Raw genomic sequence first — 104,115 nt, 5'->3', positions numbered from 1 at the left:
GGTTGGATCCCTATTGTTTTTGTAAAGATTTTTATTATTCCCCCGTAAAAGTGGGAATACAGCCCAAACCGTAAATGGTGCACACACGCCAATTGCATGCCTAGATCCAGATCCGTGAGGACTACGCAGACGACAAAATCCAGACATGCCTGTCACTAGGTGGCGCTATAACAAGAAAATCACGTTTGGGGCTATAACTCCCACACCGAACCTCCCAGAGTCCAAAAACTTGTACACACAGATGCACTGGAGTCTGCTGCATCTTTTGGCCTAGGCCACGCCCATTTGCGTCCATGAATATTTTTCGCTAAATCGCGAAAACCGCAAAACTGCACACGCCATCTTCAGACGCACACGCAAAGAAACCCTCGGACAGTTTTTTGATCCGACTTTCGACGACGAAACGGTAGCGTTTTGAATATTGGTTTATTAGCTAAATTTGACGTGGAAAATCAAAAATCCAAAAAAATCAAAAATTAGACATCGGATCGAGTCCACATTTTACACACATGTCGGGGCTAGCCTTAATGTCGTTCGATAAAAAATTCGGAAAATTTCGCCATTAGGGGGCGCAATAAACGAGGAAATTGTATATCTTCTACAAAATTTCGCCGCGAAAACGCTGCACTGACTTCTCGCTACTCCTACCACAGTCAAATCCTTTGTATCCACAGGTTCAGGGTAGCGTTTTGAACACATGCTTCGCGTTGTGCCGGCGAAATGCACATTTCTTGTCGCGTTGTGCCGGCGAAATGCACACTTCTTGGACCCCTGCATAACTGCTTGCAGTTCTAGTTTACCATTATTGTTTTATAGGGACAAACATGAACACATTTCTCCTGCAGGGGATTGAAAAAGTTCTATCTATGTAACAGAAGGGAACACTTACTCATACTCCATCAAATATTCATATTCATACTGTGCACACTTTACCACAGCATTGGCCTATTGGAATGCCACAGATATATTTTGAAGCATTGGACTGAATGCCGCCTAAATATAATATATGTTTTGCACGTTTGCAACGTTTAAAAGTTCAGGGAAAGTATATGCCTCTACTGGTGTTGCTTAGGCCAATATACTTTTGAGGCAGTGTTGTTTCTGAATATTAGTGTTAAGGGCCAATAATGCCTACTATCATACATTAGCCATGTCTGTGAACAAATTTGTATGCAGTTACATATTAATATATCCCCCCCCCCCGTAAAAATCTCACTCTGAACTCAGTTCAAAAATGGAGAGCCCTGCATTGCGCATCTGTTGATTTTATCCATTTACAGTAAACAGATAAATTTAATATTGTTTTCATATTATTATTTACTGACAGTGATTACAGAATGCGAGTGTGTGTTATATTGAAAGCGAGGCTGGGTGTGCCTATGAATACAGTGAGTTTTTTAAGGTGCTGTACAAGCAAATCATATTGACTACTCTGTACAGTGACAAAGAGTGTACAGTAACCTATTTCATTCAATATTGAATAGGCTACTGTAGCCTACACTATGTACAGATGGTTTTGCTCTTTGCTCATGGCAGTTGTGGCAGTCATTTTAATATGTCAGCAGGCAAGCTTCACTCATTCAAGGATGTACAATGCTTTGTCCTATAGCCTACTTGGAACGTGTTTTGAAATGGATCTATAGTAGCCTATAGAAATTTGCCAGCTGGAATACAAAGCAAACTCTCCTTCAAATGCACGTTCATGGAAGTCTTGTGTCATCCCCAAATAATGCTGCAATGTAATAATATACATCTTTAAATGCACAATAATGAATCATTACCTTTATTATGACTTATCCATGATTTTTATTGGCTCCCAGAATGCAGGTCTGTTAGTGACTCCCATTATCTCTAAAAACAGACTGGGAAGTAGAGCATTCAGTTACTGGGCTCCATTACTGTGGAACCAGCTCTCCCCATGGGTCAGAGAGGCAGACCCCCCCCCCTCACCTTTCGCACCTTGTAGTTTGGCCTTGGCGTCTCGCAGTCTCTCTGTGTTTCCATATATTCTCCACAGCTCCACCCCCAGTCTGAACCAACTGCAATTTTTCCCCTTGGTTTTCCTGGGAGTTTTTACTCAGTCGATGTGAGGGTTTAAGGGAAGAGGATGTTGTTATGATGCTCATGCTATGTAAAGCCCTTTGAGACAAACTGTTTGTAAAAACGGGCTATAAAAATAAAATTGCCTTGCCTAACCCGCTTGGACTGTAATTCATTCATGCTACTAGTTTGATCATTGACTGACTACATGAATAGAGATTCTTATATAGGTCTTATAGTCAAACGCTATAGGGTATATACAAATTTGTATGTGTTTAGGCCAGTTATGAGATCTAGTTAAGATCATTAAAAGTAATTTCCAAACACATTAAAGAAAAGAAAAAAACAAAAGCAAAGAGATTTTGCATTAGTAGCACACTTTTACTTAAACAGAGTGGGATAGGAATCAGGTTAACAAAACATCTAAGAACATCTAAGCTGTCTAACACATTACCAACGCAACATTGAAACATCATAAAACATCACAAAAAAAACAGCTGGAATGCAAAGAGTTTGCTTTGTATTCCAGCTGGCCTGTTATGAGCAAATTTCTATCCGCTACTATAGATCCATTCCAAAACATGTTCCAAGTAGGCTATAGGACAACGCATAATGCATCCTGGAATGAGTGAAGCTTGCCTGCTGACACGTTAAAATGACTGTCACAACTGCCATGAGCAAAACCATTTGTACATAGTGTAGGCTACAGTAGCCTATTCGATATTGAATGAAGTAGGTTACTTTACACTCCCCGTCACTGTACAGAGTAGACAATATGATTTGCTTGTACAGCACCTTAAAAAACTCACTGTAGCCTATATTCATAGGCACACCCAGCCTCGCTTTCAATATAACACTCACTCGCATTCTGTAAACACCATCCGTAAATAATAATATGAAAACAATATAAAATATCTTTCAACAAGAAAAAATTATTTGTTTACTTTAAATGGATAAAGGTCAACAAATGCGCAATTTTCAGCTGTCAGAAATGTGTTGTGATCACTTGTAGGCCTATTCCTCATAGCTCTCAGGCTGTGAGGAAATCAGCAGCCAGCGATCGCAGGTCTGCTCTGCATGTATTAACGCCCCGTGCCCACTACCTCCGTCAGTTGACCGTTGCCCATTGACTTTGAATGGGGACGGACGCGCAATGCATTGTGGATCCGTCCGTTCAGTTGGAGCGTTCGCCACCGTCACGCCCCGTGCCCACTACCTCCGTCAGTTGACCGTTGCCCATTGACTTTGAATGGGGACGGACGCGCAATGCATTGTGGATCCGTCCGTTCAGTTGGAGCGTTCGCCACCGTCAGAAAGTTGAAAAATGTTCAACTTTTTCGGCAGCGACGGTTCCGTCATCCAATCAGATCGCGTATGCAAATTTAAGCACTGTGACGCGACTCGGGCTCTGACGATACTGGAAAGCGGGAAAGCGGGTCATCTTGCCTCGCAACAAGCAGGAAGAAGCGGGAAGAACCCGGCGAAGCGATTTGATTGGCTGACGGATGCCTCTGCAAAGACTACTCCCCCATCCGTCAGCCACGCCTTCCCACGTCCGTTGACTGACGGTGCAGTGGGCACGAGGCGTCAGAAAGTTGAAAAATGTTCAACTTTTTCGGCAGCGACGGTTCCGTCATCCAATCAGATCGCGTATGCAAATTTAAGCACTGTGACGCGACTCGGGCTCTGACGATACTGGAAAGCGGGAAAGCGGGTAATCTTGCATCGCAACAAGCAGGAAGAAGCGGGAAGAACCCGGCGAAGCGATTTGATTGGCTGACGGATGCCTCTGCAAAGACTACTCCCCCATCCGTCAGCCACGCCTTCCCACGTCCGTTGACTGACGGTGCAGTGGGCACGAGGCGGTATTAACTGTGGTTAAACATCAACTGCACTGAAGTCATCATAACTTCATAAATTCTCATTTTCAAATGATTATGAATACTATTATTGTTATTTGAAGCCGTGTCAGTCTTGACTGTGGGTGGTGTGGTCCTCTGTGTCTGCTAGTGTCTATAATACAGTAATATTTTTGTCGACATTATCAAATGGAAGAACTTTTATTATGAAGAGCACAGGGCAATGAAGCACGCTAGCCAATAAGAGGACCCGCCCACCGGCGGAAACCAGATATTGAGTGGTAAATGAGTTTCGCTCGAACCAAAAAACGAATAAACGAACTGAAATTTAGATTTTCGTTTTCTTGTCAAAACGAAAAAACGAAAAAACTGCTTGTTTTCTGGTTTCTGCTTGCGTCAATTATTCCCAGAAAACAGAGTAATAAAACGTACCTTGCTCCTTCACGGCCCAACGTATCCCAAGATTCATTGAGTGTTGTATTTTTTCAGAAATGGCATCAGCGAGAGCGGAAGCGGCATTTGCAGCAAATTACATATTTAATGACAAAACTATGTAACATTTTTTTTTATATTAAAATAAAGTTGGGACTATTTTACATTTGTAACTTTATTGTCAGATATCAATTTCATTAACACGAACCATATAACGTTAAACTAATTAATGTTATAATTGATATAATTATTATATAACCGAATCAGAATTAGAATCAGAAAACTTTATTGATCCCGGGGGGAAATTGTTTTGTTCCAGGTGCTCCGTACAAATATAAATTACAAGCATAGAAGATAAGATTATAAAAAATAGAAAATTATAAATAAAACACAATAAAATCAAAGTAAGAAGTGGACATCTAAGTGAAAGTGGACATGGGTTATAAAAAACGGCTCCATATTTCTCCTCCGCCGTCCGGTTTGAACCGCAGCTGTCAGGGTTGCTAGGTGACAGGAGCGGCGCGTCATCACGCAAGGTAAAGGGTTTTAACGGCTTGTTACGCAAACTTGAAATGCTCCGTAGGGCAGACCGTCTCATTTAAAAACGTTTGTTCGGCCTTCGGTCCGGCTTCCACGGTCTACGAAGGCCACACCTTCATAGACCGCGTCCTTCAAAGGATGCGTCCCCTGATTGAGACACAGCTGTATTGCTGCCTTGAAGCTAGGCTAATTTTCACATGCAGCTTCAGTGTCGGCGCAAAGGGGGGGCATTTGGGGGCCGTGCCCCCCCTAGCGGTCATTAATGCCCCTCCTACCACAGGTCATTATTTTATTTATTTTCCCGATAATGACCGGCGTTCTATACATTATCCCTTATATTACACGGGTCATCTTAATGCTGTGGAAATCGCAAGGTCCAGTTTTAGAACGCGGCAATTTAACTATTTCTCTTCAGCCAATCACAGCACAGAACAACTTGTACGTCACGGCCTTACTCTCCCGGTACCGTACTGTCCACTCCAGCATAAAAATATCCGATTGAAATATCCGATATCCGGAGAATGACAAAACACAGTAACTCTAGCCTACTCTCAAGCAAAATAAAAATAAAACTAATTGCAAACCTAACTAATTGCAAACCTAACTAATCTAACCTAACCTACGCAAATAATGCTGTTGCGGCTCTCAGCTATGCCAGAGCGTTCACAGTTGCTAGGGAAACCACCTAGCGTCGCAGCCCGTTGCAGCGCGTTGCAGCCAGTGTGAACGGCCCAGTTTTAGAACGTCGCAGCCCGTCTCGTCGCAAGGAGTTGCGAGTTGCAAGCCGTTGCAAGGTGAATCTTTGGTCTGAACTGGGCTTAAAGCTTATATGTTGTCAGGGGTGTTTTTGATTATTGTGGAGGCTGTTCTCTAGGTTTATAAACAGTGCCAGGCCTACTTAATGTTTTTTTGGAGGTTCATAAACTGTTGATGTGAATAAACTATTTATGACATAGCAGAGGTGGTTAAACTCCATTTATTTGCGTTTAGCATCCACGACAGCCCTCCCCCTTTTTTTGCGTTAAAATATTTCACAAAAGGCAGTGCCCCCCTGCCGCGACCCATGCCCCTCCAGTAGATCTGCTCTGGAGCCGACTCTGTGCAGCTTCGTTTTGTGCCTTGAAGCTAGGCTAATTTGCACATGCAGGCAGTGGCCATGGTAGTGTGTTAGCTAAAGGCATACGTGCAGTATGTTAGAACATGGTTAAACTGATTGACATGTTTGGAGAAATAAGTTAAAGAGTTGATAAATGCATTCAATGAGGTTCATGTTTAAAAACAGCTAAAAGGCTAAAGTTAATTCATATGCAGTTTGCAGCTATTGCAGAGTTCATTCTGTGTGTACTTTTAAGATTATTATTTAAGTTTAATGCAATGGACAGTTTTCTGAGGGACAACTGTTTCCACTGGACTGATTCAACTGCTTCCACCACCATCGCTGTCACTGGATGCCATCATCTCTCATCGGACATCTGTTGCATGGACATTGTGCTCAAAATCCAGGCGGTGGTAGGAACGAAATTGAGGATCATTTTATTTTGATACTTTTTTAGTCTGAGTCCTCAGGTTTGCCTTCAAGTTTTTCTTATGGTTCTTGGGCACAAGACTAGTCCCATGCGGGATACATTTTTGGTTTATTTGAATTACTTCAAATAAATAAATACATAACTGTTATTCTGTCCCTTCATGATCACGTGTTTGGTGTGTGGGTTGGAGGTCTCATTAATCTAACGGTGTATTAAGATACAATCAATCTCCTTAACCAATCAAAATTGAACCTAGAATCTTAAGTAACCTGATAAAGACTTTAAGCATAGATACCCCACCTCTTGGGGTCATCAGAAGGTTACACAAACAGCCACCCAATGTTACTCTTCGAAATAGGATTTCCAATGTTGCGCCAAAGAGCTGCTATAAGCAAACGCCAGAACTTTAAAAACAGCCCAAAACATGGCCAAACATGTGACGCAGTAGATGTTTCCATGCGTGATTTGGGGTTTGGACAGAGCTTCTGGAACGCTTCTCAAGAATTCCCATGGTCAACCTCAGGCCCTCGCTCCCCCTCCTCCTGTAGTACGGTACGGATGGAGCAACTGGGAACCTTCCTCGCACACCGCTCATTCCTCCTCAGAGGGAGGTCTACAGGGAGCGAGGGCTATCGTTCTCTCTCCGAGGGTTAACAAACAACGTGGTTTGATGGAATCTCTTCATCTCTACACAAATACCTACAAATACATTTGAACAAATTCCTCAAATGTGGAGTGAAAGGAGTAGAAAAAGAAAGAAAGTCTTCTGTTGCCCTTCTGTAAATGCGGTGTGATAGTTAGTGCTGCTTGTTAAACCACACCACGGACTCAAAGGGACTGAGTGTGTTTCCTACAGCTACCACTGTAACTGCCCTATGGTGTATCACACATCTCCCTCTCTCGCTGCCAAATGAGGCCGCACGCCATCGGCCAGCGACGCTCCTCTGACTCACCCATCCCAGCGAACAATGGCTGCCATTGAAATCCCAGTGGGGGACTTAAATTGACAGCTGGAATCCATTATTGCTTCGCCCAGTAGCCATGACTACTCCACAAAAACTAAGCAGCATATATACTCATGAATGAAAGAGCGAAGGACGTATCGGAGCAGGGTGGAAGGAGGAACCATGACTCATGCCTGGTGGTTCTGAGCGCTCTTCGTGGTGGAACCGAAACTTCAACAGACCCTTTAGAGCGGTGCGTGTTTGGGCCTTGACTCACTGTACAGTCGCCTTTTCCACTGCCGCTGCTCCACCAGTGGTATTTACCTTGAGGACTTAAAATTTCCAAGATTTAGATAAATAAGGCAGCTCCCCAGACATCTGGAAATCATTTGTGCTCATCAGGCTTACGTTTGTGTTTCCCGGCATGCTAATGCCATTTGCTGTACTCTGAGGGTGTTTGAAAGGGCTTACACCATACATCAAGCCCCCGCCGCGTCCAATTCAACACTGAAATACTGTTGACAAGCCTGACCGATAGTGTATACAGGACACACAAGCTCCCCGCTCTTTCTAAACCTCAACCCTTTTCAAACCCCCGTCCCAATTTATGACGAGGTATAACAGAAACAACACAGAGTTGTTTTAACTCACAGCGTGACTTGGCCTTATCCCTTATAATCACTGCACAGGATCACTGCAGGAAGAAAACCCACAACTCACTGTGTTTCAGGCTCAGAGGACAGTGTATCGGGTCTGCGCGCCCAGGCTGAGGAACTGCTGCATGAAGTCGGAGTTGTAACGAATGCCTACATTTTTTATCTCACGGAAGAGAGATAAAAAAATGTTAAAGGGAAACTTCACCCATTTCCATTAAGCTTTATATCGTTAGAAACCCACTCATATTTTTGAATGGTCGTGCATCATTCCTTTATTTTCTGGAGAGACTGGAGAGATCCGTATCGATCTCCAACACTTCCTGTTTAAGATGACGCAATATGACGATTTTTGCGTAGAAGTAAATAGGAAGTGTAGGGGAGGATTCTCGTAAGACTACAAGCAATAGTCCCACCGGTCCCACCAAAAAATCACTTTCTGCCTTTTCTCGTTCAAGACGGCACCAAATTTGAATTTTATTTTATTATTCGACTACATATAGGACCCAATTTCAATACATATTCATGCCTCCACCGGTGAAATGCTCCTTTAAGAAAAACCTATATTATATTTTGCAAAGGTTTGTGAAAGACTTGGGCCCCAGGTACCAGGGCCATTTTAAACTAACAGGAAACAGGTTTTCGGCAATTCCCCAAACATCCCCCAACATGTCATTTTACCTTTCTAAACTGTATGCTGTTAATTTTTTCTAAAATGTTATTGACTTTTAGTGCAACGACTCAAAATGTGATGTATTTCACCATGTCAAGCAGTACAGTCTAGTTCTATAATAAGGCGTGTAGACGCAGGCACCTGGGAGAGTCCATCACGCATGACTGTGATCTTGACCCCAGATAGCAGAGCATGGCGGTGGTTCCTCAAGGAAATGACTCGCGTTCTATAAGCTGTATCCGAGTGGCTATGGGCTGAAGGATCACAGTGAGTTGAGGCTATGGTAAAAAAGACACTAGTAAACATCGCTGAAGCTGTTCTTCATGATAACTTCCATTTCAGTAGTTCTTACATTTCAATCGTTTTTTTCTCTAATGTTGGACATTAATAAAAAACGAATATTAACAATTTATTTATTGTATGTGTAAATTAAAAGATGTTGAATGCACAATAAATGCAAAACTAGGCTCTCTTCTGTAGATTCCAGCAAAGTTCAGAAAGAAAAAGGACAAGGTTTTACAACTGTTTATACAACCCGGTATCACGCAATTGCGTGCTCCTGCGCACGAACGTTAATCTATTGAAGCGTGTTCCCGAGCACGATAGTCCGACTTTTTGCGTGTTACACAAAACGAAATGTAAACCAATGCATTCTGAATGGGAGTGTTCTAAGACAATTAACGTGCTCCACAAAACGGTACGAGAGAGAGAGAAAGAGAGAGCGGGAGGGACAGAGAGAGAGAGAGAGAGAGAGAGCAGAGAGAGGCTTCAGAAAGGGTGTGCGCAGATAGTACAGTGCACCCTAGTTATGTTTATGCCAAAACCTATATATATAATTAGGCTGTGTAAATTGCAATAAGTTAAGAACACAACTTCGCACGTTGAGCACACAGCCGTGTGACTCGTTTATTTTGTAAAAAAGAAAACCGGAAAACAAAGCGTGCTGAAGGTAAACAAATCCAGCATGGTCTGTGACGTCATGAGACGCACGTAATCCTTAGGGACCGCGATCCCTGAACCACCAAGAACGTAAATGACATGCAGTAAACAACAACACAATTGAAAGAACAACACATAACGAAATACTGTAGGTGAATTATGTTACGGTCACTACAAGGCTATAATTATATTATTTAGCGTGTAATGAGACAATCTATAGCCAAATTGTCGAAGATGCCCGAGAATCTTCGGGGATATCAGCATGGGAAATCGGCGAATCAGACCCATGAAGGGGGGGGGGGGGGGGGGGAGGACACGTTCTATTTCATGTAGGCTACGCCGTCTAGGCTTCGCCTTACGCCTCGTGCCCACTGCACCGTCAGTCAACGGACGTGGGAAGGCGTGGCTGACGGATGGGGGAGTAGTCTTTGCAGAGGCAACCGTCAGCCAATCAAATCGCTTCGCCGGGTTCTTCCCGCTTCTTCCTGCTTGTTGCGAGGCAAGATGACCCGCTTTCCCGCTTTCCAGTATCGTCAGAGCCCGAGTCGCGTCACAGTGCTTGAAATTTGCATACGCGATCTGATTGGATGACGGATCCGTCGCGGCCGAAAAAGTTGAACATTTTTCAACTTTTTGACGGTGGCGAACGCTCCAAGTCAACGGACGGATCCACAATGCATTGCGCGACCGTCCCCATTCAAAGTCAATGGGCAACGGACAACTGACGGAGGTAGTGGGCACGGGGCGTTATGGGCTTGTCCCGTGCGCGCGTCTGCGCGCGCTGAAAATTCAAACTATGCACCTATCAGCGTGGGCACCGCCCACATTTCCCACGGTATCGTGTCTATATAACGCGGTGTATACCGTCGCTCATCCTCCCTTTTCTTTCAGCACTTGTGCTTATCAGCGAGAAATTGAGAACTACAATTAAGAAGATGAGAACTTCAACACGGATCTCCCAAGCCGGTGGCAGCGGCTCGGGCGAGGCCGCGGACAAACGGCCATTTTCAGGGCCACCTGAGAGCGCTCCTAGAGCTAGGTCCTTTTCAGGACTCCTATGCGCCTCCTGTCCCGCCTCCCTGGCACCGGGTGACGGGCACTTGGCGTGCTTTTGGTGCCTCGGCGCCGACCACGCCGCGGCTGCTATGGCGGCCCCCGTCTCCTGTGTCGCCTGCCGGGAGCTGCCTGAAGAGGGGATCCTCTCCAGGCATCTCTTCTTTTCCCCTGCGGTGGAAATGGCTGACGCCATCGACCTGTTCGGACCTGACGTCGATGATGGCATCATCGACGCCTCCCTGGACGACGTCTTCGGCGACTCGGCGTCCGGTTTTTCCCGCTCTCGGGTTACAACCGCCACCGTCATACAACACGAGGGTCCGCGCCGGATGACCGATCTCTTCCGGGAGATCATGGGTGAGGCGGCGGCCATCAAAGGGATTCCCATGCCGGTCCCGCCTCTCGCCCCCGTATCTGACGATATGCAGGGCGAGTGCTTTCGCACCCCATCTTTTTCCCGGCGGGTTACCCAGTGCCCCTTGTTCCCGCCTTTGCAGCACTTGTTTATTGCTGCCGGTGAGGACCCTTCGACCCTGAAGGCTCCGGTAAGATCCTACACGGATTTCACCAACGTGGAGGGGTGGGCCGATACTCAGGCGAGCCTCCCTCGCCTGGAGCCTCCCCTGGCAGCGCTTCTCTGTCCGGGCGCCGGGCTCCTTAACGAAAAGCCGCTGCCCCCCGACCGCCTCCAGAAGCAGATTGTCGGCCTAACGGACAGGGTGTTCGTTTGTGCCTCTCAATCCGCGGCGGCGGTCAACAACATCGCCCTGCTCTCCTCTGCCATGGTCTCCTTGTCGGCTGACAGGGAGGCCTACGGCCCGGAGGAAGCCGCGAGATGGCTGGCGGTTTCCCGCTTTTCCAGCGCCATCCTCCAGCTATGCCAGCCGATAGCCGTTTCGGCCGGCCAGCATATGGCGTGGGCTACCATGATTCAAAGGGTCATATGGCTCTCCCACACTGCGGTGCCGGAACGAGAGCGGGCCAGCCTCGTCCAGGGTCCACTAGCGCCGGATGGCCTATTTGGTCCCAGGTTCTCCGAGGTGCTCGCGCACCAGCAGTCAGTCCGTGAGAATCGTTCCCGGTTCGGGACGATTCTCACGGGCTCCTCCCGCCAGCAGGCTGAGAGGAAGCGCGGTCTAGGCCGGTCCCAGCGTTCCATGGGACCGCCTCCGACTCCAGCCCCGGTGCAGCAGCCGCAGCCGCCGCGCACGGGGAGAGCAGCAGCGCCACGGACCGGGAAGTTCCGGACGCTTGCTCCTACTTTTTCTTTCCCTATTAAAGAAAAGAGTAAAGACCGTTCGGCCGAACGGCAGTACATGGTACCTAAAGAGCGATATTCCCCAGGCCACCTGCGTCCTACGCTTGTGGTGCGCTCCTCCATGTTGCCTATTTCCCCCTCTCAGCCCGGTGGCTGTAGGGTGACGGTCGGACGGCGTGTTCACATGGCCTCTGGTTCACCTGCTTCTAAGAAGCGGCGTCCCTTGGAGCCTCATGGACGGATCAGAGACTCGTTGCACGAGCCCGTGGATACGGCCGCTTGTACCGGTCTCCTGGTTCCCCACATTATAGGTGAGGAGATGGGTCCGCGCGCTGTGGCTACAGCCTGCGGACAGCGCATGCGCACAGGTGCTGCGGCCGGACGGCTCGCTCCCTGTTCAGCAGGCACGAGCGCGACGTCTAGACAGCTCGTTGTTTTTACAGCTGCTAGTTCTGGTACGTCTCCTACGCTCGCTGAGCCTCCTCCCTTTCGTGGGAAGCCCCCCTTGGTTCACACGCAGTGTGGAGGCGGTAGGGGCAGAGGAATACGGGTTATTCCTGGACGGTCTTCCTCAGCTGTCGGCTCGCCCTCTCTCCAACCGCTATGCGTGTTGGCAAGAGCGGTGCGTTCTGCCATCGTGGTTGGACACCACGTTGAGATGGGGCCATCCCATACATCCCATACATACCCCCACCCTTTATGGGGTTGGTGGAGACCACGCTACGGGACCCGGCTGCGAGCACGGCTCTGGCAGCAGAGGTGGCACGTCTCTTGGTAAAGGGGGCCATCACTGTCGTTCCCCCCCACGAGTCTCACCTAGGTTTTTATTCCCGCTACTTCCTGGTTTCCAAGAAGTCAGGGGAAATGAGACCTATTCTGGATCTTCGCGTGTTCAACAGATTCGTTGCCACGAGGAAGTTCAGAATGCTCACGGTCGGAGCATTGTTCCGGTGTGTGAGAGAGGGCGATTGGTTCACATCCCTGGATCTCAAGGATGCTTACTTCCACGTCCCTGTTCGGCAGGCGCACAGGAAGTTTCTCCGCTTTGCCTTTATGGGGATGGCGTACGAGTACCAGTGTCTGCCGTTCGGCTATTCCCTGGCTCCGCGCACCTTCTCGAAGTGTGTGGAGACGGCGTTGGAACCGCTCAGACGTCAGGGAAAGAGGATTCTCTTCTACCTAGACGATCTGCTTATTCTGAGCAACTCAGAAGAGACCGCGAGAAGGGACACCATGTTGGTGATAAACCATCTCTCCTTCCTGGGTTTTGCCATCAACTGGGAGAAGAGCTCCCCGCTCCCCAGCCGGAAGACAGTCTACTTGGGGCTTTGCCTAGACTCAGCCACCATGATTGCGATGCTTTCGCCTCCTCGGCGAGACGCCATCCTGTCGGCGCTCTCCCGTTTTCACGTTCGCAGAAACGTGACCGCACTGTCCACCATGCGCCTGTTGGGGCTGATGGCAGCTGCCCACCCCGTGGTCCCCCTGGGTCTGCTTTTTATGCGCAGACTCCAGCGGTGGTTTGCTCGCCAACGGTTGGACCCCAGGCGACACAAGCTCAGGGTGCTCCTCGTCCCCCGTTCGGTGTCGCCAGACCTGGAATATTGGAAAGGACCCTCCGCCCTTCTCAAGGGTGTTCCCCTGGGCAGGGTGGCGTCCTACGTAGTGGTCTTCACGGACGCCTCGTTGACGGGTTGGGGAGGAACGTGCCTCTCTCACTCGGTCGGAGACGAGTGGCGCACGCCCCCTACAGCACACATAAATGTGTTCCTCACAGCTCGACGCTGTGAGGAAAGTGCTGTTGCATTTCTTTCACCTGGTGCGCGGCCGCCACGTTCTGATCAGGACAGACAGCGTGTCGGCGGCGGCGTACATCAACAGACAGGGGGGAGTCCGCTCCCCTGCTCTCCACCGAAAGGCGGTCGAGCTCTGGCTTTGGGCTCATCAGTATCTCCGCAGTCTGAGAGCCATGCATATCGCGGGCGCCCAGAACTTTGGGGCGGACCTCATGTCTCGAGGCGGTCCCCGCCGAGACGAGTGGTGGTTACATCCCGACATTGTCAGACTGATCTGGCAGAGGTTCGGGACAGCGCAGGTGGACCTCTTCGCGTCCCGGGAGAACACGCACTGCAGGTGGTGGTTCTCCCTCAGCCCTCGGGATCTTCCCCCGTTGGGGGTAGATGCGTTGGCACACACACCTTGGCCGCGGGCTCTCTTGTATGCGTTTTCCCCCGCTCCAGCTGATCCTTCCTCTTCTGGAACGGGTCAGACAGGAGAGACTGTCCCTGATATTAGTGGCCCCGGAGAACCGTTCAGCTCTGTGGTTTCCAGAGCTGGCCGTGCTCTCGCGGTCGGCGCCTTGGCCAGTACCATTCAGGCCGGATGCGCTTTCACAGGCCCACGGGACGGTGCACCACCCGCCCGATGTCTCGGGACGGCTGTTGGTTTGGCTCCTGAGAGGTTGATCCTGCAGGGCAAAGGTTTGCCTGAGACGGTTATCAACACTATTCAGAGTGCTCGTGCGCCTTCTACTTCTTCCCTCTATGCGGCGAAGTGGTGCGCCTTCTCTAATTGGTGTGAGACGAACCACGCTGTCCCATCTCAATGCGAGGTGGGAAGCGTGCTTTCGTTTCTGCAAAACTTATTGGAAAAAGGTTTGGCCTTCTCCACTATCAAGGTCAATGCGGCAGCCGTTTCGGCTGGCCATGCAGGCTGTGATGGTGGACCGATCTTCAGCCATCCACTGGTCAAGAGATTCTTGCGTGGGGCTAGACGGGTTAGGCCTGTTTGACGCGTGCTTACACCACGCTGGGATCTCCCCACCGTGTTGCGCGGATTGTCCAGGGATCCTTTCGAGCCTCTCTCTCAGGCCCCTTTGGATGCCCTGTCATTTAAGACGGCGCTCTTGTTGGCCTTGGTTTCTGCCAAGCGGGCCGGTGAGCTAACCGCTCTGTCTGTCAGCCCGAGTTGCTTGTTGCTAAACGAGGACAGCTCCTTCGCGTTGCTCAGACCTAATCCTGCGTTCCTCCCGAAGAACATTAATAGTTCTTTTCGGTCGAGGGATATTGTGCTTAAGGCTTTTCACCCCCCGCCTCATTCTAGTGAGGCGGAGGCGGAGTTGCATCTCCTGTGCCCGGTTCGGGCGTTGGCTATGTCCGTGAATCGCTCGGCAGCGTTCCGCTCCACACAACAGTTGTTTGTGTGTTATAGCGACGCTAGCAGGGGCCGCGCTCTCTCTAAGCAGCGGTTTTCTCGCTGGGTATGTGAGGGTGTTTGCCTAGCCTACTCTCGGCAGGGCTTGGCGCCACCGTTGGGCGTTAAAGCTCACTCCACACGGAGCGTGGCCGCTTCAACGGCTCTACTCAAGGGCGTTTCGGTGGAAGACATCTGCGCGGCTGCGTCTTGGTCTTCCCCCGGCCCCTTTGTCCGTTTTTACATGTTAGACATGTCCAGGGGCTCACTCGGCAACTCTGTGCTAGAGTCCGGGACCCCTTTTACGGCTTAAGAATATAGACATGTTCTTTAAAGCGTCGTGGTTGGATTTCCTCTCGCCGGCTGGCGAGTTGGACTTGATTACCAGTCTTACTCTCCCACCTTTTTTCAAATGAAAAACAGGCTAGGGGGTTTTCTATTGGCTCGCCAATTGTCTGGTGGTTTTGTTTACCAGTATGGCACTCCCGCCGTTTTCTTCAAATAAGAAACGGCCGAGAGAGTCCCATTATTGGAGAGCCGAATTCCGTAGCTCCGCCCCCGGTGGTAGCGGACCTAATGGAAACCTAGTTGCTCTGGTTTTTCTTTTCCTTTCATGGGTTCCATGAAGCACGGAATAGAGCCGGAGTCTTTACAGACTCACTTTTTTCTCCCTTGATCATTGCCTTGCTTGATCTAGGAGGAATTAGTTTTTTATAAAGCTGTTGTGTTTTACACTTCCTTGGCTTTTTGAGTCTTAATGTGTTCTGGTGACTTAGGTCTTTTTGACTGGGGTCCAGCAGGAGTACATTGATCGGGCTCCGCTCGCAGCTTCACCTTAGCCCATAAGGCGAAGCCTAGACGGCGTAGCCTACATGAAATAGAACGATAGTTATGTTATTATAACTCTAGTTCTATGATTGTAGGCGTAGCCGTCTAGTTTCCCACCTGCTGTACCCTCCAATTGCTGAAAGAAAAGCTTGGAGGATGAGCGACGGTATACACCGCGTTATATAGACACGATACCGTGGGAAATGTGGGCGGTGCCCACGCTGATAGGTGCATAGTTTAAATTTTCAGCGCGCGCAGACGCGCGCACGGGACAAGCCCATAAGGCGAAGCCTAGACGGCTACGCCTACAATCATAGAACTAGAGTTATAATAACATAACTATCGTTTGTTGAGGGGGGGGGGGAGACACGTTTGTAGGGGGGTGGCACGCTCGACAACGAGAGTTGGTTTTTATTGAACGCTCGACAACGAGAGTTGTTTTTTATTGAACGAGACTTCAACACGGAACAGCTGCACGAAACGATGGTCACGTCACTCTCGGTGACGGTGTCGACAATAATGAACACACGAACAATGTTAATAGAACAACACACAACCACATAACATCCCGAACCCATTAACCCCACTTAATCCTAACAACAAAACAAGTTAACAAAAGCCCCATTTGTCAACTGAGAACCCCAATTCCCAGAATCCCCCGCGGCTCCGGAACACGGCGTAGCTTATATTAATCTTTATTATCTGAATGGGAAATGCAATATTTTAGGACAGATACACCATTAAACGCGTTTCTAATGACATTTCTAGCGAGAAATGTACATTTTCCTTACATAATCTTCAGTCAGTGAATGTGTATGATCTTTATTAATCTTTATTATCTGAATGGGAAATGCAATATTTTAGGACAGATACACCATTAAACGCGTTTCTAATGACTTTTCTAGCGAGAAATGTACATTTTCCTTACATAATCTTCAGTCAGTGAATGTGTATGATCTTTATTAATCTTTATTATCTGAATGGGAAATGCAATATTTAAGGACCGATTCACCGTTAAACGTGTTTCTAATAACATTTCTAGCGAGAAATATACTTTTTACTTGCATAAACTTCAGTCAGTGATTGTGTCTGATCTTTAGTTTTATAGTTATTAGGATTTGATCGGCTCGCTCGCATGTTTCAACGACGTCAGGTTGCTTTCGCTAAACTAGCAGCTCAAGTGCTTCCTGCGTTTGTGTTATTAAACTGTTACTTTATGTAACTTTTAATGATATCATCTTGTTAGAAACACGTATATCTGAGAGCCAACCCAGTCGCCAAAAGCATACGTTGACAGTGTACTTTTCGTGAACACTGGATTACGTCGCATTTCAACATAAAATAGCGTGTTATACACACACACACACACGCACGCACACGCACAGACACACACACACACAAGCACACACAAGCACACACACGCACGCACAGACACACAGACACAGACACAGACACACACACAGACACACACACACACACACACACACACACACGCACACGCACACGCACACACGCACACGGTGCATTTTGCTGCTAAAACAACAACAAAAAAATATTCCCTCAAATATTATTACTTTCAAAACGTTGGCCAAAATGGCCAATAATATCATTTTTTATTTGGGATGCTTTTAGGACATTTTGGGTGGATTTTGAACGGTATGTGGGGGGCACGTTTTTTTGCAGGACCTGGCAACCCTGCGCTGTTGCCCGAGATCTGGATCCACCCCGGCGTGGTGCCGTCTCCTTTTGACCTTTTGACCCCAGACTTCTGGGGGAATAGCTGAATCAATTCATTAGTCAATCAGAAGCATGTAAATATCGTCCCGGTGGCGTAAGAGGACGAACAAGGTGTCCTTCAACATCTACGCTTCCAGGAGATTGCAACGGTGCCACACATGAGCATATTCGAACATGTTTAATGGTAGTAATTAGCTGTCGAAATTGGAGGCCTTAATCAATACTGAGCAGCTATTGATTTGCTTCCCGATAAAGATTTGTCACAAATGACATGTTATTTAGCATCTACACGTTGAGCTGAGTCCAATGACACCAAGAACGACACTCTAGCTAATGGTAACATGTATTTTACATGGTACACCTAGGTCTAGGACATGATCTCGGTGTAGCAAGAGGCCGAGCTTGATCTCATTGGACTCAGCTTAACGTGTAGATGCTAATTAACATGCAATTTGTCAAAAATCTCCATCGGGAAGCAAATCTATAGCTGGTCATTATTGATAAAGGCCTCCAAAATCGACAGCTAATTACTACCCCGAAACATATTCAAATATGATCATGTGTGGCACTGTTGCAATCGTCTCGAAACGTAGATGTCAAAGGACACCTTGTTTGCTCTGTTGCACCACCGGGAAGATATTTTCATACTTCTAATGGATTGACGAAAGGTGATATCAAGAGATTTATAGAATATTCCCATTCACATTATGATTCTTCGTCGTAACATCCGACCAAACATCCTTTACATTCACAGAGCGAAGATTATGAAAGTCCAGGCTCAGCAAGTGCTCCATCTCGTTGCACCTGCACCCAGCGGCTCGCTTGCAAGATTTTGGCCTGAAGTTCTTCCCAGACCTACACCCTAGCCATCCAACATGCATATCTGAGAATCAGGCCTCTCTTTAATAATGACAAAAATTTATGAGAGAAACACACATTAACTTTTTGTTATCTCATAAGCGGCGTGGTGCCGGCTCCTTTTGACCTTTTGACCCCCGACTTCAAAAACGTGGCCACAGGCCAGCTGTGTCTACACACCTTTAGCCACAAATGTACACCTCCATCCCACAAAAAATGGGGACTAGAAACTAACCTCTGTCTTATGTACATTTACTGTACTGTTGGAGGTCACGCCCCTTTGCCGACCTTTTCGAGATTGCTAGGGATGCTAAAATGTTTACACACATTTCCCGGGGCCCCGTGTACGACATATCCGAGATTTGGAGTTCTAGCCCTTAGAGAAAAAAAGTTTTCCCAAATGGAGTGTCATTTGGACAAAGCCCCTCAGAAGTGTAGCCTGCAAGGCCTAATGGTTCAGAATGTGGTGGAAAAACAGTTTTTGAGATAGGAAGGTCCGACCGCCCTGAAATTTTCGGTCCAAGTTTCGGTGCGGAGGTCCCAGTTAGGCCCTAGAATAAGGTATTAAAATTTCAGGGCGGTCGGACCAGTGTTCACGAAAAGTACACTGTCAACGTATGCTTTTGGCGACTGGGTTGGCTCTCAGATATACGTGTTTCTAACAAGATGATATCATTAAAAGTTACATAAAGTAACAGTTTAATAACACAAACGCAGGAAGCACGTGAGCTGCTAGTTTAGCGAAAGCAACCTGACGTCGTTGAAACATGCGAGCGAGCCGATCAAATCCTAATAACTATAAAACTAAAGATCAGACACAATCACTGACTGAAGATTATGCAAGTAAAAAGTATATTTCTCGCTAGAAATGTTATTAGAAACAAGTTTAACGGTGAATCGGTCCTAAAATATTGCATTTCCCATTCAGATAATAAAGATTAATAAAGATCATACACATTCACTGACTGAAGATTATGTAAGGAAAATGTACATTTCTCGCTAGAAAAGTCATTAGAAACGCGTTTAATGGTGTATCTGTCCTAAAATATTGCATTTCCCATTCAGATAATAAAGATCAATATAAGCTACGCCGTGTTCCGGAGCCGCGGGGGATTCTGGGAATTGGGGTTCTCAGTTGACGAATGGGGCTTTTGTTAACTTGTTTTGTTGTTAGTGTAGTGATATGAGGCAATACGGCTATTTGGACACAGACTTCTATTACACCACGCCCACTCCGGCCCGTTCGCCAATCATTGCTTGTCGAGGGGATAAAAGTAGGCCGTGCCCTTCCTCCTGAACTCTCGCTTCCTGCCTCTTCGGCCCGTCCATTTCCGGGTCGTTGCCCTCGCCGCTCACCTCAGAGCACAGGTAGGCTCACCTCCGCATGCTGTGTTGCGTACATTCATCAGCGGTTTACTAAAACTCAAACCCTTACTATAATAGATCTGCCGAGATCCTCATCACAATCGGGGCAATGTATTGGGGTCGTTTACCGCCGCTGACCAGAGCATAGGTGAGTCATGTTGAGCGTGTTGTTGTTGTTTGCCTGTTGGTCTGGTGCTAGGCTCACTTTGCGCTCCTCTCCCTTCAACAGTCTGCTTGTCGCATGGTGCGTGGTGGCTGTCTCCCCCGCTACGCCGATACTCTTCACCCCTCTCCCTCTTTAGAAGGGACGCATAATGATCAGACTGAGAACCGGGATTAAGAACGCAAAACCGAGAATACCTTCCTTGGTTATTTACTGATTGTCGCTTAATTGTCATTGCTGCTGCTTCGTTGCCACTTCCGCCGACTTGGTTCGGGGCTCTGTCTACTGCCCCTGGTCGGCTTGCCTCCAGCTGCTAGCCCTGTGGCCCGCTGCTGCTGTGCGTGGTGCGGTGTGTGCCTGACCTGTGTGGCTGCCGCTCGGGTGTGCCGCTGCGAGCTCCGCCTGGACTCACCCCTGGTTTGGAGTGTGTGTGTGCGTGTGTGTGTGCGTTTTGAGTTAATCTCTTAAGTTTTGTGTCGTTGTTCATTTAATTTTCATTTGGAAGGGAAACTTCTCAATCTGAGCCCTTGTTTATTTTTGTTTAAAACATATGTTATGTTTACTTGTTGAGTTGATATCTCTGGTCCGAGGCTTTTTAATTTTCTTGTTTTCTTTCATTTTGAGTGATTTTTGGTTATTGCAAATTAATACTCTTTAGTTTATTGATTTGATTTGTTATGTGATATTGTCTGTCAGTTGTGAGCCCTCCTAACTGTGCCCCTTTCTCGTAGAGCTGAAGGCCGACGGTGGTGGCGGTGGTCCTCCTGGGTGGTGGTGGTGATCCTTCGTGTGCGTGTGCTTTGTTTTAGATTTTATTCATTTGGACTTCACGTTTTTGCTGTGTGTGTGAGGTGCCCTTGTTTCTTTCGTTGGATTTAATTTCCCCCTGACGACCACTCTCCCAGCCGGTAAGCCTCAGCTTGCACCTACGTCCTTCCCCAGTTGGGCTTACTTCTCTTTTTCATCTTTTATGCCAAACTGTGTTTATAATAATAAAATGCTTTGTTATATTTGAACTCTGTCTCCCGCCCTCCCTGATTGAACGAACCTGATAGTCTTATCGTCAGAGGTGACAATTATACTCGTAGTGTATAGGTCCTTGGGCCCTAACCCAAGGTGGCGTTGTCGGTAACAGAGAAAATACTCTGACATAAAATAGTAAAGCCTCCTCGTGTCGCCACATTAGGATTAAGTGGGGTTAATGGGTTCGGGATGTTATGTGGTTGTGTGTTGTTCTATTAACATTGCTCGTGTGTCCATTATTGTCGACACCGTCACCGAGAGTGACGTGACCATCGTTTCGTGCAGCTGTTCCGTGTTGAAGTCTCGTTCAATAAAAACCAACTCTCGTTGTCGAGCGTTCAATAAAAACCAACTCTCGTTGTCGAGCGTGCCCCCCCCCTACAAACGTGTCTCCCCCCCTCAACAAACGTGTCCCCCCCCCCTTCAACTAACGTGTCCCCCCCCCCCTTCATGGGTCTGATTCGCCGATTTCCCATGCTGATATCCCCGAAGATTCTCGGGCATCTTCGACAATTTGGCTATAGATTGTCTCATTACACGCTAAATAATATAATTATAGCCTTGTAGTAGGGCTGGGCGATTTTTTCGGTTTAATCGATTAATTTGCATTTTTTCTTTCCTACGGTTTGTGAAATGGCTGAACCGAAAAATCGCGATTTAAAAACAGTTCTAGACTCTTCCGATTTGTTTTATTTTGTTTAGACTCTGTAGTAGCCTCCTCTCTCACTTTCCAGAACGCGCGCAAAACTCAGCCTACTGCAATCACATTCACCTCGCCCCCGACAGACTTGGGGGAGAGCCGGGTCGATTGAAACACTTTTCAGTTAAACGTCTTTTGCAAAGATGACGTTATGTATACAAATAATTTGTGATCAACAACTCACATGTGTGTTCTCTTAGTTACAAGCAGTGGTGTAGTCTACGTGATACGCAGGTATACGCCGTATACCCACTAGGAACGCACCAGGATTTGCGTATACCCACTTAAAAATGTGCACGGATACGTATCAATCGTCTTGTGACAGATCTTTCACTTCTGTGTTTATTTTTCGGAAATATCGGTTGGTATAATAACTGCAATAAAATACTTTAAGCAGGGGAAGTTATCTCCTACATTCACCATTCATAAAATTCCCGCTGTGCGCTCGCGCTCTGCCGTCTCTGTTACGAAGCGCGAAGCTGCCCCTGCATCTCTGCACGTTAGTTGGCGGGCCGAGCCCCTCCTTCTCGCGTGTGTGTGCGTGCGTGCGTGCGTGCGTGTGTGTGTGTGTGTGTGTGTGTGTGTGTGTGTCCAGTCCTCCCATATTAATGTGTAAACCACATAATAAGTAGTCAACAGAAGACAATGTTTTAATCCCACTTTATATCTCCTCGTTACTTTTAGATGAGAACCCCTGGCCAGCCTTTCAGACTGGGTGTCAGGCTAGGGAATTTAAAAACAGGCATCCTTGGTTAGAGTGGAGGGAAAAAAAGTTATAGGTAAATGTCAGCCAACATACAGTTGGTATACACAATTGAAATTCATAATGTTAATCACTATGCAAATGCAAAAAATCGAGATTTTATTTTTAGGCCAAATCGCCCAGCCCTACCTTGTAGTGACCGTAACATAATTCACCTACAGTATTTCGTTATGTGTTGTTCTTTCAATTGTGTTGTTGTTTACTGCATGTCATTTACGTTCTTGGTGGTTCAGGGATCGCGGTCCCTAAGGATTACGTGCGTCTCATGACGTCACAGACCATGCTGGATTTGTTTACCTTCAGCACGCTTTGTTTTCCGGTTTTATTTTTTACAAAATAAACGAGTCACACGGCTGTGTGCTCAACGTGCGAAGTTGTGTTCTTAACTCATTGCAATTTCCACAGCCTAATTATATATATAGGTTTTGGCATAAACATAACTCGGGTGCACTGTACTATCTGCGCACACCCTTTCTGAAGCCTCTCTCTCGCTCTCTCTCTCTCTCGCTCTCTCTCTCTCTCTCTGTCCCTCCCGCTCTCTCTTTCTCTCTCTCTCGTACCGTTTTGTGGAGCACGTTAATTGTCTTAGAACACTCCCATTCAGAATGCATTGGTTTACATTTCGTTTTGTGTAACACGCAGAAAGTCGGACTATCGTGCTCGGGAACACGCTTCAATAGATTAACGTTCGTGCGCAGGAGCACGCAATTGCGTGATACCGGGTTGGTTTATATGCAGGCCTGATAGAGTTCAGGCGTGGTGCCTGAATTCAGGCTTGAGCTCGGCCATGTATGTTGTCAAGTGAAAATAGGTGTGCGGTGCCTTTTTAAAATGTGTGGTCAACACGTCAACCTACCTGACCTTTTGATTGACTTGTCTGCCACCAACTAGGCGTAGTCTATATAAGGAAGTCTTTTGCCTTTGTATGTTTGCACTGAGGATGGTCTGAATGGGACTGTAAACGTTTTGCACGTACTTTGGGTAGCACTTTACACTTTATGCAATAAAACGTATTGTTGCATCGGCTACATGGTGTGCGAGTTCCACTCCTTTTTATTGTTGTCAAGAAAGGCAATTCTCTATGGTGTCTTCGAATGTATTTGATAATTTCAGGCACAGATAATTTCACTTCCTATCAGCCATGTATATGTGATGAGGTACAAACAAGACTCAAGCTTTAAGAATCAGCCCGGTCAAATCAAGCCCTTCACACACACTCATTACCTTCCTATTGGCAGGCTATCCGTACTCATCTCTCTTTAAGTCTCTCTCCTTCTGACTTCATCTCTCATTCTCTTCCTCTCTCTTGAAGTCCCTCCATCTGTCTCTCCCTCATTTTTGCAGGTATATCTGTGTGTGTGTGTGTGTGTGTGTGTGTGTGTGTCTCACTCTCACTCTCACTCTCTCTCACACGCACACATTTGAGGATGAGTTCACTCATTTACATGTAAAACTATTTTAACCCATTTTGATGTGCTGTGCAATGTTGCTAGCTTTGCAGAAGTCCCCTTATGTTCAACATCCCCTTTGGCCGTCTCCATAATACGCCTTTGTTGCTCGGCCGAAGCTGCTCTTCGGAAAAAATGTGTTGCTGTGAGGCGGTGGTGCCCAGCTGGCCGTGTGAAAGGAAAGTCTCTGTGATGCGTTCTCTGCACTGGATGTTGAGAAACTGTATGGCCAATGTGAGAGCCAAGCCCGACTCCCCAAACCCTTTGTACAGACCACTGTGGACAATCGCAAACAACAGCCCGAAGGATTGGAGTGAATTTGAATCTGAGTTTCTGTTCTGAGACTTTTACACATATACATGTCTATATGTGTATGCTTACAGTTTTTTTCAATTGCTTGAAAACTATAGACACATGCTTGGACCAAAGTAACACAACTACACCAACATAAGACACTTACTGTAGTTCAAAAATGACACCTTGGTATAGCATTGGGAAAACACATCTATTCAAAATACTAAACACATTGGGTAATTGAAAATACTTAAATACATACCTCAAAACACTTGCTTGCAAAACTGACCAACTATCGGCCAGCTACAAAAAGGCCAAAGGGCAATTGCGTACTTCCCGGGGCAGCAAGGCGGAAATATATCATTGTGTGCCGCCATAAGCCTTCGAGGGTAACTGCACCATCATGCAAAAATAGGTCCCTACACAATACCCAACATATCATCACATTTCTAGATGCACTTCATGATGCAGCTGAACAGAGGGGTATTTCACAAAGCCGGTTTTATCACATAACCGGGTAAATTAACCCAGGGTTTGCGGTAACCCTAGGTTTTTCGTTCCAAAATGAACACGGTATGTTAGTTACTATAGACACATATGCTCTGAATCAAACCTGTGGGGTATTCCACAAAGCCGATTTTATCACATAGCTGGGTAAGTTAACCCAGGGTTTGCGGTAACCCTAGGTTTTCCGTTCCAAAATGAACACGGTATGTTAGTTACTATAGAAACATATGCTCTGAATCAAACCTGGTCGGAGCAGGTTTTGCGCAGGTTAAGTTTGAAACATAACCCGGTTTTGGGTATTTACAGTTTTTTTCAATTGCTTGAACACTATAGACACATGCTTAGACCAAAGTAACACAACTTGAAGTTTTTGTTTCTATACCTTAAACACATGTAACCATTCCTTAAACAAAAGTGCTGCTTTGCACTTTAGTTGCAATTGTGCAACACACTTGCTCCTTTCTGCAACACACTTGCTCCTGCACACTACACACTATTTCATACACAAGACACTTAATTCAAAAATGACGTCTCATTGTACCATTGGGAAAACACATCTATTCAGAATCCTATACACATTGGTTAATTGAAAATACTTACATACAAACCTGAAAACACTGTCTTCCAAAACTGAACACCTATCAGCCAGCTACAAAAAGGGCAATTGTGCACGCCCCGGGGCAGCATGGGGGAAATATATCATTGTGTGCTGCCATAAGCCTTCGAGGGTAACTGCACCATCATACAAAAATAGGTCCCTACAATCCCCAACTTATCATCACATTTCTAGATGCACTTCATGCTGCAGCTGAACAGGACGGATCTGAGCAGCCGAGGTTTGTTGTTGCTTGGGATGTTTGTTTCCATCAGGCTGTTTTGGTCCGGAACTGGTACACCAACCATAAACTATTTGAAGTCGTATACTCGCCATTTCTACACCCTATAGAAGTTCTTTTTTCGGCTTGAGGATGTAGTGCATATGACTGCCAACCACATGCCTCATCTGCAGGAAATGGAACAGGCCTGCGGAGACATTGAGGTAGGGTCAATCCATGGATGGATTTGGCACACAAGGCGAGGATCCATAAGCCCACCCATGCAAAATTACCTTGTTTTTATGTGTTTATGTACAGTACAGTTGTGTATTTTTTTTTTTTTTTATCTATATATTTTAGCTTAAACTGAATTTACTGAACTGTAAATTACTGTACTCCAATGTACAGTATTGAGTATTAGGTTTTTTGGTTGTTTGGTTGAAAACGTGCCTTCTGTGGAACTGAATAAAGGCAGTGAATATGGAAGACTGCAGTGTTTTATATAAAGTAGACTACTGTGGTGCTGCTGATCTGAAAGTGTATTCATATGATACAAGTGTGTATCATTTTGTCATCAGAGTGACATTTTGACAAAGGATTGTTAGGTTTCGATAGAAGAATTAAAATTTGATATAGATGTGAATGGTATATTTCCCAGTGTTGTGTCTTATTTGCTTGTGTGTTGAGTTTAGTCACAATGAGCCAAGTTTTGAAAAATATGTTCAAGCAATTGAAAAAAACTGCATCCATGCTTTGCAAGCATGGATGCAGCAAGAGCAAGAGGCATAGGTAGAGGAGGAAGAGGAGGACAGAGACATAGAGGAGGACGTGGTGGAAGAGGCCGTGCACAGAACATTATTTCCGATGACATTAGAGCAACTTTGGTTGACCATGTCATAAACCATGGTCTGACTATGAGGGAAACTGGGCAGAGAGTCCACCCCAGTCTAAGCCGTTTCAGTTTCATCCATAATAAGGACATTCCGACTGCAAAACAGGTATGTCTTCAACTCTCTACTTTCTACTCTACTCAGACTGTATCTAGAGTATTTGCAGTACTGTACCATATCACATGTACTGTATTGCAAGGTGGCTAATGCTCCTTTTTGAACAAAAGTGGTAGTTTTTGTGACATACTGTGATTACCTAAATTGAGATGTTTCAGTACTTTCTATGGTATATACAGTAAAGTACAGTATATACAGTACTGTAAAAAAGAAGCAAACCAATACAGTAACATTTTGTGGTTGCTTTTTTCTAAAGAATGACTAGAAGACCTTCTGGGGCCGGACGCCAACGCCTGTTCACCCAACAGCAGGAACTTGCCATTGTGGACCTGGTCAGAGCAAACAATCCGTCTCAACCAGCTACAGCAACAAATACTTGCTGATAGAGAAGTATTCAATAACAGAGCGAGTAAGCAGTTCCACTATCAGACGCATCTTGGTAAAGCACCAAATTACCATGAAGCAATTGTACAGGGTCCCATTTGAGAGGAACAGTGTCAGGGTAAAAAGACTTTGACGTGAACATGTACAGGTAAGTGTTACAGTCCTTTACATTTACAATACAGTATTGGTGTCATCCAGTTACAGCTGAATATGTGCCATTGTATCAGTACCACATAGATACATTCAGAGAGGTACCAGGTACCTGTTTGATGGGGTGGGGGTCCTCTATGTGTAGTACTGTAGTTGAGTGTTTTGAGTAATGCCATCCAAAATATGTATTACATGTATTTTGTTTTGTTACAGAGCATCTTGGAGATGGATGGAGCTGCACAGCCTCATGAATTTATTTACATTGATGAGGCTGGATTCAACCTCAGCAAAACAAGACGGCGGGGTTGTAACATAATTGGCCAATGTTACAACCTGGCTAAACGGTTGTGACATTGAAGGGGAGGCAACAAATAGTCTGGTATGACCATAACAAATTTATTAAAGAATACCATGAACAACCAAACATAAAGGAAGGAAACGAAGGATCAGGCTGCAGGCCAGGGAGGAGAGGGAGTCACTTGATCAGAGCTGCTTTATAGGCTCCTGAGCCAAGCCTGCTCAGGTGAGCTGCATCTCGTTAGGTGATGTGGCTCCACCGACCAGCTCCCTGCAAGACAGAACACACCAGAAGCAACACCACAACACAAAGGCAACCCTGTGGCTGTCACACTTCCCCCCATAAGACAGGAGTACCCCGTACATTAATAAAGGGCATAACTCATGTGCACTGTAACAGGATACACCACTTTCTCTTTGCGTTCATGAATCCAAGTTTTAATTTGTGCAGATAACTTAAACACCACTTTAAAGAACATGACTCCAACCTCTCAAGTGTCCTCAACCCCACCCCCAGCCACCTTTGCCTGTGGAGCAATTTAGGAGGGGGAGAAACAGACCGCACAGGATAGAAGAGATGATGCTATTAGTTACAAGAAGTTACAAAGGCGCACGGGACAAAAAGCATCCGCGATGACGTTGTGGGTGCCCTTAATATGACGGATGCCTAAGTTGTACGGCTGCAAAAACAGAGCCCATCGCATTAGCCTCTGATTAGGGTTCTGCAAAGAATTCCAGAAGGTGAGAGGGTTATGGTCAGTGAATACGACAATTGGCATTCCAGAATCAAGGTACACAATGAAATGTTGCAGAGCCCCAACCAACTTATCGCCGTACCAACCAACTCATCGCCATCCCAGCCAACTCATCGCCATACCAACCAACTCATCGCCATACCAACCAATTCATCGCCATACAATCCAACTCTTCAACCATCCCAACCAACTCTTCAACCATCCCAACCAACTCTTCAACCATACCAACCAACTCTTCAACCATACCAACCAACGGCCCGTTTCACCATTTCGTTCAGGGTTTCCATGATCCATACATCACATCTTTTTAGGTTTGTCCTGGACGCGCACAACCCTGTGTTAACCAACCCCGAGTTGATTGAACTAATGCATAACCGCTGTTGTGGAACCGAAAACTCTGGGTTAGTCGGCACAGGGTCAATCAACCTAGAGTTCAGCGTTAACTCAGTGTTTGCTAAACCTCAGTTCGGGGAATACCCCACTGGTCGGAGCAGGTTTTGCGCAGGTTAAGTTTGGAACATAACCCGGTTTTGGGTATTTAAACCCGCGTTCATTGCAGATTTATTCACAATGGCATGCCCTTTTGTTGAGAGGCCAGTTGATATCGGAGTGCAAATTATTCGTGCAATCCACCGCGAGCGATTAATAAGACCACGGCTCGACATCTTGGCACATCGGATGACTTTTTGCTGGAGAGATATATATTCTCACGCAAATCTTTAATATATTTAAATAGCCTTCTCCAGCCTTACATAGCCAACACTAATCGAGGACCTAGCCTCAGTTCACTCCAGATTATTTGCGTAGCCCTCCGTTTTTTGCAAATGGTAGTTTTATCTACAATGTTGGAGATGCTGAGTACATCTCAGTCCTTTCAGATGACCCATCCACGTCCGGACCAAGATTTTCATCGGCCTCCTATCATACAAAGAGCAATATTGGCTGAGTACTATGCCGAGAGGCGCTTACAACAGAAAGTATAAAATAGTATATTTACATCCACTGGAGAATGTTTGATCGTAGCCGGGGGCTCCATTACAAGCAATAATCCATCTTGATCTGTGAAGTTGATGAATTGTCACTTTTACGTTTTATACCAAAAAAAAACATTTGGAACAAGAAAAACAGAAAAACCTACATTCAACCAGTGGGGTACCCTCACATGGCCCCTGACTCTCTGAGGAGGTACCTCCAGGTACCCCCTCCATGCCAGGGCGCCCTGAATTTATGTATATTACCTCCACCGGGGTCAAGACAATTTGCAGTAGGGCCGAGATCGTTTATTGGCCTGTGGCATGTGCCACCGCGACCACTGACATACCATGGCATATGCCGTTCTGGAACGGTAACTGCCGTTCTGAAACGGTAACTGCCGTTCTGAAACGGTAACTACCGTTCTGAAACGGTAACTGCCGTCGCGACCACTGACATACCATGGCATATGCCGTTCTGGAACGGTAACTGCCGTTCTGAAACGGTAACTACCGTTCTGAAACGGTAACTACCGTTCTGAAACGGTAATGCCATGGCATATGCCTTTCTGGAACGGTAACTACCGTTCTGAAACGGTAACTGCCGTTCAGGTGGAACGGTAACTGCAGTTCCCAACAATGGTATGTGACACCAGCATAACTCCTCCGTATAATTTCAAGACAGGTATTGCCATAAATGTAAAGGTATATATATTTGGTATTTATTGACACAATATCACAACATAACGCCGTAAATAAAGGGATTTACACGTTTCTCTCGTCCGTGCTGTTGTTAGGATATTTCCGATCTGTTTTGTTGTTGCTTTTGTAATGACAGATGCTTTTGAAAACAGCCGGACTTGCTCCGGTGACGGTAGTAATATAGCCTAGCCTTCTAGGTGGCCATAGAGCTAGTCTATTGCTTTGTTCCAATATCCATACTATCCGCAGTCATTATACTTTATTTTAGTATGACTTCTTTTTTTCATATAGTTTGAGTACGTAGTGCGTTGCAATTAAGATCAGGGCGAAAGGAAGTGTAGTGAAAGGACCCGGATGGTATACTCAAACGGTCAAACCGATGAGTGTGGATTGATGTACACCTTTCGTGCTCCACGGCAGCGATCTAATAGCTACGTAGCTGAAGAGGCGGAGCCAGGCTGAGCCAACGTCGGCGCATTTTCTTTAATAGGTCCATGCATTTTCCACGTATCCTGCATTAATGGAGTCATTTTGTTGTTTTAATAGCTTTATAACTACTATGTGTAAAGAGTTCACCGTTCAAAGCGAGATGTTTATTGCGGTTGCGATCGTAGTTTCCGGTTAGTGCACCAGAGCCAGGTCCCTATAGGGGTGGCACTGTAGGCTATGGCTAGACAGTCATCCATTTTTCCACTCGTGTTTTATCAAGATGTTCTAGTAGCGTAGACTATAATAAAGCCTATACTGTATGACTGCTTCAGCTCATAACTATTCAATAGGCCAAACATTAAGTTTTGCATTTGTTGTTATTGGTGTTTAACCAAATAATTTAAGCAGGCCTATAGGTTCCTATCATTTAACCCTGATCCAGTGTCATAAACCTTTCTATATCGACATGATCCAGTGGTATCATGGCATACAGGCCACCGTTTTTCCGCTGGCATGCCACTCATGTAAAATGGTATTACCAGTTTCTACTGGCACCTACCGTTTTTTCCGCTGGCATGCCACTCATGGAAAATGGTAATTACCAGTTTCTACTGGCACCTACCGTTTTTCCGCTGGCATGCCACTCATGGAAAATGGTAATTACCAGTTTCTACTGGCACCTACCGTTTTTCCGCTGGCATGCCACTCATGGAAAATGGTAATTACCAGTTTCTACTGGCACCTACCGTTTTTCCGATGGCATGCCACTCATGGAAAATGGTAATTACCAGTTCTATTTCATGTAGGCTACGCCGTCTAGGCTTCGCCCTATGGGCTTGTCCCGTGCGCGCGTCTGCGCGCGCTGAAAATTCAAACTATGCACCTATCAGCGTGGGCACCGCCCACATTTCCCACGGTATCGTGTCTATATAACGCGGTGTATACCGTCGCTCATCCTCCCTTTTCTTTCAGCACTTGTGCTTATCAGCAAGAAATTGAGAACTACAATTAAGAAGATGAGAACTTCAACACGGATCTCCCAAGCCGGTGGCAGCGGCTCGGGTGAGGCCGCGGACAAACGGCCCTTTTCAGGGCCACCTGAGAGCGCTCCTAGAGCTAGGTCCTTTTCAGGACTCCTATGCGCCTCCTGTCCCGCCTCCCTGGCACCGGGTGACGGGCACTTGGCGTGCTTTTGGTGCCTCGGCGCCGACCACGCCGCGGCTGCTATGGCAGCGTCTCCTGTGTCGCTTGCCGGGAGCTGCCTGAAGAGGGGATCCTCTCCAGGCATCTCTTCTTTTCCCCTGCGGTGGAAATGGCTGACGCCATCGACCTGTTCGGACCTGACGTCGACGATGGCATCATCGAAGCCTCCCTGGACGACGTCTTCGGCGACTCGGCGTCCGGTTTTTCCCGCTCTCGGGTTACAACCGCCACCGTCATACAACACGAGGGTCCGCGCCGGATGACCGATCTCTTCCGGGAGATCATGGGTGAGGCGGCGGCCATCAAAGGGATTCCCATGCCGGTCCCGCCTCTCGCCCCCGTATCTGACGATATGCAGGGCGAGTGCTTTCGCACCCCATCTTTTTCCCGGCGGGTTACCCAGTGCCCCTTGTTCCCGCCTTTGCAGCACTTGTTTATTGCTGCCGGTGAGGACCCTTCGACCCTGAAGGCTCCGGTAAGATCCTACACGGATTTCACCAACGTGGAGGGGTGGGCCGATACTCAGGCGAGCCTCCCTCGCCTGGAGCCTCCCCTGGCAGCGCTTCTCTGTCCGGGCGCCGGGCTCCTTAACGAAAAGCCGCTGCCCCCCGACCGCCTCCAGAAGCAGATTGTCGGCCTAACGGACAGGGTGTTCGTTTGTGCCTCTCAATCCGCGGCGGCGGTCAACAACATCGCCCTGCTCTCCTCTGCCATGGTCTCCTTGTCGGCTGACAGGGAGGCCTACGGCCCGGAGGAAGCCGCGAGATGGCTGGCGGTTTCCCGCTTTTCCAGCGCCATCCTCCAGCTATGCCAGCCGATAGCCGTTTCGGCCGGCCAGCATATGGCGTGGGCTACCATGATTCAAAGGGTCATATGGCTCTCCCACACTGCGGTGCCGGAACGAGAGCGGGCCAGCCTCGTCCAGGGTCCACTAGCGCCGGATGGCCTATTTGGTCCCAGGTTCTCCGAGGTGCTCGCGCACCAGCAGTCAGTCCGTGAGAATCGTTCCCGGTTCGGGACGATTCTCACGGGCTCCTCCCGCCAGCAGGCTGAGAGGAAGCGCGGTCTAGGCCGGTCCCAGCGTTCCATGGGACCGCCTCCGACTCCAGCCCCGGTGCAGCAGCCGCAGCCGCCGCGCACGGGGAGAGCAGCAGCGCCACGGACCGGGAAGTTCCGGACGCTTGCTCCTACTTTTTCTTTCCCTATTAAAGAAAAGAGTAAAGACCGTTCGGCCGAACGGCAGTACATGGTACCTAAAGAGCGATATTCCCCAGGCCACCTGCGTCCTACGCTTGTGGTGCGCTCCTCCATGTTGCCTATTTCCCCCTCTCAGCCCGGTGGCTGTAGGGTGACGGTCGGACGGCGTGTTCACATGGCCTCTGGTTCACCTGCTTCTAAGAAGCGGCGTCCCTTGGAGCCTCATGGACGGATCAGAGACTCGTTGCACGAGCCCGTGGATACGGCCGCTTGTACCGGTCTCCTGGTTCCCCACATTATAGGTGAGGAGATGGGTCCGCGCGCTGTGGCTACAGCCTGCGGACAGCGCATGCGCACAGGTGCTGCGGCCGGACGGCTCGCTCCCTGTTCAGCAGGCACGAGCGCGACGTCTAGACAGCTCGTTGTTTTTACAGCTGCTAGTTCTGGTACGTCTCCTACGCTCGCTGAGCCTCCTCCCTTTCGTGGGAAGCCCCCCTTGGTTCACACGCAGTGTGGAGGCGGTAGGGGCAGAGGAATACGGGTTATTCCTGGACGGTCTTCCTCAGCTGTCGGCTCGCCCTCTCTCCAACCGCTATGCGTGTTGGCAAGAGCGGTGCGTTCTGCCATCGTGGTTGGACACCACGTTGAGATGGGGCCATCCCATACATCCCATACATACCCCCACCCTTTATGGGGTTGGTGGAGACCACGCTACGGGACCCGGCTGCGAGCACGGCTCTGGCAGCAGAGGTGGCACGTCTCTTGGTAAAGGGGGCCATCACTGTCGTTCCCCCCCACGAGTCTCACCTAGGTTTTTATTCCCGCTACTTCCTGGTTTCCAAGAAGTCAGGGGAAATGAGACCTATTCTGGATCTTCGCGTGTTCAACAGATTCGTTGCCACGAGGAAGTTCAGAATGCTCACGGTCGGAGCATTGTTCCGGTGTGTGAGAGAGGGCGATTGGTTCACATCCCTGGATCTCAAGGATGCTTACTTCCACGTCCCTGTTCGGCAGGCGCACAGGAAGTTTCTCCGCTTTGCCTTTATGGGGATGGCGTACGAGTACCAGTGTCTGCCGTTCGGCTATTCCCTGGCTCCGCGCACCTTCTCGAAGTGTGTGGAGACGGCGTTGGAACCGCTCAGACGTCAGGGAAAGAGGATTCTCTTCTACCTAGACGATCTGCTTATTCTGAGCAACTCAGAAGAGACCGCGAGAAGGGACACCATGTTGGTGATAAACCATCTCTCCTTCCTGGGTTTTGCCATCAACTGGGAGAAGAGCTCCCCGCTCCCCAGCCGGCAGACAGTCTACTTGGGGCTTTGCCTAGACTCAGCCACCATGATTGCGATGCTTTCGCCTCCTCGGCGAGACGCCATCCTGTCGGCGCTCTCCCGTTTTCACGTTCGCAGAAACGTGACCGCACTGTCCACCATGCGCCTGTTGGGGCTGATGGCAGCTGCCCACCCCGTGGTCCCCCTGGGTCTGCTTTTTATGCGCAGACTCCAGCGGTGGTTTGCTCGCCAACGGTTGGACCCCAGGCGACACAAGCTCAGGGTGCTCCTCGTCCCCCATTCGGTGTCGCCAGACCTGGAATATTGGAAAGGACCCTCCGCCCTTCTCAAGGGTGTTCCCCTGGGCAGGGTGGCGTCCTACGTAGTGGTCTTCACGGACGCCTCGTTGACGGGTTGGGGAGGAACGTGCCTCTCTCACTCGGTCGGAGACGAGTGGCGCACGCCCCCTACAGCACACATAAATGTGTTGGAGCTCGACGCTGTGAGGAAAGTGCTGTTGCATTTCTTTCACCTGGTGCGCGGCCGCCACGTTCTGATCAGGACAGACAGCGTGTCGGCGGCGGCGTACATCAACAGACAGGGGGGAGTCCGCTCCCCTGCTCTCCACCGAAAGGCGGTCGAGCTCTGGCTTTGGGCTCATCAGTATCTCCGCAGTCTGAGAGCCCTGCATATCGCGGGCGCCCAGAACTTTGGGGCGGACCTCATGTCTCGAGGCGGTCCCCGCCGAGACGAGTGGCGGTTACATCCCGACATTGTCAGACTGATCTGGCAGAGGTTCGGGACAGCGCAGGTGGACCTCTTCGCGTCCCGGGAGAACACGCACTGCAGGTGGTGGTTCTCCCTCAGCCCTCGGGATCTTCCCCCGTTGGGGGTAGATGCGTTGGCACACACACCTTGGCCGCGGGCTCTCTTGTATGCGTTTCCCCCGCTCCAGCTGATCCTTCCTCTTCTGGAACGGGTCAGACAGGAGAGACTGTCCCTGATATTAGTGGCCCCGGAGAACCGTTCAGCTCTGTGGTTTCCAGAGCTGGCCGCGCTCTCGCGGTCGGCGCCTTGGCCAGTACCATTCAGGCCGGATGCGCTTTCACAGGCCCACGGGACGGTGCACCACCCGCCCGATGTCTCGGGACGGCTGTTGGTTTGGCTCCTGAGAGGTTGATCCTGCAGGGCAAAGGTTTGCCTGAGACGGTTATCAACACTATTCAGAGTGCTCGTGCGCCTTCTACTTCTTCCCTCTATGCGGCGAAGTGGTGCGCCTTCTCTAATTGGTGTGAGACGAACCACGCTGTCCCATCTCAATGCGAGGTGGGAAGCGTGCTTTCGTTTCTGCAAAACTTATTGGAAAAAGGTTTGGCCTTCTCCACTATCAAGGTCTATGCGGCAGCCGTTTCGGCTGGCCATGCAGGCTGTGATGGTGGACCGATCTTCAGCCATCCACTGGTCAAGAGATTCTTGCGTGGGGCTAGACGGGTTAGGCCTGTTTGACGCGTGCTTACACCACGCTGGGATCTCCCCACCGTGTTGCGCGGATTGTCCAGGGATCCTTTCGAGCCTCTCTCTCAGGCCCCTTTGGATGCCCTGTCATTTAAGACGGCGCTCTTGTTGGCCTTGGTTTCTGCCAAGCGGGCCGGTGAGCTAACCGCTCTGTCTGTCAGCCCGAGTTGCTTGTTGCTAAACGAGGACAGCTCCTTCGTGTTGCTCAGACCTAATCCTGCGTTCCTCCCGAAGAACATTAATAGTTCTTTTCGGTCGAGGGATATTGTGCTTAAGGCTTTTCACCCCCCGCCTCATTCTAGTGAGGCGGAGGCGGAGTTGCATCTCCTGTGCCCGGTTCGGGCGTTGGCTATGTACGTGAATCGCTCGGCAGCGTTCCGCTCCAACAGTTGTTTGTGTGTTATAGCGACGCTAGCAGGGGCCGCGCTCTCTCTAAGCAGTGGTTTTCTCGCTGGGTATGTGAGGGTGTTTGCCTAGCCTACTCTCGGCAGGGCTTGGCGCCACCGTTGGGCGTTAAAGCTCACTCCACACGGAGCGTGGCCGCTTCAACGGCTCTACTCAAGGGCGTTTCGGTGGAAGACATCTGCGCGGCTGCGTCTTGGTCTTCCCCCGGCCCCTTTGTCCGTTTTTACATGTTAGACATGTCCAGGGGCTCACTCGGCAACTCTGTGCTAGAGTCCGGGACCCCTTTTACGGCTTAAGAATATAGACATGTTCTTTAAAGCGTTGTGGTTGGATTTCCTCTCGCCGGCTGGCGAGTTGGACTTGATTACCAGTCTTACTCTCCCACCTTTTTTCAAATGAAAAACAGGCTAGGGGGTTTTCTATTGGCTCGCCAATTGTCTGGTGGTTTTGTTTACCAGTATGGCACTCCCGCCGTTTTCTTCAAATAAGAAACGGCCGAGAGAGTCCCATTATTGGAGAGCCGAATTCCGTAGCTCCGCCCCCGGTGGTAGCGGACCTAATGGAAACCTAGTTGCTCTGGTTTTTCTTTTCCTTTCATGGGTTCCATGAAGCACGGAATAGAGCCGGAGTCTTTACAGACTCACTTTTTTCTCCCTTGATCATTGCCTTGCTTGATCTAGGAGGAATTAGTTTTTTATAAAGCTGTTGTCTTTTACACTTCCTTGGCTTTTTGAGTCTTAATGTGTTCTGGTGACTTAGGTCTTTTTGACTGGGGTCCAGCAGGAGTACATTGATCGGGCTCCGCTCGCAGCTTCACCTTAGCCCATAAGGCGAAGCCTAGACGGCGTAGCCTGCATGAAATAGAACGATAGTTATGTTATTATAACTCTAGTTCTATGATTGTAGGCGTAGCCGTCTAGTTTCCCACCTGCTGTACCCTCCAATTGCTGAAAGAAAAGCTTGGAGGATGAGCGACGGTATACACCGCGTTATATAGACACGATACCGTGGGAAATGTGGGCGGTGCCCACGCTGATAGGTGCATAGTTTGAATTTTCAGCGCGCGCAGGCGCGCGCACGGGACAAGCCCATAAGGCGAAGCCTAGACGGCTACGCCTACATGAAATAGAACTAGAGTTATAATAACATAACTATCGTTTCTACTGGCACCTACCGTTTTTATAAGAATGATTGTGTAGCTGTGAATCATGAGTGGTATGTGTGTATGAACGGGCAAATACCACAGGAAAGGAATATCTACTGGCAAACGGTAGGTGCCAGTAGAAACTGGTAATTACCATTTTCCATGAGTGGCATGCCATCGGAAAAACGGTAGGTGCCAGTAGAAACTGGTAATTACCATTTTCCATGAGTGGCATGCCATCGGAAAAACGGTAGGTGCCAGTAGAAACTGGTAATTACCATTTTCCATGAGTGGCATGCCAGCGGAAAAACGGTAGGTGCCAGTAGAAACTGGTAATTACCATTTTCCATGAGTGGCATGCCATCGGAAAAACGGTAGGTGCCAGTAGAAACTGGTAATTACCATTTTCCATGAGTGGCATGCCAGCGGAAAAACGGTAGGTGCCAGTAGAAACTGGTAATTACCATTTTCCATGAGTGGCATGCCAGCGGAAAAACGGTAGGTGCCAGTAGAAACTGGTAATACCATTTTACATGAGTGGCATGCCAGCGGAAAAACGGTGGTTCCAGTAGGAAATGGAACTTCCGATTAACATAATTGGCTTGCCAGCGGAAAAACTTTTGGCCTGTATGCCATGATACCACTGGATCATGTCGATATAGAAAGGTTTATGACACTGGATCAGGGTTAAATGATAGGAACCTATAGGCCTGCTTAAATTATTTGGTTAAACACCAATAACAACAAATGCAAAACTTAATATTTGGCCTATTGAATAGTTATGAGCTGAAGCAGTCATACAGTAGGCTTTATTATAGGCTACGCTACTAGAACTTCTTGATAAAACACGAGTGGAAAAATGGATGACTGTCTAGCCATAGCCTACAGTGCCACCCCTAACGGAAACTACGATCGCAACCGCAATAAACATCTCGCTTTGAACGGTGAAGACTTTACACATAGTAGTTATAAAGCTATTAAAACAACAAAATGACTCCATTAATGCAGGATACGTGGAAAATGCATGGACCTATTAAAGAAAATGCGCCGACGTTGGCTCAGCCTGGCTCCGCCTCTTCAGCTACGTAGCTAAGATCGCTGCCGTGGAGCACGAAAGGTGTACAATCCACGATTCCACACTCATCGGTTTGACCGTTTTGAGTATACCATCCGGGTCCTTTCACTACACTTCCTTTCGCCCTGATCTTAATTGCAACGCACTACGTACTCAAACTATATAAAAAATAAGTCATACTAAAATAAAGTATAATGACTGCGGATAGTATGGATATTGGAACAAAGCAATAGACTATAGCTCTATGGCCACCTAGAAGGCTAGGCTATAACTACCGTCACCGGAGCAAGTCCGGCTGTTTTCAAAAGCATCTGTCATTACAAAAGCAACAACAAACAGATCGGAAATATCATAACAGCACGGACGAGAGAAACGTGTAAATCCCTTTATTTACGGCGTTATGTTGTGATATTGTGTCAATAAATACCAAATATATACCTTTACATTTATGGCAATACCTGTCTTGAAATTATACGGAGGAGTTATGCTGGTGTCACATACCATTGTTGGGAACTGCAGTTACCGTTCCACCTGAACGGCAGTTACCGTTTCAGAACGGTAGTTACCGTTCCAGAAAGGCATATGCCATGGCATTACCGTTTCAGAACGGTAGTTACCGTTTCAGAACGGCAGTTACCGTTTCAGAACGGCAGTTACCGTTCCAGAACGGCATATGCCATGGTATGTCAGTGGTCGCGACGGCAGTTACCGTTTCAGAACGGTAGTTACCGTTTCAGAATGGCAGTTACAGTTCCAGAACGGCATATGCCATGGTATGTCTGTGGTCGCGACGGCAGTTACCGTTTCAGAACGGCAGTTACCGTTCCAGAACGGCATATGCCATGGTATGTCAGTGGTCGCGGTGGCACATGCCACAGGCCATTAAACGATCTCGGCGTCTCTCACAATTTGAGGGCCAGATCCAGACTGTCAGCCTTTTCACGATTGGCTTAAAAAAATGGGCTTATTTAAATGCGGGGGGTGGAAAATATGGTATGACAATTTAAATGCTGGACTGACAAAATATACCAATACGATGGTGGGAGAAGCTTACCAGTTTGTATGTTTTTATAATAAATTTTTACTTGATCCGTTGACTGCTTGGGAGCTATCGGAGTACATATTTTTTAACTGGGACATTCATAGTTTCATGGCTCAAATATTAAGGATCATGCTTTTGACATGTAACAAACGCATTTACGCGGTCAGCGATCCGCTGCCAGGCTTTGGTACTCTGGGTTGCAGAGGCTTTAGCGTTCCCTTTTCTTGTGATAATGTCCTCCTGCCTCTCGTCATAGCTCTCCAGGAGAACCTGGAGTTCCATTTAATTGAAATATTCGGCCAGTTCGCCATTTCGATCAGGGTTTCCATGATCCATACCTCACGTCTTTATAGGTTTGGTGTGGACGCGCACAACCCTGTGTTAACCAACCCCGTGTTGATTGAACTAATGCATTACTCGTGCGGTGGAACCGACAGCTCTCGTTTAGTTTGCACAGGGTCAATCCACCTAGAGTCCAGCGTTAACTCTGTGTTTGTTAAACATCCGTTCGTGGAATGCCCCACAGGACAGATCAGAGCAGCCCAGGTTTGTTGTTGCCTAGGATAATGTTCATTTCCATTGGGCTATTTTGTTCCGGAACTGGTACACCAACCATAAACAATTTGAAGTTGTATACTCGCCATTTCTAAACCCTATCGAAGGTTTTTTTTCAGCATGGGGATGTAGTGTATATGACCGCCAACCGCATGCCCGCATGCCTGCATGCCTCTTCTGCAGGCATTGGAACAGGCCTGCGGAGTCGGTCAATCCATGGATGGATTTGGCACCCAAGGCGAGGATCCACAAGCCCACCCATGAACAATTGCCGTGTTTTTCTGTGTTTATGTACAGTCAGTACAGTTGTGTAATTTTGGTAATTTTTTGTTATATTTTAGCTTAAACTGAATTCACTGAACTGTAAAGTACTGCAATGTACAGTATTGAGTATTTGATTTTTTGGTTATTGTGAAAACGTGCCTTCTCTGGAACTGAATAAAAACTGTGAATTTGGAAGACTGCAGTGTTTGATATAAAGTAGACTAGTGTGTTGCTGCTGATCTGAAAGTGTATTAATATGATACAAGTGTGTATCATTTTGTCATCAGAGTGACATTTTGACAAAGGATTGCTAGGTTGTTATTTGGTTGTGTGTTGAGTTTTGACACAATGAGCCAAGTTTTTCAAAATGTGTTCAAGCAATTGAAAAAAGCTGTCAATTTAACCATCTCTGAGCTCATACCTTAACCTGACAATTAATAACCATATACCTCAACCCATTGTGTAATACAAACGCATTAAGCTGATTTTAACATGTGTGCATGGTCCTCCACCCTGCCAGGTCATTTCAACCTTGTGTGTATTTTCAGATGCACATTTGTTTTTTTCAAATTGCTTGAACACATTTTGCAGCGTTGGTGGGCTAATGGATCCTCGCCTTGTGTGCCGAATCAATCCATGGATTGACCTTACCTCAATTTCTACGCAGGCCTGTTCTATTGCCTGCAGAAGAGGCATGCGGGCATGTGGTTGGCGATCATATACACACCATCTTCAAGCCGAAAAGAATTCTATATGGTTTAGAAATGGCGAGTATACGGCTTCAAATAATTTTTGGTTGTTGTACCAGTTCCGGACCAAAACAGCCCGATGGAAACAAACATTTTCCCAAACAACAACAAACCTGGGCTGCTCAGATCTGTCCTGTTCAGCTGCATCATGAAGTGCATCTAGAAATGTGATGATATGTTGGGGATTGTAGGGATCTATTTTTACATGATGGTTACCATGAAAGGCTTATAGAGGCACACAATGATATATTTCCCCTGCCCTGCCCCGGAACGTGCACAATTGTCCTTTGGCCTTTTACAGTTTTTGCCAACTGCTTGAACACGTTTTACAAAACTTGACTCATATTGTCAAACCTCAACACACAAGCAAATAAGACACAACCCTGAGAAATATACCATTCACATCTACGTCAAATTGAAACACTGCTATCGAAACCTAACAATCCTTTGTCAAAATGTCGCTCTGATGACAAAATGATACACACTTCTGTCATATGAATACACTTTCAGATCAGCAGCAACACCGTAATCTACTTTATATAAATCACTGCAGTCTTTCATGTTCACAGTTTTTATTCACTTCCACAGAAGGCACGTTTTCACAACAACCCAAAAAAGTCTAATGCTCAATACAGTACATTGCAGTATGGTACTTTACAGCGCAGTAAATTCAGTTTAAGCAAAAATAAAACAAAAATACATGCCAATTTTGTGTGGGTGGGCTTATGGATCCTTGCCTAGTGTGCCAAATCCATCCATGGATTGACCTTACCTCAATGTCTCCGCAGGCCTGTTCTAGTGCCTGCAGAAGAGGCATGCGGGCATGTAGTCAGGGCCGGATTAGCCAATGGGTTTTCTGGGCACGGGCCCAGGGGCCCGTCCATAGAGGGGGCCCGCCTTGCAGATCGTTTAAAAAATATATATATATTATTTATTTATTTTACATTTCAACAAAATTATGTGATTTATTGGTTAACAAATAAAGTAACTACCCGACAATATTTCTCTACTACAGTAACAGGAGGGCCCGTAAAAAGCCTGTCTAAGATGATGGGGTGGGGGGTGGGGGCAGACAGGAGAGGAGAGCTTATATTACATTATTTATATTACATATTACATTATATAAACAGCTCTGATTGTTTTATTTTTCCATTGAATAACATGTCATGTATTAAAGTTGTATTAAAGTTCTTAGTGAAGTTATAGGTATTTGTTGCAATGAGAAGTGCTTTCCCGTTTGAGTTGGAAATACTCTGTGTCATTATGTCTGTGTGTTAAAATAATAATAATAAAAAAAATATATAGAATTTTCTTTTCTGATTTTATTCGGGGTGGGGGGGGCAGGGGCCTATGATTTGTTAATCTGGCCCTGCATGTAGTTGGCGGTCATATACACGCCATCCTCAAGCCGAAAAAAAATCGAGAGTTTAGGAATGGCGAGTAAGGGGTCAAGTATAATACTTTTAATTGTTTATGGTTTGTGAACCAGTTCCGGACCAAAACAGCCCGATGGAACCTAACATTATCCCAGACAACAACAAACCTGGGCTGCTCTGATCCGTCCTGTTCAGCTGCATCATGACGTGCATCTAGAAATGTGATGATATGTTGGGTATTGTAGGGACCTATTTTTTTGCATGATGGTGCAGTTACCCTCGAAGGCTTATGGCAGCACACAATGATATATTTCCCCCGCGCTTCTCTGGGACGTGCACAATTGCCCTTTGGCCTTTGTGTAGCTGGCTGATTGGTGTTCAGTTTTGTAAGTATGTGTTTTCAGATGTGTATGTAAGTATTTTCAATTTCCCAATGTGTTTTGCATTTTGAATAGATGTCTTTTCCCAATTGTACACTGAGATTTCATTTTTGAGCTTAGTGTCTTATGTATGAAGTAGTGTGGATTGTGCAGGAGCAAGTGTGTTGCACAAAGGAGCAAGTGTGTTGCACAATTGCAACTAAAGTGCAAAGCAGCGCTTTTGTTTAAGGTATGGTTCAAGTGTTTAAGGTATAGTAACAAAAACTTGAAGTTGTGTTACTTTGGTCTAAGCATGTGTCTATAGTTTTCAATCAATTGGCAAAAACTGTAACAGTACAACATGCAGCAGTCGCTAATTGTTACGACAAAAGCTTGAATTCCATGATTCTTTAACACTGCCAACAAAGAAAACGCACGGTTTAAGGGCAGCCTGTGACGTGGCAGCCCTTTGAATCTGCACCATCTCCATATTCGCCCCAGGCGTTAGATGTCTTATCCCCTAGTCCTCATAGCCCACTCCTCACGGCTTGGAGGCCGTTGAACTGCAGTACTGGAGCCTCTCTGATGTAAGTGGGATAGGACCGATACCCTACTTGCTGGTCATTTGCTGGTAGGGGCGGAGAGGGAGGGGCTTCTATGAGCGTCCTTCAGTGCTTGACCGAGACGGCAAAAGCACAATCATTCATCCTACAGTTATTCCAATGGTTTGTTGACTGTAAGGTAATGATGAAAACAATCAAATGCGTACGGTAGTTTCAGGGAGGATGGGTTGAGCTGAAGGTTTGCCCGGAACAGGCCATCTGAACAATGTGAGAATCCTGACTATTTATTAAACATACACTTCTGCTTAAAAGTATACTTAACTTAATGGCATGAAGGCTTTGTTTCAGTTGGTTCAAGAGCAGTTCAGGCAGCAGATCAATAGGGCCCCCTGGCCCTTATTAAGCCTTTCCAGTCATATGGTAACGGCAGGCACCGGCCAGGTTGCTGGTGAGAGGAACCAGAGCCGGTGTCTTGTGGGCCTCAGCCACATTCAATGGATCCTCAGGAGGACAGAGCGTGACGTGTTGCTCGGCAGCTCTCAGTTCAAGCTGTGTGATGATGTTTGTTATTTTTATGGTGCAGAGGTCATTTGCACAGACGGTGGCATGAGACCACCCTGTCTAAACAATCAGGCCAGAAAATCACTACCATCCTCAACACAGTAGACAATGGGGTTCATTGGATGACGTGAAGTAACCTGTACATGTTAGTATATTCTGTACATGGTGCGAGTCCCTATAACTGCATGAGAAGATGGAATGTGCGCGACTGAGGGTGATAGGCATCACTTTGTTCTTAGTCATAGGGGTCCTTCCTCTTCCTGTTGCTCTGAGATCAACCGGATTGGACTGAGAAAATGTTGCATGGTCCAAATCATTAAGGGCAGGAGCGGAGCCCTCTGCTTAGAGCGATTATAAACTAATTCCCTCGGAGGAGGGAATGAGTGGGAAAGCCAAACCACAACATTATCTAGATAGGCCAGGGACAGAGAGGGAAGCTGGACTGCTTTCATGTCCTGCATGAAATCTAAATATTGGAAGACAACAAAAAAACTAAAATGTTCTTTTTTTATACGAGTGAGCTCATTTCCTCCACGTGGATTCTGTTGGTTCTGGCAGACTTGATGCACTGTACACATACCATTCCCCACTTCCTTGTGTGTATAGTCACTCCCTTATAACTTGTTTGGCCCGGATCACTGCATGCCCCACAAGCAGGAATGTTGCTTCATTTTCAAATCTTTAAGGTAATAATTTAATAATACTTTTATCATAAAAAAATAGATTTTCCATTTTTGGCTTTATATCAGAAATGTATGACTTCATGCATAGGGTCATGCGTAGTAATAATTATATGGTACATAATTGGTTGTATGTGTTTGATGGTTAGTCAGTGCATATTAAGCCTAGCATTCCTAATATAGAATTAAGATGGGAAGCTAGTTGGTCAGCAATCTTACAGAGAATCGTTTGATTAAACAAGTGGATTTTAGCATCAGTTTGTCTGCCATAAACATGTCCCACTCTGTTTATTACTCTCTAATTTGGGCATTTTAAACGTGAGTCATTTATTATCATTTGATTACATTAATAATGAAGTTGGTTCAATGATATTTGTGAGACCCTTCCCCATGTATAAAGTTTGTTAGCAAAGGAATGTGGTTGTTTTTCCCCATTGTGGGAGGTTTCTTTTTACAGTTCAGTGCTGCATTAACGGTGCAATGTGCTACTTTCACCAATAGAGGGGGTATTAAAGCATCACACTGGGGATTGCTAACCTGACAAGACAGAATTGTAACACAGAATAACGTATATTTGTATCCAACTGCCGTGCAAGGTAAGGGCATAGCTTCTATGGTCTTATATGAGAAACCGTATTCTATAAAGATGAAACGTATCTAATGCTGACAATTTAGATTACTGATAAAGATATGAAACAACTGCTTTACGTAAAGGGGAGACTTCAATTACTTCAGATATGATCAAATCTATGAATTGTCCCTACATTAGGCAACCCACAACAGCCAACTGTGTGTGTGTGTGTGTGTGTGTGTGTCTGTCTGTCTGTCTGTCTGTCTGTCTGTCTGTCTGTCTGTCTGTCTGTCTGTCTGTCTGTCTGTCTGTCTGTCTCTCTGTGTCTGTGTGTGTGTGTGTGTGTGTGTGTGTGTGTGTGTGTGTGTGTGTGTGTGTGTGTGTGTGTGTGTATTTCATATGTGTTTGCACAAAGTCAGCGAGCCGGATATCAGGTTACTGAGCTCATGTGTGTTCAAGGATATCAGCTTGTGGGTCTGGTACATGGTAAGGCTGGGTGAGGAGCCCACTGAATACACTGCACCACCGACACCCAACGGTCGCCAGGATGCAGGGGATGTGTAAACACACAACTTAGTGTTTGTATCCAGCCTTTTACCAGAAACAAACATTTAAAGTGTTGGTCCCAATAAAGTCATAGATCACAGAAACACCGAAACCAAAAAAATAAATCAGAATTAGACATCGGTGTAAACAAATAAATCCTCCAAAGCAATAAATAGTACATTAGAATTAGCAATAACTAACCCTGAATGCAGCCAGGATGACTGGGATAGGCTGTACTCCAGTTGTCATGAAGGATGGAATTTACAATGTAATACACATTACAATACAGACACATTAGTCTGATACAAATCCAAAGGAGGGATCAATAGGAAACATGCAACACAGCAATGGAACTTCTAGTAGAATTGCATATGACTGCTGCATATGACTCCGGTGCCAGTGCCCCAACAGAAGACAATCCCGGGTAACAATCCCTTCTCCTCTATGTCTCGGTTCTATCTGGACTTCAGCGAGTCAAAGCCAAAGTTCCTTTTCCCTAATTCCTTTTCAACTATTGCAGAGAAAACCCCCACTACGAGTCTCGTTGTGGAAGTAGTCTACAAGAGACGTCAGAGAACCCGACGCAGTCTAGTCTTTTCACCAAATGGGAGCTTTACGCAAGCTTGCGTTAATGTGTTGCGTGTTATGCGCGATAACACCAACAGCAGAACGGTTATCCAAATAGCAAAGAAGTGTACAACACTTGCGTTACAGTGCGTGTATTCACACACACACGTGGCGCTCGCACGTTCATAGCTCATTGGCGGGCCATATTCTCTGGGCAGTTAAAGCAGAGAAAGAGGGAGGTAACCTGGCCCCATATGACGACATATGGGGCCAAATTCCAAGTCTGCGCGTCTGAGCTTTGTTTTTTCAAAGGTGGAGCAGAGTGCCTGTGTCGTTTTACACCTAACGACATTTCTAGCCACTGGGGGACCATAGGGGAATTCATAGTATTATTAAAAAAAAACTCATTAAGTGAAATTTTCATGCCATAGGACTTTTAGCACTGACTTTAGACTTGAATGATGGGGTGCTTGGGTTCGGTTCTCGCAGGTCGCTACCATGAATGTTTATCTATTTTTGGTGAAACTCATAATCAATTAATTTCAAAGAACTTTATTTTTCCTGTGAGGGAACTTCATTTGTGGTCAGGCACATACAAACAAGACATATTTCAACAATAAATAGTTAGTAATAATCGTGTACGAGAATAACCAAATTCTTAAAAGCTAAAAACACCCTGTGGCTAGGGGTGGAGGTAATAGGGAGAATAGATTGTTAGTTGGTGGAAGCTGAATAGGTTGAAGTCTGAAGTGATGGGTTGGGTAAGCGGGATGGGGGGGGGGGCTTACTGTTTATTCAACAGCCTGATGGATGCTGGAACAAAGGTGGACATTGCTCGTTTGGTTCTTAGGGGCAGGGAACGAAGTCTCCTTCCTGAAGGAAGGTGTGACAAACTATACCCTAGTGACAAACTAAACTAATACCCACCTTGAGTATATTGTATTCCAAATAACTGACCCCATCCAACTCTTCTGAATGAAAATATATACGTTTACTGAAGGCTTTGAGGAAGGTACAAATCATATACACCCTTTTAGTCAGAAAAACACAAATAACATAAATCAGAATGACAAAAATTATAATTTCGGGGTAATAAACAAAATGCCAGTCCCAAAATTATCAAATCAGTTAACAACCTGTAAAGCCAACCAAACAAAGAGCTGGCAGGCCAAGGAACGGAGAAGCGCCCCACTCAGGACGCACGGTCATCCCGACCGTCGAAAACCGTGGTCTTCCAGTGCTCCAACTCAACGTCGAGGGCCTCACCACCACCAAACTCGAAATCGTACGTCACCTGGCTGATTCCAATGGGGCAGCGGTTGTACTCCTGCAGGAGACACACTGCACTAACAATATCATCCTCAAGATGCCAGGTTTCCATCTCGCTGGGTCCATTCACAGCAAGCAGCACGGAGTGGCAACCTTCGTGAGGACTGAACTACCCTGGTCAGCCACTAGCCAATCCCCACCAGGCTCCAACATCGAGTGGCTGGTTACTAAAATCCAGGAAACTTCAGTCATCAACGTATATAAGCCCCCACCATCAGAGCTGTCTGCTACGTCACTCCCGTCCATATCTGCCCCCGCCATCTACGCAGGTGACTTCAACTGTCAACACACAGATTGGGGTTACAACTACACAACATCAAACGGACTGGCGCTGAGTGAATGGGCCTCCAACACCGATGCCCTGCTACTGTACGACCCCAAGGAGCCGCCAAGCTTCTTCTCTGCACGCTGGAACACCTCTACCAACCCGGACCTGGCCTTCGCTGTGTGCCGGAGCAATGACCCGAAACCGGAGAGACGCGTCCTAGACAGGTTTCCCCGCTCACACCACCGACCGTCCATCATTAAAGTCCCATCACTGGTGCAACCGGTACCAGGGAAACCTGTCAAAAGATGGAACTTTCGAAAGGCCAACTGGGAGTCATTCGCTCAGGAGACAGAAAGAAGGATTGCTAGTCTGCCAGAACCTGATGCAGCCAACGTGGACGCCGCCTATGAAGCCTACTGTAAGGTCCTCCTAGGAGCGGCAAAAAAAAACATCCCACGCGGCTACAACAGGAACTACATCCCTGGCTGGGACATGGAGTGCAGCAGCCTCCTGAGCGCCCACCAGAGGGCTAGCTCCAGGGAAGATGTGGATGCGACTGCAGAAGCACTGCTTCAGAGACTGGACAACATACGCAGAGACAGATGGACTGAAGTTGTTGAGTCAATTGACTTTACCCAATCTAGTCGGAAGGCGTGGCAAACCATCAACCGGCTAACAGGCAGATGCACAAAGCCCCCAAGCTGCCCAGTCACAGCAGACGCATCGCGTCCGAGCTCCTGAAAAACGGTCTCTTCCCAGACGCAGACAAAGATGTTGCCCGTCTGATAACGCAGGAGGTGACTTCCCTCTCCAGGGTGGCCAGTGCGGATTCCAACCTCTCAGGAGAATTCACAGCAGACGAACTCAGTAAGGCCATGAGCAAGCTCAAGCCAGGCAAAGCTCCAGGACGTGACAACATCCACCCAGAGTTTGTTATGCACCAGAGCACAATAACATCCAGCTGGCTCTGTGCATTCTTCTCATCCTGCTACCAGAGATGCAAGCTGCCCAAGATCTGGCGCTGTGCTTCTGTAATCGCCCTGCCAAAGCCAAACAAACCTGCGGAAGACCCCAAGGCATACCGACCCATATCGCTGCTCTGTGTTCCATTTAAAATCCTGGAAAGAATGATCCACTGCCGCATTGAGCCAGTGATTGACCCACAGCTTCCACAGGAACAGGCCGGTTTCCATCGCGGTAGGTCCACAGTGGACCAGGTTACACTTCTGTCTCAAGACATCGAGGACAGCTTCCAGGATAATGAGAAAGCTGGGGTAGTGTACCTGGACCTGACCGCCGCGTACGATACCGTCTGGCACCGCAGACTTCACCTGAAGCTGCTGAGGACAATAACCGATCGACATATGGTGAAATTCATCATGGAGATGTTGTCTAACCGCAGTTTTGTCCTACAGACCAGCGATGGCCAGCGCAGTAGGCTAAGAAGACTACGGAACGGTGTCCCACAGGGCTCGGTCCTTTCTCCGATGCTGTTTAATATTTACATCTATGATCTACCAGGCACAGCATCCAGAAAGTACGGCTACGCAGACGATCTCGCAATCATGCTGAGAAGACCCACATGGAAGGCACTGGAAGACGGTCTCAACCAAGACATGGACGTCCTAGTAGCCTACCTACGAAAGTGGCGCCTGCAACTCAGCACCGGCAAGACTGTTACAGCAGCATACCATCTCTGCAACAGAGATGCCAAGAGGGAACTGGAGGTATACACTTACCACAAGCGCCTGGAGTCCCAGCAAGCCCCTAAATACCTTGGTGTTCGTCTGGACCGGACACTGACCTTCAAACAACATCTCGAAGATGTCCGGGCAAAGACAATATCAAGGGTCGCACTGATCCGTCGCCTCGCTGGCACAACCTGGGGAGCCACTGCCAAGACGCTACGGGTATCCACCCAAGCCCTGGTCTTTTCAGCAGCGGAGTAGTGTGCCCCAGTATGGAGCAGAAGTCCACACGCAAAAAAGGTGGATGTGGCTATCAACAACGCCCTCCGGATCATCACTGGATGCCTGAAGCCTACCCCAATCGTCCTGCTGCCAGTCCTTGCAGGAATCGCACTGGCTGGCCTACGACGAGAGGCTGCCACTCTCGCCCTGGCAAGGATAGCATGGAAGCATGATTGGCACATCCTCCATAACACCACAGAGACAGCAGCTCCTCTGAGCAGACTCAAGTCCCGCCACCCTTACAACAAGGCGGCACAAGAGTTGCTCTGTTCCACCACTGAGGACCTGTCCAAAGATGGATGGCTGGCGGCAGCTTGGAAACAGGAGTGGGAGAGGGCTGGGCCAACCCAAATCCACCACTACATCTTGGATCCAGGAGATGGAGCCACAGGAGACGATCTTCCACGCCGGCAATGGACTCTGCTGAACCGTCTACGTACTGGGGTCGGTCGGTTCAAATCATCAATGAAGAAGTGGGGCCTGGCAGACAGCGCTGCATGCGAGTGTGGTGCCCCTGAACAGACTGTCCAGCATATTATGACCACCTGCCCCCTACACAGACCACCCTCGGAGGCCGGCCTCTTTGACGTGGGACCAGAGACAAGGGCATGGCTACAAGACACTGAGTTGGACCTCTGATGTTACATGAAAGAAGAAGAACCTGTAAAGCCATGCAAAACGGAATTGGCTTATACCAATACATTACAATAAAACGCATGAATCCCCTACATTTCTTTGGCCAAATCCCTATTTCATTCCTTTTTATTAAGAATACTCTATGTAAACTCAGATGTACATCTCAACTACAATTTACACACACTGGGCCCACACACACACTGCCCCCCCCCCCCCCCACACACACACACACACACCCACTCGGAGCTGAGATCCTCGTGGTATCGCCCTCTGTCCCATCGAAAATGGCGTCCTCTGGTCCCACGGTTCACCGACTTTCCCTTAGCACCGAAACACTCGCCAAACCCATACGTCCTGAGCATGAAAAGTGTGTGGTATTGTACGTACTCTACAGTGACATTAAACATTCACTATATCTGACTATATCCCTACGGGTTATTTAGCATTCCTTGGCGCTCCCTGTTTTTCTTCTGTCTCTCTCGCTCTCCCCGCCCTCTCCTGTTCTCTTCCTTACTATTTGCATTTACATTTAGGGAATTTAGTAGACTTTTTTTCTTACAATAATTCCAACAATTGTCAGAACAATGAAATGTAGCCAAAGGTTACATTTCCTCTGGCCAATTACCAGAGGTGAAACTGACGGACACCTTCAGTTGCCAATGTAACGAGCTGAAGCTAGTGGCACAATCTGTGTTGTAATTATGGATTTCATCCAACTGTTTGTTTTAACTACTTATTAAACTATTTACACCCTACCTTACGCATCTTTTCTAAATTATATGAATCTCTCAGTTACCCATTTTTATTATCTTTATTGAACTTAATCACCTTTACTTTAATAAGGTACTAACTTGCTTTAATCCCCTCTTTTTACACCTGGCTACATAAACATTTTGTTGTACAAGATAGTAAGGACCGATGAATACCACTTTAAAGATTGTGGAAGTGTTGATACATCCACAAAGTAAAAGGAAGACGAAAAAGATTTTCAAATGCTGATCATTTAAAATGATCAGCATAGGGGTGACTACAGTAAGTGTTTGCATCACTTACTACAGTAAGTGATGCAAACACTTTCACATTCCTGGTGGTACAGAATGATATGGGAGCAAGATATGTGTCACGCTCCGATAAGGAGACAGACAGGAAGTGAACCCAGAAGCACGACTCGAGACAGGGGATACGAAAGTTCTAGTTTACTTCAAACAAAGTAGGCAAGGGGTCAATAGTTTGCGTGAGAAGAAGGCGCACGGATGGACCTTCTGGTCCTTTGCTGACCGTTGCGACAGGACCGCTCCTACTCCCGTGTCGGAGGCATCCACTTCCACTATGAATTGACGTTCTGGGTCAGGGAAGATGAGAATAGGGGCAGAAGTGAAGCGCGTATTTAAATCACAGAATGCCTTCTCCGCCTCTGAAAACCACCGGAACGGAAATGCTGGGAGAGGTGAGAGTTGTGAGCGGAGTTGCAACCGAGCTGTAGTTGTGGATGAACCATCGATAAAAGTTAGCAAAACCAAGGAACCGCTGAAGCTCCTTGCGGTTAGAGGGTATGGGCCACTCAGCGACGGCCCTGGTCTTGGTCGGGTCCATCTGGATATTCCCCATTCCAACGATGAATCCCAAAAACGACACTTCGGAAACATGGAACTCACATTTCTCGGCCTTTACGAAGAGTTGATTTTCGAGAAGTCTTTGGAGAACCTGACGAACGTGCCGCATCCTGCTTGTTCTTCGAAAAGATCAGGATGTTGTCCAAGTAAACAAATACGTACACATTGAGCATATCCCGGAGGACGTCATTAACCAGCGCTTGGAAGACCGCTGGGGCGTTAGTCAGGCAGAAGGGCATGACCAGATACTCATAATGACCACTAGGGGTGTTAAAGGCTGTATTCCAATCGTCCCCTTCTCGGATGCGCACAAGGTGGTAAGCGTTCCTGAGGTCGAGCTTCGAAAAGATAGTAGCTCCTTGTAAGAGCTCGAAAACAGAGGAAATAAGGGGAAGAGGATACCGGTTCTTAATGGTGATGTTATTGAGTCCCCTGTAATCTATGCATGGCCTTAGAGATTTATCCTTCTTAGTCACAAAAAAGAATCCTGCGCCAGAAGGAGATGAGGACGGTCGGACGAGTCCTGCTTTCAGTGCACCCTGAATGTAGCTCTCCATGGCCTTGTTTTCTGGGGCTGACAGGGAATAGAGCCTCCCCTTAGGGGGCGAAGAGCCTGGGAGTAAGTCTATGCCACAATCATAGGATCGTGTGGCGGTAGGGACGTAGCCCGAGTCTTGTTGAACACCTCTTTAAGGTCTACGTATTGCTCAGGTACATTGGACAGATCAGAGAATTCAGTGGGGATCAGGGGATTAGAGACGGGTGAGGACGCAGATCTGAGACATGAAGCGTGGCACAGAGAACTCCACTGGAGAATGGATCCCGTGGACCAGTCGATGTGTGGGTTATGTCTCTTTAACCAAGGGAACCCTAAAATGAGAGGTTGTTGTGGCGAGCGGATGAGGTGGAAGGTGAGTACCTCAGTATGGTTACCTGACAAGGCCATCGAAAGGGGAACAGATCGATGGGTAACCCGACCCAGGAGATGACCATCTAGTGCCGTGGCGTGGATGGGCTTCTCCAGAGACTCACGCTCAATGCCCAGTTGGGCGGCTAGTGTCACATCCAATAGATTGGCGTCGGCGCCGGAATCTATGAGGGCACAGATGGTGTGAACCTGCCCGTGGCAGTGGAGACGGACCTGGAGTAGGGGTCGAGAGGACTGCTCAAAATTCACACCTCGGCTCACCAGCGCCCTCTGGTCTACTGGTGAGCCTTGTCTTTTAACGGACAAGAGGATACATAATGGCCATCCCGACCACAGTACATGCAGAGATTCGCCTGCTGACGGCGCCGTCTCTCCTCCATGGAGAGCCGTGCCCTGCCTAGTTGCATGGTTCAGAGGAACCGCCAGAGACATGCTGGTCCGCAGAAGGTGGGGACGGTATTACTTCAAGAGGGGAGCGGAAACGGACTGGGGTAACAACGGGGCGACCTCCCTCTCTCCACTGTTCTCTAAGACGGCCGTCTATACGGATGGCAAGAGCAACTAAACAGTCCAGGTCGGTAGGAGGATCCCGGGCTGCCAGCTCATCCTTAATGCGGTCGGAGAGTCCATGGTAGTTGAGGAGAGAAGGGGCGTTCCAACTGCTCTCGGCAGCGATGGTGCGGAACTCAATAGCATAGTCCGCAACGGTCCTATCACCCTGTGTCAACCGGAGCAATCCCCGAGCAGCCTCTCTACCGGGGGTTACGTGATCGAAAATCTTGCGGAATCCCGTAGAAAAATAATCGACCGTAGAGCAGGTGGGTGAATTCCTCTCCCATTCCGCAGTTCCCCAATCTCTAGCCCTCCCGGTGAGCAGAGAAATGATGTACTCCACACGGGAGCGCTCGTTGGGGAAGGCTGAAGGTTGGAGCTCGAAGGCGAGAGAGCATTGTACCAGAAAGGGTCGGCAGGAACCAGGAGTACCAGAACAGCGCTCAGGAGGAGGAACACGGGCTTCGGAAACCGGTGAGGGACGAGTTGAGGAACTAGGAGGAGAGGTAATGGTTATTCGCTGTAAATGCTCCCAGAGCGATTCCATGCTGCTCTCGTGACGTTCCGCCAGCGTTTGTAGTTCCTCTGCCATGGAGTTCAGTAGTTGGCTATAGGACTGGATGGTGCTGGCGTGTGTCTGTAGTTCCCTTTGGAGAGGATCGGAGTCGGCTGGATTCATGTTTGGGCCAGATCGTAATGTCACACTCCGATAAGGAGACAGACAGGAAGTGAACCCAGAAGCACGACTCGAGACAGGGGATACGAAAGTTCTAGTTTACTTAAAACAAAGTAGGCAAGGGGTTAATAACGGGAAGGCAGGCTGAGGTTCGACAACAGGTGGGAGGTCGGACAGGCGATGGGTCGGCAACGGGCAGGCAGGCAGAGGTTCGACGACAGGTGGGAGGTCGGACAGGCGATGGGTCGGCAACGGGCAGGCAGGCAGAGGGTCGACGACAGGTGGGAGGTCGGACAGGCGATGGGTCGGCAACAGGTAGGCAGGCAGGATCGACAGGGACTAGTCACCTGGCGGGAGGTCAGACAAGCGAGAGGACGGCAACAGGCAGGCAGGTAGATATGAGAAACACGGAGGTAGAGAGTGCGGGAAAGCTCAGTAAAGACTAGAGACGATCTGGCAGGGACTGGTTGGGGGCAGAGGGTTAATATAGAGGGAACACAGGTGGAGACGGTTGGGTTGATTAGGGAATTGCAGGGTGACTGGGAAACTCAGGAACGGATCGTGACAATATGATGGTTTTCCATTAGCACTTTTGGATGTGCCGAGCCGTACCGTACCGCTCTAATTGAAGTGTCTACTGCGCCATGCAGCGTCATGCCCGAGATGAACCCTCTCCGAGGTCTGGCCAGAGTGAGCCCCCACGGCTCAGAGTGGGCTGCGTTGACTCAAACTGTAGGAAAACAGACCTATAAAACACAATAATCTGTGCTTTCTTGTATGAGACATATCCCCATCCACGAGTTTGTATGATGGCCATGAATCTTCATTATTCATTCCTTCCTAAAACTATATAGGCCTAGGCCTAAGCTTAATTAAAAGGTAATAAAGGTTTAATAGAAGCGTACCGTGGTGGTGATAGTTTGGTGATATTCTCGTGCAAAACAGAATAGCTCAATAAAATAGGACAGAATATTTCATATTAGTCTTCGTAAAAAGACTTGGACAATATTTCACACTATTTGATCGCTGAACTCGATATTCAAGACGTTTTTGACCTTGTGTGACACTCGGGGAAATGTGTGAAACATTGTCCAATGAATAAACAGGACTAGTATGAAATAAATCGTCTCCAGCTATTGAGATGAGGAGGCAAAAAAGGTGGAATATTGAACGTCGAACTGAATTCATCATCGTTGGTATCATTGTGTGTGTCGCCGTCCGTCTGAAACAACCCAAATATATTCAACTTCCCTTAAACAAATCATTGTGGTTTAATCGTAGGCTATAATATAAAACTAGATGGTCAATAAAAGTTTGAATCTTGTTGTGTCATCACTCAAGACAAGCGCACCATCAATTACACCTTCAAGCAGGAATCCCCGATGTAATGGAAAGATAATGCACATTTATCGCCAGATTTTATCGCTATTTTTAATGCCGAAACTATCTTAAAATGCAGCATTTTCCACTGAGAATATAACAAATGTCATCCATGTCATCTAACCTTGACATACGTGACGTTTTGCTCTTTCGTCAGTCGGTTGGGGGTGCTATACCAGCGAATGTTCATACTGGTCGTTTTGGGTCATATTGACAAGTAAACTATCCTGTCATTTAGATGGTTTAGCTGGTCATACTGTGCATATCACAAATAAAACACTTCACTATGATTATCATGAGTCTGTATTATTGTTGTAGCTGAGTGAAGCTGGTTTCTTGACCCCTAGTTTGTCTCTTCCATAGATTGTCAGTTGCTGTGTTATATTTGATTTGAAGGAGTTTTCTGTTTATTTAATGATTTATTGTTCCTATCTATCTATCGTTATCTCTAGTGATCTCTGCAAAAGGCTCTGTTCCAACTCATGCATATCCATGACACATCTAGTTAATGAAAAACCCTGAACACTTCTTACCGTCCATTTTCCATTATATCCATATCATATTTCCACTATAAATGCAGCACCTAGTTTTCATGTGGAATATTTAACTAAGCATATTAAGACTTTCTCATGTCGTTTCAGGTCAAACAAATATCCTGACATTGCTCTCAGCGGCCTGGATGAATAGAGCCTATGTTCAGCAGGATTGATCAGAGGTTAGCTGCAGTTGTTGTCGTCACTCGCCTGGTGAATTTCATAACCGAGCACTTCAGCATTGCATGTCTGCTTTCATGTGGCAGAAAGCGCCTCACACTTTGGAGCTGGCATATACAACCAGCAGAAAGAGAGCCAGCACATTCAGCACTCAATTTCTATGACTGAAATCCTTGTGTTACCTCTTTAATGCGTCTCAATTTGCTAAAGGTTTGGGGAGAAAAAGGCCCTGTTTTATAAATAGATAAAGCATAAAAATCGTGTTAAGAGTGAAACCTTGTTGACATCCAGTATCGCCATGTGCGTGCCTTTGGTGTGTGTCTAAATCTGGCACATACCATTGCTTATTAGTTGTTCCCAGTCTGAATGTTTCATTCATTTTTTTAAGTTACCAATCAGGGGCTGCGTCCTGTCTCATTAACCAATGTCTCTTTGTTATTGGTCAAACCGGTGCCAGACCTCAACTTATGACTCATCATCTTACACTGCCCCGAGCCAATCAGACTACGGCGGCTGCGTAACCTGTGTCTAGTGTTGTACATGTGGTTTGATTTTCTGGGCTTTAACTCTCACCACCACAGGCCTAATAAAAGGAGGAAGGAGGAAAGCAGGGTCGGGTGACGTCAAGAAGATTGGATTTGCTGACCTTGCAAATAACTTGATCTGGTTAGAAAAGGTACGTAGTCAAATCCATAAATGGCGGGTAGGGAGTCGCTAAGATTGTTTGGTCCCACTGCTCTCTTACAGTAAGCTGGCTTGAAGGACTAGCTTTAGTTGCTCAGTGTTTTGAGACCAGACATTTATTAGAGTCTGAAGGCCTGAGATCCCCACATTATAAAAAAGCCCTAAACTCTTAGACTCCCATAAAACATGGGAGTCCTCTTTCCTATGTACTGAGAGTAAACATAGGCACTATCCTTTGGGGAACACATTTTTAAAAAAGAACTGATTTTGAGTTTGACAGTGAGTTAGATCTAGATCAATATGGCTGATTTTTACCAACCCACATTTCTACAGTTAGTATTTAGTAACCCCTAGGGAACTGCATTAAGATTGCTATAAATGGTAAAAATAGCCAAATATTAAAGTCCACAGTGGCTTTGGGTGAATTGTTAGGCGACACAATATCCTGCATCCCCCTTATTCTGAATCATAGGACATGATATACGGCCTGCATAACAGAAACCTCCCAAGCCATGGCCATGTGGATACACTTCATATTGACATGTTTTTTATGTTTTCTATTGGCTAATACTCAAGTAATGTTTTATCCTGAATTGAAAAGTGTTCTTCTCTCAATTTATTGTTTTTCATGAATTTGTTTTTGTTTATTTGTTGGGTTATTAGATGTTACCTATGTACCTATTGAACTCTGAACGGTTGTCCAGTCTTGAAGTACTGGAGAATGTCACCAGCAGGCTACCAGCCCCACAGCTGACCTTTGGCAGAGAGAGAGAGAGCAGGGAGGAGACTTCTCTGCCTTCTCATGCAGCCTGCAAGTCTTCCTCCTGATTAGCTAGACATGTGATTAGCATTGCCTCCAGCTCCCTAGCCTGGCTCCCTGTCCTGCCCTGCAGTCAGTCTGCCAGCTCTTCTGATGGAATAGTCGGCCCCTGCAGGCTACTCCCATCACAACTCCAACACCAAGGTATTTTGATGAGCACGACGGATGGATCTGAAGTATCAGCCAGTGGATGTGTGCAGTGGTTGGTTGTGTTGAACTCTGATGGGTTTTGTGTGTCTCTGATGTGTTTGTGGTTTAATTGGGTACTCTGTGTGGGGGTTCGGATCCACCCAGGACCCTTCAGATGCCTCTGATACTGTTTGGATGTATATTCCTGGCCTTGTGTTCAGCAGCCAAGTGTTACTAAATGCTTTCCGTCTTTGTGGTTCTAGGGAAACTCCAACTTACTTATAATAACAAATGATTAGGAGGATTTTTCCTCCAGCACAGAAGAAGCTTGGCCTTGTGTTGTGTAAGCAACGTTTGAGTGTTAGGAAACGCTGCTCATGGGTATTACATTATATTGTGATATAGTTTGGCAGGTACAACATGTAACTGAGTCTTCAACTAAGATTGCACTTTCATCTTTCAATTATCTAGCAGTAGTTTCACCTATTTGTATTTTCATCGTCTCCATGATGACAATTAATTCACACCTATTTCAACTCTTAAAGGTAACAAACATAACTTTACCTGCCATGGATTGTGTTTGGTTACCCTGTACCTTGTTCTGTAAGGAGACGTCAAACTGTGGACGCCCTCTGAGTAAACACACAGCAGGGCCCTGTGCACCACTTAGCTGATAGCTTGGGAACACCACAACTGTGTGGGAAGCCAGTTGTTTAGTGTTATTGTGTATTGTTTGATGAATCCTGCTTGTCGGCCTGTGGCCCAGCGATGGTTCAACTGCTCCGCTACCTTAAGTCACTACCACGGGAAGATACGAGAGGAATTAGATTACTGCATTATTTGACTTCCTACTTTGCTTCTGTCTTGTTTTCCATTGTGAGTTTCTGTGTTTGCATGTGTATGTATTTTGTATGTATTTTGTGTGTGTGTGTGTGTGTGTGTGTGTGTGTGTGTGTGTGTGTGTGTGTGTGTGTGTGTGTGTGTGTGTGTGTGTGTGTGTGTGTGTGTGTGTGTGTCAAGGGGGGGGGGGGGGGGTATGTGTGTGTGCATGTTGTGTATTTGTGTGTGTATGGGTGTATTTGACTGTGTTTGTGTGCGTGCCTGTACACAAAACACATGTGTGTTTTTGCGTGTGTTCAACCGACATTCATAAAGAGCAAAATCATGTGTTCCGTGTTGTGGTTGAACAGAGACAGAAATCGGGTCGAGTGCAGATGCGTGGGTGAGGGTCAGAGGTGAATGTCAACCGATGCATTCACCCATTGTTTATTAACATTGAACAAGTAGCAAGTCACTGAGACGTCCAATCACTTTATTGGAACTTACCAGGGGGAGAAAACAACGCCAAAATACAGATCAACAGATCAGATAAAGGTAGATAAAGACAATAACAGTATAAGAGTACTCTCCATATAGTTCTGGTCTGCTCCGGCATAGTTTCCAGATGCTGTCTACACAGTATCCTGAGTTTATGGAGGAGTCGTGGCTCTGAGCTCCATACTGAATGGAACCATGTGCCAGTCATTCCACTGGCCTAAACACTGGGAACACAATAAAAGAGGAGGAATCAGTCAGGGAGCGACAACAGGGAGCTGCTTTAATATGAAATCAACAGGCAACAGCTGCATGCTTGATAAGCTCCGTCAGAGCAGCTCATGTCTGTCCCACTGACGCCTTACGGTGGCAGAGTTCCAATGCTGCTGCCTTGTGTGCTGATGCAGAGAGCGGGTTCAATCCCAGCCCCAAGGCTGGGTTCGAACCCCAATGTACACATGTTTACCTGAATGAATCCTTTAGCAAGCAGTCTAACCCCATACTCCTTAAGGAAATGGTGTCCTGGAGGTTGCTTGGAATAAAAGAGTCTGCTACATTGACTACAGTGAAATATCACTCATGGGAAGCAAATGCTATTCCAAACGCTGGTTAATATTATAGAGCTGAGTCCGTTGAATATTCTGTCTCTCTCTGTTGTCCTAATCCATTATGAATATATTTATATAGTTATATAGTTTATATAGCAGTAATAATTCATGCTGGGGTCGTGTGAAGGGTAATTCAAGAGACGTGTTGCTGTAGAAAGTTTTAATGGTCAATCTTGTGGATTCATCACTGCCTTAATGGGAGCGATAAAACACTGCAGTCGGTCGGGAGTATGGGACGACTGGTGGGGTCAGGGGAGAAGTTGTGGGGACACCAAAAGGCTCTTTCACAAGGCGTTGTACAGTATAATCAATCAAAATGATCACGAGGAACAATAATTACAAATAATGATCACATGTGAAGCAACTATGGTCCTAAGAGTTCTGTTCAATGAGGATCAATAGGTCATTGGTAACAAACAATAGTAAGTTGCCTTTTCAAATCAAAGCAGCATGATATTCTGCTTATCAGCTTTTACCCTTCATCTTCAATGAGCAGAATTTATGTAAGCCAACAGTCTTTATACTATATGTACCACCTAGTTTTTCTCAATCGTTTAAATGTTTTCTGAAACTATAGCTAAATTTCTCAAAACTCAAACCTGAGAAGAGTTATAATTTTGTCAAACTCCACAAATTCTTCTCAAAAACTGATTTTTTTCCACGAAAAAGTAAACACAGCAATCAAATTAATATCTCCTAGAGAGCATCAATTAAACACTGGTGTGATCAATTCAAAACACTTCCATCTAAATACTATTTACATATGTTTTGGCTTCACGAGGCCATGTTACATATTCCAATGTATACAATTGTTTAGAAGCAGCTTTCCCGTTTTAAATTGCAATTAGGTGGTACATATAGTTTAAAGACTGCTGCCATATTGTAATAGTGAATATATCATATAAATATTGCATTGACACAATTGTATCAGAATAGGATACAATGCATATTTGTCTATCCAATGCTAGACTCACTATCCGAGCTTCCCAGTCATGCTTTACACCTATAGTTGATACTGCAACATTGATCTGACAATACACCAATGTTATCTATTTTGACAAATTACAGTACAGTAATTGCACTGATAAGTCAAATGACAAACACTACAGCAAGAAAATGTTTAGACTGTCTTTCACGGGATGTAATGATGAAATCAGTACAAAAAGGTAACAAAGCAATTATTTATTTTTTACCGTAATACAGTTAAATGTTCGGCTGAACTGACTGCATAAAAAGCTTTTCGTAGGCCAACAAAAACTAAAAATAAGAATATAAATGAGGTGAAACAGATCTACATGTAAATCAGTCTGTATCCCACCTCTGATCCTGATCAGGCCAGAGGACCATATCTCCAACACAGCAGAGCTCACCTGAGGCCTCTGTTATGCTCTGACACATGATTGAAGTGTTCTGCCAGTGAGTTAGACTTATTGGTAATTAGTTGTTACGTTTTGAAGGCCAGTGTTTCCAGGTGAACCAAGTGTGCTAAATTATGAAATTTGTGCTTAGAGTTTAGCAAAAATGTAATTTAGAATTTCTAGATGCGTAAAAACTGTGGAATTGTGCTTTGCGCAGTCTGGAGTCTTGTAGTTGATACATGAGCTTCAAGTTTTCAGAATTGTCTGCATAGATACATTTTTGTAAAAAATGTATCTGTAAAAATGTAAACTGTAAAAAAGAAAGCTATTTCTAAACATTTTATGCATTGGTAATATGTAACATGGCCTCATGAACACAAAACATAAAAACGTATATAGTATTTTGCTGGAAGTGTCTCTAAGAGATATTCATTTGATAGCTGTGTTTACTGATGGTGGAACATTTTGTTTTGAGAAGAATTTGTGGAGTTTTGACAAAATGATTAACTTTTCTCAGGTTTGTGTTTAGAGTTTTGAGAAATGTAGCTATAGTTTCAGAAAACGTGTTTAAACGATTGAGAAAAACTGTAAATCCATCAACAAACTGTGCTTCTGGTCTTAGCACAGTTTCTTTGACCTATTGGAAACAAGTTTGAACTTCTTTTAATCCACTGTCTTTATGTTTATATATTATATTTATCCTTTCTGCCTTTTATTCTAGATGGGTACTCTTTTCCCTTAATGAATGTGGACCCCTTCCTTCCTTGTCCCTGTGTAGTCTGGCTGAACACACTCTGATCCTCCTCCCCCGGCCCCAGACCTGACAGCAGCCAAGCACGGCCCGCCGCTCCACCATGATGCCCGGCAGCGCCCCGGGAAAGAAGCTGGACCTCTCCAAGCTCACGGACGAGGAGGCCAAGCACGTTTGGGACGTGGTCCAGCGGGACTTCGACCTGAGGAAGAAGGAGGAGGACCGGCTTGGGTGAGTTCAGACGTCTTCCCTTTTTTGGGAGGGGAATTGGAGATGAAGCTTCTCCCAAATACCCCAGAGCAAGGACACGCCCTCCTGCTGCTACTGATACAGCTGAAGCTCCAAAGTCTCACAAAGCCGGTTCTATTTGGATATCTCAATCTGAGTGAAGGCATATCATAGTATAGCAGTTACAGTTAATTGATTAATGATGTCTCTGAGCTAGGTTTTGCAGGTTAAATAATCCCGTTTCTCAGCAATTCTATTATGCACAGGACTTGTTGTGTCATTGAAACAACCTGAGAACTACAGGTTGTGACAAGCTTGTTAGAAAGGAGTTACAACTTTTTTTCTTAAAATCAATTTGCCCTAAAAGGAAACTAAGAGAAAACGGGATCACCAGAACCTAGACCTCAAGTAGAAGAGAACAGAAACTGAAAATAAGTGTAGGTATCACACTCAATCCAATAATATCATTCAATTAAAAGGTAGACAAAGCTTTTGCTGGAGCTTCTCACCTGGAAGGACTTCAAGTATTTAATTTAGGCCTGTGGGAGGTCACTGCCCTCCCACAGGAAAATATCTGATTCATTATGGTCTGTAAGATCGTGCTTCAGTGTCAGACACCGCGCCAACCAGATGACTCACATGGCGTGCTCAGCCAACCATCACAAGATCCCCTCTGAAATCTGTGACCATAATGGTGGGTGATTGACCCATTTATGATGATCTGCTGATAGTACAATTTGTTTTGTAAAAAATAAACATCACGCCTGTTCTCGAACATAAACAACAGAATGGGTCTATAATGCCGCTTTTCCACTGCATGGTACCAGCTCGACACGACTCGACACGACTCGACTCAGCTCGCATTTTTTGCGTTTCCACCGCGGTACCATGGTATCTGGTACCTGAAGTGGCTGCTTTTTCTAGTACCTACTCGCTCTAGGTTCCAAGCGAGCTGAGCCGATGCTAAAAGGTGACGTCGGCAGACGGCCGGCGACTGATTGGCCAGAGAGTGTGACGAAGTCACGAGAGCGACATGGCAACCATTCTGGTAACATCCATAGCAGCGCCGCAGCCAACATGTTCCACTTCTCCAACTTCTTCAACATGCCAGCTAATAATAGTAATGTGATCGATGTCCTCCATTGTTGTTATGTGGGTTCTGTCCATGTGTGGGTTGCGTATGTGTTGTTTGCGTCGCGTACACAAATACGTCACGGCCCTTTCGCGCAGCCGACCCCACCCACGTCCAGGAGGTACTATTTGCGGTGGAAAAGCACCCGTGCTGCTACCGTGTCGAGTCGTGTCGTGTCGAGTCGTGTCGAGTCGAGCTACATGTGCGGTGGAAAAGCGGCATAAGACCCGAAATGACCCAGAGCGTTTGTTTGTACAGCGCTCCCTACCAACTGGTCGAAGGAACAACAATACGTCACATATGTCATTGTTATTTCTACCAAAACATAATGGAGGACATTAATTTGATTCTCTGTGGATAATGATACGAGATAGTTTCCGCATTAGATTGCATTTTGACATTTCTAGCAAGAAATGTGCATTTGAATTTTCCTAATCTTTGTTCAGCTTGCATGCTGTTTGAATCCATATCTTTGCATTGTGCAGTCATCTGAGCTATTATGTTCTGCGTAATTGTTCGTAACTGATGATGATCTTTCAATAAAAACGAAAACTAACTTAAAATGTTGCACTTTCCACTGAGAATGCAACGTGTTACATTTTATTTTGGCGGACATGACTTTGAAATATGTGACGTAGTGGTGTTCCTTCCAGTAAACGCTAATGCTCAACTACGGTTTTCAGTCATATTGACAAACAACCTATTCTGTCGTTTAGGTTGGAGATCACATTGAAAAGATCAGAAAAAATACAGCATAATTTTACCTTCTTTAATCTTGACATTGATCGAACACAAACACCATTTCCCTCAGTTGAACAAAAATGAAGACAACTTTATATAAGGCACTGCTGACAACTCACCTATTGGATCAGCATTTATTGCTTTATCTTACCAATCTGTAAGTGCTTTCTGCCTGTTCAAGAGAGATTATTTTTTCATTCGATAACAAGTGGGTCAGAACCTGTCTTGTTTTCCATTATACATTGCCTCCCCACTGATCCTTCCTGTTACCTCAATCCCAACAAATACTTACCTAAGCTGGGTGGTAATATTTATTTAGTATGCACCATTGGCAAAGGGAAAAGTGTCTCTCGTTCCCCACCTCTGAGTAGAGGCAGGGCTAAGCTCAACTCAATGACAGCAGCAAATAGTTTTATCTTGACTTGTGCCAGCTAATGTGCACCTTGATGAATGGTTGCGCTATGAGATTGGGTCCCATAGAGATGGCAGGATTAAAGGCACATATTTAGTCCTGGTTGCTAGTTGCTGGTAGCTTATACCAGTGGCTAACAGCACCTCCATCAAGAGTCATGTATGCCACATTTTTTCCTTGAGCAAAGGGTTTGGTTGCCGATGACTAAGGATGGTTGAATAAGTGCAAACACAGACATGGTGAAAAATATTTGCGCTCCGATGTTTGTCCACAAGAATGATTTTCCTGGCATCCTGGTCTTATATCTCCTCATTGTAAACTTGAATGCCATAGTCAACTCAATGGTTGATCGCTTGACAGAGTAAAGATTATTTAGCCACAGTGATATTTACACAAGGTCAAGTTCATCCCAAGTATATTCTCAGTCTTCCTGCTTCATAGAGGACTGAATCAGATTAGAAGACGAACGCTGAAACCACTAAACCATCAGGGAGAGGGATTTACACTCTGGTGAACAATAAGACTCTTTGCTGTACATGGTGTCCTCTTTCATTTAGTGCTCTACATTTATAAAATGGTACAATGTCTTGGCATTTTGTCTGCCCCATTTTTTTGACTGTCTTGGTCCATCTATTCAGGAATTATTATGCCAAGCATGTGAATGAAAGAGTGTCTGAATAGAGACTATACCTGAAAGGTTATTCCAGTCATTTACCCTGAACTTTATGTGAAAGGGAAATTGGGCAATAACAAGGTCTATGGTATGGGAATAGAGGTATTATGTGGCTGTGAAGCATTTTGATGAGTCACTTAGACTTTAACTGTGTAAGTGTTTTTGTAGTATCATATCAAAATGGTTAAATTTTTAGTAGAGAATCTTATCAAATGAGAGCCATTGTGTGTTATGGGGAAAAAGAGTGAGTGGAGCCAAAAACTCGACACACAGAGACACTGATTCAGAGTAAATTATAAGGGTCTTTAGTGAGCTCAACAAATAAGTATAGGCAGGGAACAGGGCGAGGAGCTTGATGGTAGGGTGAGCGACGGAACACAATGACTAAACAATATAGACACAAGGAAGGGCCAAGGACAAAGTACTGACAGTTACCTTTAAAACAGCGATCTAGCAATGATTGTCTGGAGAACCGGGCTTGAAGTACTGTGTGCTGATGAATATTCCCAGCAGGTGTGTACAGTGCGGGAGATGACATAGGATGAGAGACACTGTCCCCCGCTAGATGGCGGAAGTGGACGGATTGGCATTTTGGCTGAAGTAACAGCCCCCATCAAGCCTTTGTCCACCACTCTCTTCCTCTCGGCAACCATTTAGTTCAAATAATTATTAATTTAAGCAGAATCTTTCATCCAGAATGACAAGTGACAATCAAATTTCCATTGAAAAAAAATAATTAATAATACCCACCATTGCTCAAGCTATCAAAAAAGCAATGTTTCGTTGGTGAGAATCAAGGGAGTTTCTTCTTCTATTCTTCAAACCACTATGGCTTGTTGTTTTTCGGTTGGGGTGGTTGTCCCTTCTCTCCTCCTCAGACCAGTGTCTGTCTTTGGCGGCTTCCGGGATCTAAAAATAGGTGAACTCCAGCAGTCATGTGGTTACCGTTTGCAAATGCCGTGGCAAAACACATCTGTGAAAGCAAAAAAGTGAAAGAAAAAAAGCATATTTTGGGCCCTTGTTTTCTCCTTCCATCTATAGAAGAATGACAGTTCATTCCAGGTTAACAACTCAAAGTGTTTGGATCCTTATCGCTTTAAAAGCCTACTGTTTCTCTGAGGTTATATAACACTGAACTGTGCTAACGTTTTCCTTATGGAAATTAAACTGTTTTGTAGGATAGATAAGTTCTGTGGACAGAACAGCGACACAAACAAAACTATCAAAACTTTGAGCTTGCAAAGGTTTTGAGCCAGCTTGCTTCGTGCTGGCTTGGTTGCTTGAGCATATGGTTAGCACATGTCTCTGTTTTAAGCATCGTATTATTATTTGTTATTAACAATTCTTGCTTTACATTAGTTTTTTGGAAATTGTTAATTGAAATTACTGCAATAACAAATTGTGTACATTTAGCCAAGAAAAGTTTCAAAACAATAATGCTCTGTTTGAACCTTAAATTAACCATGCTGTATACTATGCTTTGTTTAGGTAGGTTTGAATAGCTCCTATATATTTGCATATCTCATTAATTCAACCAAAGTATGGATAATGTTGTAATAGAGTTAATCATGGCCGACCTAAACACATCAGGTTTTCATTCAATAGGGCCTCTTAAATGCAAAATCTATTTCCAGGACTAAAGTTTGCTTTTACAAGAGCTTTTATAAAGAGAGACCTATGGAATTCCCTTTGACCGGAATGCAACAAGAAATATGCAATGCAATACCAGGTTTGGGCACCGGGCACAGTGTTGTTAGTCAGTGTAGAAACGAATGGGGGTGAATCTACCTCAATACTATCATAATAATCTATTTCAGCTGTGTACCGGCTATTCACAGCCACTGTCGCAAATAACACAATCTACTGGTAACTCTGAATACGCAATTGCTTTCCAAAACACAGATGATGAGGAGTGTGAAATTACCTTGTTAGAGCAGTAGCTCTAGAAATTAGGCTTCAGACCTGACAAGCAGCTGCAGCAGTGGTAATCTTCTCAAATCACTTCACAGTTTTCATCCGTAAAGCAGGCACATATTTTGCATCACATTTACATATTTCTCGCCTTAAAAGTGATGAATCGGACAGCAGCTCTTAATAAGTGAACGCAGCTATTACCCCAAGAGGAGGGTCATTCCCAGGGTCCTGTGCCCCAGTCTCCTGTGTTCAGGGTCGTCTTCTTTGTTAGCGATATTTCCCCAGTCTACTGTCCTCAGTCTCCTATGTTCCCAGTCTCCTATGTTCCCAGTCATCCCGTATGTCTCCTGTATTCCCAGTCTCCTATGTTCCGAGTCTCTCCCATAATGGGAACATGACTAAGGGGGTCTTATGTTCCCAGGGTTATTTTCCCTAGTTGTATAAGCACACAGTGGGATCCTGAAAGGTGTTCCCAAGCTCTGTATTGGCTGGATATATCCTAGGCAATGGTGGGGAAAGGGTTGCTTGTTCCCCAGCAGCACTGCCATGTGGCTCTCAATGCAGTAAGCTACACTTGAGGAAACTGATGAAATGGAATAACCAAAGAACATAGCTCAATGCTTTGGTTTTTAATCGAACACCTCACACCTCACATCTGTCGTGTAACTGATATGAAAAATCATCCCAGAGTAACCCAAATATCCGATCATGACTTATGTTTGTAATTGAATCCGGTGTGCCTTTGCTTTTTTTTTAAATTGTCAAGTACTATTTGATCCGAAAACATGATGGAAGGGTTAATTTGTGAACCGGATATTGAGCGAAGGGGCCTGGGAGCATAGGACTCTGGGAACAGATACTCTCCCCATTCTGAGGGAGTCTGGCAATCCTCGTGCATTGGCAGCTGCAGTCTAACGAATGATTTCAAGATTCAATTAATACAATGGCATAAAAAAGTATGTGTTCTTATCCATCGTCACGATATGACCATGATGGCAACAAGCAATTAATGATTACCTTGTTTAACGTTGATTTGATGAAAAATCCCCATTGACTCTCATTTCCCTATACACAAAATTACACAAAAAATACATCCAATCAATTGGCTACTACTACAGAATATCTGTGGTCAAACTGTCTTAGAGCCAGGGATCACTGGGAAGTTAACCCTCTCTGGAAGCCCACATTTTATGGTTTAGCTTTCATAACGCTAGCCAATTGTCTTCAGTCTGCAGCCTGCTCTGTCTGTTTCCTTACATCTATCTTTAAATAATCTTTGTCAATTGCAACTTGTGTTCTAATAGTCAGTTGAACAAGTTAAAAAAATCTCTTTCCCCTTTTCCTTATCAAATCATTGTGGTAAATAGTTTCCAATGGTTTGTACAAATTATTATGAAAGACAAATCACATCATTCAACACATTGGAGAATAAATATTGTGGTGGGGACAATGTGAGCAATATGTCATTTAATAACGCATCCAAAACAAGGAGGAGGCAGTAGAGACACGCATCGCTTTAAAGTGATGACCCAGCAGAAAAGATATTAAATTAAATTGAAAAGCAGGGAAATGAGAGCTATACCTCATTCTTTAGATTGAGACCAGAACCAGACCACCATACATGGGGACCCTGAGTTGGCTCTAGAGAACTCACTCTGTCTATCGTTGTAACCCACCACTCACCAGGAGACACCACAGGTCCAAGTCTGGCTTAGGAAATGGGGAAATTATTGATTTCTAAAGCAGACACAAATAATGTCAGTTTGAAGTGCTCCAGGGGAAGCTTCCAGTCTGTAATTACTGAGATACAATTGTGAATCTGTTTGTTTGAAACACATAACACACAGGAGACAAAAAGCAGGCCCAGAACTGAACAGAAAAGGCAGCTGACGTTAGAAAACGTGGAGTATATTATGAGATCAAAGCACATGAAGCCACAAGTAAAGTGCTATTCGCAAGAGATTAGTATAAGGATTTATTTTCACTGCTGAATCATGTCTGCCCATTGTACCGCTTATTTCTTTAGATCTCTTGCATTGCAATGGCATTTTCGACCTAGATTATGTAAGTAAGTATTGGCTTGCAATTAGCCATGGATGTTTACGGTGCTTTCCATGCTTGTTAATCAATTAGCATCAACCTACCTATCTAGCTAGCGCTCTGACGTCATGTCTCCCTGTAATAAATCTTAGTTGTTAAGTCGTCCTGTGTCTGATACAGTCTTACCATTTAAAGTAATCAGGATAACTAGCAAAGCCTACTCTGATTGTGTGTAATGCCGTGTAAAAAGCTGCTCGCTGCAGTTTAATCTTACAGGCTAAAAGTCTGCAGTCTGTGAAACCACAGTCACATAGTAACACAAATTTTCACCTCCAACAACCTCAGAGTACCTCCATCCCCTCCAGTCCCCTTTTCACGCACTTTCATGTTTTGCCATGAATTCAAGTTGTTTTTCCATTCGACTGATAGCTAACACATTGTCAGTCTTCCGGAAAATAACTCCAAGTGAAAGATATTCGTATGGATCCTTTTCTTTTTCCCTTCAGGGCTGTTGTCATTGCTATTTTTTGATTACAAACTGCTGAAAAAGAATGGACTTGTTCCCCTGTGCTGGTTTATGTTGCGTGCCCATTGATACCAGAGGCTAGAGGGGAAATTGAAGAGAGGATTGCTGGAAGGGGCTGTGTGTTGTTTTAGTTTAGTATGTATGGGATCTCTTTTAGGGAGCCTTGAGCTAGAGCTCTGTGTGTCTCTTCAACGTCATGGATGACCATGAAGCCTCACATTTTATCAGGGGGCAGGAGGTCTCAAACTAATATCTCCTGGTTTAACGCAAAGCTTTTCTGGATGAAAGCCATGAGGCATTGTAAATCTGACTCAGATTCCCTGCCAATATGTTCCAATAATAGCACACAAAGAGGTTAGTGACTTCAGGTTCCTTGGGTCCTATGTTGCTGCGAGTAAGAATGACTTTGGCATGCAAAGGACAAGCCTAGAATGCCAGAAACATGTATCACAACATATGGCCATCAAGTTTCTCAAAGTTAGCAAAGATGGCCTTCAGATATCATTCTTCTTTGTATCATGGCAAGCATTCATGTTGGCCTCCTGTCTCTCCCATCTGGAAGAAGCTCTTTAACTTGCCCGTAAAAAACACTCTATATCATCGTCTCAGTGTTTTTCTTTTCTGTAAGGCTCTCTCTTGTGCGGCTTTGTGTCGATGTATCGCAACCCGGTCTCACGAAAATACGTGACACTGTCACGTTATTTAATCTATTGAAACGTGATCAGGGACACGTGTTTTCAAAATTTTCGTGTCAAAAAGCACACATTTCAAACCCATGTATTTCAATTGGGAGTATTTGTCTGTGTCACTAAGCACGACTTCCAAACTAAGGTTCTGTCCGGGAGCGTTCTCCCTAATGTCCCTTAAGGAGCTCCGTACAGAACATTTATTGTTAAAAATTGTCTGTGATAACTAACAATATGACAGCTTTTGGCCACCCGTTTCTACTTAAACTTGTCTGTGAACAATATGACAGCTTTAGGCCACCCGTTTCTACTTTCACCTTTGATTCTGAGAAATTGTGACAATTCACAGATACATTAAATGCAGGTGCGCTGCTCAGGCAAACCGCGAAGGAAAAAAGGGTAGCTGCTTCATCTGTTCTTTTTAGAATTGTATGTCTTGATGTTTTGATCTAGCCATAGATCTATTGTCTTTTTTGTTTATGTCTTCTTGTGCGAATGGGGAGACAGGTCTCCTCCAGCATCACCCTGAACATCGGTGCACCACAGGGTTGTGTGTTGAGCCCCTTCCTCTTCTCCCTCTACACTCTCGACTGCAAACCCACCCACGAGGCCAACACCATGTTTAAATTTGCAGACGACACCATGGTGGTAGGCAGGATCTCAAGCAACAACGAGGCTGCCTACAGGACAGAGGTAGAGAACCTGGTGAGCTGGAGCCGAGAGAACAACCTGATCCTCAACGCAGCAAAAACAAAGGAGATGATCCTGGACTTCAGGAGGAAGACGAAGCCCTTCGTCCATCACCCCATCACCATCGACGGCCAGACAGTGGAGGTTGTGCAGAACATCAGGTACCTCGGGGTCAACATCAGTCATGACCTGACTTGGACCGTCAACACCACCGCGACGGCCAAGAAAGGACTTCAAAGGCTTTACTTCCTGAGGTGCTTGAAGAGGGCATGTCTCCCACAAAAGCTGCTGGTGAGCTTCTACAGGTCAGCCATCGAGTCAGTTCTCAAATACTGCATCACCGCATGGTACTCTGGCTGCACCACAGATGATAGGAAAGCTCTCCAGCGCATCATTAAGACGGCTGAGAGGATCACCGGCACCCAGCTCCCCAGACTGGAGGACATCTACCAGACCCGCTGTACTCTGAGGGTTATGGGCATCCTCAGAGACAGCACAAACCCTGGACACTGCCTCTTCACTCTCATGCCCTCAGGAAGACGATACAGGACACTGCCCGCCCGCACTACAAGACTGCAGGACAGTTTCTATCATGGAGCTGTGACACTGCTAAACTCCACTCCCACTCTATTGCCACACTGATACTCCCCATCTCATCTCATACACACATGATTGCACTATTGCACTTCAGGACTTTTTAAAACATTCTAATTATATAAGTATTTTATTTATGTGTGTATATATATATATATATGTATGTGTGTGTATGTGTATGTGTGTGCATATATATATATATATATATATATTTATATATTGCTGATACTGATTTATTTATTTATTTATTTTATTTATTTTATTTATTTTATTTATTTTATTTATTTTATTTATTTTATTTTTTATTTATTTTATTTATAGAACTGTGCAACTGGAGGAGGACTGCTCCATACAAAATGTCGTTGTCTTGTACAATGACAATAAAGTTTATTCTATTCTATTCTATTGTTTTTGGCTATGGAAGTCCGCGTCGATGCCTCGCAAGTCCAGTGTCGCGAGCGGACGTGACATCTAGAAATCATACCGTATAATAATGGGTTATCATTAATATTGATGTGTAGGGGTTGATTATAACTCGTGAATAATATTGTTTATACCACAGTCTGGGGGAATACTCGTATTCTGATTGGCTGCAGGGTGTGTATTATCTCCTGATATAGGCCTACAGACACCTGCTAAGTAGTTCCAGTCAGTGTTTAGATTCTCTGCCCGAGCCCGAGCCCGACCCGACCCGACCCGCGGGCCGGGTCGGGCCGATATTTCCCACCACTATCCTCGGGCCGGGCCTTTGATCGAGCGTTTTTATTTTTATTTTATCATTGGTTTATTAGCCTAATCTGAGGAGAAATCTATGCCATAAACAGAAATAATATAGGTCTTTATTACACGGGTCTTCTCAATGCCGTGGAACGCTCCGTTGACTTGCATGGGTCCGGTGACTTGTCAACCCCTCTGCTGATCAACACTACGAATGCTGGTAACGAATAAATTGTAAAAAGGACACAGCATGTGAAGTTATTTTTTCGTTTTGGCAGTAGCCGTGTAATAAGCGGGCTAATGTATAGAACGTCGCCGGTCAATATCGAAAATAAGACCCTTCAGGGCGAAGCAAGACACCTTCGCTGCACGTCGGTGTAGGCCTACTGTTCGCCCTGGTGGGGCTTATTTTCCCGATAATGACCGGCGTTCTATGCATTATCCCTACATATATATTTAGTAGAGTAGACTAAATGTGAACAACGATTTAACGAGGCAGGGTTATTTGAAACAATTTATTAAATAAATATTTATGAGAGGTCATTCCTTCTCCTGAGTTTGCTTCCTATTTATGTCTAGTGTACAACCCTACTGTCCACAAGCATCACCCCCCCCCCCCCTCTCCATATGGATTTGGAGAATTGCTGCCACGTCCCAGTGGTGGAGGTATCATATATATGAAAGAGGGCATTCAATTATACTACAATGATCAATTAGGAGGCCGAAGCCCTAAAGGAAGTGATGCAATAGGTGACTGAGTCGACAACATTTAAGTAAGCCTTGGGGTCTCTTATATATCAAAGGGGGTCTCAAAGGACGCATATACGCTTCAACCTGTGGCTTACAGGAAATGACTCAGCAAGTGCTCCATCTCGTTGCCCCTCACCCAGCGGCTCGCTTGCAAGATTTTGGCCTGAAGTTCTTCCCAGACCTGCACCGTAGCCATCCAAACTGCATATCTGAGAATCAGGCCTCTCTTTAATAATGACAAAAAGTTATGAGAGAAATACACATAAACTTTTGTTGTCTCATAAGCGGCGTGGTGCCGACTCCTTTTGACCTTTTGACCCCAGACTTCTGAGGGAATAGCTGAATCAATTCATTAGTCAATCAGAAGTATGTAAATATCTTCCCGGTGGCGGAAGAGGGCGAACGCCCTCGGGGTCCGACCGGGCCAAGTTTCGGTGCGGGGGTCCCAGTTAGGCCCTAGAATAAGGTATTCAAATTTCAGAGCGGTAGGACCTTCCTATCTCAAAAACTGTTTTTCCACCACATTCTGGACCATTAGGTCTTGCAGGCAACACTTCTGAGGGGCTTTGTCCAAATGACAGTCCATTTGGGAAAACTTTTTTTCTCTAAGGGCTAGAACTCCAAATCTCGGATATGTCGTTCTCTGGGCCCCGGGAAATGCGTGTAAACATTTCAGTATCCCTAGCTATCTCGAAAAGGCCGGAAAAGGGGCGTGACCTCCAACAGTACAGTAAATGTACATAAGACAGAGGTTAGTTTCTAGTCCCCATTTTTTGTGGGATGGATGTGTACATTTGTGGCTTAAGGTGTGTAGACACAGCTGGCCTGTGGCCACGTTTTTGAAGTCTGGGGTCAAAAGGAGCCGGCACCACGCCGCTTATGAGATAACAAAAAGTTCATGTGTATTTCTCTCATAACTTTTTGTCACTATTAAAGAGAGGCCTGATTCTAAGATATGCATGTTGGATGGCTAGGGTGTAGGTCTGGGAAGAACTTCAGGCCAAAATCATGCAAGCGAGCCGCTGGGTGCAGCTGCAACGAGATGGAGGGGGGCCTGGACTTTCATAATATTCGCTCAGTGAATGTGAAGGATGTTTGGTCGGATAGTTATGACGAAGAATCATAATGTGAATCGGAATATTCTATAAATGTCTTGATATCAACTTTCGTCTCAACACTTCTGCTGCAGACGCTTAAAGTCTCACTCCGAGAACCTTAAAATATGAATCAATCCATTAGAAGTATGAAAATATCTTCCCGGAGGCGTAACGGGGCAAACAAGGTGTCCTTTGACATCTACGTTTCGAGGCGATTGCAACAGTGCCACACATGATCATATTTGAATATGTTTCGGGGTAGTAATTAGCTGTCGAATATGGAGGCCTTAATCAATAATGACCAGCTATAGATTTGCTTCCCGATGGAGATTTTTGACAAATTACATGTTATTTAGCATCTACACGTTAAGCTGAGTCCAATGAGATCAAGCTCGCCCTCTTGCCACACCGAGATCATGTCCTAGACCATATGTACCATGTAAAATACATGTTACCATTTGCTAGAGTGTCATGCTTGGTGTCATTGGACTCAGCTCAACGTGTAGATGCTAAATAACATGTCATTTGTCACAAATTTCTATCGGGAAGTAAATCAATAGCTGTTCATTATTGATTAAGGCCTCCAATTTGCGACTGCTAATTACTACCATTAAACATGTTCGAATATGCTCGTGTGTGGCACCGTTGCAATCGTAGATGTTGAAGGACACCTTGTTCGCCCTCTTCCGCCACCGGGAAGATATTTACATACTTCTGATTGACTAATGAATTGATTCAGCTATTCCCTCAGAAGTCTGGGGTCAAAAGGTCAAAAGGAGCCGGCATTACGCCGCTTATGAGACAACAAAAGTTTATGTGTATTTCTCTCATAACTTTTTGTCATTATTAAAGAGAGGCCTGATTCTCAGATATGCAGGTTGGATGGCTACGGTGCAGGTCTGGGAAGAACTTCAGGCCAAAATCTTGCAAGGGAGCCGCTGGGTGAGGGGCAACGAGATGGAGCACTTGCTGAGTCATTTCCTGTAAGCCACAGGTTGAAGCGTATATGCGTCCTTTGAGACCCCCTTTGATATATAAGAGACCCCAAGGCTTACTTAAATGTTGTCGACTCAGTCACCTATTGCATCACTTCCTTTAGGGCTTCGGCCTCCTAATTGATCATTGTAGTATAATTGAATGCCCTCTTTCATATATATGATACCTCCACCACTGGGACGTGGCAGCAATTCTCCAAATCCATATGGGGAGGGGGGGGGGGTGATGCTTGTGGACAGTAGGGTTGTACACTAGACATAAATAGGAAGCAAAATGAGAAGGAATGACCTCTCATACATATTTATTTAATAAATTGTTTCAAATAACCCTGCCTCGTTAAATCAATGAGCTTGGTGTTTTGCTTTCAAAAATAGGTTATAGAAGAAGTCTAAACTGCACAAAATAAAAACATCCAAGCTGCCTTTTAAGGATACCTTGGAATATCTGTCTATTTTTTAACCATCGGACCCTAGTTTACGACAAAAACAACACAATGGACGGCAGCTCCTTTGCCGTGTGGTTTTTAGAACCATGTAAGGATTAGAGGGGGCGGTCGATAGCAACCACCATAGCAACCATGACGGTCAAGTGACTGGATGCAGCCCCGTTGAAAAAAATAGAATACCACTCTACACACTCAGGAGATTAATGATATTTAAATTATTATGAATATGAAGTCTTTATTTGCATGGGTTTATATTTCGTTCTGTGTAGCATGGAAAAATCTGTGAAACACTCCCATTCAGAATGCATTGGTTTACATTTCGTTCTTTGGAGCACAGATATTTTTATTTATTTATTTATTTTCAGTTTTTGAGGAGGTGCTTCAAAGATGCTAATTTTTCTGCAATAATCCAAAATCCAATGGAAAAACCCGTTGGCTTTTTGTCAAGGGAAACCAGGGCGACGCTCACTTCCGGGTTGGCCAACATACGTCACCCCTCCACCACGCTATACTGTAAAAGCACATGTTCAAGTTGAATGATAATGCATGAATTTATTCTTTATTCTGCCATAGAATTTATTCAAGGGGGGGGGGGGGGGGGCATACAAGTCTTTTGGCCATAGTGGATCCAGATCTGTTCCGGAGCCCCGGGCAACAGCGCAGGGTTGCCAGGTCCTGCAAAAAACGTCCTGCCCACATACCGTTCAAAATCCACCCAAAATGTCCTAGAAGCAGCCCAAATAAAAAGGATATTCAACCTTGGCCAACGTTTTGAAAGTAATAATAATTGAGGGAATATCTGTTGTTGTTGTTTTAGCAGCGAAATGCATTGTGTGTGTGTGTGTGTGTGTGTGTGTGTGTGTGTGTGTGTGTGTGTGTGTGTGTGTGTGTGTGTGTGTGTGTGTGTGTGTGTGTGTGTGTGTGTGTGTGTGTGTGTGTGTATAACACGCTATTTTATGTTGAAATGTGACGTAATCCAGTGTTCACTGTCAACGTATGCTTTAGGCGACTGGGTTGGATATACGTGTTTCTAACAAGATGATATCATTAAAAGTTAGGCTACATAAAGTAACGGATTAATAACACAAACGCAGGAAACACGTGAGCTGCTAGTTTAGCGAAAGCACCGTCCCTAGCAACCTGACGTCGTTGAAACATGCGAGCGAGCCGATAAAATCTTCCTAATAACTATAAAACTAAAGATCAGACGTAATCACTGACTAAAGATTGTGCAAGTAAAAAATATATTTCTCGCTAGGAATGTTATTAGAAACAAGTTTAACGGTGATTCGGTCCTAAAATAGGCCTATTGCATTTCCCATTCGATTAATAAAGAAAACCAAGCCCGAGCCCGTGCACGTTCTGTCCGAGCCCGGCCCGCCCGACAGATTAACTGTAATTATGAGCCCGAGCCCGATTTCAACCTAAACATTTTTTAATACTATTGCGTTTTCTTCAAGGAAAGGGATCGAATCCAAAGGAATAGCTTTAAAGAGACTTTATTTAGTATAAAGTATTTTCGGTATGGTAAACTGATACTCTGAAGCAAAGAGAGATTGAAGATGTATTCTAAGCACGTGCGAGCGTTCTCCTAGCTGATCATAGCCCATAAACCCACCTATGTCTAATCGCTGCCGGAAGAATTCTACCGGCCTCCACGATGTGGAGGCTTTTTATGGACTCAGCAGCGCGGACTGGAAGAATTGTGAGGAACCGGTGTGACGTAATCCCGGCTTTCCTCGCCTGGTCTGTGGTGCTGCCCTCTGTGGCTAAAGTATCTATTGCAGCCTTCAGTAATGTCCTGCTCCCCTTGTGGCTATGTGTAGTATTTACGGCTAATATGTTTGGTGTTCTTAAAATACGTAACAATACATATGTAACTTTGTTCACATTTAGTCTACTCTGCTAAATATATATGTAGGGATAATGCATAGAACGCCGGTCATTATCGGGAAAATAAGCCCCACCAGGGCGAACAGTAGGCCTACACCGACGCGCAGCGAAGGTGTCTTGCTTCGCCCTGAAGGGTCTTATTTTCGATATTGACCGGCGACGTTCTATACATTAGCCCGCTTATTACACGGCTACTGTCAAAACGAAAAAATAACTTCACATGCTGTGTCTTTTTTACAATTTATTCGTTACCAGCCTTCGTAGTGTTGATCAGCAGAGGGGTTGACAAGTCACCGGACCCATGCAAGTGATCGGAGCGTTCCACGGCATTGAGAAGACCCGTGTAATAAAGACCTATAATATTTCTGTTTATGGCATCGATTTCTCCTCAGATTAGGCCAATAAACCAATGATAAAATAAAAATAAAATCGCTCGATCAAAGGCCCGGCCCGAGGATAGTGGTGTGAAATATCGGCCCGACCCGGCCCGCGGGTCGGGTCGGGTCGGGCTCGGGCTCGGGCAGAGAATCTAAACACTGACTGGAACTACTTAGCAGGTGTCTGTAGGCCTATATCAGGAGATAATACACACCCTGCAGCCAATCAGAATACGAGTATTCCCCCAGAATGTGGTATAAACAATATTATTCACGAGTTATAATCAACCCCTACACATCAATATTAATGATAACCCATTATTATACGGTCTGATTTCTAGATGTCACGTCCGCTCGCGACACTGGACTTGCGAGGCATTGACGCGGACTTCCATTCACGTAGCCAAAAACAAGACAATACATCTATGGCTAGATCAAAACATCAAGACATACAATTCGAAAAAGAACTGATGAAGCAGCTACCCTTTTTCCTTCGCGGTTTGCCTGAGCAGCGCACCTGCATTTAATATATCTGTGAATTGTCACAATTTCTCAGAATCAAAGGTGAAAGTAGAAACGGGTGGCCTAAAGCTGTCATATTGTTCACAGACAAGTTTAAGTAGAAACGGGTGGCCAAAAGCTGTCATATTGTTAGTTATCACAGACAATTTTTAACAATAAATGTTCTGTACGGAGCTCCTTAAGGGACATTAGGGAGAACGCCCCTGGACAGAACCTTAGTTTGGAAGTCGTGCTTAGTGACACGACAAATACTTCCAATTGAAATACATGGGTTTGAAATTTGTGCTTTTTGACACGAACATTTTGAAAATACGTGACCCTGATCACGTTTCAATAGATTAAATAACGTGACAGTGTCACGTATTTTCGTGAGACCGGGTTGTGTATCGGTATAAATTTTCTTTTTCAATTGTGCAGCACCTTGTTTAACACGAAAGCATCACATTTGATTAAAATGGGGCACATCATTAGAAATGACCTGCGTCATTGTTTTTTGTTTTCTACACCAGTGACCTGAAGACTAAGATTGAGAAGGAAGACAGTAAGATCGAGCTCCTGGGCAAGCAGAGCAGTTTGTCGGAGTCTCACTGCATCCGCTGCCTCCAACCATTCAAGTTCCTGGTCAACAGCAAGCGGCAGTGTCTTGACTGCCAGCTTTTCACCTGCAAGGCATGCAGCCGTTACAACAAGAAGGAGCTGGGCTGGGTGTGTGACCCCTGCCGCATGGCCAGGTAAGAGCCAGCATAGGTAGACTCAAGATAGGTAAGACATAGGCCAGGTAAGAGCCAGAATAGGTAGACTCATGCTAGGTAAGGTATTGGCAGCGAAGACCCAGACCAACTAAGACCCAGGCTGGGTAGGACTGAGGTCAGGTAAGACCCAGACTGGGTAATACCCAGGCCAGGTAAGACCCGGTGTGGGTAAGACCAGGGTCAGGTAAGAACCATGCTAGTGAGACCCAGGATAGGCAAGACACAAGATAGGTCACAGCCAGGGTAGACATTGAACAGGTTAGAAATGGCAGCCTATCAAGTCATATAACTCATATATATTGTATTTAAATTATTTTGATAATTTGTTATAATTCACTTGTTCTTATATTATTGACTTATATTGGAGGCAAGCATTCTATTCTGTTACAATTATGAGAAGGCCTCAGAATCTTTCAGTCTGATTATTTTGGGCTAAACTAATCTGGTAAAGATAGCTGGCTGTGGGGAGCGGAAAGAAAGCTTTGTTCTGCCCTCGGGGCGGGCTTCCTTAAAACAATGCAACATCCCTTGACGAAAACTATGAATTCACTCATTCATTCACTCCAACTTCCAGACACGTATTGGCTGTGTCCGCACACCAGATGTCCATTCTGTGATCCATTATATTAGGTACTGTTTATCCATCATCGTTCCATTATTGCGGTTATGTCCGTTCTTTCGGATTCGATACGGTGACTCAATGTGGTTGATGTGTCTGTTGTGGGGCGACGCCAAAGAGCCCAATCCAATTTTAACGCCCACTTGTCTTCGCAGGGTGCTCAAGATCGGCACGTTGGAGTGGTACCACGGGAACGTGCGCACGCGCTTCAAGCGCTTCGGCAGTGCCAAGGTGATGCGCTCGCTTTTCAAGAGGCTGAGCGGGGAGCCCGGTTCGCCGAGGGAGCTCAGAGGTGAGGACCCCGGCTGCTGTTGATATTGCTGTTTCCTGGCTGCGGCATTCTCCATGGTGGTTCAACCGCACTGCACGGTGCAACGGCCTGTTGCATCGTGAAGCGCGTGAGGCTGAGAGGTTACATCCGTTCATCTGGAAGACCAAGGCCGAATCTCGATTCTTCCCCTTGCCCCTTTTGCTTTGTCTTTGTCTTTGTCTTAACCCTAGCACTTGCAAGTGTAAGGGCCAAGGGCTGAGATCTTTCCCCTATGAAATGAGACGCCACTCGGTTTCGGGTACGTCATCATTCATCGTCGCCAGCTGGCTGCCCCGTCACCAGAGCGCCGAAACACCAATAAAAGCCAGAGAAGAAGAGCGATATATATATATATATCTTAGATGCTGCCGCCATCGTTGAAGAGTTGAGGGTGTGTGTAGCATAGTGGTGAAACGGATCAGTGTGTCCACGGTTCGGTTCAGATAACCGTTTTGGGCCTCGGTTTCGGATACGGTTCGGATTAGGATCATGTCCGTGATAGTAAAAAGGCGGACTTTTTTTTGACGGCGGGTTTGGGGGAGAAACACAAAAATGAATGAGACCCACAGTCTATTTGCAATGTGTTAATTGACTGCAATCAGACAACTTGCAAGGCTTTTTTGTGCAATAAATGTTCCCCTAAATGCATTTGAAAACATGGTGCACTGAGTGTAACATGGAAGGGTTAACGGCCGACGAGGCTTAGAACTCTGGCGACGAGCGCAACGAAGTTTAAAGCCCAGTTTGTTTTGAACGCTGACAGGCTGAAGGGAGGGGCGGGAAAAGTCTCATTGGCTCGGGCAGCACTGGAGAGAATGCATTCCGCTGGGTCCTAAACACCCTTGGATCGGACGTATTCTACAGTAGGCAAAATACGCTACATAAGGCAATGCCTTCATGAAACCGAAATCCGCGGATCTCCAGAATGCTCCGAACTGTGATAAACGAACCGAACGGATTCAGATACAATTCGAATCCGCTGCAGGCCATCTAGCTGGCAAGCTACCATATAAGCCAATGGAGTGCCGGTGGTATTCGCGCTAATTGTATCCTAAAACTACCGTTTGAAAGCTTCAGTTAAGACCTACAATACTATGCATCGTTCGTGTAGCACATTTCAGATCAAACCGAGTCATTATAAACATATAAAAAGTTGTGTAGATAGCTGTAAAATATTCCTCGCTTCAAGCAGCCATGTTTTTTTGAAAATTCCCGGTTTCGCTATGTGCTCTGGGATAGCCCTTGGAGGAGCAAGTGAGCTCTCAAATCATCTTAAAAATAAGGGGTACATAGCACTCAATCTTATCCCTTAATCTTGATCAAATTGGGTATTGAGACACCACTAGCTCTCACATGAACGCGCAACTTCAAGGGTAAGGGGGAAGATAAGGGGTAAGGGGAAGTATTGAGATTGGGCCCAAGTTGTTTTTTTTATGTGTTTTGTTCTGAACCACTTGGATGGAACCATTTGGAGAACGAATTGGAGTGCAATAGAGCCAAGTAAATGAAGAAGATGAATGTTTGACTCTCACAAGTATCATTAATATTCACTGTAAGTCTCTTTGTCTTTGCGTTTGGAAAGAAATGACTAACAGTACCATATAAATAGTAAATTAGGCTGTATGACAAAAGATACTGTCAAAGGTCCTCGAGGCGCAACATCCTTAAGGGGCCCTTTAGTAACATCACACATGAGAACGTCCAGCCAGATGCCAAAGATCAGTACAGGCAGCTTCTCCTGGCATCTGATTGGACCCGAGCCATGTTCTGTCCAGGCCCCTCAGGCACATCCACCTAGACTAACTGTTTGCATATGAGCAAACTCTTATGAATGTAAAACAGGAAGTGTTCTCAGAGTAAACCTCAACGTCTCAGGGTTGAGAGACACAGGGGGGGGGGGGGGGGGGGGGTCAGATGTTATGGATTAGATCAGGACCATTGTCTCCAGACAGCCTTCATCACAGTCAGCTGAGTCTTTCACAAGGAAGGGGGGGGGGGAGGGGGACCCACCCCACTAAACAACAGTCTTGATAGATGCGCTCCAGCAGGTCTGCCATGGAACGAATATAACTTCCAGACTCTTATTTTTGGCAAAACTGAAGAATCCCAAAATCACCTGCATAGCATATGTTGTAACGGCACGGAAACTGTGATCACTGTATCCAAACCGAGAATGTGTTTCAAAGCAAAAGAAGGGACAGGTCTCAAAACACGGGCCTTATACATCTTCAAACTCGTGCGTCACACAGGGAGGGATCAAACACACATGGTCTTTACATAGGGAAGATCATCAGCAGTTGTCCGTTGTTCAACATTCCTTAGCAGAGAGCATCCCACCTCCTCCTCTGCCGACAGCCCTCCCCAAGACCAGGCTAGCCAAATCCGAGACGAGGGGATTCAATCTCCTCTCTGACGGCTCCTAGCAGCATGTGGAGGAGGAGGAGACCTCAGGGCTGGGACATGAGACCTGGCAGTGAGTCAGGCTCCAGTGTCTCATCCTGTCCTGGTTTGACCACGGCGTGTAGAGAGAGGGGGAGGTCTCTTGGCTGGAGCAGAACACATGTCGACATGCCGTTAGTCAACGGCTGAACGAGCAGGGGGTTGTTGTTTATGATTGTTGTGGCTGTTTAGAGAAGCCCAATGACAGCGTTAAAGGACTTGGCGAGAAAGTTTCTCTCTCCCTCCTCCACTTTGAAGCACTGTGTAAAACTTGCTCTTCAGCATCTGGGCTATGAACCGTTTCGACATCACGCTGGGTTCTTTCTATCGGTTGGCTCGCGACCTTATGAGGAACCCTGAAAGTCACGTGAAATCATGAAGGGATTAGTGAAAAGTGTAAAGAGAGTGTAGTGTAGTGTAAAGAGACGGGCAGGAGTCTCCTGGTACCGTTTAGTGCTGAGTCACCCTGGAGAACTGTGGGAAATGACACTGGCTGTGCCCAGACGGCCGCGTGATCCTCCAGTCACATGCCTCCCGACCGGCCTCCCAGAACGTCAGTAAGCTGAAGGGGGGAAAATGTGGTAGAGAGAGATCGAGAGAGAGGTGGAGCGAGAGAGGTGGAGCGAGAGAGAGAGAGAGAGAGAGAGAGAGAGAGAGAGAGAGAGAGAGAGACATCTGGGATATAAAGACAGCAGGAGACTAAGGGCAAAATGACGAGGGAAGGAAAAATGGGAAGCAGAATGGACAGAGGAGGGGAGCAAGGGTGAGCATGTGGAAGGCATAAAGAGAGGGCAAGATTGGAGAGACCAGCCCATTGGATGAAACCACATGGGAGGGATGGGTTATCAGAGGGGAGGGCTTTTATATGTAAGGTAATGCATAAGCGTGGAGTTATTGCTTCATTTATATGTGCAGTAATGTCTCCGTCTGGTTGGATGATACATAGAGCTCACATGTTGGAAATTGTCAACAAGTAATTGATTAAAGATCCTGATGTAAGCACATGAATGATCATTAATTTCCATCATGCACGCACGTACATACTGACACAGAGATACTGAGATCTAACAGACAGGAGACATTAGGATTACAAACATTGGGGTGCACAAAGACACACACACACACACACACACACACACACACACACACACACACACACACACACACACACATCATACACATAGAACACTAACATTGATAGGGATTACAAAAATGGGCACACACAGTCACACATACATAGAAAGATTAAATGCACAAACGCACACACAGCAGTCCCACATAACGCTTTACACACACACAGACTCCCCCCTCCCCCACACACACACACACACATTTCCCTGACTGCATATTGGACGGTGGTCCGTTGGGCCCCCAGAGCAATGCAGGAGTCATCCTCTCCACTCAGAGCAGATGTAGGTCTCTGGCTCACGCAGACTCTACAAGCTTCCTATTCCTTGCCTCTTTGGCGCACTAGATACATTTGAACTTTCCTTAGTACATACCACTCACAAAGGGCCAAGACCAGCTTTATCTCAACCATATCACCAGACCAACCATATCCCATTCCACTCATTTTGACCAATAGCGATTTGATTTTTGATTTCTATTTAGCGTTATCTTTACAACATACATTAGTTTGATCACAATCTCGATGCTTCTTGGTACAATAGACAATTTTCATTTACATCATACTGTACATGCATGCTATTAGATACTGTTTATACAGTGCATTCCTAATACACATTAAATATATGAAATGGCATTGTACTACATCTGTTTTTTATTATAATTCAAATTGTATATAGTGCCTTTCAAAATGAAGTTGCCTTCAACGATCAATAAGGTCTTATCTAATCTTGTATGTTGCTCAAACAAACCAGTATGCAACCAGGATGCAGCAGTCTGATCCATATCTCCTTTACTACTATCTCTCTTTCAGAGTCCAGTGATTCGATTAGATAGAGGAGGTTAACGGTAAGTAACACCAGCTGTTCTCTGCCTCAAATCGTACTTGTGTCTAAATCGGGATATGGAATTCCGTCTCGCCGTGAGATTGTTCTCGTGGGAGACGAAAAACAGGAACCAGTAAAAAAAAGTAGAATTTGTCACACCACAAACTTTTTTAATAAACAAACTTTATCTGTTGTTGTCGCATTCCACGTCTATTCACTGTAAAAAAAAAAAAAAGAAACAGAGACCAACTTTGGACAAACTTAACTTGAACTGGTCCTTTCAACTGTAACTTCACATACAGTATAATATAGCTATTTGGTTAATGGTAAATGGCCTGCATTTATAGAGCGCATTTCTAAACAGTGGCCACTCGAAGCGCTTTACAATATTGCCTAACATTCAGCCCATGCACACGTTCACACCTCGTCGGGAGCAGTTACGGTGAGACTTATTGCTCAGAGACACCTCGACACTCAGCTAGAGGAGCTGGGGATCGAACTAGCAACCTTCCGGTTACCAGCCAACCCGCTCGACCTCCAGATCTACATGCCGCCCATATATACGTCCTTTAACCGAAATGGACACGACAAACACTACAGTCTTTGTATGCTCCCGTGCAAAATGAACGACTTAAACTGCGACCGATTTGCCTTCAAAGACTCCTAATATCCTTCTGACATGTGTTTGAATAAAGGAACTGGAGTCATGCCCTCGGTGATCTGTGTATTAAAACGCCCACTGTAATCCTCTCTCCGCACATGAGGAGGAATCGAGATCGGTTGGGATTAGGCTGACATCATTATAACCCGAGCCGCAACATTAACAGGCTAGGAACCCAATGCCATGGGTTGCTTTGGACCACCACTGGAAGCGGTTTCCGTGGGTTTGGGAAGCTACCAGGAGGAATTGGACGCATTGGCAACGCAACAGTCAGTCTGGCAGAGCCGATCCCCTGCCCCAACCCATCGACCCCCAGCCCCCCCAGCCCAACTCCCACTCACTGGCAAACAGCGAGCAGAGAGATGCCAAGGAAGTATTAGTCATAGTGAGAAGGCTTCAGGTAGCAGACTTTTGGTGTGAAAAAAGAATGGAGGAAGGATAGATGTAGTGTGCTGAAAAGTGTCACTATATGTCAGTATTCTGCGTGATCGCAAGATTCTACCAGACAAGAGAACTGATGCCCACAGCTGTGGAGTGTTTAATGTAATGTGTGTGTGTGTGTGTGTGTGTGTGTGTGTGTGTGTGTGTGTGTGTGTGTGTGTGTGTGTGTGTGTGTGTGTGTGTGTGTGTGTGTGTGTGTGTGTGTGTGTGTGTGTGTGTGTGTGTGTTCGGTGTGTGTGTTTTTGGATGTCCCCTGTGTAAATACCCTGAAACCACAAATCAATATATTATATGCAATACATGTGATGATTAATACCTTTATTTTTGACACATTTCAACTGTAATTTATTTCTACACTTCCCACCTCCCTGACTGTTCAAAATGTCTCCACAACTCCCGTTTTCTCTTTTTCTCTCTCTCTCACTCTCACTCTCACTCTATCGCTCTCGCTCTTTCTCCTGCCGTTCCCTCGGACACACGGATACACACTAACTGTGTATCCGTCTCTCCGCTTCTCTCCGTCTTGGCCCTTCTCTGTCTGTGCTATTATTCCCCTCTGTCTCTCTTCCCTACCATCTCCCTCTCCTCTCTCCATCTCCTCCCTCCCATCCTTGGCTGAACTAAAGAGGGATATTTTGGAGCGGAGATGTAGGGAGGGGACCAGCTCATAAACACATCCCACGGAGAAGGACTGAGGGGGAGGGTTAAACCCTGCCGTTCTCAGGCTTCACCTCAGAGAGGTCGGGTTATAAATCTTGGTGTTGATGCACAACACACGGTAAACAAAGCGCGGGTCGTAAATCTCACTGCTGCCAATGAAGCACATTAATCGCACTGTAGAACTAGCAATGGTTCTCCAGTGGGATTCGGTGGGGTTTCTGTTACCTTATCTCCAACGGACCTAGGTGACCCACACTCGAGGTCCGTGGCCAGTGTGTTAAGCTCCCAACCCAAATGGATGGAAGTGTCAATCGAGTTTTAAAGTACTAGTTTTGATTGAGGGTTCATGTGATGGTGTATGGATGTGTAGAGCTTGACTGATGGTGTTCTGTTGTGGATGAACTCTTCTTGTGTTCTGTTCTGCTTCAGAGGACTATGAGGAAGACAACCTGGACAGCTCGGATGCCCAGCGATGCAAAGAGGTACCTCACTCTTATCCACTTGGTTGTCTACTAAATGTGCTTTAAGGAGTACCTTTATACAGTCTATGTTTATGGATTTGAATGACTTATTCATTATTAAATCAGTTAAAAGTATAATTTATCGAGACACAGGTATCTCTTCTCATGTCTTTTTCATGATGGCAGGGCTGTGTGCTAGTTGGACCCGATGCCTTACAGAACCGAGGCAGGCAGTGAATAAGTGTGACCAGTTTGTACAGAACACTGAACATATGTTGCCACACATTATATAACTATCCCCACTGTATGGCCATGGCTCCCATCACCACCAGGCTGTCAAACACATGCTACATTGCGGGCTTATTAAGACCCCGACGTCTGAGTTCAGTCACGTCAAGGGGGACATCAGAGGTGCTAATCTGCCCAGCACCCCTTCCCCTTCAAATCAAATACTTCCCAACTAAGGTTACGTGTTCGCAGAAACAACAGCGGCGCTCTCCCCGGTGCATCCTGGGTAAAATACCAGGCGGTCGTACATCATAGACGTAGGAGAACAGACGGAAACCTCTGTTTACGTTTAAAAGACCTCTGCGGAATCCACTGGAATGTCGCTCATAAAGCACGGCACTGGTGCACTATTGTTCTGTGGATTGCAGTCGCAGCGTAAGTGGCGGTTTCACCGGGTCCCTCTGCTCTAAGGGCTGCGGTGTGTTGGAACTATTGATTAAGGTGCGGTCCGTTCCACAGGGGTGTTTTTAATTGTTTCCCTGCATTCTCTTCTTTCCTGTAGTCTCAGGGGCCATGTGATTGATAGACGTTCCTCCTCTTTCCAAAGAGACAGCGCCCTCTATTGGTGTGAGAGCTGTAGTACCTCTGCGGGCCACGTGACCTCATATGGTTATTCTGAGCTTCTAGTACTGCCTCATGCTCTGGCTTCACATCAGAAAGGCGTTGTGGTGGCGTTGTCTTCTTTATGCTCTCCTCCTCCCTCTCCTCTCCTCTCTTCTCAACCCGCCCCCCCATCCGTCGTCTGGTGGTCCTCCTACCTCTCCTGGTGACCCTCCACACCCCCCACACACATCCCATCCCCTGCATAGATGAGGAAGACCAAGAGGATCCTTTCAGTCCAGCACTACGACCTGGACCTGGACCCGGACTACTCCATCACCTCCAGGAGGAACTCCTTTAAGGTACCGCCCGGAGTTACTCAGACTGCCCCCCACCCTGTCAGGTACTGATCACGGCCATATGACCCCCCTCCTGTCGGGTACTTACCAATGCCATGACCCCCTCCTGTCAGGTACCCCTACTATTTCAGGTACAGACTGGGTGTTTGGCCTGGCCCCCTGGAGAAACTTAACCTAGCTGACCCCCGCTCTGCGTGACACCACCTGGAGGTCTTTAAGGCGGACCCCCGCTCTGCAGGGGACCACCTGGAGACAGACCCTACCATGTCCCATGCAGACCCCAGGGCCCTCACCTGGGGCCCAGGCCTGGCTGAGGGTCGGGGGTCACTTATTCTTCATTCTGATGAGCAGGTCCATGAAGCACTGTGATCACGCCTCCAACCACACTTGACACGTCTGACGCCTCACTGAGGGAAACCATTGGTGTGAGGACCCTTCTTGACAGCAAAGCATTTGGTTTCATAGAGAGCATGGCCCTAAGAAAACACAGGAAGGGATTTACCAAACATCATCCATGTGGCAATGGATGTACATGATTCTCATAGGAAAACGTTCACATGGTGCGCATTAAAAACAGAGGGAACAAAGGTGAGGGGAGTGCCCAACTTGGAGAGTGAGGGAGGCAACAGCTTAAGGTATCTACACATCAAAGAAGTCCCCCCCAAACACCCATGCGTGCGCGCGCACGCACACACACACACACACACACACACACACACACACACACACACACACACACACACACACACACACACACACACACGTGCAGACAGAGAGAAAATTCACATTTGTAAGTCATTTAAACAAGAGCCACTTCCAATGATGACGAAACTGTTAGGCATTTCTGATCTTATGTTGGCTTTTAACTTCCCAGACTTTCTATAGAAGACAATTAGGGTTTTTTCAAAGGGGTTGTATATATTCGTCGGGGGACTTCTGATATGATTTCAGACTGAATTTGTTAAATTCCTGCATCCCGATCTACCAGAGATGCCATGTCTTTAATCACAGGCATTGCATCTTCACCTACCTTTGCTTTGGTTATGGGTTGTCCTGCTATTTTCTCCCCAACGTATAGGAATATATCTATTTTTGATGGATTATAGGATTGTGTCCTTAGAGGTTTATACCTTTTTGATACATGCCCTTTGTTCCACCAGAACACGATAGTACAGACTCTGCTGTGAGGCATCTGTGCTGATGTTCCAGAATGTGCCTTCTAAAGATATTTATGGTCAGACTCTGACAAAGCAATGGAAAAGTGCTTGAGAGGATCAAACGTACTGTTTGATCCTTTGGTGTGTGTGTGTGTGTGTGTGTGTGTGTGTGTGTGTGTGTGTGTGTGTGTGTGTGTGTGTGTGTGTGTGTGTGTGTGTGTGTGTGTGTGTGTGTGTGTGTGCGTGTGTGTGTGTGTGTGTCTGTGCGTGCGCACGTGTGTGATGTTAGCCTGATTAGGGTTTGACGAATGGACTTTATGAAGGGGCTCTTTTTCAGAGTTCAACACCATGTTTGGGTGTCCCCTGCTGAAGGGGGGGATCCAAAACAAGTCTTGAGGAAAAGCAGAAGAGGTCTTGACTCCTTCCAGCGGCGGATAGGAAGGGGTTTAAGATATCTAAGCTCCTTTGATATCTAATCATGGTTATACTATTCTATTAATAGAGCAGTTTTGTAGTCACTCAATGAAATATGAGAAAGCTAACCAAAAAGTCCTGTTAAACCGTTAAACCTCCATACTTATCAAGAAGTAGAAAGAGTCTACTGCTCCTCCCTGAACTGCTGGATCACCGATCTTATCCCCCCCCCCCCCCAAACTGTCCCAGGAGCTGAGGGGCCATGACGTGACAGCAGGGGGCGAGGGGGAGTGCGGGGAGCTGGACGAGGCGGACATGAGCTCGGTGATCCAGCAGGTCCTGGAGGGGCAGCGGGACGAACCGCCAAACCACTACAGCAGCGAGGTCCAGCTGGACTTCAGCCGCAGGATCAGCCTTGGACGAGCACCGCACCCAGGTCAGTGGGGGGGGGGGCGCACCCAGGTCAGTGTGTGTGTGTGGGGGGGGGGGCGCACCCAGGTCAGTGGGGGGGGGGGTCATTTCCCAGGTCATTTCCATTGGCCAGATGAATGATTGGATGGTTCCATATGCACAGTATCAATTACTACTCACTGCCATTTTTAACTGATCACAAGCAGCCACAATTTGGGGAGCATTTGACCCACAAATCCACCTTTATTAAGACCTTCATGTAGACCTTCATGCAGACCTTCATGTAGACCTTCATGTAGACCTTCATGCAGACCTTCATGCAGACCTTCATGCAGACCTTCATGCAGACCTTCATGTAGACCTTCATGCAGACCTTCATGCAGACCTTCATGTAGGCCTTCATGTAGACCTTCATGTAGACCTTAATGTAGACCTCATACAAACCTTCATGTAGACCTCATACAGACCTTCATGCAGACCTTCATGGAGACCTCATGCAGACCTTCATGTAGACCTTCATGTAGACCTTAATGAAGGTCTTCAGTGTCAAATCATAACTCATAGGATCCCTTTGCCATGGACTAATCACCCGTCAATATCGACTACCACCTCTATGACCTCCGGACCTCTCAGCCCTCCCCCACAGACGACATGAGGTACCACGATACCATGACCTCTAAACTCTTTGACCTATTTGAACTCTATGACCTCTCCCAACAGACGACATTGTGTACCACGACACCATGACCTCTAACCTCTTTGACCTCTGACCTCTATGAACTCTCCCAACAGACGACATGGTGTGCCCGGACACTCGCTCCGCAGGCCTGCGCCCGGTCTCCCGCCTCAGCCACTCCTCCTGCGGGAGTGGGGGGGGGCCGTACTCGGTCACCAGCTGCCCCCTGGAGCCCTACGACTCGGAGGAGGAGGAGGAGGAGGAGGAAGACCCCCGCTACCTCCTGGACCATCATCATCCTCATCAGCATCTCTCTCATTACCGTGGTGACAGCCCGGTCTACCAGGACAGCCTGGACTCGCCCCAACCTCCGCAGGTTTGACTGCCTTTTCATGACATTATTTATCCTTTGTTGATTAATATATATCATTCTATAATAATTATGTATACATTGTTGTCAGGGTCAGCTGGTCACATGGTAACGCTGTTGTTGGGTTTCTCCTCCCACTGCAGCCACATGCATGCGCTCATCGTATTGTACGTCAGATCCATGCATCAACGGAACGCCATGTGTGGTTATGACCATACTTATCGCCGTTATCATCGTCACCCTCCATACGAGTTGAACAGTTGAACTCTTACTTCAGTTCAGCGCTTACGGAGAAATGTGAATACGAAATACAATTTTGAATATTCTATTTGTGTGACAAGGCTTTGCGATCATATAAACGAGTACCGTGCGTGGGGTGACTGTATGGATAGATAATATCCATATCCATACATACATGACGGTGGCATCTGTCAGCCACGTGCTTAACAGGTGTTTCCTTCACGGCTTGTTCTTACTTCTCTGAGCGCTAGGGAACAGAGTTCAGGCCTGAAGCCAAGCAAGCAGCCATGGCTAATGCGAGGAAATTACTTGTAAGTGATCTCTTGCAAGGGGTGGTGGTTGAGAGAGAGATACAAGGGGAGGGGGAGAGAGGGACGGATAGATTTAGAGCGAGACATTGAAAATAGCTCTGTCTGAATACTTAGACATGTAGTTGGCTCACATAACATGGCCAGCCTGTGGTGGGCATGTTTGCTTGTGGGTCCTCGACCCCAGAGTTTCGCAAATTATAAACCTTTAGTAATATCTATGTTTCGGTCAGCCCTAGAGTCTTCATTTCCTACACATTCACATCAGCAAACATTACTAGTTAAAGCCATGCATGCACGCACACAACCCTTTATTTATTAGTATTTGATGTGTCTAATGAATCTGTGTCAACACACACTTTTTTTGCCCTTAAAAGGAAATGCATGGTGGGGGAATTTGCACCAAAAGAGTGTGTGTAGGCCTATGGGGCAAAGTTATTCCTGAAGCGGTCCCTCTAGTCTCAGTCAGAAATCTAGTCCATCATGAAATCAAAGGCTGACGTTATCACTCCCAGCTGGAGCGCTGAGCAACTCTCCCACCATCGCTCTACTGCGTCGGGGGAGGATTTACCTCACAGCTGGACCTGATGACAACATGGGAGGCAGTGGAGCAGGATACAGAGAAACATCAGAGCAGCACGATATATATACAAAAAAAAAACATGTTTGAAATAGAAAGAACAGGACATGTGACTCAGCCCAGAGCCAAGGCGCTGACATCTTGGATTGGCTTCGGATTGGCTGTCAGGGTCTCCAGGGCCTCCAGGAAGCCTTGTTCAACTTCTCTAGTGCAGCTTATTAGGTGTCGAGCTTGGTCAGGGCTCACAGCAGTATTGTCCGACTGCCACAATCAAATTATGAGATTTAATATGGATACGTGATGTGTATGAAAAAGTTTTGGCAGACATTCAACTTTTTTGCAGTGTTCTCAGCCTACATAGAGAATTTAGAGAATAAATAACACATAAATTGAAATATATAACAAAAAAATTTGAATGTGCCTTATTCTTTATGGTCACAAACATTCATTTCTATGGAATTGCACATGTTTTTCTGCTTTTCAAATTGATGTAATGTTGATGATGATTAAAAAATGCTGATTACTACTGCATCATGTTTGAGTATAGTATTCACCGTAGATGAAGACAGCTTAAAAGTATTTTCAATGGAGGAACAGTTCTTGAGGTCCGGGCATCCGGTAGCCTCCTTGCACAGATTACTGTGTATCCATGTCGGATATGAATCTGTATCAGAAATACGCTCAGCGGTGGCCAAGCAATCATTTGAGAACATTTTGAAGTAAGAGAGAATAGCATGTTCCTCTACATAATGAAACCATAATTGTCTTCCTCATTCATTACCGGGGCCCATCTGGCGCCGAAGAACAACGCGTTAACCTCAAGTGGAGGCAGGGACGGGTCTGTCCTGGTTTTCCGGGTTCGACTCCCGCTCGTTTAATTTTCTGTTCATTTCCATTTTGGTCTCAGATCAAGGAGCTGAACCGACGGATGTCATTGGTCGAGGGCATTTTGAACAGCTTGGAGCGTAAGGTGGTCTCCCCCAGCGAGCAGGTACAGTGTTTCATCTCCGCCACGTTCACTAACTCACCGCGGTTAAACTCATTCACCTGCGTCAATGCAAACACCAGCGTTTACTCATTCACCTCTGTTAATGCATTCACCACAGTTCAATCATTCAATACTGTTACTGCCTATCCACCTTTCACTCATTCACAATAGTCAGTTCACAAGTTATTCTTCACCATAGCCAGTTCATTCAACCCAGGTCACTTATTCAACACTGTTAACTCATTCACAATCAATGACTCACGATCCATATAGTTTTGTTGTGATTGACAAAGTATGAATCCATAGCTGGACTGTATTTATTGATTATTTCTCTGTCCCTCCTCCTGATGATCCCCAGCCCAGCCTGGCCCCCCGGGTCCCTGAGTCCCGGCCACCGCCCCCCCCCTCGGCCCCCCCCTTCTCTGAGGACCTGGAGGAGCAGCAGCTGAGACAGAAGCTGGACCAGCTGACGCGAGCCATCAGCGACAACGGCCTGACCTCTGACGAGGAGGAGGAGGAGGAGGACGAGGAGGACGAGGAGGAGGTGGAGGAGGAGGAGCTCTCCATCCCCCGCTGGAGGAGCCATGTGGGGCCGAAGGCAGTGGGGGCCAGTCAGCCGCTCCCCTCCTCCACCTCCATCTCCTCTGTGGAGGTGCAGCTGCTCCAGCCGTCCCACGCTCACAAGGTGAGCCTTTAAGAGCGGGTATTATTCTCACTTTATTTAATCAGTAACCTTAATGTTGTTATCTCCTTCTAGAGAAATTGGCAGAATATAAAGTTACCGACATGAATAGACAAAAAAATGGGATCATCCCAAAGTATAACGAGCATTTTCCGAATACTAATATCCCCAATTCCCATTGACTTCACGACTTCACATATTGTACATTGTAGGTGTAAGAATGTTCTTGGTTTAATGGCTGACATGTGTTCGCCACCTATCCGGTCTTCAATGAAAGCCTTCATTTATCTCTTCAAAAAAATATCACTTGAAAAATAGACGGCATTAATACAGGGTTTTTCAGCCCCGAGGACACTCAAAGCGCTTATCAATCAGTGCCTCACATTCATCCGTTCATACAGGTAGCTACACCGAACGGCGGTGTCAAAGTTGTAAAAAAGCATTTAGTTTGCTGGGAGCAGTTTTAGGTTCAGGTGCTTTCTCAGGGACACCATAGCAAGGAGATGCTAGGGATCAAACCAGCCAACTTTTTATTGCCAGACAACCCAGTCTATCTCCTGTGCAACTGCTGCCCCAAAACATTACGATTTTGAGTCAAAATTCAGAGCTCAATAAATGTTTTTTTAACTAGCTTTGAATATAATATGTACACAGAATCGATCAGTTCATCGCTCTCCTACCCTACAACCCACTACTGTTCAGCCTTGATGAAAGGTTACAATACTAATACAACCTTCTAACAAATTGAATCCTAATAACCATCGCACACAAAAGCTATTTTAATTTCTCTGAAAGGCAAGACATGATTCTTTGGAACCAATTCATCCTAACACTTTGCCATGTCCTTCATCGGTCTGCACAAAGTCCTGATTCCACCCGTACAGTGGGTCAAAGGTCGAGGCCTACGTGACGAGACAATTGACCTCGCTCCACCTGAGTGTCGTCAGTTTCCCAACAAGTCTTCTGGTTCCTCACGTCTTGCCCTTGGCGAGCTGTTTTTGAACCAAGGTCATCCATTGAATGGCACGTATTGTTCGTACGCTCTCTCCACAGCTCAACCCTCCGACAGAGGGAGCAGAGAGGGGCTCGCGGCCCACGGAGGAGGCCTCCGAGGCGGGCTTCAGGGGCTCCAGCGCCCTGCTCTTTGAGCTGGAGGACAGGGTGGCCCAGGCCGCCGCCAGCGTCCAGACCACCCGGACACAGGTGAGAGCCCCCCGACCTCAAGGGGGGCCAGGGAGGGGGGGCCGGGGAGCCTTTCCGATACGACACACTACCCAGTTAAACTGGATACCTCTCCTAGGTCTAACATCCATGCTTGTTGTTATCAATTGATTAAACCACTGTATTCATACAAGGCTACAGAGACACAGAGACAATGACAAACAGAAATAGAGTGAGGCCCTAACAACAACGATGTGTTGCGTAGCGGCGGGGACCTAGTGTGCGCGCATGTTTTTTTGTCTATCCGGAGGTTAAAGAACATCTTTTCTTTACAACCCTCAAGGTTTCGTACATCGAGAACCGCATCGCGGCGCTCGGAGCAGCTGGCATGTCTGTGGACACGGGCAGGAGGAGGGTAAGGGCTGCCTACACACCGTCCATTATGCACCAATATACCAGCAGCGCCAGGAAGAGTCAGACCATTACCCGTACTTCAGATGGTTGATTCAGAAATAAGATGAGGGATTTGTATATATGCATACAATCCAAGATATTGAACACTGGCGGCCACCTTTGTCATTTGGCTCTCATTTGAATGCTGGTAAGTGAGTTGGAAGCTGCGAGGGGCAGACAATGATAAACAATGTGGTATTATTATGACTGGAAGATGGATCATTGTATCGTGATGTAATAATGAATACAAAAGCTGTACAAGCTGCCTTGGCTCTATGAAAGATCTGCTTGTTACATTTAAAAGACTCTCTCTCTCTGTCTCTCTCTCTCTCTGTCTCTCTCCCTCTCCCTCTCCCTATCTCTGTCTCTCTCTCTTTCTCTCTCTCTCTCTCTCTCTCTCTCTCTCTCTCTCTCTCTCTCTCTCTCTCTCTTTCTCTCTCTTTCTCCCCCCCTCCTCTATCCTCTGGTTAGTCTGCAATCCCAGTTCCAGTGACAAGACGACACTCACAAGGTTTTCCGACAAGTAAGAACATACTCTCTGCTTCCACACACCCCTCAAGGTCAAGACATGTCTTCTTCTGTTCAGACTGAAGAATTTCGCCATCCAGCTCCACAAAGATGGTTTTCCTCTTACAAGTTCACAAAAACAATGCAGTTAAAATTGCTGTGACTTTTACACTCACTACTCTCTCTCTCTCTCTCTTTCTCTCTCTCTCTCTTTCTCTCTCTCTCTCTCTCTCTCTCTCTCTCTCTCTCTCTCTCTCTCTCGCGCGCTTTCGCTCTCGCTCTCTCTCTCTCTCTCTCTCTCTCGCGCGCTCTCTCGCGCTCTCTCGCGCTCTCTCGCGCTCTCTCGCGCTCTCTCGCGCCCTCTCGCACTCTCTCTCCCTCTCGCGCTCTCTCCCTCTCTCCCTCTCACACACACACACACACACGTGCCGATGCGCTTTGTAGGGCCTCAAACGTTATGGTAAATTCAAATGAAGGGGCCATCAAGTTAAGTGTCTGTTATATATTTACACTAGGCAAGGAGCTAGTGATTACGGTTCATTGAGCTTACATCTGCCAATCCCATGGATAGTGCAAAGCTACAATTAAACACTAAGTACAGTTTAGCGCCTTGCTCAAGGGAAAGTCTTCGTTTGATTAGGAAAGCTGTCATTATGTCACTGGATCCTAAATCTTTATGTCTATATATTCAGGGAATTACACGCTATGTGGATAAGCTACCCTCATGGTAAATACTGGAGAGGTCAAACCAAATGGTGCTGCTGTAGCAGGTCCCAGGGGAAATACACACCGTAACCATCTCTTAAAATGTTCTATGTCGCAGGAATGACTTAAAGGAGGACTTCAGTTCCAGATTCCTACTTGTGTGTGTAGGGGTCTTCGCTGGGTTCGCATTTGTTTTCTCATAGCTGCTTCCATTGACTTACATCGTTACAGTAGACTAGCTCCTGTTCATGTGAGGGGTCGGGGAATACACTTTAATTTACTTTCCAAAGATGTCCAATGTATTCCGAATTGTCGCTTATTCAAAACATGTGCCAGTAGCAACACAACATAATTGTAGTTTCTCTACTGATCATTAGGTTACCTGTGGTACCCCACAGGCTGCACAGAGGGTATCCTCTGAGCGGTGGATCACAGCTAGCCTCATAATCACAGTTCGGAACTTATTGGAAATCTTTGGAAAGAAATCAAAAGTGTATTTCCCTCACATGCACAGAAGATAGGCTACTGTAACCCTGCAAGTCAATGGAAGCCGCTAACAGAAAGCAAATGCTAACTCAGAGTTCCTCAAAACTGAAAACCTTAAGGGTTGCTAATCAAACACCCTTGCCACTAGCCTGACCAAGCTCAATCGTAGATTGCACATTGGTCTGGGGAGGTTGCTGTCATTATCCTCAGCACAAGAGGCGTGATCAACGGGCGTAGTTCCAATGACTCTTTACGCAATTGGATAGTCCTTCAACCAATCAGACCAACGATCCGGATGACGTACTATGCAGACTGACGGGTAAAACTCCAGGCAGGTGTCAACAAACAGCAAACCTTTTTTGCAGGTTCTGCAAAAATAGTTTTCTTCCTGGTGGCCGCTAGCCTTAATGGTCTGGCTCTATAGTTATCTTTATGGATCTATCTAGTGAATGTTTAGGCCCAAGCACAGCTGAATCGTAACTCTGTGTCTGTATTGAGAAGTGGAAAAACACTGTAGTTGTTGTGTATTTCAGGCCAGGTGGGCAAGTTTGTGAGAAACTCAATCTACACAGGGTCCCTGACCCAGCGCAACCCTGTGGCTAAGCCCCAGAGAGGGGCACCCTGTGCGGTATGACCTCCCCTAACGCCTGGGTCCTGGAGCAACATGAAGGGTTCACTTCGCCAAGAAACATCCGCCTTTTTCAAAGAAATCTACAGCCTCACTTTGACCAACAAATACGGAAAAAGTATCTAAATCATTAATTGACAAAAATCTTTGAGAAGATTTGATGATGAAAATGCTCAAAGTTGTCAAAGAGGACTTATCAAGGCCATGGTGATTTTAGATGTTAAAGTAAGAAAGTGGATGTTGGGAAATGGACTCTTCTGTCGGTTGCATAACTTAGTTGGTGGGCTTCTTTCATGACTTAATGATGTTTCTCTGGTTGTTGGGGGCTTATGAGTCGTATAGTAAGTAGGTGAACTGCATGAACACTGCTCTGTGGATCTCTACTTGTCCTCTTACCATAGATCCTCTTGCTCAACTCTTCTCTTTCCCAGTCGACCTTCACAGATTCCTGTTAGGTCGCTCTATTTTATGTTGTTTGTTCACATTCTGAATTCCATAGTCCTTCAAATCCGAGGCTTTGGAATTCCTGATCAACTATAACTCAATCAATCAATCAATCAATCAATCAATCAATCAATCAATCAATCAATCAATCAATCAATCAATCAATCAATCAATCAATCAATTAAAACAGTAAGCCAATCTATTCATCTTTAACTGATCTTGTGCCTCTCTGTATGTTCATATGTCAGTATCTTTCTAGCATTCTCTCTCTTATTGTATCTCTCTCTCTCTCTCTCTCTCTCTCTCTCTCTCTCTCTCTCTCTCCCTCTCTCTCTCTCTCTCTCTCTCTCTCTCTCTCTCTAGAAACCTGTGATGTCTCCGTGTCCATGAGGAGGAAACTCAGCATTATATGAAAGTGGTTCATCTGGCTGTGATGTGACTGTTTGTCCCGGCTCACATCCGTACCGTACGGGTAGCCGTGTGCAGTGCAGTGGCCTGTGACCGGTTGCTCGCTTGTCCGTTCACAGTTATTCTCTTAGTCAAACAAAGTCCACTGTTATGTTGTGCTGTGTTAAAGGTTGTATCAGCGATTTTAGGCCGAAACATAAATTATCACATTAATCTGATATTTTCTCACAATCCGCTAGCTGGTCGCCCCATAAGCAGGCCGTCAAAAACCGCGTCTCTGTAGGCAGCCTATGCTCCGAGATTGTTTACAAAAATAAATGGTACTACCAAGTTCCAACACCTCAAAACCAAAATAAATAGTATTCCAATCACCGACAAGGGGTGGGTGTTGTGGGGTTTTGCGCTGTGTTCATGATAGATATTCTGGATGCACAAAACATGGAAGGGAGGGACGAGCTGGCTCTCTTTGTTTGGGATCTCGCTTCAAATACCAACAGAATTTACATCACACAACATCGCTGATACAATCTTTAATAGAAAATGCTGATTGTGGATGTTTTTATCGACCTTGTCGAGTTCATTCCTATTGTTTAAGGAAGAACTCAGTATCAAGGCTGTCTCATTGACTCCTTGTTTAGAAATCAATCACATAAACCAATCACTTTTCAGGATTTAAATCTCTCTTGGTTTTGTTTTTGTTTGATATTTAGCTGACCAAAAAAATACCAAATACAGAGCTAACACCAAACACCACTTTGTTCATGAACACAATGCAAGTTTAATAACAATACCTGTGCTGTAGCATGCTTTCCTGCATATCTATACCAAAGTGAGTTTTTCATACATTTTGTATTGGGAGAAGTTTAGGTTTGTATAATTAAACATGATTTTGCAGCGGCAATATTGACAGGATATTTAAGAACCTATATGATATGTACTGTACTATATCTTAAAATGAACATGGTATGTCATCAGAGATTAACAAAGCAGTTGATTTTTTTTTCTGTTTTCTCTGAACACAATGCTTATTATTTGCAAACAATAAATACATTGCAAAAGTATGAATTAGCCTGTCCTTGTCTAAATATAGGTTTGCATGGTTTGCCTTAGTCTTCATTCAGTGTCCTCAACCTGGCAACCTGATGTGAGCTTCAAGTCTGCAGGAAGGGTCATCATGTCATATACTATATTGTTCTCTGTATGAAAATAAATAATTTGACATTAGATCTGATTCTATTTTAATCATCAGTTATATATTTATTCCCCAATAGGACGGACCTACAGTTAACGACAAACGCAGACGGATTATCGACAACGACTGCAGAATGTGTCTGCGGCAAAGTATGCAAAAACCCGCGTGGCCTGAAGATCCACCAGGGCAAGATGAAATGCTTGTTGAAGGAGCAACTGATACAGCGCACAGGGATCACCCCTGATGAGACGCAGGAGGAGCCAGGCCCGGAGTCACTCCACAGTGCTCGGAACCTCCACGTACCAGTAGCCCCAGACCCAGGCAGAGTAACCGAACATCGTCGGGTCAAGTGGCCTCCGGCCAGTAAGGAGAGACAGTGGCTCCAGTTCAATGATGATGTGGATACGATCCTAGAATCAGCAGCCGAGAGCGACACAGACGGGAAGCTCAAAACCATGGCAACCATCATCATCAGCCTTGCTGTCGAGAGGTTTGGTACAGTGGAGAAGTTGGGTACCAAGACCCCCTACATGAACAACCGTAGGGCAGAGAAGATCAGCCAGTTAAGGCAGGAGCTGCGGGTCCTGAAGCGGCAGTACAAGGTAGCGCGAGAAGAGGAAAGAGATGCACTCATCAGAACTTGATGCACGCATCAGAACTTCGCAGCATCCTCAGGAAGAAGCTCACCACTCTTTTCGAAGGGCAGAATGGCACAGACGGCGGCGGAAAGAGAGGGCCAAGAGGCGGTCTGCCTTCATCGCAAACCCCTTTGGAGTCACCAAGCAGTTGCTTTGGGCAAAAACGAAGTGGAAACCTCGTTTGTCCCAAAGAGGAGATCGACAACCATCTCTGCAACACATACAGTGATGCTGCTTGGGAGGAAGACCTAGGTCCCTACAGATCTTTGATAGACCCCCCAGGACCCACCACAGACTTCAACAGCAAGGAGCCCATTTGGAAGGAGATTCAGGAAGTTGTCAAGGCAGCCAGAGCCAGTTCAGCCCCTGGACCAAGCGGAGTGCCCTACAAACTATACAAGAGGTGTCCCAGACTCCTTCACCGGCTGTGGAAGATTCTTGAGGGTTATCTGGAGGAGGGGAAAGGTAGCCCAACAATGGAGATTTGCAGAAGGTGTCTGGATTCCCAAGGAGGAGAATGCTAAGAACATCAAGCAGCTCAGAACGATCTCGCTGCTCAGCGTTGAGGGGAAGATATTCTTCGCCATCCTATCCCGTCGGTTGACGGAGTTCCTCCTGAAGAACGAGTACATCGACACCTCTGTACAGAAGGGCGGAATCCCAAAGGTGCCAGGATGCCTCGAACATACAGGTGTGGTCACGCAGTTGATCAGAGAGGCAAGAGAAGGGAAAGGAGACCTAGCAGTGATGTGGCTCGATCTCACCAACGCTTATGGATCCATTCCTCATAAGCTAGTGGTAACAGCACTGGACCGGCACCATGTCCCAGGTAAAATTAGGGACCTTATCTTGGACTATTACAAGAGTTTCAAGCTGAGAGTCACCTCTGGGACAGTCACATCTGAGTGGCATCGGCTGGAGAAAGGGATCATCACTGGATGCACTATTTCAGTGATTCTCTTTGCCTTGGCCATGAACATGCTGGTCAAGTCAGCAGAAGTCGAGTGCAGAGGTCCGCTCACCAAGTCTGAGGTCCGCCAGCCCCCCATCAGAGCCTTTATGGACGACCTGACAGTAACAACAACGTCAGTGCCGGGGTGCCGATGGATCCTTCAGGGCTTGGAGAAGATCATCACCTTGGCTCGGATGTGTTTCAAGCCTGCAAAATCTAGGTCCCTGGTGCTCAAGAGAGGGAAAGTGACTGACAAGTTCCGCTTCTCTCTGGACGGCACCCAGATTCCATCAGTCACCGAGAAACCCATCAAGAGCCTTGGAAAGACCTTTGATTGCACCCTGAAGGACGCTGCATCCATCAAGGCCACAAATCGGGAGCTGGAGGCGTGGCTGACAGCAGTGGACAAGTCGGGTCTGCCTGGTAAATTCAAGGCCTGGATTTACCAACACGGTGTTCTCCCCAGGATTCTGTGGCCCCTGCTTGTGTACGAGTTCCCGATAACAATAGTACAGGGCTTCGAGAGGAGGATCAGCCGTTACCTCCGTAGATTGCTGGGCCTGCCACGAAGCCTGAGTAGCATCGCTCTATACGGGCACAACAACAAACTGAAGCTCCCCATTAGCAGCCTGAATGAGGAGTTCATGGTAACCCGTGCAAGAGAGGTGCTGCAGTACAGGGAATCCAGTGATCCAAAGGTCTCCCAGGCTGGCATTGAAGTCAGGACTGGAAGGAAGTGGAGGGCGCAGGAAGCAGTCGAGCAGGCGGAGTCACGCTTGCGTCACAGCGTGCTGGTCGGCCCAGTGGCATCTGGACGAGCAGGGCTTGGTAGCATTGCAACCACACGCTACGACAAAGCCCTGGGCAAAGACAGACGCCGATTGGTCCAAGAGGAAGTGAGAACTGGCGTGGAGGAACTGCGTGCTAGCCAGATGGTGGGGATGCGACAGCAAGGCGCATGGACGAGATGGGAACAGGCAGTGGACCGCAAGATCTCCTGGTCTGAGCTTTGACAAGCTGAGCCTTACCGGATCAAGTTCCTGATTGCGTCCGTCTATGACGTCTTACCCAGCCCATCCAACCTCTTCTGCTGGGGCAAGGTTGACGCACCATCATGTCCTTTGTGCCTCAGAAGGGGAACGCTAGAGCACATCCTCAGCTGTTGCTCCAAAGCCCTGGGAGAAGGACGCTACACTTGGCGCCACGACCAGGTGCTGAAGGCGATAGCAGAAACCATCTTCACCAGCATCACCCAGAACAAGCCTCTCCGACCAGAAAGGCAGGCGATTGCTTTCATTCGAGCAGGGGAGAAGCCTAAGCCCAAGCCAAGGGGGGCAGCGGGACGCCTTGGAACCGCACCGGACTGGCAGATGAAGGCCGACCTGGGGAAGCAGCTCAGATTCCCAGAGCACATCGTGGAAACCACCCTGAGACCAGACATAGTTCTGTTCTCAGATTCAACCAAACAGGTGGTCCTACTGGAGCTGACAGTTCCCTGGGAGGAGCGCATGGAAGAGGCCAATGAGAGGAAGCGTGCCAAGTATGCCAACTTAGTGGAGGAGTGCCGCAGACGGGGGTGGCGTGCCCGGTGTGTGCCAATAGAGGTGGGCTGTAGAGGCTTTGCAGCGCGATCTCTCTGCAAAGCATACAGCATGCTTGGAGTCACAGGTGCACGTCAGAGAAAGGCCATCAAGACCACCACAGAGGCAGCTGAGAAGGCCTCTAGATGTCTGTGGATCAAGAGGGGCGATCCGTGGGTACATGCTACTTAGACACAAGTTGGGACTTGATCAATCCCGGCTGGGTCGCCTGGTTGAGGGTGTATGATGTTGCGAGACCCGAAACACCCAATGACCCCAGGTTCCATCACTGATGATGTGTCTAAGTGCATCAATAGATGTATGTTAAACTATTCAAGATTCAGTTTGTTGGTGTAGCATACAATTGAATAACGCACTGCTTTGAAAAAACTAGATCAATGGCAAAGCTACCAAGTGACATCATCAATACCATTCAGAATCAGTATAACACAAACCTCACCTTGCCTCATTATTCATACACCATTCAAACAATAAACACTGTTCATGAAGGAATTTGGCCGTGACATTTTCTTTCCGATTTCAACATCTTTGGATGCTCTCTGTACATGTCTCATATCCTGACCAAGGAGTCTCTGGAGATCTTCAGTGGAAGTGTCCCCCAGGATCAGGCGCGACAGTACACCTGTCTGGGCTGACGACTGTCTTTGGCTATGTGATCTGGAGGGGGACATTGGCTCAACACGGGCCGCTGGGTTTCCACGGGGGTTCTGCAACTGAATGTGAAAAGACTCCTTCCATTTGATTCCCTTCCCCTTCCATTTTTATTCTTTCAACATAATGAATGTGTTGAATCTGCCCGTCCTAAACATACCTTTGCCACCTGCCACTTGACCACGCCCACCTCACCTGTTGGGGGAGGGGTGGAGCCTATAAATTGTTTGTGCACACTATGGCTCGCTTGGCACTCACCACCAGCACGCTCATCCATCCTGTGTGCGTCTCCAATGAACGTGAGTCAATCTATTAATTTGATTATCTTTGGTTTATGACCAGATTCCTTTGTTTGCTAGACATGTGCCATGTGCCTTTGTTCATTTGTTTAATTCTATTATCTTTTTGTTATCCCCTTTATGCAGCACACAAAGATGAGTGAAATTGATGCAAGATAAAACATCAAATAAACCTGAAGAATAAGAAAATAAACCAAATTGTGTTCCATCAAACCCTGCCTCCTCCCTGCTCTTATTCATGACCCCTACCACTGTCTTCTGACCGAGACACTGCCTGCTCTCCAAACCTCACTCCACCCGAATCCCTATTTACATCAACCTACCTACAGTTCCTACAGAATGGATCCAAAACGTTCTGTCCTGGGCATTAGGTACAAAAGCTGTGGAGATTACACACTGTGTGTGTGTGTGCGTGTGTGTGTCACTACACCTCCAAGTACATTATAAAAGGAGAGAGGACAGCGACCGATGGCTCTCTACGGCACAGATCATCTGGTCCTTGTGCTCGATGCTCCACAAGGCTCCCTCTCTCCCGCTCTAGACTGAGGGAACAGTTTATTTTTTTATTT

The 104,115-nt window shown here is 46.2% G+C and overlaps 1 protein-coding gene, 1 long non-coding RNA gene and 1 pseudogene across 4 annotated transcripts; all 3 read left to right on the top strand.

The window, feature by feature from the left end:
* Positions 1–19,719: 19,719 nt before the first annotated feature.
* On the top strand, positions 19,720–21,236 carry LOC132445477 (uncharacterized). The gene is made up of 3 exons (XR_009522603.1): positions 19,720–19,903; positions 19,979–20,048; positions 20,130–21,236. It is a non-coding gene; the product is annotated as an uncharacterized LOC132445477 (long non-coding RNA).
* A 23,530-nt stretch (positions 21,237–44,766) lies between these two features.
* Positions 44,767–99,274, top strand: mlphb (melanophilin b). 3 transcript variants are annotated; one of them, XM_060077025.1, is made up of 17 exons: positions 44,767–44,863; positions 55,945–56,049; positions 56,598–56,692; positions 61,708–61,911; positions 78,623–78,844; positions 79,640–79,776; positions 86,377–86,429; positions 87,506–87,598; positions 89,416–89,602; positions 90,370–90,629; positions 92,659–92,742; positions 93,098–93,424; positions 94,475–94,624; positions 94,926–94,997; positions 95,507–95,558; positions 97,267–97,361; positions 98,169–99,274. In XM_060077025.1, exons 4-17 carry the CDS (start codon positions 61,784–61,786, stop codon positions 98,193–98,195), a joined length of 1,887 nt encoding a protein of 628 aa, XP_059933008.1. In that variant the 5' UTR covers positions 44,767–44,863; positions 55,945–56,049; positions 56,598–56,692; positions 61,708–61,783; the 3' UTR covers positions 98,196–99,274. The 3 variants fall into 3 exon arrangements, with proteins under 3 accessions (XP_059933008.1, XP_059933011.1, XP_059933009.1); XM_060077028.1 differs by lacking the exon at positions 97,267–97,361 and having other exon boundaries at positions 44,768–44,863; XM_060077026.1 differs by lacking the exons at positions 44,767–44,863; positions 55,945–56,049; positions 56,598–56,692 and adding an exon at positions 57,399–57,664.
* Positions 99,275–99,481: 207 nt separating this feature from the next.
* Positions 99,482–102,901, top strand: LOC132445435 (uncharacterized; annotated as a pseudogene).
* The last annotated feature ends 1,214 nt before the right edge of the window (positions 102,902–104,115 follow it).

Source organism: Gadus macrocephalus, chromosome 17 (assembly GCF_031168955.1).
Source record: "Gadus macrocephalus chromosome 17, ASM3116895v1".
NCBI classification, from domain to species: domain Eukaryota; kingdom Metazoa; phylum Chordata; class Actinopteri; order Gadiformes; family Gadidae; genus Gadus; species Gadus macrocephalus.
Note: the sequence above shows the minus strand (reverse complement) of the source record. Positions and strands in the feature narration are given on the sequence as shown.

Coding starts and splice junctions, on each gene's coding strand:
- mlphb (XM_060077025.1), top strand. CDS start 61,784: ATGATGCCCGGCAGCGCCCCGGGAAAGAAGCTGGACCTCTCCAAGCTC. Junction 86,430..87,505: donor ATGCCCAGCGATGCAAAGAG/GTACCTCACTCT, acceptor TCCCCTGCATAG/ATGAGGAAGACCAAGAGGAT. Junction 94,998..95,506: donor TGGACACGGGCAGGAGGAGG/GTAAGGGCTGCC, acceptor TCCTCTGGTTAG/TCTGCAATCCCAGTTCCAGT.